The sequence below is a fragment of the Lithobates pipiens genome, unplaced genomic scaffold (genome assembly GCF_037356315.1).
Source record: "Lithobates pipiens isolate NorthernLeopardFrog02 unplaced genomic scaffold, aLitPip1_a1.2 Scaffold_22, whole genome shotgun sequence".
In the NCBI taxonomy this organism is placed as follows: Eukaryota; Metazoa; Chordata; class Amphibia; order Anura; family Ranidae; genus Lithobates; species Lithobates pipiens.
In genome coordinates this window covers 251,956,112-252,091,567 of record NW_027507784.1, presented here as the reverse complement: position 1 = coordinate 252,091,567, position 135,456 = coordinate 251,956,112, and the positions used below count along the sequence as shown (strand labels likewise).

General features: G+C 44.4%; 1 protein-coding gene across 1 annotated transcript; it reads left to right on the top strand.

Moving 5' to 3' along the window:
• The first annotated feature begins 20,724 nt into the window (after positions 1–20,724).
• On the top strand, positions 20,725–78,469 carry CLEC19A (C-type lectin domain containing 19A). Its single transcript, XM_077448939.1, has 5 exons — positions 20,725–20,996; positions 28,022–28,187; positions 33,516–33,609; positions 34,785–34,917; positions 74,042–78,469. The coding sequence occupies exons 1-5, from the start codon at positions 20,888–20,890 to the stop codon at positions 74,119–74,121; spliced, it is 582 nt and encodes a 193-aa protein (XP_077305065.1). The 5' UTR covers positions 20,725–20,887; the 3' UTR covers positions 74,122–78,469.
• Positions 78,470–135,456: the final 56,987 nt, after the last annotated feature.

Here is a 135,456-nt window from a genome sequence, read left to right as displayed (position 1 = left end):
CCTGGCACCCTGTACCCGGAGAAGCACCTTATGAATCACGCGTCACTTTATATATTTTTTTAAAGATCTCTGCTATTTTACTTTACTCATGTGTTTTAATTTCACTGTGTGATTCACGTGTGTGTCATTATTGGTATAGTTTTTAGTCTATTGTGTCAATTTTTACTGAGGAAAGAGCTTGCTTGCGCTATATATTTCCACTGGTTTATGCGACTTTGAACCTATGAAGCACTGGACACTTTAATATCGCTTATATATTGTATGTTTCATTTTAGCACCTGACACGTTACTCACCTATTGCCTTATTTATGGTCACGATAGCTGGTTTACACTATTGTTTCGTTATATGCAATTTGGTATTTAATTAATAGTAAGCAATAGGCACTTTTTATTAATTTATTATTTTTAAGGTAGCGCAGCACCACTTATTTGATTTTGATACACGTCTTTCAGTGGTAGGGTCTATACCTCTGTCGGTGTTCTGCTGCAACCCACCCTTAGCATTAATTTAGGTTTTATATGATAGCGCGGGGATACTCCAATTTTGTGTACATTCTAATATATATATAGTGCAAGTGATAAATGTGACAAAAGTGACATATAATCTTCAGACTGAATAGATAAAATGCACGCAATTCAAATTGTCCAAACAGAAAACTCTTCAAGTGAATATAAAAGTGCTCCAAGAAGATAGTGCCCATATACGAGTAAACTGAAGCTGTGACATGCTGCCCCGGTTATCACTATATGCGGAGAATATAAACAGTGACTTAGTATTGATTTCTTCAGTGCAATTGCACCTTTGTGTGAATTAGCCCCTTACCTTACCACTGTAAGGTAACAGGCTGAAAGAAAAATAGCATCCAATGAAATCCAGGCTCCTGTAGTAGATAGCTAGTGGTTTCTCGTCTGTGCAGCTGGTAGTTTATTGTCTGTTCAGATTAGCAATGCGTGGAAAAAAGGGAAAGGTTTCAAGGTCCAATGCTGGCATATAAAAGGAAAGAAAGGGGGGTCCAGACCGTGAGGTATGTTGAATTTATTACATTTAAAACAGCTCAATTTGGTACTAACATTAAGGCCTCATGCACACGGACGTTTTTACAGCCACGTTTTTGAGCTTTTTTTGAAGCTTAAAAACGGCTGTCCATGTTAGTCTATGGCTTCATGCCCACCTAGGCGTTTTTGAGCTGCAAATGGCATAGGCGTTTTTAAGCTGTAAAAAAAACCCAGGACCAGTGCGTTTCGTGGCGTGGAGCTAGAGCTGTAAAAACGCGAATCGCGGGAAAACGCGCAAAAACGCGCATAAACGCGCAAAAACGCGCATAACCGCGCAACATATTTTCTTTGTTTTCTGAGTGCTATAGCCAAGAGATGTGTTTCTTAAAAAATGCTACTTAACGCTAACGCTAAAAAACGCGCAAAAACGCCAATGCAAAACGCGGTAAAAATCACGTTTTTAACAACAATTTTTCCAGGCATCGGAGCTAGCTTTGCAGCCAGTTTTTTAAAATGTCCGTGTGCATGAGCACTAAAACATATAAAAACAGACACAGCATCATGAGGGGCAAGCTCGCAACCTGACGTCACTTCCAGTGCCTATTTTGTTCCAACGCGTAACATCACGATCATGTGACTTCATCAGGCAGTGTTAAGGTCACTGCTACCCAAATGTTCTTTTATAGGGATGGTAGAAAGAAAAGATAACCGTCTATGGCCAGCTTAACCATCCCTAAAAATGCTGCTAAACTCCTGTAGGAGAAAAAACATCTTTAAGCGTACAGTGTACATGAGGCCGACAGGAAGTCTATTATTGTCTGCCATCACATCAACAAATTGGTAAGCTACAATATAAGTGTTTGCTTTTGTGATTAATACCACTTTAAATGACTCTTTATTTCTAAAACACATAATGTGGCACATCTTATCAGAGTGTGCCTTAACTTAATGATTGGTAATCTTTCTTTCATTCAGCAGGCATCCTCAGCACCCACTTTGCTCCACTAGTGCACAACCTTAATCAGTTATCAGTTCCATTCCAGTTCCCCTTATCACTAGAACTTTAAAGCATGAGGCTTATGCTTTGCATCATGTATATATGATTGTATATAGAATTTTCTGCAAACAAATATCCCTCCAGCCCATGTCATACTAAACATGTATATGATAATGTAGTAATGTGCTAATGCCAATATAACATAACATGATTTAGTAAAACTGTGTTATGGTAATAACAAAGCATAAATGGTCTTTTACCAGATCATAGTAATCTGCTGGGTTAATATTAAGTGCAGCATTTGCAGATCATTATTGCTCTTTGTGATGATTTATAAAAGAAATCAATACCTTGGTGTTTCAGTAGAAATTTACATATACTTTAAAAAAAAAAAAAGTATGTTTTTTCACCCATAGGAACCACTGCTTCCAGTTTATGTTTGTTTTACATTGGAAGGTGTAGCGACAGCTGTAGAAGAACTTAGAAACCACTGTAGAAGACGGATATGTAGCTTAAAGGGTAACTCTATTTTTGTGTAAAAATTATAGCTAAAAAGCATAATATTATAACATATACAATTGCTACACAAGCCACAATGTAATTTAAAGTTTTTAAAAATTACCTTTCCATTTCAATCTGAAATGCTGTCATTTTCAGTAAATTTCAATTAAATTACCTGGATAATACAGATATCATACCTGTAGGCAGTGGTGGCCCATCTATTAGGGGCGCCCAGGCACCGCCCCCTCTCTCCTCACCACCCCCCTATATGCATAATGGATAGATTCATGCATTGCATGAATTTATCCATGGCCGCTGCGGCTACCCTATTCATGTGTCCGGACTTTTTCAGGGGCTCTAATAGGCTTCAAAATAGGATGGGCTCGGGTTGCAGAGGATGCGTCTGGAGCCCACCCAGGTGTGTTACAACAGTGAATGAATATTCGCTGTTGAAACACTGATTCTCAATCTGGCCAATCAGAAGTGGGTTAGACACCTTAGACACCCGTTTTCCGATTGGCTGAAAAAAGAGAAGACTCCCAATTGGCCGCCGAGGAGGAGGAGGGAGAAAACGGAAGCCGCTGCCATCGCCGTGATGACCAGGAGAATGGGAGGAAGCTGCTGGTGATGCGGTAAGTGCTACCTACCTACCTACAGATGGAACGACAGACTGATGGGGGAGGGGGGGTTGGCATCCTGTTTGCCTCCCCCCCAAATAAAATTCCACTGATAGTCACTGCCTGTAGGCCATTTCTATCTCGCATGAAGCTTGGCCCAAAGTACTTGCAATGTTTACATTCCCACGTCTTGAATTATTTACAGGATACGCCAAGATCAGAAGCTGCTGGTATGGGGCGAAAGAGCATGCACAGCTTTTAAATTAAGAAGCATTTTTGCTTCTGCAATGCTGTGGATGAGCACCCAATGTCTGCCAATCTGCCATGTCCTGGAAATAAAAGCAGGGGGTAGGAATGTAAGCATTGGGAGTATTTTAGCCAGGCTTCATGGGTAATAGAAAAGGCCTACATGTATGGCATTTGTATTAACCACTTAAGGATCGCCGTATTGCCAATGTACGTCATTACAATGGCACCGGCAGGCACAAGCACGGTATGTACGTGTCAGAGAATCACCAGACTTCAACGTCGGCACTTCCCCGTACGCCTGCGGGGAAGAGCTGCACAACGACGCATGCACATGCGTCGTACGATACAATGTCGTACACGCATGTGCAAACCTATGCACACGGCTATGGGCCTTACCCGATTGGCCTGACAGTCCTATAAAAGGCATCAATGTCCTCTGTGTATTTGCTGGTTTGTCTCCTCAGCTCACCTGTGTTCCTGTGTTCCTGTGTTCCTGTGTTCCTGTGTTCCTGTGTTCCTGTGTTCCTGTGTTCCTGTGTTCCTGTGTTCCTGTGTTCCTGTGTTCCTGTGTTCCTGTTTCCTGTTTCTGTTGACCACTTCCTGTTGTGACCCGGCTTGTTTGAAGACCACTCTGATTCTCTCCTGATCTGACCCCTGGCTTGTTTAAACGGACTTTCTGCACTTAGCCTTGCTGGCTCACGGACTGATACCTGTGCTTGACCCTTGGCCTGCTTCTGGAATATCCTTTATCTCACGAACTGTACCTGTGTTTGACCATCGGCCTGTCTCCGGAATATCCTCTGTCTCTCGGACTGTACCTGTGTTTGACCATCGGCCTGTCTCCGGAATATCCTCTGTCTCTCGGACTGTACCTGTGTTTGACCCTTGGCCTTCTCTCCAGGTGTTGGAACCCCTGGCAGGCGTTTACTTCTACCAGTTCCAAGATCTTCTGCACGGGCATCTCTTCCTACAGAAGACCTGCTGCATACAAGTCACCTGCTGGCAACCCGTGCCTCTCCGTGCCCTGTACCCACTGTTCCACCCTCAGGGGTACTGTGCACCCAGCTGCAAGGGAAGCCGCTCTCAGCACTTCGGCTTTGGTGAGTACCTGACAGTATAAACCAGCCATGTCAGAAGCCGACAGAGCTGGCTCACCTCTTGAGGCTCTCTGCCAGCAGGTTGCAGCCCTCACTCAGGCAGTGCAGCGACTCCAGGATGGCTACTTTCAGATTGAAGGCCGGCTACAGCACCTGGCGATCTCTCCCAATCCATCGGATCCTTCACCTTCTACAGCCAGCAGCTCTTCCGCTTCGCAGATTCAAGGCAGTGCTACACCTGCAGTAGTCATGACCCTTCCGGAACCCAGGGTCCCTACTCCTGAGCGTTTTTCGGGCAACCGAAAGAAGTTTAGGGCGTTCAAAAACGCATGCCTCCTGTACCTGGCCCTGCAGCCCCGGACTTTCCACTCTGAATCAGTGAAGGTGGGGTTCATCATCTCCCTGCTTTCCGATGAACCACAGTCCTGGGCCCATAACCTCCTGGAGCAGAAGAGCTCCCTTCTCGATTCCGTAGAGACCTTTTTTGCAGCCATGTCACAATTGTATGATGACTCTCAACGCACCGCTACGGCCGAAGCCATCCTGCACTCCCTAACCCAGGGAAAAAGACCAGTAGAGGACTATATTGTAGAGTTTCGCAAATGCTCTGGGGACACTGACTGGAACGAAGCTGCCCTTAAATATCAATTTCGCCTAGGCCTCTCTGAGACCCTAAAGGATGAACTGGACCGGGTAGATACCCCTGCATCTTTAGAAGACCTGGTCCAGTTGGCTACCAAGCTTGACCGACGTTTACGGGAGCGTCGCTCAGAGCGCTTTCAATCATCTAAACCCACGTGGATGCTACCCCGGGTACCCCCCTTGCCTATGCCTGCTCCAGTCCCTTCCTCCTCTGCTGACAGTGAACCCATGCAGCTGGGCCTAGTCCGGCCTCCACTCACCCCTGATGAGAGACTCCGTCGGCGTCAAGCCAATCTTTGTCTGTACTGTGGTGAATCGGGTCATTTCCTGCGCAGCTGTCCTGTAAGGCCCAGTAAGCGCTGACCTCATGCTGCGGTGAATTCTCAAATTTCAGGTTTCACCCAATCTCATCTTGTCCTCCCGATTTCATTACAGGTGGCGGAAGAGGAGGTTCGGCTGGGAGCCATCATTGACTCAGGAGCCTGCAGTTGTTTCATGGACTTAACTTTAGCTCGGAAACTGCACATCCCTCTCTGCACTAAGAAACAACATCTTCAAATCCACCTGGCTGACGGCTCCCTACCCTGCTCTGGTCCCGTGACCCAAGAAACGGTACCAATCTTGACATCCACTGATTCTGGCCATCGCGAATTTCTTTGCTTCGACATTATCCATTCTCCGATGTTTCCGATCATCCTCGGGTTTCCTTGGTTACAAGCCCACGACCCACTGATTAAATGGAATAATAAGGAAGTACGCTTTTCTTCTCCCTACTGTTCACAGCACTGTCTCCTGCCAACCTCCCACAAGTCCACCTCTTGCTTGACAATACAGACTAGTCCTGATAATCTCCCGCATGTCCCCTCAGCTTATCATGACTTTTTGGACATTTTTGACAAAAAGAAAGCCGATACTCTGCCGCCCCATCGGCCCTATGACTGCCCGATTGATCTGCTACCCGGTTCCGAAATACCATTCGGGCGGATCTTCCCATTATCGGAAACCGAATTGGAAGCTCTGCGCTCTTACATTGATGAAAACCTAGAAAAAGGATTTATCCGACCATCCTCTTCTCCAGCTGGCGCAGGCATCTTTTTCGTTGAGAAAAAGGATGGTTCACTCAGGCCCTGTGTGGACTACAGGGAACTTAATAAAATTACTATTAAGAATCGGTATCCGCTTCCCCTCATCCCTGAACTCTTCCAACGCCTAAGAACTGCTAAGGTATTTACTAAACTAGACCTGCGGGGAGCATATCATTTAGTCCGAATCCGCGATGGAGATGAGTGGAAAACGGCTTTCAGGTCTAGATTCGGACACTTTGAGTACCTAGTGATGCCCTTCGGACTCTGCAATGCCCCGGCCACATTCCAACACCTCGTCAACGATATATTCCGTGAGTATCTAGACAACTTTGTAATTGTGTATCTTGACGATATTTTGATTTTCTCCAACTCACTAGAAACACACCGAACACACGTCAGGAAGGTCCTCCTCATCCTCAGAGCGCACGGGCTCTACAAAAAAGGAGAGAAATGTGAGTTTGAAAGAGACACTATCCAATTCCTTGGGTTCATCATCACCACAGGGGGAATATCAATGGACCCACAAAAGGTCAAAGCTATCCAAGAATGGCCAGCACCCACAGACAAGAGATCTGTTCAGCGATTTGTTGGCTTCGCCAACTTTTATCGCAGGTTTATTCAGGGATTCTCCACGATCATTTCCCCTATTACTCAACTAACCCGTCAGCAAGTTAAATTCCAGTGGTCTCAGCAAGCTCAGGAAGCTTTTGATGAACTAAAGAGACTTTTCACATCAGCACCTATCATCCGGCATCCCGACCCAAGTCTTTCTTATGTATTGGAGGTAGACGCCTCCGAATCCGCAGCAGGGGCGATTCTTTCCCAAAGGAGTGGCCCGAAGGCTCTCCTTCACCCAGTCGCCTTCGCCTCCCGGAAACTCAGTCCTCCAGAGAGGAATTACGATGTCGGGGACCGAGAACTTCTTGCTATAAAATTCGCCCTGGAAGATTGGAGGTATCTATTGGAGGGTGCGTCTCAACCCATCATGATCTTCACAGACCACAGGAACCAGGAGTATCTTAGAGCTGCCAAACGCCTCAGACCCCGACAAGCACGCTGGGCCCTCTTTTTCTCCAGGTTTAATTTCCACATCACCTACTGCCCCGGTTCCAAAAATTGAAAAGCGGACGCACTCTCCCGAATGTTTCCAGAAGCAGAAGAGCCATCTGAACCTGCAACTATTCTGTCTCCACACAACTTCCTCCAAATCATTCAGCCAGACCTAGAATCAGCCATTAAACAAGCCACTGGTCAAATTTCCGAAATTACAGCATCCTCCCTAGAAAAGAAACATGGTTTACTATGGGCACACAACAAGATATTCATTCCTCCCTCTGTAAGGCTCCGGATTTTGCAGACCTTTCACGATCATAAGATGGCAGGACATTTTGGGGTCCAGAAGACTGCTGATCTGATCTATCGTTCTTTCTGGTGGCGGGGTTGGAGGAAGGATTGCAGGAACTATGTCCAGTCTTGTATTACCTGCCAACGAAATAAGGGGGCTAACACCAAAGCATGGGGACTTTTGAGATCCTTACCTCCCGAACGTCCCTGGAGAGAGATCTCTATGGATTTTATTGTGGATCTGCCATCTTCAGACAAGTTTACCACGATCCTAGTAGTAGTAGATCGCCTCTCGAAGATGGCACACTTCCTACCCATGTGTGGCACTCCCTCTGCTGCGGCTACAGCAAATATTTTCATCAAGGAAGTTGTGAGGCTACATGGTGTCCCCTCCAATATCGTGTCTGATAGGGGAATTCAGTTCACCTCCAAATTTTGGAAGAATCTCTGCACGGCACTGGAGATCAAGACCTCTCTATCTTCCGCATACCATCCGCAAAGCAACGGGCAAACAGAAAGGACGAATCAAACGTTAGAGCAATACCTCCGTTGCTTTTGCTCCTGCTCCCAAGACGATTGGTCTTCTCTCCTGCCCTGCGCGGAATTTGCCTATAATAATTCTATACATTCCGCTACCAACCAAACTCCATTTTGAGCCAACTATGGCTACCACCCTTCTTTCTTGCCAGATTCCGTCCCTGAAGTCTCCGCTCCTGCAGTCCAAGAACGGGTAAAGTCAATTCAGGACAATTTCCTACAGATTCAGGAGGCCATGAAGAAGGCTCAAAGAGACTATGAGGTGTACTATAATAGAGGAAGAAGGAGTTGCCCAAGTTTCAAGATCGGGGATAAGGTTTGGTTATCTTCTGCCAACCTGAGATTGCCATACCCATCTCGGAAGCTCGGTCCCAAGTTCATTGGCCCCTTTGAAATCAAAAGGGTGGTAAACCCAGTAGCTTTTGAACTGGCGCTACCTAGTTCATACAAAATTCACCCGGTGTTCCATGCATCCCTATTAAAACCAGTGATTCCAAGCTCCTTCACCGGAAGACAAGTGGCACCACCTCCACCCGTCAAAGTCGAAGGTGAGGAAGAATTCGAGGTGGAAGCCATAATGGACTGTCGAAGAAGGGGAAGACAGACCCAATACCTGGTAAAATGGAAAGGGTATCCCCCTGAAGACAGTCCTTGGGAACCCTCCAGTAACATCCACGCTCCTCGCCTGATACGGGATTTCTACAGGAGACACCCCAAGCTACCAGCCAGATTGGGCATCCGGAGGCTGCCCCTTGGGGGGGGGGGCACTGTCAGAGAATCACCAGACTTCAACGTCGGCACTTCCCCGCAAACCTATGCACACGGCTATGGGCCTTACCTGATTGGCCTGACAGTCCTATAAAAGGCATCAATGTCCTCTGTGTATTTGCTGGTTTGTCTCCTCAGCTCACCTGTGTTCCTGTTTCCTGTTCCTGTTGACCACTTCCTGTTGTGACCCGGCTTGTTTGAAGACCACTCTGATTCTCTCCTGATCTGACCCCTGGCTTGTTTAAACGGACTTTCTGCACTTAGCCTTGCTGGCTCACGGACTGATACCTGTGCTTGACCCTCGGCCTGCTTCTGGAATATCCTTTATCTCACGAACTGTACCTGTGTTTGACCATCGGCCTGTCTCCGGAATATCCTCTGTCTCTCGGACTGTACCTGTGTTTGACCCTCGGCCTTCTCTCCAGGTGTTGGAACCCCTGGCAGGCGTTTACTTCTACCAGTTCCAAGATCTTCTGCACGGGCATCTCTTCCTACAGAAGACCTGCTGCATACAAGTCACCTGCTGGCAACCCGTGCCTCTCCGTGCCCTGTACCCACTGTTCCACCCTCAGGGGTACTGTGCACCCAGCTGCAAGGGAAGCCGCTCTCAGCACTTCGGCTTTGGTGAGTACCTGACAGTACGTGCTTGCCTTCCAGCGGGTGGGGGGTCCGATCGGACCCCCGTCCACTGGATACGGCGGTCCGTTTCGCTTCAGGAGCGATCCGGGATGAGGGGATGGCCGTTTGTTTCTGACCATCCCCTCTCAATCGCTCCTGGCGAATGAGAAGCTTCCTCCCACTGTGTATTGTATACACAGGCAGGGAGGAAATGATGTCATTCTCCTCGGGGCGGTCTTTTTGACCGGACTACGAGGAGAAGACAGAAAGTAAGTGTGCACCAACACTACACTGACATGTAGGCACACACAGGCACACAAACCCCCCCCCCCCCCCCCGATCGCCCCCACTCCCCCCCAGTCACAGTGTCACTGATTGCAGTGATCATTTATTTACTGATCACTGCATTCAGTGTCAGTTGTAAAAGTAAAAACTGTCAGGGCAGTTAGTGTTAGGTCCAGGGTAGCCCCCTACCACCCCCCAATAAAGGTTTAACCCCCTGATTGCCCCTAGAGTTAACCCTTTCACCCCCCTTTTGCCAGTGTCACCAAGCGATCATTTTTCTGATCGCTGCATTAGTGTCGCTAGTGTCGCTAGGTAGCTAGTTATTTTTTTAGGTTCACCGCCAGGTTTTTATAGCGCTAGGTACCCCAATATACTATCCAATAATGGTTTTAACCCCCTGATTGCCTCTAGTTAACCCTTTCACCCCCTTTTGCCAGTGTCACTAAGCGATCATTTTTCTGATCGCTGCATTAGTGTCGCTAGTGTCGCTAGGTAGCTAGTTTTTATTTTTTAGGTTCACCGCCAGGTTTTTATAGCGCTAGGTACCCCCATATACTACCCAATAATGGTTTTAACCCCCTGATTGCCCCTAGTTAACCCTTTCACCAGCGATCACAGTATAAGTGTCACTGGTGACGCTGGTTAGCCAGTTAGTTATTTAGGTTCCCCGTCAGGTTTTTATATAGCGCCAGGGACCCCCATATATTACCTAATAAAAATTTGAACCCCCTGATTGCCCCTAGTTAACCCTTTCACCAGTGATCACTGTATAAGGGTTAGGGGTGACTCTGGTTAGTTTGCTTTTTATAGCATCAGGGCACCCACCATTTATTACCCAATAAAGGTTTAACGCCCTGATCACCCGGCGGGTGATATCAATTAGGTTTTAGGGTCAGGGTCTGCGTCGCCCCAGGCAGCGCTAGGTTAGTGCCAGTACCGCTAACACCCACACACAAAGCATAAACCTCCCGTAGTGGTATAGAATCTGAACAGATCAAGATCTGATCAGATCTATACTAGCATCCCCAGCAGTTTAGGGTTCCAAAAAACCGCATTGTTAGTGGGATCAGCCCAGATACCTGCTGGCACCTGCGTTTTGCCCCTCTGCCCAGCCCACCCAAGTGCAGTATCGATCGATCACTGTCACTTACAAAACACTAAACACATAACTGCAGCGTTCGCAGAGTCAGGCCTGATCCCTGCGATCGCTAATAGGTTTTTTTGGTAGCATTTTATATTTAAATCCGGAAGGCAGTGCTTGGTTTTCGGGGTCCCGTACGTGGCTAGGCTCCCACAAAGTCCCCCACATGTGGTATCCCCGTACTCGGGAGAAGCAGCAGAATTTATTTTGGGGCGCAATTTGACTTATGCCCATAGCATGTGTGAGCAATATATCATTTAGTGACAACTTTGTGCAAAAAAAAAAAATTTTTAAATTCCTGCAACTTGTGGCAAAATATAAAATATTTCATGGACTCAACATGCCTCTCAATAAATAGCTTGGGGTGTCTTATTTCCAAAATGGGGTCATTTGGGGGGGTTTTGTGCTATTTTGGCATTTTATGGCCTTCGAAACTGATAGGTAGTGAGGAGTGAAATCAAAAATTTGCACCCTTAGAAACCCTGAAGGCAGTGATTGGTTTCGGGGTGCTGTACGCAGCTAGTCCCCCAAAAAGTCCCACATATGTGGTATCTTCGTAATCAGGAGAAGCAGCAGAATATATTTTGGGGTGCAATTCCACATATAACTATGGCATGTGTGAGCAATATATCATTTAGTGACAACTTTTTGTAAACTTTTTTTTTTTTTTTGTGTCATTATTCAATCACTTGGGACAAAAAAAAAATATTCCATGGGTTCAACATGCCCCTCCACAACTTCCTTGGGGTGTCTACTTTCCAAAATGGGGTCATTTGGGGGGGGTTTTGTGCTATTTTGGCATTTTATGGCCTTCGAAACTGATAGGTAGTGAGGAGTGAAATCAAAAATTTGCACCCTTAGAAACCCTGAAGGCAGTGATTGGTTTCGGGGTGCCGTACGCAGCTAGTCTCCCAAAAAGTCCCACATATGTGGTATCTTCGTAATCAGGAGAAGCAGCAGAATATATTTTGGGGTGCAATTCCACATATAACTATGGCATGTGTGAGCAATATATCATTTAGTGACAACTTTTTGTAAACTTTTTTTTTTTTTTTGTGTCATTATTCAATCACTTGGGACAAAAAAAAAAATATTCCATGGGTTCAACATGCGCCTCCACAACTTCCTTGGGGTGTCTACTTTCCAAAATGGGGTCATTTGGGGAGGTTTGTACTGCCCTGCCATTTTAGCACCTCAAGAAATGAGGCAGTCGTAAATTTAAAAGCTGTGTAAATTCCAGAAAATGTACTCTAGTTTTTAGACGCTATAACTTTTGCGCAAACCAATAAATATACGCTTATTGACATTTTTTTTTACTAAAGACATGTGGCTGAATAAATTTTGCCCTAAATGTATGACTAAAATTGAGTTTATTCGATTTTTCTTATAACAAAATTTTCGGTCTTTTTCCATTTATATCGCAAAAAAAAAAAATCGCAGAGGCAATCAAATACCATCAAAAGAAAGCTCTATTTGTGGGAAGAAAAGGACGCAAATTTCGTTTGGGTGCAACATTGCATGACCGCGCAATTACCAGCTAAAGCAGTGCAGTGCGAAATTGTAAAAAGACCTCTGGTCCTTAAGCTGTTAATTGGTCCGGGGCTGAAGTGGTTAATCAATATTTTACAACATACAAATGGCACAGTGCATTTTAAACTCCTTGTATGCATTGGCTAGTTTATGTAAAAGGTAAACTTTGGCTTTAAGAGGTTGGAGGGCCAGGGAGCGAATGTTTAATGTATTTTACTTACCAAACCTCTTTGCAGACAGTTGTGCACCTTCCCTTCCCCCTTTTCTTTCTAAAGCATTCTATATTTATCTGTGGTGAAAAGTGATGGTGGTACGTTTCAGACATATTAGTGAGTGTTGATGTGATCAGTCTCTAGAGAGATGAACAAACTTACTTTTTGACCACTGCTGACAGAGAAGTCACCATGTAGTGATGTGATGAGCACCGCAGCCTAATAATTGCAGCTATTCAGAAAAAGAATAATTATCTGACATCACATTGTCAGACACCCTAACCTGCAAAAACTCATCCCACAAATGCCAGCCCCCCCCCCACCTAATTTTTGGGGGGCTTTGATGAGATATTAGGGGTCTAAACAGACCACTGACATCTCCCTTTTGAGACAAAGTCCCCAGAAAGACACATTCCCCCGTCCCTTTCTCAGCACTAAAGATGAATGAATAGGAGACAGAGGATCCTGTCCATTCATAAACTGAGCAGAGTAAATACAGTTTACTCTGCTCAGTAATCACAGGAGCGATCTCGCTCACTGTGTCCTATTACTAGTTCCCCCCCACAGCTGGTGGGAGAGGAGGGGAGCCGGTTGCGGGGGGCGAGGGGGGGGGGGTGGAGAAGGACATGGAGGAGGATGGGGGAGGAGTACACAGAGAAGCTGGGGATGATCAGTGCGAAGCTGGAGGGACATCCGCCGCACCAATCATTCCCGGGAGATCGGGAGGTGCTTGCGGGTGTGCGGGAGCCACCGCAGAAATGCAGGAGTCTCCTGCACCTTCCGGGAGACTTGAGATGTCTGCATTGTAACTTTATGGTTCGTTTATCTGTGATGACTAATAGATATAATTTTGTTCTATACCAGAAGCGCATTGTTGCTTTAACCACCTCAGTACAGTGCAGTTACACCCCCCTTCCTGACCAGACCAATTTTCAGCTTTCAGCGCTCTCACAGTTTGAATGACAATTACTCGGTCATCCAACACTGTATCCATATGAAACTTGCGTCCTTTTTTCCACACTAATAGAGCTTTCTTTTAGTGGTATTTAATCACTAGTGGGTTTTTTATTTTTTGTGCTATAAATAAAATAAAACGTAAATTTTGTGAAAAAAATGCCTTTTTCTTTGTTTCTGTCATAAATTTTTGCTAATTAGTAATTTTTCTTCATAAATTTTGGACAAAATTTATACTGCTACATATCTTTGGTAAAAATAACCCACATTAGTGTATATTATTTGGTCTTTGTGAAACTTATAGAGTCTACAAAGTATGGTGCCAATCACTGAAAATTGATCACTTCTGATCAGGCTTTCAGTACATCAGGTGTATCTCATTTCTTGAGACACTAACAAGTCAGGAAAGTACAAATACCCTCCAAATGACCCCTTTTTACAAAGTGGACATTCCAAGGTATTAAGTAAGTAGCATGGTGAGTTTTTTTAAGTTGTTATTTTTTCCCACAATTCTTTGCAAAATGAAGATTTTTTTAAAAATTTTTTTTTTTTTTTTTTTTACAAAATTGTCATATTATCAGGTTATTTCTCACACACAGCATATGCATACAACAAATTACACCCCAAAATACATTCTGCTACTCTTCCAGAGTACGGCGATACCACATGTGTGAGACTTTTACATAGCCTGGCCACATACAGAGCACCAACATTGATGTAGTACCTTCAGACTATTTACGAGCAAAAATGACGCATCTCATTTCTCAACCACCTATTACACTTTTGAAGGCCCTGGAGTACCAGGAAAATGTAATTTCCCATAAAATTACCCCATTTTGGAAAGCAAACACCCCAATGTATAATCTGTGAGGCATAATGAGTCTTTTGAATGGTTAATTTTTTTCCAGAAGTTTTTGGAATATGTGGAAAAAAATTAAAACGCATTTTTTTTTTTACACAAAATTGTAAATTTATAAGATATTTCTAACACATAGCATGTATATAGCAAAAATTACACCCCAAAATACATTCTGCTACTCCTCCCGAGTATGGCGATACCACATGTGTAGGACTTTTACACAGCCTGGTCACATAGAGAGGCTGAACATTGAAGTAGTATGTTCAGGTGTTCTAGGAGCATAAATGACACATCTCATTTCATTCCTACCCATCACACTTTTGAAGGTCCTGGACCACCAGGACAGTAAAATTACCCACAAAATGACCCCATTTTGGAAAGCAAACACCCCAACGTATATTCTATGAGACATGGGCTGCAAATAGGTACTCTGGTACTCTGATGGCCTGGTGACAGGTACTCTGGTACTCTGATGGCCTGGTGACAGGAACTCAGGTACTCTGATGGCCTGGTGACAGGTACTCGGGTACTCTAATGGCCTGGTGACAGGTACTCGGGTACTCTCATGGCCTGGTGACAGCTACTCTGATGGCTTGGTGACTGGTATTTGAGTACTCTGAAGGGCGGTGACAGGGACTCATATGGACTGTGACAGGTACTCGGGTACTAAGATGAACCGTGACAGGTACTCGGGTACTCAGATGAACTGTGACAGGTACTCGGGTACTCAGATGGACTGGGACAGGTACTCGGGTACTCAGATGGACTGGGACAGGTACTCGGGTACTCAGATGGACTGGGACAGGTACTCGGGTACTCAGATGGGCTGTAACAGGTACTCGGGTACTCAGATGGGTTGTGACAGGTATTCGGGTACTCAGATGGGCTATGACAGGTACTCGGGTACTCAGATGGGCTGTGACAGGTACTCCGGTACTTTGATGGGCTGTGACAGGTACTCGGGTACTCAGATGGGCTGTGACAGGTACTCGGGTACTCTGATGGACTGTGACAGATACTCGGATACTCTGATGGACCGTGACAGATACTCAGATACTCTGATGGACCGTGACAGATACTCGGGTACCCTGATGGACTGTGACAGGTACTCGGTTACTCTGATAGGCCGTGACAGGTACTCGGGTACTCTGATGGGCCGTGACAGGTACTCGGGTACTCTGATGGGCCGTGACAGGTACTTGGGTACTCTGATGTGCCGGGACAGGTACTCGGGTACTCTGATGGGCCGGGACAGGTACTCGGGTACTCTGATGGGCTGGGACAGGTACTCGGGTACTCAGATGGGCTGGGACAGGTACTCGGGTACTCAGATGGGCTGGGACAGGTACTCGGGTACTCTGATGGGCTGGGACAGGTACTCGGGTACTCTGATGGGCTGTGACAGGTACTCAAATGCTCTGATGGACTGTGACAGGTACTCTGATGGACTGTGATTGACAGGTACTATGAGGGGTGGTGACAGGTCCTCTTTATTGGGGGGGGGGCAATCAGTGTGTGTTGGTGTACACTGTAGGCGGTAACGAGATGTTACCGCAATCTCCTCCTCACACACGATCGGTGTGTGAGGAGGAGAACCCGGTAACATCTCGTTACCGCGGTTTGTTTACATTTTAGTGATCGGCTGTGATCCTTTCACAGCCGATCACGTGGGTAAACAGCCGGCCAATGGCTGTTTACCAGCGTTGGTGACGAGCAGTGTTCCCGGGGGAACACGCCGCCACCGACGTGCACGTGCAGCGCGCTCACGATCGCGCGCATGCGCCGTGCACAGTGGGGGTGTGACCATCTGTGATCGGCCGTGACTTCATCACGGCCGATCACGTGGTAAACAGCCATAACCAATGACTGTTCACCCCCTTCGGTGGCGAGCGGTGTCTCCGTGACACGCCGCCACCGAAGAAACAGGGATGCGCGTGCACGATTGCGCGCATTCCCTGTTTAAACGGGAGGCCGTCATATGACGGCCTCCCGCCGCAATAGGTGCGCCGCCTGGCCGTCATTTGACAGCGGGCAGTCAGCATCAAGTTAAAGGGGTTGTAAACCCTTACAAACCACTTTGACCTACAGGTAAGCCTAGATTAAGGCTTAACTGTAGGTCCAAGAAATATCTCCTAAACCTACACGGTTTAGGAGATATTTACTAAAAGACAGGCACCGCTGTCTACAGCGCATGCGCCGTAGACAGCGGCGCGCAGGCACATTTTCACCGTTAGCGATATGACGTTAGTGGCGGCTCCCGTGTGCATGCACGGGAGTAGCGTCATTGCTGCTCCGGCGCTGTGAGTGGCCGGAGCAGCGATACCTGGAAGAAGATGGACGCTCCATACTACAGGGGACAGCAGTGACATCTCTGGCTCCTGTGTCAGGTAAGTGACACATAATGGGCTACTATGCGATGCATAGTAGCCCATTATGCTTTACCTTTGCAGGGAGACAAAGAAGAAGTAAACCCATTAGTTTACTTCCTCTTTAAGGTACGCATTTGCTAAAAATCCATAGCCTTAACCTGAACCTCTTTCAAAGTGAAAACAGGTTAATTATTCTTGTTTCACATTTATTTCCCAATATATCATCCCAAGAATAGATACATGTGCTTTTAGCAATGACTGTAAGAAAGAGCTACAGTATTTTTAAAAACATTCCCATATTCTCTGTCTTGGGTTGCTGAGTTCATATGCTTACATCATTTAGAGAATCCAAACCAATATCAATAAGGCTCCCTGACCTCATGCATTTGTAAGCAACATACAGTATTGATTGCACTGGCACACCCTCCGTGTAGTGGTGTATTTAGGTTTTGTGCTGCCCTAGGCCTGATTAAACTCATGCATCTCCTAATTTAAATATGACCCACCCCTTCCTGTCAAGGCCACACCTCTTTTTTGTTTAAGACCCACCCGGTCATCTGTAAACCACACCCCTTCCCCTTTAGGCCCCACCTTTTTCTCTTAGAGCTCCACTTCTTCCTCTCTGTACATTAAAAGTGGGTGCCAAGTGTCTACTTGTAAGCTCCTTGAGGGCAGGAACCGATGTGAATGTACAATGCAGGTCTCAAAATTTCAAGTCCTGAGCCATTAGCCAGGCCTTAAGAGTTACTCACCACCACTTGCCCCACCCAACCCCTACCCTGCCCCGCCCCTAAACACGCTCTCATAAGTTATCCGATGAGGTGAGATCCGTTTTGACTCAGCAGAGTGAGCGGAGATGGACCTGTGATCCGCTTGCTCGGCGAGGATCAACGAAGCGATCCCTGCTGAGCAGGCAGATGACAGGTCCGTCTCCGCTCATTTTGCTGAGACGGACCTGTCAAAGCCCGGCTGTCCTCTATGGGAAGATCGGGTGTCAGCTGTTGCAGTAAAACATGGTGTCACCCCCCCCAGTCCCTAGGATCAGTAATGCATAATGGCTGACAGGCCCTCTTACCAGACCCAACGAAACAGCAGCAGTGATCCCTCCTGCTGGATGTTTGCTTACCGTGTTGTGTAGGACTCTCTCTGGTGGTGCTGGGCAGGGTAGCACTCTCTGGTGGTACTGGGCAGCATAGCGCTCTCTGGTGGTGCTGGGCATTGTAGCGCTCTCTGGTGGTGCTGGGCAGCGTATCGCTCTCTGGTGGTGCTGGGCAGCGTATCGCTCTCTGGTGGTGCTGGGCAGCATAGCGCTCTCTGGTGGTGCTGGGCAGCATAGCGCTCTCTGGTGGTGCTGGGCAGCATAGCGCTCTCTGTTGGTGCTGGGCAGCATAGCACTCTCTGGTGGCGCTGGGCAGCGCATCACTCTTTCTGGCTTCCCCCAGCACAGTCTTCTCTTTCTTTTTTCTGTTACTGTCTGCTACAGTATAGCACTCACTACCTCAGTTTGTTCCTGGGATATCTCTCTTCCCTCAGCAGAGTGCATGCTGGGGGGGGGGGGGTGTAGCTGGCTCCCTCTGGAGAAGAATGGGGGCCCCAATCTTCTGGGACTACATGTCCCATGATGCTCTCCAGTCTCTATTGATTGGCCTCCGCTGTGGCCAATGGGGAGGGGAAAAAAACAGGCAGGAACAGGAAGGTAACAGGATGTGATAGGGTTGGGGGTCAGAGGACTTCGGCTTTCAACCAAAAAAGAATTTGGTAGAACAAATTAAATTGTGCTGATTTTCTTTTAACCACTTGATGCCAGCATTATAGCCGAAAGTGGGCTTAGTTTGCCGGGAGGGCGTACATGGACATCCTCCCGTACTCGCCCAGGTGGTGCGCTCTGTGATCACGAATCCTTGGGACTCGGCTAATCACAGATCAGAGTAAAGGGCAGATCCCAGCCCTTTACCACCTGATCAGCTGTCAGCCAGTGACAGCTGATCACATGATGTAAACAGAAGCCAGTAATTGGTGTGAGGAGAAAAAATTAAGCCAATTACCGGCTTGTATAAATGGGACATCGGTCCTACACACTGACAGCCACTGCTGCTAAGCAGTACCCACCAGTGCCACCTACCAGTCCCCATCAGTACTGCTAAGCAGTGCCCACCAGTGCCACCTATGAGTGCCACTCAGTGCTTCCAATCAGTACCCAGTGTCTCATTATCAGTGCCACCTACCAGTGCCTGTCAGTGCCACCCATCAGTGCTACCTAACAGTGCCCATCAGTGCTGCCTCTTAGTGCTCTCCAGTGCTGCCTATCAGTGCCCATCAGTACCACCTATCAGTGCAGCCTCATCAGTGCCTCCTGATCAGTGCCCACTAGTGCTGCCACATCAGTGCCACCTATCAGGGCCCATCAGTGTAGCCTATTAATGCAGTCTATCAGTGTCCATTAGTGCAGCCTATCAGTGCCCATCAGTGTATGTCAATGAAGGAGAAAAATTACCTGTTTGCAAAATTTTCTAACAAAGTATAAAAACACTATTTTTTTTTCAAAAATGTCGGTCTTTTTATGTTTGTTTAGCAGAAAATAAAAAACCCAGTAGTAATGATAACAATTTCATATGGGTACCATGTAGTATGACCGCGCAACTGTCATTCAAATTGGCCTGGGCAGGAAGGGGGTATATGTGCCAGGTAAGCAAGTGGTTAATATTTGAGTAAACATAGGCTTTAGGCCTCATGCACACTGGACATTTTTTGCAACTGCTGTTTTTGGCTTCAGAAGTTTTTTTTGTTTTTGTTTTTTGCAGTCAATAAACTTCCCAGCATGTTATCCTATGTGTCCATGCACATTTAGGCTGCTATCAGTAGTTTTTGTCTGTGGTGTTTTCTAGCTGTTTTCTAGCTGGAAAAACCCCCCAGAACTAGTGGGTTTTGAGAGGAGTTTTGTGAGCTGTAAAAACAATCTAATGCCCTCTACACAAGGTCGGACTTTCTGACGGAAAATGTGCGATAGGATCATGTTGGCGGAAAATCCGATCGTGCCCCATCTGACTTTTTCCATCGGAATTTCCGACACACAATGTTTGAGTGCTGGATCTAAAATTTTCCGACAACAAAATCTGATCGTTTAAATTCTGATCGCGTGTAGACAAGTGACACGCATGCTCAGAATAAATTACGAGGCAAAAGCTATTGGCTACTGACCTCTTTATACCCGTCGTACGTGTTTTACGTCACCGCGTTCCGAACAATCGGATTTTCTGACAACTTTGTGCGACCGTGTGTATGCTAGGCAAGTTTGGGCAAAAATCCGTCAGTACAGGGCATACCTCTCTAAATCTATATGCCAAAAAGCGCTGAAAAAATGTGGCTATTCAGTGTTTATCAGTGTTTTTGAGCCATAAGCTTTTATGGGAGTATAGCTTTGCTAAAAAAAAAAAGCTACAGCTAAAAGACACCAAAAAAAATGTTACTGCAAAAATGCTGAAAAACAGCTTTCTACAGCTAATGTTACTGGCTTTTTTTTTATAACGTCTAGTGATCACTTTGTGCTTCATTTTCAAAATAAATGGACAGATAAAAGATGGGCAAAGGTGTTTTAAGCAGTGAATCACAGGAAATATGGCTCAGCATAGACTCCAGTAACTAATCCTGAGCATCCTTTTCACATGAAGATGAAACATTTTGATGTAAAAAAAAAAAAGAAGCCAAATATCTTCTAAATTGTACCCTACAGCTAGTGGATTTTTCATGCAAATTACTATGGGACTTGATCCACGTTTCCAGCCAAAGTGATTGTGTTACGTTCAAATTCCTTCTCACTAATGGTTTGGGTCAAAGGGTCACTTCTGTTAAACTAAACCATGGATCTAGGAGAGATGTGATATTTTACTGTTCAGGACAGGAGTTACGGAAACACTTGGAGAATTTAGTGAAGCCTATCCCACAAGTGGGTGACAGTTCTCAACTGGAGAGGGGTGTGTTCTGAACAAGGAATACATCTGCTTTAGGAAACTTATGCTCAGCAAAGGCTTCCAAGTCTGACTCCAAGAGGATTTGACATCTCACTGAAGCAGTCTTAAACTCCTGAAAATGAGACACTGTGTGATGGCTGCGCTTCCATGGGACGTCTTCATCTTTTTTGCATTACCGGTGCTCACAGCTCAGGCTTTTCCCCAGACAGAGATTAAACTCAGTCAAGGTGAGTGCACTTCATAGTTGCCATTTTATTATACATACACTATTTCATGTAGCCATGTGTTGTAATAACATTTAATGACCTGGTGCTTAAAGCGCACAAAATTATTATTATTTTTTTTAAAACCTGTAATACACACGGTCGGAACATGGAAAATGTTCAATGGGAGCTTTTTGTCTGAAATTCTGACCGTGTGTAGGCTCCATCAGACATTTTCCATTGGAATTTCTGGCACACAAAATCCGTTGTCGGAAATTCCGATCGTGTATACACAATTCCGACGCATAAAGTTCTACACATCCTCGGAATCAAGCAGAAGAGCCACACTGGCTATTGAACTTCAATTTTCTCGGCTCGTCGTACGTCACCACGTTCTTGACGTTCGGAATTTCCGACAGCATTGTGAGACCATGTGTGTGCAAGCAAGTTTGAGCCAACATCCGTCTGAAAAAATCCCATGGATTTTTTTGTCGGAATGTCTGATCGTGTGTACGCAGCATAAGGCAAAAGGCATAATACATACTAGCTCATTATGAAATACTTACCTTGGAACGAGGTGTCGACAGCTGATCACTGTCACCACCAAGGGAGCTGACATGTCCCCTCGGCATGTCTTCCGGGTTCACGGACCCCGGCGCTGTGAGTGGCCCGTCCTTGTGCGTAAGAGATTTCTTTTCGGCAGCGTCTGCTGGACCTTCACAGCGCACAGTGCATGCTGACGTCAACGGCTGCATGCAAATCGAATATCTCCTAATCCGCACAGGTTTAGGAGATATTAATTTTGCCTACAGGTAAGCCTTATTATATTAGAAAAAATATAAAAAAAAGGGTATACAATCACTTTAAAGCTCCCTTCCCTGTTAGGATTAAATATGTCACTTTGTGGTTTATATTACTAATTGCACTTTGCTCACATTTGCCAACCTAAATAAACTGCATTTAAGAAGGCCTTAGCAGGCAAACGTTTTCTTGCGTTGCAATATATTTATCTTTTAAATATGTATACATTTTTTTTTTAAAAACACTGAAGACTATCTGAATATCCACTAATGCCCCTTTTTTGCATCAGCAAGCATTAGCTGTCAGCAATGAGAGCTAATATGAACTGAAACAAAGTTCACATGGCTAGAAATAGGAAACATTGTGGCAAAACATGTGTTATAGCTTAGTGAATTAAGCATCATGAAATTTAGAATCACAATTTGTCTACTAATATTAATTTACACATTGTTGACACATATAGCTGTGATAGATTTACATATTGTGAAAGTGAACTGTGGTCTATGGGTTTAAAGTGGTTGTAAATGCAGAAGTTTTTTTTTTTTAATGTTATTGCATTCTATGCATTAGGATAAAAAAAAACTTCTTTGTGCAGCAGCCCCCCCCCCCCCCCCACTCTCCCTCCTGATTGGCTGAGACATAGCAGTGGCGCCATTGCCTCCCACTGCTGTCAATCAAACTCAGTTATCCAATCAGGAGAGAGAGAGGGGACGGGCCGAACCATGACTCCGTGTCTGAATGGACACAGGGAGCTGCAGTTTGGCTCGCATGCCCCCATAGCAAGCTGCTTGCTGCGGGGGCACTCAACAGGCAGGAGGGGCCTGGAGGACAGAAGAGGGACCCGAGAAGAGGAGGATCCGGGTTGCTCTGTGCAAATACACTGCAACAGAGCAGGTAAGTATAACATGTTTGTTATTTTAATACACAAAAAAAAATTAGACTTTACAATTACTTTAATGCCCCACACATAGGGGTCTATTTAGAAATGTTTTCACATGACTTTAACCCAAGATTCACTCATATTCTAACTAGGTTAAATTAGAAAATTTTGTGAATCCTGGGTAAACGTTGTGTGAATTTTGGATAAAAAGGATTATAAATAGACCCCATAAAGACATATCTTAACGTAGGAATACAAAATTACTAAAAACAAACTATTTATCATACTTTATCTCACATTCTAGTCAGAAAAATTGATGTAATGTAAATGCACATGCTTTCACAATAAGGCTGATGTCAGTCTTATTGTGAAATGATGGCAAGTCTGGGAAACTTGAAAATTCTTCCTTGCAGCAGGGCTGTGCCCACACTGCCAGGGTTCACTGCTCCTTTATTCTGGAGGAGACTGAAAGCATTTTTACTTACATGATCCTCTGCTTCCCCAGCAGAGAGTGCTCCCCCATGCTCCGGCAGCAGACTGTCCCACGCATCGTCACAGCCAATGCAGGGCTATGACGTTAGGATCTTATATTTCTGGAGCATGGAGGAGAAGGTGCCTGTGGTGACCAGTCTAATAGCATAGAGGAGCAGAGGATCGGGTAAGTAAATACTTTTTTGTGTTCCAGTTGACACGTGAAGTGTGGGCACAACCCCACTGCAAGGAAGAATTTTCAATTTCCGGAGTTGGGCTTTAAGCAATTCCTTCATAGTTGTCACAGGTGGAGGGGATGGGAAGAATCAGGGAAAGTCAGGGGGAATCGGGGGGGGGGGGGGGGTGGGAAGACCTGGAGTGTTACACATTGCACCTTAAATATTGGTGTAATGTTTAATATATTCCAAAAAGGTGAACTTAGCCTTTAAATGCAACTGGTCTGCAATCTGCATTGTAACTGCCGTTGGTTGTCGGGGTCTGCGGGCGGGGGGCTTATCGGAATCTGGAAGCCCCCTTTAACAAGGGGACCCCCAGATCCCGGCCCCCCACCCTATGTGAATGAGTATGGGGTACAACTTCTTCTCCCCTCTCCGGTTCTTCTCCCTCTGTCCGGTGTCTTCTCCTCTGTCTGGGCCGTCTCCACTATCTTCTCGCTCTTTTGCTTGCTCTTTTGCCGGTCTTCTCCACTGTCTTTTCCCTCTGTTGTTCTTCCGATGCTGACTCAACGCTCTCTCCCGCTCTAATGCTGGGTGCGCAGTGTGCCACTACTTATATCAGCATGGGGCAGGGTCCCGGGGGCATGCCTTGTGTGATGTCACCGCCCATTATGCCCCAGGAGTGATGCCATAAGGGGCAGGGCCTTTGGATGATGTCACATGGTGACATTGCCCAATGCCAATATAAGTAGTGGCACACCGAGCACACGGCATTAGAGCAGGAGTGATCGTCAAGTCAACATCATAAGAAGAACAGGGGGAAAAGGCAGCGGAAAAGACCGGGCAAAAGAGTGAGCAAAAGAGCGAGAAGATAGCGGACAGAGGGAGAAGAACTGGAGAGAGAGTGGAGAAGACCCGGAAAGGGAAGAAGAACCATCAGAAACATAAGATGTCAGCGCAGGACACAGAAGAGCCGGAGAGGGGAAAAGATACTGGAGAGATGCTGGAGCTGGCTAATAAATTACTTTAAAAACATGTCTAATGTGTTTTATTTTTGACACTTTTTTTAGGTGAGTGAGTAGAGGTACAGTGTACCCCATACTCATTAACATAGGGTGGGGGGCCTGGATCTGGGGGCCCCTTTGTTAAAGGGGGCTTCCAGATTTCCATAAGCCCCCTGCGCGCAGACTCCGACAACCAATGGCCAAGGTTGTCAGGAAGAGGCCTCTGTCCTCATCAACATATGGACAAGGTGCTTTGGGGGTGGGGGGCGCAAGGCCTCCCTGCCCCAAAGCACCCATCCCCTCATGTTGAGGGCATGTGTCCTGGTATAGTTCAGGAGGGGGGGGGCGCTTGTTTGTCCCAACCCCTTTCTTGACCTGCCAGGCTGTGTGCTCAGATAAGGATCTGGTATGGATTTTGGGGGGACCCCGACTGAACGGCCGGGTATGCTCTTGAAGGGGGAACCCATGCTGTTTTTTTAGGAAAAAATGCCATGGAGTTCCCCTTCAAGATCATCAGAGCACAAGTCACATGCCAAAGTCAGGTCAGTTAAGATGGCAATCCGACTTTGATCTGACTTCAGTGATAGTCAATGGGCTGAAGTAGGACCAAAGTCGGACCAAAGTAGTGCAGGGAGCATTTTCAAAATCGGACCGACTTGTGTCGGACCAGTTAAGATGGCTCCCATAGGGAAACATTGATTTGCACACCTCATGCGACATGAGATTCCAATGTCGGGGCGTTTGCCGTGCCAGTGTGAACCCAGCCTTATCCTGCTTTGACCAGAAGTTCAAGGAAGCAGCACAGAGAGAGCAGGAGCAAGCATCATCGAAAGAGGTAAATTACAAAAGCTGTGATAAGAATTTTAACAAATAGTTTGCTCAGTGTGTTAAAACTAGACAATGCTGAATTTATAATATTACTTTAAAATGAAACGAAGGGGTTCATTTAATAAAAAAATGCAAAATCTAGTGCAGCTCTGCATTGAAACCAACCAGCATCCTGTTTTTTTGTCAAATCTTAAGTGAACAAGCTGAAGTTAGAAGTTAATTGGCTGCCATGCACATTTGCACTAGATTTTGCACGCTCCACTTTTAGTAAGTCAACCCCTAAACTCTGGTTTAAAAATGTAAATTCTATTCAAGTGTGTATCCTTAACTCATAAAAGTACCTTATATTGCTGTTCTCCTCCTCCAAATCCCCATTTTTGTTCCTGCTGCGATCTGATTTCTAAATAGAGGGTGGCTTCCTTCTTCCATGGTCCCATTGTATGTAGAAATGAAGCCACCCTCTTTTTTCACTCCTGAGATGGATTAGTAATTATGTGCTGTGTGATTTGTAGTGTCCATAGAGCAGTGCCTATGACCGCAACTAATGTGTAATGCTTGTTCCAAACAAACAGAAGTGAGGGGGGAAAAGGAGAGGTCCAGAAGTCGGCAGAAAAACATTAAAATGCAATTGAAGGCAAAACTTTTTTTTTTAGTTTTTTTTTTTTTTTTAGTTTGTTTTGGATAGAATGCAGATGAATTACAACGCTTATCAGATTTTATTGCTGTCTGTGCCCCCGTTAAGGGGAGTCACCCTCTTTATTTACCATTATCAATGAAAGTAAAAGAAAATCCCACATTTTAGGTTGTCCCTAGAAAAGTAATAGAGGGAAAATCTTCCAATGGGGAAATTAGTTCTGGGGTCCTCAAGGGATTCCCTTTATTTGCAGACATTTCCTCTCACGTTCTGTTTGGATATGTGACAGGAAGTGAAATCTCCGCAATAGGACACAAATTATGAAAAAAATGCCCTTGCTCTGTCCAAAATGAAAAAAAAAAAAAAAAAGGTTTGTATATAGTTCTACTTTAATGCAAAATAGATTACAGGACCATTAAAGTGTTTGTTAAATCTAAATTAAAAATCACTGCCAGCCCCTCTATTAAAGGCAGGTATACCACACTGTATGTATGTAAATGTAATGCTGCGTACACACCATCAAACAATCGAGTGGAAAAGTCCGGCAAACTCAAGTCCGCCGGACAATCCCCCCGTGTGTAGCCTCCGGCGGACTTTTTTTACCAGAAAGTACGGCGGACTTAGAAAGTAGTTTTGCACTCCAATCTTTCCGCCAGACTTGCATTTCGGCGGACAATCCGGCCGTGCGTATGCCAGTCCGCCGTACTTTTGAAATGAGCGGACTTTTCCCGCCCGGAGAAAAGTCCGCTCATTTTGAGCACGTCTCTAGGTAGGTGGGGCCCGCGAAGGATGCGTCGCTGGCCCCGCCACCTGGTATGGATTTAAAGGGGAACCCCAACGCCAAAAAAATTGGCGTGGGGGTCCCCCCCAGGTCCACATCAGACCCTTGTCCGAGCACGCTACCCGGCCGGCCAGGAAAGGGGGGGCGAGCAAGCTGCCCCCCCTCCTGAGCCGTACCAGGCTGCGTGCCCTCAACATGGGGGGGTCGCACGCCCCCCCTTCCCCAAGGCACCCCCCATGTTGAGGGCATGCGGCCTGGTACGGCTCAGGAGGGGGGGTGCTCGCTCGTCCCCCCCTTTGCTGGCCGGCCAGGTAGCGTGATTTTTTTTCGGCGTTGGGGTTCCCCTTTAAGTCCATACCAGGTGGCAGGGCCAGCGACGCATCGTTCGCGGGCCCCGCCTACCTGGAGACGTGCTCAAAATGAGCGGACTTTCCTCCGCGTGTGTGGGCGAGTCCGTTCATTTCAAAAGTATGGCGGATAGTCCGGCGGACTTAGTACGCCTTATTAGTCTGCTGAAAAAGTGCCGTGTGTGGGCAAGTAGCCCATTCGGAAAGTCCGGCGGACAGTCCGGCGGGAAGTCCGCCGGACTAAGTCCGCCGGATAGTCCGCTACGTGTGTACGCGGCATAAGTCATTTCTAAAAACAATGCTTGTAAAAACCTATTTATAGTGATCTTCAAGCCGTTCACATGATTCACGGCTGCTTTACTGCTCTGATACATGGCTTCTGCAGGAGGGGCTGAGATCTTCCTCTGATGTCATCCGTGGAGGTCACTTAAGTCCTGTCGTGATGTAAAGCGACGGGAATCATATAACCGGTCTGAGGATAGCTCTAAATGGTTCTTTACAAGCCTCGTTTTTAGAAAAACTTACACAGTTTGGTATGCCTGTAGCCTATAAAAGAGGTGCTGACAGTGATTATTGTAAGTTTTTTTATTTTTAATAATAGAGATGGAAGTTGGGGGGGGGGGGCGGAGACAGATTCACAGACATGGAGCTGACAGGCAGGGATGAGGGGGTGAGGGGGAGAAAGGAGAGCAAAGAGGACAGCTGCGGATGGCCAAGGGACGTACTCTGAACACGGTGTTTTTTTTTTTTTTATAGTTTAGAGGGGGGCAGATAACACAGCACAAGCACTGTGCTGTTTAATCTGCTTTAAGGGACCAGGATCTGAATAATTTTTTATTTTTTTGTGGTTAACAAACACTTTATTAAGTAGCGTATGTGTATAGACTATTTATAAAGAATAATAATATTATTTAGTGTCACTTTAAGAAATAATTTTCAATTGGTAACTATGAGTTACTGACCTTATCATGTTATCACTTCTATCTTTGCGCCCCTGTTCAATAAGCCAAGTAGTATACAAGGCGTATGCACTCGTATATACATGTACTCAGTAATAAAATAAGGTTTAACTATATAAATGTCTGCCTCCAGGAAAATCAACACTGTGCCATTCTTTTCCCTCTCAGCGTTTACTGATGTGAGCCAGCCATTCGCTTGCCCTCTGTTTTGGACTGAATACAGCGGGAACTGCTACAGGTTTTTCCCAATGAATAAAACATGGGCAGAAGCAGACTTTTACTGTGCGGAGTTTTCGCTCGGCAGGACAACTGCCAAATTAGTTTCTATCCACAGGTATGGTATGGTGACTTTTTCACAGGAGCCAAAACATAAGCCTGTTTTTATTGCCTTCTCTAATACTGTTCATGTCTGCTTTCCTAAGATCAAGTATGTAAGACGCAGACTTTTTTTCTCATTTTATTTGCATACATCCCATATACTTCTATTAGCATTGCTTATGCTATATAGAGATAAGCTGCCTTTTAAAAAATGTACTCTATTGGCAATTCATCTGATTTGATACCCACAGTGTTGTTCTTGGTGTGGTTTTTGTACATTTTCTCAATCTGGAATTAATTGTTCTTTAAATGACAACTGACCACAGAACAGAAAGTTTTGAATACGGTGAGAAATCTGCTGTCTGCATCCCATTAAGGTACCTGGTATGAGGTAACAATACCCTCATTATTTTAGAATGTTGGGGAAGAATGTCCTTTTTTTTTGGGGGGGGGGGGCTCTTTGAGGTAGTACTGGAATCCTCAGGTTGGCAACTAAGAAGCCAGCAATTAAGAAAAAAAATGTATTCGTATTATCCTCAGGAGGGCAGCTTAACCACTTCAATGTTGGGCACTTTTACCCCATTCCTGCCCAGGCTAATTTTCATCTTTCAGTGCACTTTCAATGACAATTGTGCAGTCATGCAACACTGTACCCAAAAAAATGCATTTTTCTTAATTTCTGTTGTAAAATTTTGCAAATAAATAAATCCTTCATAAGTTTGGGTCAAAATGTATTCTGCTACATTTCTTTGGTAAAAATAACTCACATTTGTGTATACTATTTAGTCTGTGTGTAACGTATAGAGTCCACCATCTATAGTATATATATCGGAACATTGATCAATCCTAACGCACTCATGAGGCCTAAAAATGCCAGGAGAGTACATATACCCCCCCCCCCCCCCCCCCCAAATGACCCCTTTTTTGGACAATGGACAGTCCAAGGTATTTAGTAAGAGGCATGGCAAATTTTTTGAAGTTGTCATTTTGTTTCATAATTTTAAACAATGTTTTCTTTTTCTTTACATAATGTCACCAGTGTAGTACAGCATTATCATATAACTAGTGTGGCGTTGATCAGGGACACTGACTGGTGACAGTATGGAAAAAAAACAAAACATTTTAATAATTTGTTTTCCAAAAAAAATTTATTATTATTTATTAAATTTTTTTATTTTTATTTCTTTAACACACTGTGACCAGAGCAATATAATGTTTCCATAGTAACATTGTACTACTCTGGGGAAGTGATCAGGATTTTTTGTGATCACACTGACCAATCACAGCTAGCAACACAATTGTACACAATGGATGGCATGAAAAGGAAGCCATCCATTGTGTACAACTGTCAAGTGATCTGCTGTGATTGGTAACAGCGGTCACATGGTACAGGCAACAAGCATCCCATGGATGGATGCAGCTGGTGACAGATCGGGCCGCGACACAGGAGGACGTCATATGATATCCACCTGGACTGACGAGAGGGCAGGCCAGCCATCATATTGTTATAGGCTAGGGGGTAACTGGTTAAAGTTGAATTCTATGATCTTTATTGCATACTTACATTGGTGAAGCTTGGCATAATGTAATACTGTACATTATGCCAAGCTGGACCATTGTAAGTATGCAATAAAGATCATACATAGAATTCAACTGTATCCAGTCTTGTAACTTAAAGCAGAGTTCCACCCAAAAATTGAACTTCTGCTGTCTGGATCCCCCCCCCCCCCCCCTCCGGTGTCACATTTGTCATCTTTCAATGAGGATAGGGGAGCAGATACCTGTCTAATAAAAAAGAAAAGATCGCCACAGTATCCATGGCGATCTATGCTATGTCCGGCCCCTCCTCCGTCCCCCCACTGCTGTCTTCTGGAAGACACACAGGTCCCAGAAGACAGCAGGGACCACTCAGAACGTGCAGAGGACTCGCGCATGCACAGTAGAGAACCAGGCCGTGAAGCCGCAAGGCTTCACTTCCTGATTCTCTTACTGAAGATGCCGGCGCCTCCACCCGGGAGGGACAGGTCGGCTTCGGGTGCTGACCCTGTGGGCACCCTGGAAAGGTAAGTGTCCATATTTTAAAAGTCAGCAGCTGCAGTATTTGTAGCTGCTGACTTTTAAATATTTTTTTTCCGGTGGAACTCTGCTTTAACAATTCTTGTCTTACAGCTGAAGATAGCTAGAGAAGCTGAGATCACTGTAGTATTTGGCATAGACCTGTGCCAGATGTGCCCGTGCAAACTCTAATCACCCTGTGCGGCACAGATTACCCCCACTGCCCGCCCCCTCGTTGTGTTATTCATAATTGAAGCATAGTAAACTGTGTTTATTATGGTTCAGTTTTTGAATGAACAGGAAGCCACTCAGCGCAGATAATTTTCTTCTCATTCACTGTCCAGTACAGCTGAAGCCACCAACTGTGCAATCTCTTCCAGCCCTTTCTCTGTCTCAAAAATGAGACATCAGGGGTCCGTTTAGACCCCTGATGCTTCACCAAAGCCCCCCAATCAGGGGCTTCCACTGCTCCTGTTGTGCATTCTGGGAGGTGGCATCTTGATGTGCATTCTGGGAGGTGGTATTTAAGGTACCTATATCACTTATTATGGTGTTCTGTGCCAGAGGAGTTTCTGTCTGTTTAGTTCTGGTCCTCCTGACCAGCCCCCATGGCCCTCCTGGCCTGGGGTGCGGTTCCATGCATTTACAAGTCTCAGGGCTGGATAGCCCAAGGTGAGGCAACTGTAGGGACAGGCCTGAATGGATGTCGAGGCCTGGTGGTTCAAGGGTGGTCCGGTGCCGTCTCATCTAAGGAGAGGCCCAGCACCTGGAAAAGCATCCAGGGGAGGACTCTTCAGGAGAAGGTTATGCACAAGGCTGGCTTCTCTGAAGAAGCCTGGAGGCTTATTTGAAGGACACTTCATGGATCCACACTCATAAGGTATCGCCGGACCGGCTGAGAGATACTGGTATCGTATGATAGTTCTATAAATTTGTCTATGTCCCTCAGTTACACTCAAGTATGTGGCAGAGGCTTTTCCTCAAGTATTCTAGGCTCAAGTCTGTGGCAGAGACTTTACTTTACTTAAGACCCTACCGGCTGCTAGGCCTAGTGAGAGGAGGTCTATCCGGGGGTTGTGAAAATCCAGCTGTGAAACAGTTATTCTCTGGATTCCTTCTATAAAGACTTTCCATTTTTGACAGCCCAAAGTACCTGAACTTCCTCAGCCAGCCATCATTGGCTATCATTTTCAGAAATAGGCCAGCAACAACAACCCTCATATTTCTCTCATGGCAGGTTTACTTTTATGGACTACTGAACCTAACACTAAAAACTTGCTTTTAGCTAAACGTATATGTAGAGTAATTAGAAATATAGAAACATACCCACAACTGTACACAAATTAGGATTTATGACATTTATTTAAAGTGTCACTAAAGCATCTAAAGCCACCTCTCCTCTCAAGAGCGATATGTGTTTTGAGCGCTTTTTAGAAGCGATTGACAGGTGGCGGAGAAGATATGATATCTCCTTACTATTTGTTTAGCCCAATTTTTTCTGAACAAATATACAAAACGTACACATTGTCTGAGGCTTAGTTTATACCTGCGAGTGTGGAGATGGGGGGATGTTAAAAACATGTAGTAAAGCTGCATTTTTACTGCCTCCCAAACCATTGCCCTTACATTCCAAAGGCATCTGTGGAGGTGGGGGGTATATAGGGCCATGCCACAATCGCAGTTATGACATAGTGGTTCTGGCTTTTGGGGGTTAAAACAGGCAGTGAGGAAGCGACATAACGCCTCCTCACTGCCTGGCAAGGGCCAATGCAAATTTCCACCCTGAGGGGTTTAATTGCACTTGCAGAGATCAGCATTTTTCTGTACTAGAAACAGTTGCTTTCTATTAGATGGTAAGCTCTTATGAACAGGGCCCTTCTAACCCTCTTGTATTTTATTGTATTGTAATTATACTGTCTCCCTTTATATTGTAAAGCACTGTGCAAACTGTTTGCACTATATAAACCCTGTATTATATTAATAATGTGCCCTGTTCACATTTAAACGCAGCCTTCAAGTGAGCTGCGGTGTGTAAATTAGGGATGAGCCCGCGGTTCGAGTCGAACGCAAGTTCGACTTCAACATCAGGTGTTCGCTTGTTCTAAAACAAACTGAACACATGGGGCATTCTCTGGAAATTTGAGTGCCATGAAACGCCCCATAATGCACTGCAAGATCATAGTGCATTGCTGTATGATGATTGGCCAAAGCATGCACCTGACCTGCATGCTTTGGCCAATCACAGCCATAATAGCCCCAAGGTAGGGTGCCTTTCACCAATCATGGCTCAGGGGGCTAATTCCACGCCCCACACTATCTAACGTTCAGGAGGGGGGCCCTCTCTCGTCCCCACCCCTTTTCTACGGCCTGCCAGATTGCATTCTCGGATAAGGGTCTGGTATGGATTTCCCCATGCCATGCTCGGAGTACCCCTTAAAATCCATACCAGACCTGAAGGGCCTGGTATAGATTTGGGGGGGGGGGGGGGTTCTCACGCCATCCTTTTTTAAATTTTGGTGCAGTGTTCGTCTTAATATCCTGAAGGGCCTGGTATTGATTTTTGGCGGACTCCCACGCAATTTTTTTTACATTTTGGTGCAGGTCTGGTAATGGACTGGGGAGGGGACCCATGCTTTTTTTTCAATGAATTTATCTATATACCCGGGATACGACAATACATTACAGCCGTGAGCAGTTTTAAATGAAATTTAGAAATGTAATTTTGCTGTGGTGCTGTTATAAACATGGGAACGATGAGCTACTTTACAGGCAGACTAAGGGGGCCCCCCATGCTTGATATTTAAAATAATATATCATTTTTATTGTTTCACTTTCACCTTCCACCACACACTTCACCACGTGAAATGGTCCCCCATTTGGGGATGCACTCACCACATATGCAGAGAAAATACGCCTTGAATATACACACTGGCTCTCCACCGCTCTGAAAGAACTCCCACCACGCTTAGAAACGTATCAAGCAGGGATCCATATGGAAAAAACAAAGATGTCACATAGCGTAATACTGTTGATGAACTTTTAATAAATTGGCCCCTTACAACAGTGGTTATATATATATATATATATATATATATATATATATATATATATATATATATATATATATATATTATACTGAGCACAACATTATAGTTCTAAAAATAGAGTTGAATAGGCTTTTTTGGTTTATTCCCAGTTATGTATGTATAGTAAAGATCTATATGGAAACCAGGTAGCCTCATGAGTCATGCAGCCTAATGTGTCACTTTCTTCTTTTATTTCTCCTCAGCTGGGATGAAAATATTTTTGTGTTTGATCTTGTGAACAGCCAAGTCCCTGGAATACCTACAGATATCTGGATAGGATTAAGTGACAGAAGACAGGTGAGAACTGGATCCCATGCAGACAAAACAAATCATAAATGCAACATTTTTTGTAAAGCTGCGCATCACAAGGCATGGTAGAGCGTTACTGTGCGTTGTGGTGCACTGCAATATAGGCCTGCTTTCTTAGTGCATTTTGTTACCATTCAAATGACCTACTTCACATTACACTAACATGGATGTGTGTTGCTGTGCATTGCAAAAATATGCACCTTTTTGAATTTACACGTAATATTTATTACATTTATAAATATTTTGCTGAACATTATGGCCTTTTTAAAGTGAGAGCACATCAGTAGCTTTTTTTCTCTTTTAGTTTAAGGCTTTGCAATTGCCACCCCCCAGTGGGTGGTTGAAAATGCACTGCTCTGTGAAAACGCACAGGACTGCCATTCATTCTGAATAAATCGCAGTGCGCGTGCTGGGAAGCAAGAATGGGCTGCTGTGCCCACAAAAATATGCAGCCCAAACGTAATGCAGAGCAAACCTAGGGTAAGGCCTCATGCACATGGATCTATGAATTTATGCTCAAAAGATGGTGCATTTTTGGCAGAAACAAATGCCTCTAATGCAGCCTGTGCGCGGATGGCGTTGAGCATAAATGCATTCTACTGGCCAAAATATTAATTTATACTGGCCATTGTAATACATCTATGTGCGTAATTTATGCTCAAAAGCTCTGCTCAGAAAGCACATTTGATGCATTTTTTTCTGTCTATAAACACTTCTCATCAAATATGCCTGTAAATGCCTATGTACACATGGCCACATAGGTTAACATAAAAGTTAGCCCTTATAGTTCCTCTTTGAAGCGTAAACTTTTTAGATAGCTGAACAAAACAGATAGAGAGGTGGAAAAGGAGGGGGGGGGGGTTGAGCCACACCTCTGGCTCATTCAGCTGTTTGTGTCATCTGGGCTTGAGCTATTCAGCTCTGTTAACTTTTTTTTTTTAGCAAAGTAGTTGAGGTTAGCCTGGTAAACATGTTAAAAGCAGCACCATAGCCCCACCTCCTGGCTGAAAATAGTAAATATCCATCTGAACTATTTCCTACTGCCTACGAACTATGAAAAATAGTTTATACATGTTTACTATTTGTGTTTATTTATAAAAAAAAAAACACTATATATTCCATTTAAAGGCTGCAGCCTGACTCCTGACTTTTCTTGCTGACAGGAAGGAGAGTTTGAGTGGACAGATGGAACAACATATGACTATAATTACTGGGATGGAAATCAACCAGATGATGCCACAAATAGTAGTCCAGAAGATGAGGACTGTATACAGATTTGGTACAGATACTACAGCGGTAAGTTTTTTTAGAAAATAATAGAAGAGCATTCTACTAGGAAGGGATCTAGAACAAATAATGCCATCTAATAGCATACTTAGTAAGAAAAAAGCTCTGCATACCAAGTGATTGCAGAATTTACAAGGAAGAATTTCTTAATCTTGTATGTTTATAATCATTTTGAAGCACAAATATTTAATAGCTAAAGGAGCAAATTGATATGCCGCATAGGCAAATATTTTCTTCTATTTTCTGCTTTACAAACAACAGGCAGAAAATTATGAACACCACCACATTTCAAGGTGCACACGGCTTATTCAAAATGTTATATTCCATCCTTATAGGAACATCAATTTCAAGATTACAGTTTAGTATTTATTGCAGATATTTAGAGGTGTACTTCAGACAAACAGTTAAATATGCCTATGAAATACAGTATATAACACATGAAACCTTCTTTCCTTTTTTTATCAAGCCAGAATTGAGATCTAGGTTGGTCACCATAAAGTCTGCAAATTTTCCCAGAAGCAATATGCATCTTCCCAATGCCAGATGTCAGGCTACATTAGTATGAATAGGGCCTAATGCCGCGTATACACGACTGGAGTTTTAGACGGACTAGGTCCGACGGTCTTCCCGACATACTTCCGGCAGAGGTCCGATGGACTTTCTGAATGAAACGGACTTGGCCACACGCGACCGGGCTAAATCCATTCGAAGGTCCATTCGCTTTGAACGTGATGATGTAAACGGGACTAAACAAGGAAGTTCAGTAGCCAGTAGCCAATAGCTGCCCTTGCGTCGTATTCGATCAGTCGGACTAGCACACAGGTGAACGGTTTTCACAATTTTTAGTCCATCGGACTTGAGTCTGTCGGATGGATTTGAAACGTTTTATTTCTAAGTCCGTCAGACTTTTGGAGAAAAGGCTGGAGCCCACACATGATCAAATTGGCGGACGGATTCCAGACATGTGTACGTGGCATAAGTGTTACTATATAAGAGATTATAGGGGGTTACCATAAAATAAGATTGCGATATGTTTGTCAGCTATAAAAGTATATTTCATGATTTTTAGTGAAACAATTCATGATTTATTATTGCAATTTTATAACTGCCTGGAATACAGCTTTATTTCAATTATAACACAATTTTTTTGGTGTATTGAGTAAAACAGAGAAAAGCATAAAGGGTAAAGCACAGCAATAGCAACCAATCACATTTCAGAATACTGTTGCTCAGGCAAGAGAAGGCAACTATCAATGACTGTACCTTACACAAAATTCATTATACGGTATTCATTTTTATGGTGGTTTGCTCAATTTTTTTGACTGCGAAACAAAATAGAATGAGAGTAAGTTGAAAATTTACAATACAATGGTTTCCGATTTTGCCATAATTAAGATCAGTATGAAATGTCTCAGTGATGGTTTTACTATAACACAGGGGTCTCCAAATTTTCCAACCAGGGGACTAGGTCCGACGGTCTTCCCGACATACTTCCGGCAGAGGTCCGATGGACTTTCTGAATGAAACGGACTTGGCCACACGCGACCGGGCTAAATCCATTCGAAGGTCCATTCGCTTTGAACGTGATGATGTAAACGGGACTAAACAAGGAAGTTCAGTAGCCAGTAGCCAATAGCTGCCCTTGCGTCATATTCGATCAGTCGGACTAGCACACAGGTGAACGGTTTTCACAATTTTTAGTCCATCGGACTTGAGTCTGTCGGATGGATTTGAAACGTTTTATTTCTAAGTCCGTCAGACTTTTGGAGAAAAGGCTGGAGCCCACACATGATCAAATTGGCGGACGGATTCCAGACATGTGTACGTGGCATAAGTGTTACTATGTAAGAGATTATAGGGGGTTACCATAAAATAAGATTCCGATATGTTTGTCAGCTATAAAAGTATATTTCATGATTTTTAGTGAAACAATTCATGATTTATTATTGCAATTTTATAACTGCCTGGAATACAGCTTTATTTCAATTATAACACAATTTTTTTGGTGTATTGAGTAAAACAGAGAAAAGCATAAAGGGTAAAGCACAGCAATAGCAACCAATCACATTTCAGAATACTGTTGCTCAGGCAAGAGAAGGCAACTATCAATGACTGTACCTTACACAAAATTCATTATACTGTATTCATTTTTATGGTGGTTTTCTCAATTTTTTTGACTGCGAAACAAAATAGAATGAGAGTAAGTTGAAAATTTACAATACAATGGTTTCCGATTTTGCCATAATTAAGATCAGTATGAAATGTCTCAGTGATGGTTTTACTATAACACAGGGGTCTCCAAATTTTCCAACCAGGGGACCAGTTTACTGTCCTTCAGACTTTAGGGGTGCCAGACAGTTGCCATTGAGAATAGAAAAGGTCCATCGTTGGTGTCAGCACATGGAATTCTGTCCCATGTTGGTGTCATTGGGAGGAATTGTGCACAATCATTGGTGTCATTGGGCCCAATTGTTGGTGTCATTGGGCCCAGTTGTTGGTGTCATTGGGAGGAATTGTGCCCCCAGCATTGGTGTCATTGGGAGGAATAGTGCTCCATCATTGGTGTCAGTGGGAGGTGTTGCGCCTTCTTTTTGGTTTCAGTGGGAGGAGTTGTGCCCTTCACTGGTCTTAGTGGGGGAAATGATGCCCCATTGTTGTTATAAGTGGATGAAAGTACCCCAAGGGCCATATAAAAGCAATCAAAGGGCTACATCTGGCCCCCGGGCAACAGTTTGGGGACTGCTATAAGGGTTTTTCAAATAAAATATAATCTCTTATTGTTACAATAGTTATAGTAATAGATAATTTTTTGCTGGTGTAAAATACCTGCTAAGCCTAAATAGTAAATTCACTCAGAGTATGTACCATTAGAAGATGTTCTCTTAGTAATAGCATTATTTATATGTAGCCTTGCTCTTCTGAAATTTTTGCTGTGTAGACTGCAATATCTTCTTTGCCAGCCACCGTGGCTTCTTCTGAGTAAAGATCCCAGAGGATTGGGATCACAGGTATGAGACGCTCATACAAAAGGCAGGTGGAGGGGAGGGAAGGGGGCCCTTTAAGGGTAAGTGCGGTATGAATACACTTTGACCCTTTAATTATTTTTCATCTGCTTAGCACACTACAGAAATAAACATCCGCTAACCTCTAAGTTTGACCTCTTTGATTTCTGCATTGAATAGCATCCACACCGCATGTGTTTTTAATTCAATTGACTTGTAGCATAAATAAAAAGATGTGTGGCATCTGTAACATTAAATAATAAGTATTGTACCTAATGCTCATAGTTATATCAACCTGCAAGTACAATTGAGCTTTGTGTAATTGTCAGTTAAAGTGGTATTAAAACAAAAAAACAAAAATGGAAAACATTGCAGCTTACGAATTACATAAGGTTGCTTAGTTTTCTTTCCTTTTTTTTTCACCTTGTGATCCAGCCAGTAAGTCTGTTATTTTCCAGTTTAATTTAACAGATCGAGCTGTGCAGCAAAAGTGGCAGTTAGTTTTGATACAAACCTTTTACTGACAGAGTTGCTCACAATCAGGGATAGGCATGGACCAAGGCTGTGGCGGACATTTTCCAACGTACGGACCTTAATGAAGGACACCAAGGTACATTTCAAATTAAAACCATCAAAAAACACTCTGTCTACTCTCTGGCCTAGTTCTACAAGTACAAATAAGTTTAAAATAACATTTATAGATCCCCTTTAAAGCATAGAGATCCCCCATTAGAGCAAGGCCCCTATAGATCCCCTTTAGAGCAGGCCAAAGTCCCCATAGATCCCCTTTTGTCTTACCTTTTTTACCTATATTCCCCATGCTACCAGGCTTTCCTGTACAACCCCCCCATAGATCCTCCTTTAGAGTAGGGACCCCATAGATCCCCTTTATAGAAGGCCAGAGTCTCCATAGATCTCCCTTTAGAGCAGACCATGGTCCCTCATAGATTCCCCTTTAGAGCAGGGACCCCATAGATCCCCTTTATAGAAGGCCAGCGTCTCCATAGACCCCTCTTTAGAGCACGCCAGGATCCCCCATACATCCCCCTTTAGAGCAGGTTACCCATAGATCCCCCTTTAAAACAAGGTCCCCTTAGATCCCTCTTTAGGGCAGGCCAGGGTCCCTCATAGATCCAAACTGATTTGGTGGTGCATCTATAACCATCTACCCAGAGGTGGCTTTGAAAAAATTGTCTTCTTGCTCACAGTCAAACCCTCTCACAGCATTTCATTGTTATATAAGGTGCTCCTAGTGGCTGCAAATGAAAAACCCCCAGCCTACTTGGGACAACACTAGTCTCACACTCTCTCACACTTACAAACTCTGAGAGAAATGTTTAACTCTTAGATCAGTGATGCATAGATTTGGATACCTAAGTAGGTGGGATGCCAAGATTTGTCCACCACTGTGCTGAAGATGTAGCCTGGCCCGGGCCCCTTTTCTTCCATTTGGTGGCAATGTTCACTAATTAAACCTAAAGCTGGACATGCACTGATCAAATAGACTTATGCCGCATACACACGATTGGAATTCCGGCCAGAAAAAGACAGATGAGAGCTTTTCATCGGAAAATGCGTCCGTGTGTATGCTCTATCGGAATTTAGCTGTCTGAATTCCCGCCAGGCCAAAATTTATAGCATGTTCTCAATTTTCCAGACGGAAAAACTTTCTATCGGTAATTCCGATCGTGTGTATGCAATTCTGACATGCCAAAAATCACACATGCTCAGTTTCAACTACGAGACAGAAGCTATTGGCTATTGAACTTCCTTTTTCTAGTTGTATCGTACCTGTTGTACGTCATTGCGTTATAAACTATCAGAATTTGGTGTGACCGTGTGTAGGCAAGACAGCTTGAGCCGTATTCCATCGGAATTCCATCGGGAAAACCGTCAGAGCTTTTTCCGACAAGAATTCCGATTGTGTGTACGCGGCATTAGTGGGTGCTAAGTGAATAAAAAAATCCGTTTTTTTTTTCATTCAGTCTGCAGGCTGAACAAAAAAAAAAATCTATAAGTATTGTATATGGCCAGCTTTACTGAGATCAAATGTCTAACCTTAATAGCAGAATTCGCCACCTTAACATCCCCCACCCCTCCCAGGACCTTTGGAAAGCTTTGAAACCAGGATATATAGTAATAGCAAAATATGGATACTGTATGGATAAAATATATTTAAAATTACAAACCTATGAGTCCTCCAGGCTCCAGTATCTTTCTCTTCTCCTCAGCTCAGTCATTGCACTCAAACTCACTCCCTCCCTCCGCAGCTTAGACTCCATGCTTCCTCCTAGGCTGCCTGTTCTCCTGCGCTGGGCAGCTGCTGCAAGCCTGCACTGATAGTACCAGTGACCAGTCCCTCCAACAGATATCACTCCGCAGCACAAGAGAAAAAAACTCTACCTAACAGAGTGAGCGGTGCCAGTGCCATACCAGCTGGCCGGATTTACACTGCAGGAGGGAATTGAGCCATCGCATCAGGGTAGTGATTGAGAGAGGGTCTAGTGACAGACAATTCAGACTGAAGTGCAAAAAAAGTCTGCAGTGCCCATGGCAGACCTTGCAAACACCCTTTATGGACACCTTGCTGATCCCTGCTCTTAAAACATCAGTGTATATTCTTTGGTCTTTGTGAAAGTTATAGAGTCTACAAGCTATGGTGCCAATCATTGAAAATTAATCACACCTGATGTACTGAAGGCCTATCTAATTTCTTGAGACCCTAACAAGCCAGGAAAGTAAAAATACCCCCCAAATAACCCCTTTTTGGAAAGTAGACATTCCAAGGTATTTAGTAAGAGGTATGGTGAGTTTTTTGAAGTTGTAGTTTTTTCCCACAATTCTTTGCAAAATTAAGATTATTTTTTTTTTTGTTTTACAAAATCGTCATAATAACAGGTTATTTCTCTCACAGAGTATATGCATACTTGCAGCTACACCCCAAAACACATTCTGCTACTCCTCCTGAGTATGGTGATACTACATGTGTGAGACTTTTACACCACAGCCTGACCACGTACAGAGGCCCAACATTGAAGTAGCACCTTCAAGCATTCTACAACAATACACTTACAATTACACATCTCATTTCTCAACCACCTATTACATTTTTGAAGGCCCTGGAGCACCAGGACAATGGAATTGCCCACAAAATTACCCCATTTTGGAAAACAAACACCCCAACATATAATCTATGAGGCACAATGAGTCTTTTGAATGGTTCATTTTTTTCCAGAAGTTTTTGGAAAATGTGGGGAAAAAAAATGAAAAAGTATTTTTTTTTTTACAGAAAGTTGTACATTTATAAGATATTTCCAACATATAGCATGTACATAGCAAAAATGACACCCCAAAATATGTTCTGAAAATCCTCTTGAGTATGGCGATACAACATGTGTGAGACTTTAACACAGCCTGGCCACATACAGAGGCCCAACATCAAAAAGCACCATCAGGCATTCTAGGAGCATAAATTACGCATCTAATTTACCCTATCATTTTTGAAGGCCCTTCATACTTCTAAGACATAGCATGTACATATCAAGAATTACACTCCAAAATAAATTCTGTTGAGGAAAGGGTAAAAAAAACATATTACCTGTGGTTTTAGTAGTGTCCACCAGGGGCGTAACTATAGGGGGTGCAGCAGTCGTGACCGCAACCGGGCCCTGTGATGCAGGGGGCCCATGCAGCCCCCTCTACATATGGCCGGCAGCAGCATAGGCAGCTAGGGGTACCAGTGAACCATACACACAGGTGGCTGGAGATGGAGGGTGACTAGCAGAGCTCCATGCTCGACTATCGCACTGGCTGCTCTTTAGTTGTGCATTCCCCGCATGACCTGTGTCCTCAGCCGGCTCCTCAGAGTACCCCTCTCCTGCTCCATGCATTGCCGCTCAGTCCGATGTCTGTTCTCCCATGCCAGAGTCCCACCCCCCCCCCCCCCCCCCGAGTCCGGACCACACTGCACTGCATACTTCTCCCGGGTAAACAAACTTTAAGCACACAGATGCAGTTCAGCCCTATGAGAGCCGGTTCCCCGGAGGACACTGCAGGCTTGTCTGCCAGCCCCCCTCCTCCCCTGGGGACATGGACCCCTTCTCACCTGGGGGCAGTAACTTCATCTGCCCTGGAGAAAAGGACCTCATCAACTTCTGGGGATGGGGACCCCATCCTGCCTAGGGACAGTGCCCCAATGGGGCACCTAAAAATTAAAAAAAAGTGGTGGAACTACAGGGCTCACAAAGGTCATACCTGTGACCACGCCCTGGAGTTCCCCCGCCGGACTCGGAGGGAAGGGCCCTGGCTGGGGTTCAGGGGGGCCCTTCATGGTTTCTTGCATCGGGGCCCTGAAGGTTCTAGTTACGCCACTGGTGTCCACAGAGGAGAGAGTTAGTCTAGGCAGCAGGCAGGGATGTGCTTAGCGACAACAATAGTAATTATCCAGGCAGCAGGCAGGAATATTGTCTATAATCAGCACAGCCAAAGCATTTGTCCATAGAAATTGTCTAAGCAGAGATAGCCAGCACAGCCATATTATTGGTACACTGTTACCTGCAGACACTCATTATTGTACTGCTCTCCAGCTCTTCATAAACATATTGCATCTTACTATAGCTAATTATTTCCAGGTAGCGGGTGTGGTGTGGTCAGTTCATGCAGCAGGCACAAGCATGATGGCAGTAAGTCAGCAGCAGGTTGAGGGCCTCAGTCAGGTAGGACCTGTGCACAGGGGCACAGGAGTAGAGGCTTCGCCCACCCAAATCTCTATGAAGCCTCCGGACTCCAAACCCTAATCCAGAAATTATGAAACCCAGAGAAAACAAAAACATTTTTTTTTTCTCCATTCGGAAAAACAATTCTGGAGCCCCTCACATATGTGATAGCCCCGTGTACTACAGTAGCAGGGCAACTGATGAGTACAAGTAGTAGGAACAAGCATAGTCGATAAAACAGGCCAGGGTCAGTTCACATGCAAGCAGTCCAAGCAGAAGGGAGAAGCGTAGTTGATAAAACAGGCCAGGGTCAGTTCATGTGGAAGCAGTCCAAACGGTAGGCAGAGGAATAGTCCAAAAACAGTCCAGGGTCAGTTCACATGGAAGGTAGTGACATGGTTATTTGAGGAAGCATGGAAAATGGTCAGCACAGATTATGAAAATGGGGAAATATGGGCTAATATTTTAGGGATGTGTGATAAAGTCGGAAGCATTCACCAACGCAAAAGGTCAGGTTGGGAGGGACATTGGGGACAATGGTAATTGGTATCTCTTCAAACTCCTCTTTTGCTGCATACTCAACATCTTTTTTGGTATCTTCGGCCTGCTTCAGATGGTGCAATGTTGTCCGGGAAGTGGCGCTCATGAAGTTGACTAACAGCATCAGAGAGAAGGTTTTCTGGGGGTCTTTGTTGATAGATGAGATACATGACAACTTCTTTGATGAATTTTAAGAAGTGGGTGGGGCTTTTTGTGGATTTGGTGAAGATTATGTATGCATTATAAATGACCAAATGGATGGGATAAATTGCTATCTTCTTGTACCAGACCTCCTTATTGACAAATAGGGCTGAAGCATTTTGTCGTTGAAATCCACTCCCCCAGGTAGAGATTGTATTCCTGTACACATGTTGGCTTTCCAATGGGACCTCGTCTTCTTTGAACCTCAACTGTAGTGTCATCATGGATGGTGGATATCACTTACATATTCCTGTTATCCTTCCACCTCAAGGCCAGCACTCCGTTGCATCTCAAAGTTGCTCTTTCCCCCTTTTGCAGTTTTTGCTTACTAGAGATTGTGGGAAACCCTTCCTGTTCTTTCTGGAGGTTCCACAGGCCAGGGTCTTTGCGAGGTATAGGTGTTTTAAAAGGGGAAGACTGGTATAAGAGTTATCCAGGTATTTGTGATAGCCTTTGTTCAGCAGTGAGTATGCCAGGTCCCATACAATTTTTCCAGTTGTGCCCATGTAGGCCAGGACTAGGGGGCTGGAGCTGGGAATCTCTTCCTTCGTCTAGGCGGAACGCATATAGATATCCCGTAACTTATAAAATTTTACTCCATATCTAGCCCTTTTGCTGGGAATATATTGTTTTATACCTAGCCGGCCTGAAAAGGGTACCATGGACTCATCTACACATATTCAGTATGTTGATTGGGGATATAGAGTTATGCAAATCTTTGGGGAAAAAAATGTATGAGTGGGTGAATTTTATATAATTTATCATAATTTGGATGATTGCGGGGCACTGGGTATTGTCGCTGAAGTGAAGGAAGCTCATAATCATCTCATATCGGTACCTGGACATAACGACGGAAAAAAATGGGCATGTGGTGGATCGGGTTGGTGGACCAGTAGGCATGTCCTTCATTTTTTATTTTTTTTTGGAAGCCCAATGCTTATGGTGAGGCCCATAAACAATTTTAACTCCTCCAGCGTCAAATTCCTCCACTCAAACGGATGGGCATATGATGATTGGGGGTTGTTTGCAATATGCTGCTGGGCATATAAATTGGTCTGGTCCACAATGAATTGCAGAAAAAATTAATAAAAACAATCAATTTCTGTGAAATTTTGGTTATTGGTGTGCACACCTGGCTGTGTGGTAAAAGATGGAAATCTTGCTGATCCCGAATTGGAAGGCAGCCATGTTGGGTTAGCAAGACCATCTGGGAGATATGTAGCGGCCCTAGCTTCTGGGGGACGTGACACTCCAGTACTGGTAGTCAGGGATTTGAAGTTCCTGTGCTGGTATTTGGGCTTGATGTGGTAGTGCTGGTACTGGGCCTAGGCATTTGTTCTTGGGGTCTTTCATGGAGGCAGCACTGGTACTGGGCCTTTGTTCTTGGGGTCTATTGCTGGGGTAGCACTGGTACTGGGAATTTGATCCTGGGGTCTATTGCTGGTGGCTGCCTGGTTTCCAGAGTGCCGTGCCCTTTTTGGAGGGACCCATTCTTCCTCTGGTTCATTTGCCGATCCACTAGTATCGATCAGTTCAAATGCTGAATTTGATTGTGAATCAGAATTGGCATTTGAATGTGAATCTGATGAGAACTCCCCGCTGCTCTCATCAGTCATGGAAAGGATCTGGAATGCCTCCTCACTGCTATAAACTTTTTTGGACGTTTTGCTGATGGGCTGTGCGTCAGGTGGCAGGTGACGGTCACTGATGGGCTGTGCGACAGGTGACAATCACTGATGGGTGACAGGTATAGGTGACGATCACTGATGAGTGATAGGAGACAGTCACTGATGGCAGTCTCTGATGGTAACCGGTGCACTTTATGGAACTGATAGATGACAGATGAGGGTCACAGATGGGTCAACGATGACGGTCACTGACGGGTGACAGGCGATGGTCACTGTTGGGTGACAGGTGCACCGCTGACAGTCACTGATGGCAATCTCTGACAGTGACAGGTGCACTTTATGGGCACTGATGGGTGACAGATGTGCTTTTATAAGCACTGATGTGGTGACTGTTGTGTGACAGGTGCAAGGGGGGGGGGGACTACGGGGCGATATGAAAGGTTCCTTTTTTTTTTGTTTTGTGCTTGGTGCATACAATACAATCCTGGCTCTTCTCTCCTCACACTGAAAATGGTATGTGAGGTGGGATGAGAGGGTAACAGCTAGTAACAGGTCTGTGTTTACATTTTGTGATTGGCTGCGAATGAATCACAGCCGATCACGAGATAAACAGCCGAACAGCCATTGGCTGTTTACCATTCTCGGTCACAAGCAGTGTTCCTGGGAACATGCCGCCACCCACATGCCCATGCAGCGTGCTCCCGATTGCATGCATCTGTGGTCTAAACATGGGCAATACCAACTGTGGTAAACGGTCATGCCCAATGGCCGTTCACCCCTGTTGGTGACGGGCTGTGTCTCGGGGACATAACGCCACCCACAATGCAGGTCTGCGCGCACCCGATCACGCGTATGTCCTGTTTAAATGCGCCAACGTCATATGACGTCCGCCCAGAACGAGAGCCGCCCACCCCTCCATCATTGGACGGTGGATGGGCGGCAACTGGTTAAAGTGCTTTGAAATAATAATGCAGCTTAGCTTCCCCCGTTGACAGGGCAGAACTCTTCCCAACAATCGGTGGGCCATTGGCCGGCACCCACTGAACAGCATCTGCTGTGTATCATCACAGCGCAGCTGGGTCACCAGTGGTGTGTGCATGTGCCCCCTACCTGAGAGTGCTAGATTACGTACCTGGTACATGATCCAGTGCAGCAAAGTTGCTGTACATGTGATGCGGTCGGCAAGCTGATAATAATGACCACCAGCATCAGTCCCAATTTCTGCAATTCTATCCCCCAGCGTCAATGCCAGTTTAGAAAATTACAACTCTCAGTATAAATGACCATCTCCATAATAATAATCACCAACATCAGTGCCAATTTACAAAATCCACAGCATTGGTGTCAGCAGCAGCAATAATAACCCCCAGCGTCAGTGCCAGTTTCTACAATTCAATCCCCAGCATGGTGGCATTTTAAGAATCAGCAGCCAATTTACTCAAAAATAATCCGCAGAATTCGCGTCAGTTTCCGCAACAATAATCCCCAGCAATAGTGTTATCTAATGTAAAAAACCCCAGCATTGAGGGCAGTGTCTGTGATCCCCATTTTTAACTGGCTTGGGTGGTTCACTCTTTTGGGGGGGGGGGGGGGGGGTTGATTAACTACTTGCGCTCTTAAAGATTTTACCCCCTTCATGACCATTCCATTTTAGAACTGCTCTACTTGCCTGGTAATTGCGTGGTCATGCAACGCTGTACAAACTAAATTTATATACATTTTTTTTTCACACAAATAGATGCATTAAGATGACATAGGATGCATTAAGGTGAATAGACACGAACCTATAATAAATCCCTATGTGCTGCATTAATGCCAGTGGCTTCAGTGTTTATAAACCCCTTCATGCTGCAGCATGAAGGGGTTTGATACTGGTGCCACTAATGCAGCAAAAAGAGGTTAATTAACTGACACTGGTCACTAAAGCTTTAGTGACCAGTGGCAACACTTTAACCCCCTTCATGCTGCATATTACTGATACCATTGGTAAATAATGAATCCCGCCTCTCCCCTCCCCTCCCCCCCAGAGTTAGCCGATTCATCTGTATATGTTAATCTGTTTACTTTTTGAATGCACTGCCACCTGATTGGTTCTTCCTCTCAATGGACTGCAGGCAGTGGAGTCACTAGGGGGTGGCTTTTGGGGCTATAGCCCTGAATCTGGGGCCCATAGCCTGAGTCTCTGCAGGGGTCCCCAAGGGGAGGGGAGGTTCTCTGGGGACCCTGATGCAAGGGGGAGGCTCTCTGGGGACCCTGATTTTAAGGGGGAGGCTCTCTGGGGACCCTGATTTTAAGGAGGAGGCTCTCTGGAAGGAAGGAATTTTTTTCCCCTGCTGTAGCAAATTGGAGCATGCTCTGCTGGGGTTTTTTTTTTCGCCTTCCTCTGGATCAATTGTGGGCATAAAATTGGGTATTTGGATTGTACAATTATTTTTTTTTCTTTACTACGCTGCTATGGGCTCTAGCCCCAGATCATTTGTAGACCTAACAACACCCCTAACTGCAGGCAGCTCTCAACGGCCAGTGAGGTCACGCCTTGCCGGGACTTGGGAGCACCTGTCGAGTGGAGATTACTCTGCGGCTCTGCCTGACAGGGAAGTGAAGACCAGATCCTGGGCTTGTGCCGAGTGCAGGAACGCACTTGGCACATCGTTGCTGGCAGCTCTGCGGTATTGTAGCATGGCCGGCAGTAGTCACAGTATATGTTGTTGCCCATAAAATTTTTAGCAGCATGCTGCCAGCATTGCGCCCCTCTTTCTACCGTGAATTGTTTCACCCAGGGCATCTGCCCCTTCTGGCTCCCCTCTTGTACCAGCCCTGAGGGCACTCTGTCAAAAAGACTGTAATTGCTGAAAGGTTTCTTGTTTACTGGGCACTCGGGTGCGGCACATTGTGGATCAAATGGACAGATTGTTGGGTGGGGCTGGGAAGGCCCAGTTGTCATGGAACACATTGGTACCAATGACAAAGTTGGAGGAAGGTGGAGTGTCCTAAAAAATTATTTCAGGGACTTAGGGGCTACATTGAATAAAAAGACCTCCAAGGTGGTATTCTCAGAGATACTAACAAAAACAACCACCAAATGTCTCTGTATAGCGCTTAGAACAAGGTTTTATGTAGCATGGGTGTACAGAAACCTCTATTTAACACCAGTCACTGAAACAGGAACAGTTTATTGAACTCATAATAGCATAAAAAATAAGAGATTTAATAGTTAGTTGTTTGATGTAGAATAAGCTCGGATCAGATCCGGCAATGGTCAGATGTAAACAACCAGGGGCTATACTTGCCCATATGTAGAAATGTTACGGAGGGGTCCTTAGACGTGGCAGAATCATGGATCATGTGGTTGCCTCGACACACACATGGTGCTTGAAAAATATCTGGGCTGCTGTCACGGCCACCACTCGCAGTACCAATGGTAGGGTGAAGACGAAGGAACCTGCAGTGTTCACGCCGTGGACACACTATATATGGGGGGGGGCGGGCAGCGATGATGTCACAGAGCCGCACCAGATTGGAGGGCCGGGCGAAAGCCTCTGGGGATGGTAGAGTCGTGGACCACAAGCTAGGAAGTGAAGGTCCCTTCACTGTGACTATGTGTTTCGCCCTGTCCTAGACAATTCGGTTTAATTTACTCATAAATGATATAGAGGATGGGATAAATCTCTCAAGCTCAGTGTTTGCTGATTATACAAAGCTAAGCAGAGCAATAACATCTCAGCAATATATTGATACTTCAAGAGGACATGGATAAAAAAAAGGAGTGAGCAACCACATGGAAGATGAGGTTTAATGTTGAAAAATGTGAAATAATGAACTTGGGGGTTAAGGATATGAACAAAAGTTGCCCACAAGGTGGAGAACCTCTGGGGGAATCTGGGATGGAAAAGGATATGGAGGTCCTGGTAGATGACCGAATCAGCAACGGTATGCAATGCCAATTTGCAGCAAGCAAAGCTAGCAAACTATTAGCATGCATAAAAAAGGATATTCAAGAGATAAAAGGAAAATCCTGCCACTTTATAAAGCTCTAGTTTGGTCACATCTGGACTATTCCATCTAGTTACGGTCACCAATACTCAGAAAGGATGTGCTGGAGCTGGAGAGAGTCCAGAGAAGGGCAACAAAGTTAACAAGGGGACTGGAGGACCTCTGTTATGAGGAATGGCTACAAACATTACTCTTATGCCGCGTACACACGACCAGACTTTTCAACATCAAAAGTCAGACGGAACGATTCCGGCAGACCATTCGATCGTGTGTGGGCTGCAGCGGACTTTTGATTTGCAAAAGTCTGACAGACTTTAGAAATGAAACATGTTTCAAATTTTTCCACCAGAACTCCGCCGGACCCAGTTCCTACCGAGAAATCCGCTCGTGTGTATGCTAGTCCGACGGACAAAAACCGACACGAGGGCAGCTATTGGCTACTGGCTATGAACTTCCTTATTCTAGTCCAGTCGTACGTCATCACGTTCAAATTCGTCTGACTTTGGTGTGATTGTGTGTGGCCAAGTCCGTTCATTCGGAAAGTCCGTCAGAACTCTGTCAGAACTCTGTCAGAACTCTGTCAGAACTCCGTCAGAACTCCGTCGAAAGTCTGTCAGACCTTGTCCCTCGAAAAGTCCAGTCGTGTGTACGTGGCATTATTCTCCCTGGAGCAGAGACACTTGAGAGGAGATAAGATAGTGATATTCAAATACCTCAATGGTGATTTTAGTTTAGGGAATACACTATTCAGTCTCAAGAAGTATAAAAGGGCCACTCAATGAAATTAGAGGAGAAGCTGTTTAACCTTAAACTGCATAAGGGGTTTTTCATTGTTAGGGCGGTAAGGATGTGGAACTCACTTCCACCATCAGTTGTGTCAGTCAGAAGTATTGATAGTTTCAAAAAACTCGTATGCCCCATAAACGCGGTTGGAAATTCCAATAGAAAAAGTCCAATCAGATTATGTTGTTGGAAAATCCGATCGTGAGTGGGCTCTATCTGACTTTTTCTGTTGGAATTTCTGAAGGAAAAAGTTTGAGCGCTGGATCAAAAATTTTCCGACAACAAAATCCGATTGGACTTTTTCTGATTGTGTGTAGAGAATTCCGATACACAAAGTGGCACGCATGCTCAGAAAAAATTTGTAGGCGAAAGCTACTGGATAATGGCCTCTACGTAGTCCCGTCATACGTGTTGTACGTCACCTCTTTCCGAACAATCGGATTTTCCAATAACGTTGTGTGATGTGTATGCAAGACAAGTTTCGGGCAAAATCAGTATTTCGTGGTCGGAATGTTCCGACCATGTGTATGGGGCATTAGATGAGCATCTTACCAAGCACAATATACAGGGATATGATTTTTTTTTTTTTATGGACACACACACACACACGTTGAACCGGATGGACTGGTGTCTTTATTCAACCTTACCAACTATGTAATTATGTTACTGGGGTGGTGTGATCTCACTAAAATGTCATCTAATTCAGAAAAAAACTACATATATCCATCTTGGCCAAAGTTCTCCTTTAAATTCTACTTCATCTTTCTAGTGGTTTTAGAGCATACATAAGGCCCTTTGTAGGACCTATGTAGTCAAGGCAGGATAGACCGCTTATACACTTCCACTAGTAAGACCCCATTCACACTGGGCGGGCAAGCGTTTCTGGTAAAACGGCGCTAGTTTTAGCGGCGATTTACCGTCATTTTAGCAGCACTATTTGGCCACCAGCAGGGCACGTTTAACCCTCCCTAGCGGAACAAATAAAGAGTTAAATGTGCCTGTGTAGCACCGCTGCAGGAGCGCCTGCAGCGGTGCCCATTCATTTCATGGGCAGGAGTGGTGGAGGAGTGATGTGTACACCGCTCCCTTAACACACCAAAGATGCCACTTGTAGGACATTTTTTAATGTCCTGCCAGCGCAGCATCACAGTGTGAAAGCACTCAAGCTTTCACACTGGGACTGCAGATGTTTTTCAGGCGCTTTACAGGCGCTATTTTTTTAGCCCAAAAGCACCTGAAAAATGCCCCCGTGTGAAAGGGGTCTTATGCCCCGTACACACGAGCGGACTTTTCAACATCCAAAGTCCGTCAGACCGAGTCCGTCAGACTATCCGATCGTGTGTGGGCTGCAACGGACTTTAGCTTCGCAAAAGTCTGACGGACTTTAGAAATGAAGCATGCTTCAAATTTTCCCGACGGAACTCCGCCGGACCCGGTCCCCTTCGAAAACTCCGCTCGTGTGTATGCTACTCCGACGGACTAAAACCGACGCTAGGGCAGCTATTGGCTACTGGCTATGAACTTCCTTATTCGAGTCGGGTCGTACGTCATCACGTTCGAATCCGTCGGAGTTTAGTGTGATCGTGTGTGGCCAAGTCCGTTCGGCCGAAAAGTCTGTCAGAACTCCGTCGGAACTCCGGCGGAACTCCTTTGGAAGTCTGTCGGACATAAGTCCTCTCGTGTGTACGGGGCATAAGAGTAAGTGTAGTCTTATTCCACTTTCTACTAGTCATACCAATTTTGTATAATTTAGTAGTAGTCGGTATATATCAAGGCATCAGTTATATGCAGACAACACATTTTTAAATAATTACACAATGTCTGCTCTGAAAAAAAAATAACTTAAGAATCTTCAGTTTTTGAAGTGCACTCATACCTTTCTCTAAACAGCTGTGCTCCAGATGTCTTACTATCTTTTCTACAGGCATTTTAAATTATACCTGCATATCTGTACACATGTGAACTTTAAGCCCCTGCAGTATATCTCACAATCATTTAATGTCATCACTAATTGGATGCTACAGGCATCTGATATGCTGCATAGATTTCTTAAAGCAAGTCTGTGTGGGGAAAAAAATGTTTGAATCCCCTGCTTATGCTGGATAGCAGGCATCAAGAGGTGCTAGCACAGTGCCTTTGACCCTCTATATTGTACCCTGGATGCTGTTAGATTTAAATGATGATCTCAGATTCTGTGGTGAGTGGCTGTGTCTCATTCCTTCTTGCCTCCTACCTTAGCACTGGCCCATTATTGTTATTAGCAGCCTCACTAGCCAATAGATGTACAATGAACCAAAAAAAAGTGATATGGTTTAATCTCATTTGTAGGATTGGTCAGAAACACTGTTATCGTTGCTCTTACAGACATTCTTCTCTTCATTTTTTTTCCATGATTTTCTTATTATTGTATTCTGGGCCTGAGACACTATCATTCTTGTGGTCACACTGAGATCTTCCTTCTTCTCCCTGACAATGATAGACAGGTATAGCACTGACCCCCGAAGGAGCTGCTGCTTTGATTTGGGACTGCACTCTACCAATAACCCCACTAACTTGGCTCAATCCCCTGGGCACAGCTGTAGTGTGACGTAATACAATATAATGCAAATGCAAAGTACCTGTATTGTAACCATCAGGATCCACTGGCTCCACCTGGTTGGCAAAACAGTACACCACACACTGGATACTTAACCAGAAATATATTTGACTATAGAATATTCAAAACAGGTGGTTACAGAAATTGTGCTGTCATCCCAGCATAGGACGACAGCACAATGTATTTCAATAGGAACAATTTAAAACAATATATATATATATATATATATATATATATATATATATATATATATATATATATATATATATATTAATACCTGGGAGCTCCCCCCACTTTAAAAGCTATAGATGAGATCTCACTTAAAGTACTTAGTCCGTGATCGTCTTTCTTCGCTAGCTAAAATAACTCCTTTGTGATTTGTAATCCACAGTCTATGAAAAGTGAGATTGAGGTGCTCCTGGTGTGGCTCCAATAACTAATTTACATTGCTTGAGGCGCTAGAGTAGATAGGCCTCAAGCCTGCTCAGTGTCAGTTGCTCTGCTCCTCCTCCGTGAAACTACAAATTCCAGTGAGGCCTGTATGTGAGTCTAACTGCATGTAAGAGTTAACAAATGATGGGCCGTAACCCGCTCACCAACTGGATCGGAGCTCCGTGTGGTAACTTGGGTCCGGTGATTTCAGCTTGCTTCTCTGTCAGCTGGGCCAGTCGCTCCGTACCGCTCCACTGGATGTATCCGGTCCTCCAATGCTCTGGTGAGTGTCACTGGACCTTCTCAATCTGGTCACCATCTCTCTCGCAATGGCCGTGGGCCGCTGTCTTCAGGAAGCCTCCTCACGGATCCGCACAGGCCGGCAACGCAATCCCAAGAGACCTAAAATGGCCGCTCAGGTCCCTTTTATCTCCTACACAGCGTGCACTGCATAAGAGAGTGTTCAAGGGTAGGTCACACAGACTCCTTGGTAACAAGGTCAACCTTCTGAATCAAAACAACGGTCACTTCCTGTATAAGTCTTTTGGGTTGTTCAGAGGTAACAATATACAAGTGCATTACCCGTATTTGGTCACTAGATGGCTCTGGATACGGAACCATAGTAATGTCCATTAACCTTATATTACAGTATGCATAACCAGATCAATAGACAAGGATGTCAGCGCTACACAGGCAACAGAGGGAGAGGAGGAGACAGCTCAGTGATTGGCCACTTCTAAAGCTGAAAGGTAGCCCTGGCACCAAGTACAGAGCCGGGGGAGAAAAGGACCAGCTAAAGAGATGCAGGGTGAGAGTTTGTAGCAGAATCCATGTCTGGGGGAAGTGGTTCACCTGGAACCAAGAAGTGCTGTGTGTGTGTGTGTGTGGGGGGGGGGGAGAACCCACTAGGCACCAGTGAGCAGCAGGACCTGAGATTAAGACACCTGCAGCCCAGACAGGGATTAACAAATCACCAAGAATAAAGGTGTAGGCTGGAGATGGTAGGTCCTGGGCATTGTGAACTGCCCTTTACCTGAAACCCTCCAAAGACATTCCAACAGTGCAAAAAGGATGGTGGGGTCTTGACTTCTCATCCACCATTATCTAACAAGAGGTAGTGTGTGCTACTGCCATCTGTCTCCTTTCAGGAATGGTAATCAGGGTACAAACAGCCGACCGCAGCACATCTGTGAAGCATTGGTGTGGAGAGAGGCCTTTGGTCACCCTCATTTTTATTACTGCGTATGGAATTTTGCTGTCACCAGAAGAGCTCTGAACAGGATATTTGTGAAAATTCCTTCATAGCCCATGAATTACAAATACCGTTGCTTTGAGGATACGTGTCCCCACCCAAGTTTAGTGGCCCCACTGTCAGTAAACATGTTCATTACTCTATTGGTGAGTGTTTAGACCGCCTCACACTGCACACTGCTTTTGGTACTATTATTGACACTGTTATTTGCAGGATCTTACATTGCTGAGTATTTAGCTTGTATATTGCTGATATTACTGTGTTAACTTTGTTCCTATTTGCTTACCTAGAGCGTTCTGACAGGGCCATTACACAGGCAGTTGGTGGAACGAACGGTATCTGTTTGTCTTTTCAAGTCAGTAGGTAGAGAGAGTAGGTCTGGCACTGTGGGGATTCGGAAAGCTGGTTTACTGCTGTGCTGGGAATACAGACCATATAGCATGATCTCAAATCACACAAACATGACTGAGTCAGCTGGATGACTGAACGGGGGGGGGGGGGGGCATGTAATTTCTCCTTTCCATATAAAGAAAATCTGTGTAGATTTGTAGAAGTAGTCAGCAAGTTCAGAGCTAGTGCTATGCTTTCTTAGTGGACTAAATGTGCAACAGACACTGATACATAAAAATCACACAAAGCGCCTTCATAAAAATAAAATACAGATAACAAAAATGTAAATGTTCTTTATATGGTTTTGGTTTGGACTGGCTTTTACAGTCCTGCCTTGAACATAAACGCAAATCTGCTGTAGGTAGATCTCAAGTATGCAGCACCTGCAACATAACCTGATAACATTTATGAAATAGAACAGTAGGGGAAAAAAAACAAGGAAGAGCATCTGCACATACACCCCAGACATCCCTTGGAAAAAGCAAAGTGGAAATGTGTTCAAACCTACAGTGCATTGATTGTAAAAAAGAGAGATATTTTTGTAGGTAATGGCAGATATGGTGCTTACTCCCAAGATCGTTGTCAGGGTGTTGATTTTTAGCTCTTTTCTAGTCACATTCTTTTATTGATGCCAGCGGCAATAGTCTTGGCCCCCATACTACCAAGTAGATGGTTTTATAAATCAGCTGTATATAAATATTGTATTTTACCTTGTTCTATTGAAACTTAAGTTGCGCTATAAATGCTAGCCAAAACCATTCAATTGAACAAAAATAGTTAAAATTTACTGATTAATGTTTCATGTGCTACTTTTTGCCTTTTTGTACATGTAGCGCCGGCTCCTGAAGAGCATGCGCTATGTGTTTTTGGCATTTAATCTTCCTTAGAACCACAGTTTGGTTTTGGGTTTAATTACTCTAAATTTTGGCCTCAGTACCAGTCTGGCTGAATTGCATTGCATTCTGCTTGACCATAGCTGGCGCTGTCATCCCTGGCAGGTGCTAGAATGCAGTTCAGTTGGGTGCATTAAGTGCTAGTTCACACCAGACGCAGTTCCGTTCAGTTCCATGTGCTTTTTTTCTGCACTAAAAATGCATGCACAGTGTTTTCCATGTATTCCAGCTGCTCTAGTTCACACCATGCAGTCAGTTTCTGGTCAGTTTCTGGTCAGTTTCTGGTGCAGAAACTGAACGGAAACTGACTGCATGGTGTAAACTAGAGCCATTGGAATACATGGAAAACACTGTGCATGTATTTTGTGCAGAAAAAAAGCACAAGGAACTGAACGGAACTGCGTCTGGTGTGAACTGGCCCTAAGTGTCAGTTCTCTCTCAGAACCAGCCCAGTGGGAGTGCATTGGTGTGCACTCTTGCTGTGCATTCTAGGAGAGGGTACTTAAGGTGTTGACGTCACGTGCTTTGGAGTTCCGGTCCAGAAGTGCTTGCTGGCTGTTTGGTTCTGGTCCTCCTGACCAGCCCCCAGGGCTCTCATGGCCTGGGGTGTGGATCCACCTGACTTCGAGCTGGTCAGCCCAAGGCAAAGTAACTGAAAGAAGGATTCTAAGGTGGTTCGATGCCATCTCGGTTTGTGGAGAGGCCCAGCAACTATAGAAGCATCCAGGGGAGGACTCTTTGGGAGAAGGCCACACAAAGGTTGGCTTCTCAGCAGGAGCCTGGAGGCTAAGTTGAAAAACCCCAAGCAAATCTGATCTCGTGCGGTACCGCCGGACTGGCTGCAAGATACTGGTACTTTACGAGGGTTCTCTGAGTTGTCTACATCTTTCAGTTTTAGTCAAGTGTTCTACAACAAGTCTGTGGCAGACGCTTTGGTTGATTTAAACACCCTGTTGGCTGCTAGGCATGGTGAGAGAAGAACTATCCGACAAGGGCGAGGATCCAGCTGTGAATGGCTATTCCCTGGATTTTCTAATGTGGGAGACTCTTTTGTCTGCTTGATTTAGCTCAAGAGTACCTGGACTTTTCCTACCTAAACCCTCTAACCCTACGTTGAGAGACTGTGTTTGTTTATTCTTTTTGCAAATAAAAATCCCTCAAGCGGATCTGGCATCAGTCTCTGCAGTTCTTGGGCCATCTACCTCAGGAAACCCCATGACATACACAAGGTCAAGAAAGTAACGGTAAGCCCAAATAAATCAGACGCTCCTTCGGGAGTCAGTGCTACATGTGGGGGCTCGTCCGGGATTTGCCGTTACCCCACGTAACGAAAGAACTGTGTACATGGCTACTATAGGGTAGAGGGTTGAATATTTGGACTATGCCATTTTATGAGCAAAATGATTGACATCCACTGTTGGCATACAAGCTCTGGGCGAAGTTGGAAAAAGCCCACGAGTTGTGTGACCGGAGGAGACAGTGGGAGTAGTCTTGCCTTTCTCTTTGCCCTGCACGAGGCACCGTGTGAGAGTGTCGCGGGAGAGAGAGGAGGAAGCTTGTGCGTTGTATCGGAAGCAAAGCTAAAGAAAATGTTTGGAGTTTCGGGAGTTTCAGGAATGTCGCCTGCCATGAGACCCAGAATACCAGCTGTGGGTATCTCTACAAGTGTGAGACTCCCAGGGACTGTGATAACTGACACGGGGATTTGCCTGGCACCTTAGGGGCGTTTCCTGTAATACACCTCGGGAGACATCGAGGCTCTCGGGATGCTGTGCGGAAGGTGTGCAGGACTGGCCACAAGTCCCTGGCCATTTGCCCACTGTACGGGATGTGGTGAGTATTTGCTCCGAGTGGAGCAGCCTGTCGTGCCGCCAAGGGCATGCCGCGTGGACTGGGCCACGGGCGTGGTCACTGAGGAGTCTGCTGCTTATACTCCCTTGGTGAGACCTACCACAGCCGTGATGCCTGTCGCTGTCAGTAGTCCGGACGGAGATTTGACCACCACTACCGTGACTACTACTACTGCTGCCATCATTGGAGGAACTACTCCGGAGGTCATGGACACCGCATTGTCCACCATGACTGCCACAACCATGCCTGCCTTGGAGAAGGTAAGGCGATCCAGGTCCCCCTGCAGCCGCAGTCGAGGACACTCCAGGAGCTTACCTCAACCTGACTGGAGAAAGGAGGTCACATCGGAGAGGTCTGCCAACACTGATGGTGAGAGATCTGGGGCCATTGTGTTGAGTGGGACTGTGAGGAACTATCTCCCAGCGGAGGAGCTGAGAGATTCAGAGTTGGACTCTTTCTCTGACACTGGAGATGACGATCTCTTCAAGACTATGTCACAGGAGATGTTTTGGGCTAACGTGGATGATGTTGCCGCAACCTGCAGCGTCTCCGGGTGGCTGGCCCTAAATTCGGGGAGTGAAACACCACGCGCGGAAACTCAGACTACAATAGATCTAATTTTGCCCACACCCGTAAACTTGCCCATGCCTAAAACAAGCTCTGATGCCCTGATGCACAAGGCCCCTAACTCTTGTGTGCCTCCCGGAGATGGGAATGCCAGGGTTTTGCTTGCGAGGTCTCTGAGACTGCTCAGCAAGCGGGTAGCGTCTGAATATGGGTTTGAATTTCCTTATGTGCCCAAGGAGATAATGGATGTTATTGAACAGCACTGCGAGGAATGGTACGCGGAGGACGTCTGGAACTACGTTCCAAAGCCGTTTAGGAAGAAGATATTTTCTTTGGACATTTATGAACGGTTTACCGGGTGCCTCCAGCATTGGAGTTACGGAAGGCACGTATATGCAGACAAGGTGGTGATCTACAGACTGGGGAGGGACAATGTGGTTTATTTCATGACAACAGTGGACACTCAAGGGAAGTCATTGACCCTACCAGACCCCAGGTTCTACTGGTGAGATCGATTACCAGAACTGTGTTTTTTGCTTTGAAACAAAAAAACTTTGCTTCCCCTAGTTTTTGCTTGGACTCAAGGACTGTGGGTAGACAGTTAGATGCTAGGCTCTTGAATAGACTATGCGTCAAGTTCTACAAATCACAGTGTTTGTAAAAGAAATAAAGGACTAGCACGTATAGCTCTTGCCACTAGGTGGTGAGAGTTCGCAGAAAAAAAAAGAGAGAACATTTTGAAGCTCTTTAGTTTTGGTAACAGTTTAAGTTGGAAGAGAAGTACCCATCATTCTATGATGGAGACTTGCCTTCTGAATATAATAGTTTATTGTTTTATATGTGTTCCTTTGCAGAACTTCTATCAAACTACCGGAGAGTGGATGGTATAGGTAGACAGGTCTTGGGCTGCGTTATGTGTGAGATGATCCTGTGTTGCTGATAAATGTTTTATAAATGTTCAAAGTTTTATTGTTTTCCTTCCCTTTTCCCCATTCCAACCCTAAAGTTCAGGTACTAAATTTTGTTAGGATTAGAAATAGTTTTTTTCCGGGTTCTTCCTTTCTTACACAGACGATGAGGACATTGTCTAAATTGGAATGGGAAGTATGTAGCGCTGGCTCCTGAACTATGTGTTTTTGCCATTTAATCTTCCTGGAACCGCAGTTTGGTTTTGGGTTTAATTACTCTAAATGTTGGCCTCAGTACCAGTCTGGCTGGCTTGCATTACGTTCTGCTTGACCATAGGTGGCGCTGTCATCCCTGGCAGGTGCTAGAACGCAGTTCAGTTGGGTGCATTATGTGTCAGTTCTCTCTCAGAACCAGCCCAGTGGGAGTGTCACTCTTGCTGTGCATTCTGGGGGAGGGTACTTAAGGTGCTGACGTCACATGATTCGGGGTTTCTGGTCCAGAAGTGCTTGCTGGCTGTTTGGTACTGATCCTCCTGACCAGCCTCAGGGCTCTCAAGGCCGCTTTGAGGCCTTAATCCATCTTCTGTGACCCCCAGGCTGGGTCCCTAGGACACCCTGTACAGCAATCAGACCCAAGTTGAGGTACCGATCATTAGTGAAGGAATCCAGCAACACATAGACTCCTTCACTACAGGGGACCTCTTATCACCTATGCGAAAAGTCACCTCAGCTTCCCAGCCAGGTGGCTTCTATTATACAAAATAACAATAAAAACAGTCAAAAGAGCTACATCACAATAGTGTGAAAACGCTGAAGAGGAATATTCAACTGTAATTCCTCAATTCAGCAGCAAGACACCTTCACATCATTAGTGAATAGCCATGAGGTGTGTCTCTCTAGATCAAAAAGCAACATATATAGAACCTGGATAAGAATTCAAAGTAAATCTTCACAGAGAAAAAAAACAAATTCAAATTCAACAATTAGATAAAATTGCACCTCCACCACATTTGTTTAAAATGTGACAACGTTGTCAAGATACAGGTAGCTACCACATTCATTTAAACTTCACACACTCATCCTAAACAACTAGATAGAAATAGACTTATGCCGCGTACACACGGTCTGAGAATCCGTCGGAATGCGTCTTATCGGACCGTGTCGTCAGATAATCCGACTGTGTGTGGTATGCATTGGACTGATTCCTTCCGAATCTCCGTCTGACCCAATTTTCCAACATGTTGGAAATATTTCCCGACCAACTGGGCCGGTCGGACGTAATTACGTCATCACGTTCTGAAAGATCGGATTTTTCGACAACTTAGTCCGACCGTGTGTATGCAACAGTTTCGGACACAATCCGTCAGACTAAATCTGACGGACAAAATCCGACGGATTTGGTTGGCAGAATCTCTGACCGTGTGTACAGGGGCTTAGACTTATATGGTAAAGTTGATATCTGTTATTTTGCAGGAGAGACCGTCAAATAGATAGGGTGCAGCCCAGTATGTTATAAGACACAGTCCATCTTAGATTTTCAGTAATGGACATTTGATATTTGAGCGGTTCAATAAAGTGTTGTTTGTTTTTTCGATAATCGGCTGTTTCTCTTTGAAGATTCACTTTGGATTCTTATCCATGTTCTATATAGGCTCCTATTATACGCTAAACTCTTGTACCTGGATTCCTCATTGTAGCACTATCACCCACAAGGGTTAACCTACTGGTAACATTTTGCGTGAGAGTGTCTCTTACCCCAATCTGTGCCCAACCTGTAGATTACACCATATGTGCACCCCTTTTCCTAAATGTTGACATGACTTCAGACCAGGCAGTTGTCATTGACAATGGAACTTCTCTTTACTTCATTGAAACTTCGTCCATTACAGCTCACAGCATATTCCATCGCTTACAAAATGTTAAGACTGCTTGGTACCTCCTGACAGCCCTTGCCCTATAATTACATGTACCCGAGTAATGCAGAAAGTCCATGTTGCCCACAATGCCCATGTCTTGGGAAGCCCAACAGTGTTCCCACCAAGGAGAGAACACACATTTTGGGACACAGTGGTTTGCAGATTTCCATTTAATGTGTCTTTTTATATGATCATAAATTCTGTTTCAGAACATTCATTTGGCTTGGCGTGCATAAAATGACCCACACATTTGTATGACATATAAACTACTCCCACATTTTGGCAGTCAGCGTAATGTTGTCATTTTAATATTCTGCCATTGGATAGAATACATTTATGTATTCACACTGCATACATTGATCCCATTTAAAGTTACTAAAGTTACTAATTTTATATCTTTTATCTGTCCCTGTACAGTGGTTATGTACAATTAATTTATTAATTAATGTTGTTTGTTTTAATGTTATATCTGGATTTTCTTAAAACGTATGTTAAAGCGGAGTTCCAGCCTGTAAAAAAAAATAAAAAATTGAAGTCAGCAACTACAGTATAGAAATTTTGTAGCTGCTAACTTTTAATATAAGGACACTTACCTGTCCAGGGATCCTGCAATGTCGGCACCCCAAGCCTATTCGTCCATTGGCTCTCGGGTAATGGATCTGGCATTGCAAGTAAGGAAAACCGACAGTGAAGCCTTCAGGCTTCACTGCTGGCTTCCTACTGCTCATGCACAAGTTGCGCTGCGCTTTCTGAATGGTCCAGTCGTCTTCTGTGGCACACACAGGTCCCTGAAGAAAGTGGTGGAAGGAGGGGCCAGACATGACGCAGATCACCGTGTGGCGATCTTACCAGGAAGTGAGGACGGGTACCTATCAAAACCCTTTTGGGTGGAGCTCCACTTTAAAACATTTTTTTTTGGTTTATTAGAGTGGGAAATGAGAAAGAGACCTCTTTCAGTTTTATTTTTCTGTCTGTGCCCAATAGGGGCGATTTGCCGTTGCTTTATGTCCCATAGACACAGCAGGAAGTAGGAAGAGATCTTGCTACTTGATCATATTGCTAATTATATGTTGTAGTGTAATTTGCTTCAACTTTCTGTTCTCTATCCATTGGGATGGGATGAAATAGGATGAAATGTGAACAATCAATGAGTTGGAATGAGCACTAGCAGTGTGTAAAATTGTATTAGAGGCATTTGGTTGTTTTGCAAAATAATTATAGACAATAAGTATTGTCCATCCCTTTATGGATTTCAGTGTGCAAGAAAGAAATTTTCTCTTTCTCAAATCACAGTGCAATGGTGAAATGCTGATTGTATACATTGTTGTTCAGCTTATCGACAAATTCTCTAAGCCTGTCTACAGGACTTATCTATAAAATAATAGATTTTTATGTAGCCAGGTGCTTGGCTAAAAATGCAGAGTGAAAGAGACACTGGCCAGAACTGCTCTCTGTGGCTGCTGCCTGCAGTACTGAACTGGATAACTGCTATATCAGCAAGAGGATGGAGCTGCTGAGCAGGAAGAGTTCAATAGATTGAGTCAGGTAGCAACTCTAGTCCATAGTAGAGGGACTCTACTGTAATCAAAAGCTTTTGAATTGCATTTCCCAGGGGGAGATTGCCAGGAGGAGGGGAACGAGCTGCATTTTCTCAAGCTGTACAGAACACCACTTCCTCTTGCATTGAGGGATACTGGAGAGCACACATCACTGTCCAGTGTGCACCATCACTACTGCATGTCAGTGGCCTGAGCAGGATCTGGAGTGCTGAGTTCGGGAGTGCTGACAGATAGAGTCCTCTGGGTTCAGCACAGAGCATAGACTAATCGCTGGGTGTGTCCGAAATGTAAGCTGCTTCTGTACGGATTTACTATCTGGTGCTAGAGAAAGAGACTGAGCCCTCTCAGGAACTGACCATACAGCCATATAGCAGAATAGATTATATCATTTATGACTCCAGGTTTTAGTGAACTTTATATAATGTGTTTGGACCAAGCTGGTTCAAATTAACTATTTGCATTACTAACACATACAGCAGTCATCAGTACTGTGTGAATTGTATGTAGCCTCAGCTCCTACAGTATACGGCGTTGTGTTCTGGCAGTGGGATGGAGACATCTCTTAGAGCAAAATTTAGTAAAGCTGAGCTGAGCACTGCTCAGCCATTGACAGGAAGCTTTGTGCTTTTGAAATTTTTTATGCAAAATAGGGCCTTCGAATACACTGAAGAGATTGTTGGAGTAAAATAAGCCCAATTGGGACAAGCAATGATAACCCCCTAGTAAATGTCATGGCCAGCAATAACCCCCAAAACATGTCACAATAATTACACTCAGCACTGCATGATAATTAAACCCCAGCATGGCACCAAAATTAGCCCCCAGTGTGGCACAATAATTGACTACCATCACAGCACAATAATTAACCACCAGCACTGCTCAATTACACAACCCCAAGCATGGCACAATAATTACCCCAGCATTGCACATTAATTATCCACCAACATTGCACAATACTTAACCCCTTAGCTGTCCCTATCCCACAGCTGCATGTACACAAAGAGACTGGTTTGGCTATATTAGTACAATATGGCTATATTAGGTCAATGACACTGACCAAATATGGCCATGTGGTCACGTTAAGGTCAATGTAGTCATGAGCACTTCTTCCCTTTTGTGTACATGCATTGACCTAATATGGCTATGTAGCCATATTAGGTCAAATATGTTATAGCTATCCTCACCCCTTTGTGTACATGTACAGTTCCTTAAAAAAGTATTCATACCCCTTGAAATTTTCCACATTTTGTCATGTTACAGCCAAAAAATAAATGTATTTTATTGGGGTTTTATTTGATAAACCAACATAAAGTGACACATAATTGTGAAGTAGAAGGAAAATGATAAATGTTTTTCAAAATTGTGGTTTGCAAAATATGTGAAAAATGCTGCGTGCATTTATATTCAGCCCCCAAGTCAATACTTTGCAGAACCACCTTATGCTGCAATTACAGCTGCAAGTCCTTTTGGGGATGTCCCTACCAACTTTGCACATCTAGAGAGTGACATTTTTGCCCATTCTTCTTTGCACAATAGCTCAAGTTCTGTCAGATTAAATGGAGAGCATCTGTGAACAGCATTTTTTAGCAAGTCTTGCCACAAATTCTCAATTGGATTTATGTCTGGACTTTGACTGAGCCATTCTTTTGCCGCGTACACACGGTGGGAGAATCCGTCGGAATGCGTCTTATCGGACCGTGTCATCAGATAATCCGACTGTGTGTGGTATGCATCGGACTGATTCCGTCCGAATCTCTGTCGGACCCAATTTTCCAACATGTTGGAAATATTTCCCGACCAACTGGGCCGGTCGCACGTAATCCGATCATGTGTAGAGAATTTTGATCGGACCAAGTGCCACGCATGCTCAGATCAAATTCCTACATCAAAGCTATTGGCTACTAGCCTGAATCTAGTCCCATCGTAAAGAAATTACGTCACCACGTTCTGAAAGATTGGATATTTCAGACAACTTAGTCGGACTGTGTGTATGCAACAGTTTCGGACAAGATCCGATGGACAAAATCCGACGGAGAAAATCCGACAGATTTGGTTGTCGAAATATCCGACCGTGTGTACAGGGGCTAACTCATGAGTATGCTTTGATCTAAACCATTCCATTGTAGCTCTGTCTGTATGTTGAGGGTCATTGTACTGCTGGAAGGTGAACCTCCGCCCCAATCTCAATTCTTTTGCCGACTCTAACAGGTCTAAGATTGCCCTACATTTGGCTCCATTCATGTTCCCATTAACTCTGACCAGCTTCCATGTCCCTGCTAAAAAAAAGCTTTTTGCTTTTAGGCCAAAAAGTTCAATTTTGATCTCATCTGACCAGAGCACCTTTTTCCACATGTTTGTTGTGTCCCCCACATGGCTTCTCACAAGCTTCAAATGGACTTCTTATGGCTTTCTTTCAACAATTGCTTTCTTCTTGCCACTCTTCCATGAAGACCAGATTTGTGGAGTGCATGACTAATAGTTGTCCTGTGGACAGATTCTCCCAGCCGAGCTGTGGATCTCTGCAGAATTACTATGGACCTGTTGGCTGCTTCTGTGATTAATGCTCTCCTTGCCTGGCCTGTCAGTTTAGGTCGATGACCATGTCTTGGTAGGTTTGCAGTATTGCCATACTCTTTCCATTTGCGGATGATAGATTGAACAGTGCTCCATGAGATGTTCAAAAATTGGAATATTTTTTTTTTGTTTCAATATTTTTTATTGAGATTTTACACGGATAGACATAAGCAACATTCATGAGATAGCTGATTAAACCTCAGTTATAACAAGTCATTAACATTTAAAGGCATACAACATTAAGTGGAGTAAGGAACCATGTAGGGTGCTTTGTTGATCATCTTACCAACAGTGTTTATTCTCCCTCGCTCCGACACCCCTATTGGGATCAGACTGTATCGAGGGGAGGAAGATTCTGCCACCAACATGCAAAAGAAAAACACTCACTAACCAGCAGTATGTGCCCCCTCTTGAACCATCACCCATGATATTTTTTTTAACCTAACCCTGCTTTAAACTTCCCCACAACTTCATGCCTGACCTGTCTGGTGTGTTACTTGCTCTTCATGATGCCGTTTATTCACTAAGGTTCTCTAATAAACCTCTGAGGGCTACTGAACAGCTGTATTTATACTGAGATTAACCCCTTCCTGACCAGCCACCTCAGTTATACTGTGGCAGGGTGGCTACCCTGGGAGAACCACCGTAGCTATACGTCGGCTTGCCTTTTGACCACTAGGGGGTGCGCGCACCCACCGCGCCGGAGCCGATGCACCCACGATCACTCCACACAGAGACAGACCGGAGATCTGTCAATGTAAACAGACACTACAAAATAAAAATAAAAAATATATCATGGGTGATGGTTCAAGAGAAAACGGTCAGTATTCTCCAGTCCGCTACAAAAAAGCACAAAATGGTATGGGAACCCTGGAAGACCTATATACCATAACTCCCACAACCTCTCTAACAGACTACAACCACTCTACCCCCAGGTAACTCTCTGATGCCTTTATATCTCACCACTTTCCCTCCTTTCTCCTTCTTCCTCCTTCTCTATTCTTCTCAACGTTCCCTGATCACCCACTTGTATGACTCAAAATGCAAAAGCCAGGGAACAATCTTTCACTGATGGCACTACAAGCCTAGTTCAGGCGAACTAGGCTTATAGTGTCTGTAGTGTCTGTCAATGTAAACAGACAGATCTCCGCGCTGTAAGGGGTGAGGAGAGCGATCTGTTGTTCATGAACAATGATCGGTCTCTTCACCCAGGCAGTCCCATCCACCCACAGTTAAAATCACTCCCTAGGTAACACAGTTAACCCCTTGATCGCCCCTACTTTTAACTCCTTCCCTGCCAGTGACATTTACACAGTAATCAGTGCATTTTTATAGCACTAATTTCTGTATAAATGCCAATGGTCCCAAAAGTGTGTGAAAAGTGTCTGATCTGGCCACCATAATGTTGCAGTCCCGATAAAAATCGCTGATCATCATTACTACATTACTAAAAAAATAATAATAAAAATGCCATAAATCTTTCCCCTATTTTGTAGACGCTATAACTTTTGCGCAAACCAATCAATATAGGCTTATTGTGATTTTTATTACCAAAAATATGTAGAAAAATACATATTTGCCTAAACTGAGAAAAAAATTTGCTTTTATAAAAAAAAAAAAAAAAATGCGTATATTTATTATAGCAAAAAGTACAAAATATAGTTTTTTTCAAATTTTTCCTTTTTTTTGTTTATAGCGCAAAAAAACAAAAACAAAAACAAAAAAAAACAGAGATGATCAAATACCACCAAACTAAAGCTCTATTTGTGGGAAAAAAAGGACGTCAATATTGTTTGGGTACGACGTCGCACAACCGCACAATTGTCAGTTAAAGTGACGCAGTGCTGTATCGCAAAAAATGGCCTGATCATTGAGCAGCCAAATTTTCATAGGCCTGAAGTGGGTAAATTACACACAGGTGGACTCTATTTACTAATTACTGGTGACTTCTAAAGGCAATTTGATACCCCTAACTAAAATCTAGTGGAACCGAGTAAAAGGGGCTGAATGCAAATGCACACCACACTTTTCAGATATTTATTTGTAAAACATTTGAAAAACCATTTATAATTTTCCTTCCACCTCATAATTATGTGCCACTTTGTGTTGGTCACATAAAACATAAAAAAAAAAAAGAAATCACATAAAATCCCAATAAAATTCATACCATATGCACTCGAGTATAAGCCAAATTTTTCAGCACATTTTTTAGGCTGCCCCCCCCCCCCCCCCTCGGCTTATACTTGAGTGAGGGTGCCTATCTGTAGATGTACTACTAAAACTGCTGTGTCATGCAGTCTGTGCGGCTGTCCATTGTAAGAAAGCCCCGCCTCCTCCTCGTCAGTGATAGACAGAACACTGATACAATGCTGGTAAACTGTATCAGTGTTATGTCTATCATGGAGGAAGAGGAGGCGGGGCTTTGTTATAATGGATGGCCAAACAGACTTCATGACACAGTGGAAGACACCCGCTGTTTTAGTTATCAAAGGTGCAGCTGCAGATGGGCATGACACAGCGGGAGACACCCGCTGTTTCAGTTATCACAGGTACATCTGCAGATTGGCACAATGAGTCTGCACATGGGCACAGTGAGGCTGCAAATGGGCACAGTGAGGCTGCAGATAGGCATAATGAGGCTGCAAATGGGCACAGTGAGGCCGGAGATGGGCACAGCAAGGCTGCAGATGGGCACAACAAGGCTGCACATGAGCACAGTGAGGCTTCAGATGGGCACTGATGATGCAAATGGGCACAGTGAGGCTGCAGATGAGCACAATAAGGGCTTCAGATGGGCACTGATGATACAGCTGGGCACAGTGAGGCTGCAAATAGGCACAGTGAGGCTGCAGATGGCCACAGTGAGGCTGCAGATGGGCATTGTTTACCCAGTAGCTTCTGCATTTCCCACCCTAGGCTTATACTCCAGTCAATAAGTTTTCCCAGTTTTTTTGCGGTAAAATTAGGTGCCTCGGCTTATATTCGGCCTATACTCGAATATATACGGTACACGTTTTTGGTCATAACATGACAAAATGTGGAAAATTTCAAGGGGAATTAATATTTTTTCAAGGCACTGTAGCTGTGGGGCAGGCAATGCAGGGATGTGATCACGTGACAGCTTCCCACATGTTCTGCCTAACTGGGTTCAGACCATAAGACCAAAACCAGCTCATACCTACCTGGAAGCACCAGGTTTTTTGCAGGAGCTGAAGTAGTAGCAGTTGGGGTGCTCAGTTCTGGTGTCAAGGGGTGGAATTTAAGGAGATACCTCACTTTTCCCTGAATTGGCAAGGTGATAAGGTTTCTTTAAGCTCATCGTATTCACACAAATACAATTTTTACTGAGAAACTGAGTATGTACCTTTATACAATTGCATCTCTTCCCCCAGGAGAAACAACATCTGCATCAGTTTACTGTTACCAGAACCTAATGCAGTAAATATCTCTTATCAAACTCATAAGAGGCCTGGCTGTCTGCACAGCTCCTAGAAATCCCCCTTAGTGAGTCTGATAAGCAATTTAGTAACTCATTCAGTGCCAGGGACAGACAGGCCACACTCATTTAAATGAAAGCAGACAGAAATGCATGCTAATCTTCTGCGTGTTTTTCTTACTGCTGTCAGGTCCTCCTGTTTTGTATGTCATAGGGTTGTATTCCATCACATTCCAACCTTCAGATTTGCAAGCTTGTTACTGTAGAAGGTGACATTATGCCTCGGTGCCAATACAATCTGCAGCTGAGGGCGGATGCTTGACACAGATCTCTATTAGCATATTCTATCTAAAGGTTATTCATTTGCATACCTATCACCAGGCCAAAATAATTCAATGTCATCTCTCATTTTTTAAGCATTTCGCTCATTCCCCTATGTGTCTCTAAAGCAATTAAGCCAGTAACATTCATTTGTTATAGCAAATTTTATGGTGTTTCTGTATCAATTACACAGCAGCTCTTTATAGATAGTCCAAATTTTGTCAAAGCATTTTAATATCTTTTTGTTCTCTTATATGTTCATAATACATATGGAAGGGAACAAGGTATATATTTAGTATGGGGATGCAGCTGGAAAAAGAGAAACCGAGGGTGTATACTTCCTTCCAGTCATTCAGTTAGCAAATATGTTTGTATGACTATTTAAAGTATAAGTTCACCTTTCTGAACAAGTTACACCCATATTTACATCTACCTGCTCCCCCCTCCCAGTGACAGTGGGCCAGGGATCTTCTCCCCACACCCACGGTCACAATTCAAAAAGAGCGTGTCAGGTTATTCATTTGCAGATCCTTGTGAATCAATGAACTATAACTACCATTAGCCTTTGCGGCTGTCGGCTTGCAGTTCTTAATGAACTAACAGGGAGCTGATGAGTGCTCTAGGTAGTTCATTGAGTATCCTGTCTTTCAGTAACTGCCTGCCCATATTGGGAGGTACAGAAGACAGCTGGCATTGCAATGCTGTAAATGCTCCTAAAATAATAATAATAATAATACCTGCAAAAAAGACATTTTTTTGTTTTTTAAAGATGAACTTATCATTTAAAGTGGAACCTAACCTTCTTATCCTTTACAGCCAATTAAGCTGCCATCTTAGCCTTTAATCTGCAGTTGCCATGGTGTTACACATGTGGTCAGTTGTGACACTAGCCATTTGATGACTTGCCAGTTCAAGTGAAAGAACACACAACTGTGACAGTTATCATTTATGGAATGCCTTGAATGTAGCAAGCGCCCCCCCCCCCCCCCTCCTGAGCCGTACAAGGCCATGTGCCCTTAACATGGGAGGGTGCTTTGGGGAAAGGGGGCCCTGCGGCTCCCCACCCCAAAGCACATTGTCCCCATGTTGATGAGGACAAGGGCCTCTTCCCGACAACCCTGGCTTTTGGTTTTCGGGGTCTGCGAGCGGGGGGCTTATCGGAATCCGGGAGCCCCTTTAATAAGATACCGGCCCCCCACCCTATGTGAATGAGTATGGGGTACGATGTACCCCTACCCATTCACCTGGTGAAAAAAGTGTAAATAAAAAAACACAAGTTTTTAAAATAATTTATTAGACAGCTCCGGGGGTCTTCTTCCATCTTGGGGGGTCTTCTTGCCGGACTCCTCCGATATCTTCTGCTCTTTTACTAGTGGAGGAGCCCGGCTTTCTTCTTCATCGCCGCCGCTGTCCGGGGGTCTTCTTTCTACTTCGGGGTCTTGTCCCGCTCTTCGGTTCTTCTTGCCAGGCCTCCACTATCTTCTTAAAGCTCTTTTACTAGCGTTGGCCCGGTCTTCTGCCGCTGCCTTCTTCTCTTCTTCTTCTTCCTTCTGATGTTGACACAACGCTCTCTCTGGCCACAATGGCAGGGGCGCGTTGTGTGGCGACTTATATAGGAACACGGGGCGGGGTCACCGGGTGATGTCACATGGTGTCCCCACCCGTATGATGTCATAGTCCCAGAGGATGCTGGGAATGTGACATAATAAGGGGTGGGGTCACCATGTGACATCACCTGGTGACCTCGCCCCTTGTCCCTATATAAGTCGCCGCACAACGGGTCCCTGCCATTGCGGCCAGAGAGCGTGTCGTGTCAATATTGCAAAGAAGAAGGTGGCGGCGACAGTGACAGAAGACCGGGCCAACGCTAGTAAAAGAGCTATAAGAAGATAGTGGAGGCCTGGCAAGAAGAACCGAAGAGCGGGACAAGACCCCGAAGTTGGAAGAAGACCCCCGGACGGCGGCGACGACAAAGAAGAAAGCTAGGCTCCTTCGCTAGTAAAAGAGCTAGCAGAAGAAGTAGTCTGGCGAGAAGACCCCCCCAAGACAGAAGAAGACCCCTGGAGCTGTCTAATAAATTATTTAAAAAACTTGTGTTGTGTTTTTTTATTTACACTTTTTTCACCAGGTGAATGGGTAGGGGTACATCATACCCCATACTCATTCACATAGGGTGGGGAGCCGGTATCTGGGGGCACCCTTATTAAAGGGGGCTCCCGGATTCCGATAAGCCCCCCACCCGCAGACCTCGACAACCAACAGCCAGGGTTGTTGGGAAGAGGCCCTTGTCCTCATCAACATGGGGACAAGGTGCTTTGGGGTGGGGGGCCACAGGGCCCTCCCTTCCCCAAGGCACTTCCCCATGTTGAGGGCACGCAGCCTGGTACGGCTCAGGAGGGGGGGCGCTCACTCATCCCCACCCCCTTTCCTGACCGGCCAGGCTGCGTGCTCGGATAAGGGTCTGCTATGGACTTTGGGGGGGGCCCACGCCATTTATTCGGCGTAGGTGTTCCCCTTTAAATTCATACCAGGTGACGGGGACAGCGAGGTTTCAATCTCGCCGATGGAGGCGGCGACATTCACTTCCTTTGCTAGTCCGGTCTACCTGGAGCCACGTTCAAAATGAACAGACTTTTCACCGTGTGTGGGCAAGTCCATTAATTTCAAAAGTCCACCGGAAACCGCTGTGTGTGGGCAGATTCACTCGTTCAGAAAGTCTGGTGGACCTCCGCCGGACTAAGTCGTGTGTACGCGGCATTAGGGGTTGATTTACTAAAACAGAAGAGTGAAAAATCTGCTGCAGCAGTGCATGGTAGCCAATTAGAAGGCAACTTCAGCTTGTTCAATTAAACTTTGACAAAAATAAACTGGAAGCTGATTGCTTTCTATGCAGAGCTGCACCAGATTTTGCACTGTCCAGTTTTAATAAATCAATCCCAATCAACTGACATCACCAGTGCCTCCATCAACAAACCAAAGCTTGCATCTACAATAAATATTTTAATGAAGCAACCCCTGGCAGAAAAGGAAACCCCCCCCCCCCCCTCCCCGCACCAGGGTGGATGGACATTACCCAAGGGTGGAGCCATGGCTTGAGTGGAAGATTAAAATAAGTTGAACACCAGTCACCTTTTGTCTTTTCCAGGCATTTATTTGCTCCAGCCTCACAGGGAGATTGGGGTAAGGATTAAGATAATGCCAGCAACATGTTTTCCCAGTCATCAACTACACTTCTGCTGTCACAGTGCATAAACAAAACATGGACCACAGTGTATTGCAGCAAATAAGGACCATCAGGAAAACACTGGCAGGACTTCAGAGCTCCACAGCTAAGCAAAGCATTTGGTACTTCCATGCATCCTTTCCAAGGGAGTACTGGGATCCTCTGAGGGTCAGACAAATTGTTCCTCCAGCATGACTTCTTCCCCTAGCTGTCAACCTCGGGTTCTGTATTCTTCTTGACGAGGCAGGACAACTTCAGAATGGTTTTGCTAGGCCCAAACAGACTTCTGGCCTATAGCATGTACTACTACACATACCTCCCCAGGCCACAGCCCAGGGAGAAAAAGAGCTCACCAGACAACTCCCCAAATATGTATAGCCTCCTCTAATATGCACTTATGACAATAAACCTCCTAGTGGTTGGTGAGGGGGGATGTGAATATTCATAACCAAGCATTGTTACAGCTACCCTATCTATTGCCAAAGGTGCCAAGAACACCTACAGGCAACAGCCAGGAACAGCAGCAACACTGAGATTAAGGGAAAGCCAAGTGAGATGCTACAGATTAGCCTTGGTAGATTACTGCCCAGCAGAACTAAACTTAACAAATCACCTCTACTTATGGCAGAGTAGGCTTGTGCAATTTGTTACGTATTGAATCGAAATTCTGCCGAATTTTGCATCCGAATGTCCGAATAAAAAAATAACGAATAACAACGAATATGAAAGAAATATAAAGAATGAATTCGAATGAGTTCGACATGATTCGGTAATTCTTTAAAGATCTAATGAAACAAAAGGTCAGCTCAAAGTAAATCTTATAATCCAATCAGCTAATTCATTTTGTGCCGGAGGATGGATTACTGGCAAAGTGCATTCCTGAGAACTGAGTAAGGCCGCGTACACACGGGCGGATTGTCTGCCCAACTAAGTTCGTCAGACAATCCGACAGACAGTCCGTTCAACTTTTGAATGAACAGACTTGACCACACACGATGAACAGACAGTCCGCTGAAAGCTTGCGTGATGACGTGTACAGCACGTACGACGGGACTAGAAATACGACGTCCAATACACTGCAATGCAACCTTCGGCGTGTAAATCCTTTCTGAGCATGCGCCATACTTAGTCCGTCCAACTTGCCTACTCACGAGCGGACTGTCCGCTGAAACTAAGTTTGGACGGACAAAATTACGGAAATTCCGAAAGACTAAGTCCGTCAGACTGTCCGCTGAAAAAGTCCGCTGAAGCCCACACACGAGCGGATTGTCCGCTGAAACACGTTTCAGCGGACTAAGTTGGGCAGACAATCCGCCCGTGTGTACGCGGCCTTAGAAGGGTGTTGTATTGTATTTGAGCCGAGGAGAAGAGACGTTGTCATTGTGTGTGTTAAAAGATTCAATAAAAAAACGACTTTCCAAACTACGAATCATTATCACGAATGTCTATACATACATAAATAGCGAATTTCAACGAATACGAACGAATGAATTTGACACTCTACGAATAATAACGAATTATTGGAAAACTTATTAACATAACATAATGAATATAACAGAATGAAACAATGTATTTTATGAATGACAACGAACCGAAACTAAACGGAATTTTCCATTGTGCACAAGTCTATGCAGAGTGGCTACATTGCTTTTTACTTTTTTTAGGTTTTAGTTAGAGAATTTACATGTGGAGTTGGAGGCCAATAAATAGATGCAAGTTTTTTTTTTGTTCAAGGCGGAGTGGAGGATAACATCATTATCTACCCAGATCTAATCAGAAAACACCTTGTATTTATTGAAAAAAATGACAAGGCATTCTCTGAATGATGGCAGTGCCAAGCTAGTGAGCTACTGCACAGTTGGGAAAATGTCTGTTCAGGCTTCAAGAAAAGGTGATTTTGACCAGAATATTTGACAATATTCTGCTAAAATATTAGAAGGCAAATCCCTTGTATTTTGAAAAGCATGGTTCCTATCATACCGTTTTTATGTTTAATATAATTCACTATATAAACGATAGAAATGTACATGCATCACAACTAGCAGGAAAGTCTACAAAGATATGAGATATGCGTCTATACAATCATATACAGTATTTTATATAAGATTGATTTGAGTACATACCTATCACATTTACATCGTATGCATAAATGTTGCCAAAATGTTTTACATTAAATAAATTAGTAAACAACCTTTCCAATGTGTTAAATATAGATATTACCTAAATTATCTGTTGTTGTCTAGGTAAATTTGATGTTTTTGATAACATACATATTTAAAATGTAAGGCTTTAGCTGTATTCATTCATATTAAATTGTTTTTTAACTTTACTATTATCTGTTTTCTATTACTAGCTCTGAGATCTTGGAATGACAACAGCTGCAGTCGCGAGTTTCCTTTTGTCTGCAAGATTCCATCTATGGCACACATGTGACCACACTGCCGTTACCCTCAACCTTAGAATTTTGTGCAAATGTTTACTCCACAAAATCGTACATGATATAACCTTCCCTTTCTGACTGAAGGAAAAGTTGCTACCTAGTAATGTCTTAGTCACTTTATGGAAGGACTTTCCCAAAAGCAATTCCTAAGCCCATGTATTAGTCAGGGTATAGGAGAAGAATTAAGCCCATAAAGTCTACATTGATGTTAATGTAACAGTGATTAAGTCATACCCACTGAAAGTTCTAATGTTTTAATTAGGAAAATGTAGTATTTCTTAAAGACAAAATGAAAATGGGTATGGTTAAGCACTTCACATGAATTGCTGTATCTTGGTGTCAAATGGTGGGAAGTAAGTTTGGTCCTATTTGTCCAGATTTACAAGCATTTAAAGTGGATCTACGCCCTAACTGGATTTCACTTAAAGTACAGCTGTCCTCAAACTATGGGCATTAAGGCCTCATGCACACTGGACAGTATAAAAAAGCCAGTAGCGTTAGCTGTAGAAATCTGTACCTGTAGAATGATTTTTGCAGCATTTTGGCTGTAGCGTTTTTCAGCATTTTTTAGTGTTTGAATTTGTATTTTATTTTTAGCAAAACTATACTCACACAAAAGCTTATGGCTCAAAAAAACACAGATGAAGGCAGAATAGCCGCGTTTTCAGCATTTTTAAGCTTTTATCAGAGATATGCCCCATACACACGGTCGGAAATTCAGACAGAGAAAGTCAGATCGGATTATGTTGTCGGAAAATCCGATCGTGTGTGGAAAAAGTTTGAAAGCTGGATCTAAAATTTTCTGACAGCGAAATCCGATCTGACTTTTTCCAATTGTGTGTAGAGAATTCCAATGCACAAAGTGCCACGCATGGTCAGAAAAAAATTTGGAGACGAAAGCTATTGGCTACTGGCCTCTACGTAGTCCCATCGTACGTTTTGTATGTCACCTTGTTCCGGACGATCAGATTTTCTGACAACTTTGTGCGACCGTGTGTATGCAAGACAAGTTTTGGCCAAAATCCGTCTGAAAAAATCTGACAGATTTTGTGGTCGGAATGTCTGACCGTGTGTATGGGGCATAAGGGTGTTTTTACAGCTGAAAAACTCTTCTTCAATCTCACTACTAGTTCTGGGGGTTTTTTTTCCAGCCGGAAAATATCCCTGCCAAAAAACGCTAATAACAGCCTATGTGTGCATGGACACATATGATAACCTGCTGGGGAGTTTACTGGCTGCAGAAAGAAACACCTGAAGCCAATAACAGCAGCTGTAAAAATGTCCAGTGGGCATGAGGCCTAAATGTTTCACATATTTTTAACAAACAGTAAAAAAGCTGTATTAACAAGCCATGCATGACCTCTCTAGGTGCTTTTTATATGAAGGTATTGAATTAAAGGTCATAACAAAGGTTCTAAACTCTAGCCTCAGTCAGATTCTAACAGCTTAAAAACACCTTTTAGTTGTTTGCATTAGAGAGCTGGCAGGCTGCCAACATACTTTCTTATAGAAAAAAGCTAACAATTTATAGCTTGCTTTGTGAACTTTAAAAATGTATTTCTCTACAATGCTAATAGATGCTAAGGTGAATGAGGGCTTGTTTTAACGTGTTTTTACTGACTGTCCATATTATATAAATAATTTAATGTGCATGAACTGGGCACTGGTTCACTTTAAGCAATTTGTATGATAAACAATTACCATTTTATTTTTAATACTGTGTTAATTCAGTGCTGCTGATCTCTTCTAACCTCTTTAAATCAGCTTTCAAATATACCTGCTCTTAATCCAATGTTGACCTTATACATCTCTTCCCTGGATGAAATTACTGAAAATGTGAAAATTGGGCCATGTTTATCCAATGTGTGACAGCACAGCAATTTGTAGTCTACACCAGGGGTGCATGCAACAAGGTGACAATACCACATGGGAACACAGACGGGAGACAGTTATCAATCCATAACAAAAAAATTTCCTGCATAAGGACCTTCATAGTATGATAAATAGCCATTTTGTTAATGAAAGCTGCAGGCTTAAAAGATTAAAAACACCAATTTAAATTGCATTTATATATTAATGTTTTTATGAGATATTTAGTGTTTGGTTTCAGATTATTAAAGTTAACCTGTCACACACAGTATAAGTTCAGCTTTATAGCAAATAGTGCTTAAATATCTCAACTTACAGATGTTTTTTTTTTTTTTCTAAACACAAGTTCTACGTGTTCAATATTATATGCACAGTTTGAATTGCTCAGGTTTTTTTTAACATATTTACTTAAAACAGGAAGTATGTTTAGAATAATTTATAATAGGACTATTAAGTATGATTACCAGAAAAAGATATCCACATATGGAAGGAGCACCAGACCAAAGATAAAAGAATCCAAATGAATTTATTGATATTGTGTTAAAAGATAACCAATGCGTTTTGGCCATCAAAGAACCTCCCCCTTCATCACGGCTACAACAAAACATAATATAATGCAAATATAATTGTGACTCAATAAAATCATGAGCCTAACAAACATAAAATATCATGTGTAACATACACATACGTTCATCCAAAAATACTCCCATATACACACACACACACACACATATGCATACATTCAAAGAAATTAAGATAAAGAGATGAGGAAGTATCAAATAGTAAGTGATAAGGTGCAATGGGTTCATTTTCAAAATTAATATTATCAGATTCTACATGGTTAATAGATTCCATTGCATCATTACAGGCATAGTCCACTTTTAAGTACACAATGGGGTTTATTTACTAAAACTGAAAAGTGCAAAATCAGGCTCACTTCTGCATAGAAACTAATGAGCATCCATGTTTTATTACAAAAGCTTAACTGAACAATCTGGGGTTAGAAGCTCATTGGATTCTATGCAGAAGGAGCCTTATTTTTCACTTTTCAGCTTTAGTAAATAAACCCCATTGTGGGGTATGCCTGTATACATATAACTGAAATAATACATATGAAAACAAACAATTCAATAAAAAAATGAAATTCGTCAAATCTTCCTGAGCTCTAGGCTAACTTCATCAATCTTTGAACTAGAAGACTCAGTCTAATGCCTCGTACACACGATCACACTTTCCGTCAACATAACCATGGCATTTTGTTCGAAGGTCGTTGGCTCCAACTTGTCTTGCATACACACGGTCACACAAATGTTGGCTAACAATTACAAACGTGTGAACGTCGTGACGTACAAGACGTAGAGAAAAAGGAAGTTCAATATCCAGTGTGGCTCCTTCTGCTTGATTCAGAGCATGCGCAAACTTTTGTGCGTCGGACTTGTGTACACACGATCGTAAATTCCGATAACAAAGTTTTGTTGGTCGGAAGGTTTGAGAACCTGCTAGCCAACATTTGTTGGCGGAGAGTCTGACCACAAATGTTCGATGGAGCATACACACGGTCGGACTTTTAGCCAACAAGCTCACATCCAACATTTGTTGTCCGATTGTGTGTACAGGCATTACTCTCCCAGAGTTTTAAAATTGTGGAGCATCCTTCCCCAAGCTAACATCCTGTACTAGTGCAGGGTCTACCCCCACTATACATGATACTTTACCATTCAGAGTCCTCATCTCAGCCTCTGATAATAAGAAATTGTCTAGCTCACAACAACTGTCAGCCCCTTCTGTCATCCCAGACTAGAGTTTAGGACTGGGAAGACCTTTGTTGTTTACCACAGTAACCAGACTATCATAGACCAGCAAATTGTTTCTGTTTTTACCATTACAGTCAAGACCACTGTTTGACAAGGGTAGTGTCTGTAGAGGGAACACATACAGATGAGTGGTTACCTTCCCATGGCATTCTCACAAAACACTGACTCATCTGTCATTTATTATAGGCAAACATATTTCTGCCAATCCCTTTATATGGTGAGAACCTTTCTGGCACTATTTGTCAATCTCCACATTCAACCTTTAAGATGTCTCCCTGCCATTCAGTGGCTTTATTGGGTTTATAAATGGAACCCATTTTTGGGTTTGTGGCCCTAATCCCTTCACTCATACCTATGCACTCTGGCGCTATCACATCTTGCTTTTTAGTACCAACTTTATCCGTTTCCTGGGCCACTGGTAAGATTTCTGCTATTTCCTTGCCATTTCTCTGCCAAAATACCTTGCTAAGCTTTGTCTGTAGTGTGCACATATTCGACTGTAGGCTGGTAGGCAGTACCTTGGAGTTTAATAGCAAAAATGCTATCCTAGACATGTCTAACAGTCCTCTGGGGAGGCCTTCATACATAAAGTTACCTAGAAACAAGCCAGGAGTGCACTGTTTTTTCATCATCATTAATAAACATTGTACAAAAATGGTCCCAGTCTCATCTATCTTATGTGGTACATTCATTAACACATTGATCTAACTATTGGTACGCCAACAGTACCAGCCCATGCATCAATAGAGGAGGCACATAACATGTGTGCTGAGAAACCGCTAGGTCCAGCACTTCAGGCCCCTTGAAAGTTTTAAGGAACTTCTCTGTTTCTGATATTGTTGCTAGGGGAAACTGCATACTTTTCTTAGTGCCCCCACCCCCATTTAGATCTGTTCTTTGCTTAGATGACTCTGGCATATAAATAGAGGTTTTTAGATCATTAATCATCATATTATCAGGTTCACATTTAAGCCTTGCCTCCCTATTAAATACAGGACTGCGCAGAGGGAAGTCTGTCTCAAAATACATAGCGAGTCCCTCTAAGTGGGGTGACTACCACATCATGGAAAACTGTATACTGTTCATCTCTCTAATGAATGACTTACCAGTCTCAGCCATTTCCACTTTGAAAAAATTCTTAGCAGCCCCTGCTATTTTTCTAACTTTCTTCATTTAGGAATGCTGGAATTGTGAGCACTCTGACTCCTCTTTTTCCTTTGGACCTACCTTTCCACAAATGTGGCCGATAGGGCTAAACAGAGGCAAGTGAATCATACATCTTGTCACTCCTAGCAGGCTTAACTAGGCCTCTTACAACATTACGCAGGGTGGCTGCAGACACTTTCCCCATACAAATTTGGCAAACAACCACAGACTTTTGCCTAGTGAGGTTACCCTGTGCTGTATCCGGGGACAGAGAACACTTCCTGACAGCAGGCCCTCAATCTCTGTATCTCAAACAACACACTAGCTTCCATGCTTTCTCAGGGATTTCCATACAGCATTTCTCTACATGCTAAGGCACAATCAAATTTTTTACAGTGAGTTTGTTGCACATTTTTGTACTCGACAAAATGAGTGTAAGTTCATTTTAAGTGTATAAAGTTGGCCATACACTATACAATCTAAATGTACAATCTCTGTACCATCTCCTTTAGATATATCAAAACGGTATAATAGGAGGTCACATCTATCTTTCCAATCATTTTGTATCCAATCAGGCAGGCCCTTACCCTACATACAGTGGTGTGAAAAAGTGTTTTTTCCGATTCTTTTGCATGTTTGTCACACTTAAGTGTTTCGGAACATCAAACCAATTTAAACAATAGTCAAGGACAACACAAGTAAACACAAAATGCAATTTGTAAATGAAGGTGTTTATTTTTAAAGGTGAAAAAAAATCCAAACCATCATGGCCCTGTGTGAAAAAGTGATTGCCCCCCTTGTTAAAACATACTATAACTGTGGTTGTCCACACCTGAGTTCAATTTCTCTAGCCACACCCAGGCCTGATTATTGCCACACCTGTTCACAATCAAGGCATCACTTAAATAGGAGCTGCTTGACACAGTAAGGTCCACCAGAAGATCCTTAAAAGCTACACATCATGCCGAGACCCAAAGAAATTCAGGAACAATTGAGAAAGAAAGTAATTGAGATCTATCAGTCTGGAAAGGGTTATAAAGCCATTTCCAAAGCTTTGGGAATCCAGCGAACCACAGTGAGAGACATTATCCACAAATGGCGAAGACATGGAACAGTGGTGAACCTTCCCAGAAGTGGCCGGCCGCCCAAAATTACCCCAAGAGTGCAGCGGCGACTCATCCAAGAGGTCACAAAAGACCCCACAACAACGTCCAAGGAACTGCAGGCCTCACTTGCCTCAGTTAAGGTCAGCGTTCATGCCTCCACCATCAGGAAAAGACTGGGCAAAAATGGCCTGCATGGCAGAGTTCCAAGGAGAAAACCACTGCTGAGCAAAAAGAACATCAAAGCTCGTCTCAATTTCTCCACAACACATCTTGATGATCCCCAAGACTTTTGGGACAACATTCTGTGGACCGATGAGACAAAAGTGGAACTCTTTGGAAGGTGTGTGTCCAAGTATATCTGGCATAGAAGGAACACTGCATTTCATAAAAAGAACATTATACCAACAGTAAAATATGGTGGTGGTAGTGTGATGGTCTGGGGCTGTTTTGCTGCTTCAGGACCTGGAAGACTTGCCGTGATAAAAGGAACTATGAATTCTGCTGTCTACCAAGAGATCCTGAAGGAGAATGTCCGACCATCTGTTCGTGTACTCAAGCTGAAACGAACTTGGGTTCTGCAGCAGGACAATGATCCTAAACACACCAGCAAGTCCACCACCGAATGGCTGAAGAAAAACAAAATTAAGACTTTGGAGTGGCCTAGCCAAAGTCCTGACCTGAATCCTATTGAGATGTTGTGGTATAACCTTAAAAAGGCCGTTCATGCTCGAAAACCCTCTAATGTAACTGAATTAGGACAATTCTGCAAAGATGAGTGGGCCAAAATTCCTCCAGGACGCTGTAAAAGCCTCATTGCACGTTATCGCAAACGCTTGGTTGCAGTTGTTGCTGCTAAGGGTGGCCCAACCAGGTATTAGGTTTAGGGGGCAATCACTTTTTCACACAGGGCCATGATGGTTTGGATTTTTTTTCACCTTTAATAATAAACACCTTCATTTACAAATTGCATTTTGTGTTTACTTGTGTTGTCCTTGACTATTGTTTAAATTGGCTTGATGTTCCGAAACACTTAAGTGTGACAAACATGCAAAGGAACAGGAAATGAGGAAGGGGGCAAACACTTTTTCACACCACTGTAGTTGTTGGTAAATGTACAGTATATGATGAGCTTCCAGGAACACACTTCTGTTTTCAATACTAGAGCTCTGTGGATGTGATCACTCTCACCAAATGAACGAACTATGCAAGATGAAGGTAAGGTACAAAAAAATCTACCGGCAGAGGAAAACACTGTGGTGTATTAAGGCAGAACAGTGCTCACTGATAATAGCTGCATGTAACTGCCGAGGTTGATTGGAGCAATCTCCTGGAGGGGAGGGCAGGTGCAGGGTTTGTGTTAATGAGGTCATCCGCTAAACAAGTTCCTTGTAACGGTTTTCATGTCCTAAGGGACGGGAGCAGGAGGAGTTTTCTATAGAACAAACTGAGGCTGAGGTAAAGGCTGCCCTAAAATATAAGCTTTTTATTTTCCGCAACAGAGGTACGTTAATGGTATATTGGTACATAGGGAAGCTAAAAGCTGAAAAAAAAGTGAACTTGGCTTTTTTTTAAAAAAGATTGTCAAACTTCAAGTGAAACTATAGGCAAATTAAAAAAAATGACATACTGTACATGATCTGTCAAAACATTGACAACACTGAGGTCTCTGTTTGAGTCCCACAATGACATAATTTTACTGCCTGATCCTGCCAGTATATTTGTTATTTTCCCACTTCCTGTAATAGGCCAAGCTGTCTACCAGTCACAGGTGTGGAGAAAATAATAATACAATGTAGGAGGAAGGGTTTACAAAAGCCTTTAAAAAAACAAAAAAAAAACCGATTGCTATAATTGCAGTGTTAACTAGAGTTAAGCTTTTAAAGCAGACCTCTCCCACAAACAAGCAAAAAATCTGTTTTGCATGCAGCTGTAGCACTCCTGAAGGAGCTGCTGGTTGTATTGGGCTTACCATTACCTTCTTGACCTCGTCTCCTTCAATGGTTTCCTGTGGTAGATGGCCCAAAGGAATGTAGAAACTGACACACTGAATAATCTTTTGGGTTATTTATTTGAAAATAGAAACAGAGTCTCTCAATTTAGGGTAGAGGGTTAGGAGGAAGTTCAGGTACTTTTGGGCTGCAAAAATAGAAAGTCTCTTATAGAAGAAATCCAGAGAATTACCGTTTCACAGCCTGATTCTCACAACCCCTGGATAGACCTCCTCTCACTAGGCCTAGAAGCCGGTAGGGTGTTAAGTAAAGCAAAGTCTCTGCCACAGACTTAGATGTAGAATACTTGGAAAAAGTCTCTGCCACAGACTTGAACGTAACTAAGGGATGTAGACAAATTTAAAGAGCTATCATACAGTACCAGTATCTCTCAGCCAGTCTGGCGATACTGTATGAGCATAGATCCATGAAGTATCCTTCAACTGAGCCTCCAGGCTCCTTCAGAGAAACCAGCCTTGTGCATGGCCTTCTCCTGAAGAGTCCTCCCCTGGATGCTCCTCCAGTTGCTGGGCCTCTCCTTAGATGAGACAGCACCGGACCCACCCTTGAATTATCAGGCCCCGATATCCAATCAGGCCTGTCCCTGCATTGCTTCGCCTCGGGCTATCCAGCCCCGAGACTTGGAATTGCATGGATCCGCACCCCAGGCCAGGCTGGTCAGGAGGACCAGGACCAAACAGACAGAAGATATCTTCTGGACCGGAACCCCAAAGCACGTGATCTCAGTACCTTAAATACCCCCTCCCAGAATGCACAGCAAGATAAACACTCCCACTGGGCTGGTTCTGAGAGAAAGAATGGCATCCAATACACCCAGCTAAACCACGTTCTCATACCTGCCGGCAGTGACAGCGACACCTGCGGCCAAGGAGAACTCAGTGCAATCCAGCTAGATCGGTACTGAAACCATAATTTAGCAGAATTAGCCCTAAAACCCAACTGTGGTTTTAGGAATATTAATTTTCAAAAAACAAATAGTGCATGCTAGTCAGGAGCCAGCACTACGCAGCTCTGCATGCTAACATCAAATCATTCTACATTCTATGGTGAACATTTAACTGTCACTCACATTTAACTACATTGCACTTCCTGGTCTCTAGAGAGACTGGTGATTAGGGATGAGCCGAACACCCCCCAGTTCGGTTCGCAGCAGAACATGCGAACAGGCAAAAAAATTGTTCGAACACGCAAACACCGTTAAAGTCTATGGGACGCGATCATGAATAATCAAAAGTGCTCATTTTAAAGGCTTATATGCCTTATATGGTTTGGGGACCTGGGTCCTGCCCCAGGGGACATGTATCAATGCAAAAAAAAGTTTTAAAAACTGCAGTTTTTTTCAGGAGCAGAGATTTTAATGCTTAAAGTGAAACAATAAAAGTGAAATATGCCTTTAAATTTCGTACCTGGGGGGTGTCTATAGTATGCCTGTAAAGTGGCGCCTTTTTCCCATGTTTATAACAGTCCCTGCACAAAATTACATTTCTAAAGGAAAAAAAGTCATTTAAAAGTACTTGCGGCTACAATGAATTATTGGTCCCGGCAATACAGATAAAAGAAGTCATTGAAAAAACAGCATGGGATCCCCCCAGTCCATTACCAGGCTCTTTGGGTCTGGTATAAATATTAAGGGGAATCCCGAACCAAAATGTAAAAAAAAATTGCGTGGGGGTCCCCCCAAATTCCATACCAGGTCCTTCAGGTCTGGTATGGATGTTAAGGGGAACCCCGTGCCAAAATAAAAAAAATGACACGGGGGTCCCCCCAAAAATCCATACCAGACCCTTATCCGAGCACGCAACCTGCCGGCCGCAGAAAAAGAGGGAGGGACAAGATAGTGCCCCCCCCCTCCTTAACCATACCAGGCCACATGCCCTCAACATGGGAAGGATGTTGATGGGACAAGGGCCTCATCCCCACAACCCTTGCCCTGTGGTTGGGGGGGTCTGTGGGCGGAGGCTTATCAGAATCTGGAAACCCCCTTTAACAAGGGGACCCCCAGATCCTGGCCTCCCTCCCTGTGTGAAATGGTAACGGAGTTCAAATGTACCCCTACCATTTCACAAAAAAAGTGTCAAAATGGTACAAATTACAAGACACGGTTGGGACAAGTCCTTTATTAAAAAAATAAAAATGTCCCATGAAGTCCATTCATCTTCTTCTTTCGCTCTGCCAATGGACCGAAAAAGAAAAAACGAAAAAATCTGCACGCCGCCACCGATCCACCTCCATGGGAGGCTCCCGCCATAATGACTATCCTCTCATGTGACAGTTATTTTATAACTGACGGCGGGGTCACATGGTGACGTTCCCAGGTGATCCCGCCCCCCTCTGACACACAGGGACTTCCCTATGGCTTTCCCGGTGCTTCAGAGGGGGCCACCCGATTACAAAAAGGCAGCATTGCCACACACCAGAAAGCACCACAGTTCCATGCAGGGACATTTCTAGGATTGTAAAAGGCACCCAGAGGAAACCAATGATATGATGCATGTCATGATACACATGTTCCTTCAGTACCCACAAATCATACTTTAATTATCATGCCACAAGTGAGAGTTTCACAGACATAATCCTAACTTTAGCACAATCATTTAAAAAAAATGAAATGCCTCCTTTACATAAGGTTTCTGCACAAAGAAAATAGACAAAGAGCTAAAACTTTGTAAATGTCTACCTTAATGAAGAACATCCCCTAGGTTAATAGGCAATGGATTGTCAAACAAATGTCACTAGGAGCTGGACATCGCCCTAGGGGAGTTGTACCTAACCAAATACAAAAAAAGTTTGTTAGGGAGCAGTCAATTTAATGATGACTTAAGGTCAACATTAAAAAATGCAAAATTAATTTAGATTACATTCCTAAATAAAGACACGCAGTTTTTGCCAAGATCTTAAAAAAAGGTTCCATGATCCATCTTCAGTCAGTGATGCAGATCCCCATCACAGACTATTATGTCCAATCTGCAACTGACTCACACTAAATTACATGTTCCGGGGTCCTCCTGCTAAAAGTAAACAAAGGTGAGAGGTCTTCCAAGTGATGTCATTGACCAAATATGGCAACATGGACCAGGTAGCATCACTGTGTTGTATCAGGAATGTCACCATCTAGCAGTTCTTTAGCAACCAGCTGTCAAATAACTGCTGTTAGGCACTGCAATACTCTTGACTGTTGTATAACAGATGTGATAACCCCCATTACCTAACCCTCAACCTGTTAACCTTTAGCTTTATAAATTGACACCACACCAGGTTGGAGTAACAAAAGGCTGTAGCAGCCTACATTATTTAACAAATATAACTATATATCTTCAAATTAACATAAAACATCCAATACAACATCTGTTATTGAACCCATTTATATAGCGTTGGTCTATGCAGGCAATTCGTAACCATCTGTGGAAAGAACAATATTACACTGCGGTCCCTCTGCAAGTGTATCACTAGGCCTCAAGCCGACAAGCTGGCTCAAAGACAACCAATGACCGCAGTGTCCCCAATACCACTTCCCAGAAACCACCATCAGGAACCATACCATCCCAAACTCTTTCTTCTGACATATCTTCCTTCCCCTGCACAGACCAACGCCCGCCACTGCCACAACATTCCATCTTCTGAAAAACCTGTCTGAAACTAAGAAGAAAAACAACAACCTACCCTATATACATCTGTCACTAACTTATAGGGAGGGTGGGCGCTAACTTTCCCCCAGGCTTTTGGTGACTCACTGCATGGGATATCTTTTAACACCTCCCATACCCCTCCCTCTTGACACCATAATACCTCCCCTTTCCTTCTAGGTTTTCCCCACTGTTAACCCCGTCATGTCCGCCCTCCGCCTATGTATTCTTTGCATTTGCTACGGGCTCTCTTTCTGTATCTTCCTTATGAATTGCATTATGTTCAGAGGCTACTGAAGGAAGTAAGAGCAATAAATGTAATGTTCCTGAATGCAATGAAGTCCCCAAAGGCAACAGCCCACAACTAATAATAAAGTTACTGACAATTTAGTATGTGATCCAACCTTTTGGGCTTAGTTGGAAAAATTATAATATTGGGTGGAAATAGTTGGCTATTCAGATTTAAAGCTAATGTAATCTAGTTACATATGAATTATGACAACTCTTTACTATGGTTTCACTGCTATTGTCAACAACCATATTATACATTGCTTTAAAAAAATGAATGCTGAACTACAAGCAAGCAGTGTCTGTATCTGAATTTGACTTGATATCAACAATTCCTTGTATAGCATGGGTGGAGTGTGAGAGGAAGTAGCAGGACAATGAGCCAATCAATTCATGCGCTGACAAGAAGCATGCTGATATGTGGAAAGAGCAAAGTGCCAAAGAAGTGAGCTCATCTCTGTGCTGCTTCTCTTTTCACTGTCCGGTAACAGGATAAGGAGGGTTGAAGGATGAATTGGTCTTAAAATAGCTGGGTTGAATGATACTGATAATCAAACTGGCACCTAGTGGCAAAAAAAGTATGGGTGGGAAGTCTCTGAACTAAAGCTGAATATTTCCTGGGAATTACAGACCAGTTAGCCTAGCATCAATAGTATGCAAGCTCTTGGAGGGGATGATAAGGGACTATATACAAGATTTTAATAATGAAAATGGTATCATTAGCAGTAATCAGCATGGATTCATAAAGAATCATTCTTTCCAAACCAATCTATTAAACTTCTATGATGAGGTGAGCTCCCATCTAGATAAAGGGAGGCCCGTAGACGTGGTTTATCTGGATTTTGCAAAAGTATTCGATATAGTTCACCATAAATGTTTACTGTATAAAGTAAGGTCTGTTGGCATGGACATGAATTGAAAACTGGCTACAAAAGGCGAGTTCAGAGGGTAGTGATAAATGGGGAGTACTCAGAATAGTCAGGGTGGAAAGTGGGGTCCCCCAAGGTTCTGTCCTGGGACCAATCCTATTTAATTTATTTATAAACAACCTGGAGGATAGGATAAACTGTTCAATCTCTGTATTTGCGGACGATACTAAACTAATCAGGGTATTAACTTCTCCAGTTTAATGTGGAAAATTGTAAAATAATGCATTTGGGTGTCAAAAATATGAATGCAATCTATTCCCTGGGGAAGAACCTCTGGGGGGAATCAAGGATGTTAAAGGAAAAGGACCTGGGGGTCCTAGTAGATGAAATGCTCAGTAATGGCATGCCATGCTAAGCTGCTGCAAATAAAGAAAACTGAAAATTGGCATGCATTAAAAAGAGGATTAACTCAAGAGATAAAGAAATAATTCTCCCACTTTACAAGACTCGTCTGGCTGCACCAGGAGTATGCTGTCCAGTTCTGGGCACCAGTCCTCAGGAAGGATGTGCTGGAAATGTAGCGAATACAGAGTATAGCAACAAAACTAATAAAGGGACTGGAGGACATTATGAAGAAAGGTTACAAGCACTGAACTTATTCTCTCTGAAGAAGAGACGCTTGATAGGGGATATGATTTCAATTTACAAATACCATACTGATGACCCCACAATAGGGATAAAACTTTTTTGTAAAAGGGAGTTTAATAAGACACATGGCCAATCATTAAAATTAGAAGAAAAGAGGTTTAACCTTAAACTGCATAGAGGGTTCTCTACTGTAAGAGCGGTAAAGATATGGAATACCATTCCACAGTTGTGGTTTCAGCAGGGAGCATCAATAGTTTAAAAAAACTATTAGATAAGCACCTGAACGACCACAACATGCAGAGATATAAAATTTAATACTGACAATATAATCACACATATAGGTTGGACTTGATGGACTTTTGTCTTTTTTCAACCTCACCTACTATGTAACTGTGTAACTATATTGCAGAAAAAGCTGGTTTTTGTTATTGCATCTTTTAAAAGGCCATTCATTTTAGTTAATTGCATTTGGAATTCGCTTCAAGATTTAATTGGTTGCAATGTGTTGACTAATTATGCCCAGTAAGGGCAAAATAAAGAAGAAAAAACAAAAACAAACACATTTTAATTGCTATGCTGTTGCCCCTCTGAACGTACTGCATTGTGAATTAGAACATCTGTCTGATCTGTGGATAATCATCTGTGTAAAATTCATCAAACTGTGATTAATGCATGATATGTTCTCTGCAGATTTGTTTTACATTTCCTTCTCCTGTCTGTTTTTGGCACCATGTGGTATATTTTCTGTGCTTCACATCCAGAGACAAGACATAGCAGATATGCTTCCTATATTAAAACTACATTCTTTCTAATGGAAAAGTAACATACAGTAACTTTAGCCAAACTTCTCCAATCAGAAGCCCAAATGTAACATTATACACAGTAGTCTATTGGATTCTACTAGGGATGAGCAAATCTGGTCTGGTTTGAAGTGTAGCAAAATCTTTAACCTCTTCCAGTCTAATGAGAACCTTTGAGGCCACAGACTGCTGACATCCTTTAATATGTAGTGGGTTGTGAGGCATAGTGGGTGCAAAGATGGTGAAAGTCATTGGGCGCCAGACACTTCTTGGACTTTTATTTCTTTCAACAGTCCTTTTTACATTTTGCAAGGGAAACTAGGTTAAGGCCAGGACACTCTTAAGTAGTTGCAACTTAAATTGACAGACACTAAGATTTCAATAGGAGTACAGCCGTACAGGGAAAGAGCCCAGCAAGGTGCCACTTCTTCGCGTGCAGACTTGCTGTCTCCTATGGCAACAGTACCTAATAGTTCCTAACACAAAGATCAACAGTTCTCTCAACTTTACTACAAAGTTCACTTGTAGCTCTTCAGCCCCTTGAGCTCCTGCTCTCTCACTGCACACTCTGGTTCACTGACTCTGAATCCCGTAAGCTCCTCAAGGCTTTTGTGGTGGTATAGCCTTAAGAACCACCCACGCTTCCCTGCTGGGTACCTAGCCTGGCACTCCAGATACTTCTCAAGCTTCACGTCTGCTAACTGGCTTGGTCCCTGGCTTGACACACAAGGCTGCTCTGCAAGCGTCACCTCTGCTGGTTGTGTCCCTGACTTGATCACAGCCTGAAGTTTCCAGATTTTCCACTGTGCCTGTTCTGTGAGAATTTTGCTCCAGTACTTGCTTCAGTTGCTCACTGTGGTCCCTGGTAAAGGTGGTTGGTCCCTTAGTGGCGACAGTTTCCCTTCTACCTCCGACCACGATAGGTTCTCTGTCTGGCAGAACTGTCACTGATGGTTGGACTGGAAGCCGCAGTCCCAACCCTGCTTCCCTCTTACTTCTGGATAGGACCTCACACAGCCTGGCAGCCAGATGCCCCCGGGATAGGCCCAGTCTCCGTCCTTGAAGCCCGGGGCGTACGACACACATCCATCCAGGCAAGGTGGCACAGAACATAGATCACCTGACTCAACCGAATATATAGGTTCTCCCAGCAGGCTAATGAATTCAAGAAAACCCCTGCTCATTGACTGAGATCCCACATACCCATAACTTGACCTTGAAATGTCCTTCCCACATCTAATGCCACCTAGTGGCAGAAGAGAAAAGTACAACAAGGCCAAACTTAGGGAGAAATCAATGGATCGCTAACAACTATCTACAGTAGCTACTCCTGACAAGGAATTTGGTGCGCTACAGGAGCAAATTCCACTGAAGACTATTAAGACTATTAAGAGCAAATGTTGATACTAAATTCTTGCCATTTTTAAGAAGCATAGGCAAGCTATTGTTATGGACACTGCCATGGGGATTTAACAAAGCAAAAAAAAAATGTAAGTAGCATACAGTGGAGAGAGGATCTTTTTACCCACTTGCCATCCACCTGCAGTACATTTACTGTGGGCGTGCAGCATGGGCAGGCTAGATCATGTTGGGGCCACCCAACCCAGGACACAGCAGACAGGTAACCGGGTGCCAGGTATCATGTGGTCGATATGATTGGTCATAGCGATCACATGATACCACTGTAAACAAGCTGTCCATGAGTGGATTTCCATTCATGAACAGCTTGCTTACAGTTGCGATCTGTAATTGGCCAACAGCAATCACATGGTGCTTGGCTACCTGTACATATATATATATATATATATATATATATATATATATATATATATATATATATATATACCTGTATATATATATATATATATATATATATATATATATAGATAGATAGATAGATAGATAGATAGATAGATAGATAGATAGATAGATAGATAGATAGATAGATAGATAGATAAAATAAAATAATGTTAAAAATTTTTTTTAAATGTGGACAAAAATTATTTACATTCAGTAACTCTGATAACTGCCACACTAGTCATATGATGAAACTGTACTGGTGACAGTATGTAAAAAAAAATTGTGAAAAAAAGTTAATTTTACTAATTCCTTAATTTTCCAAACAATTGTGACAAAATTTTGTCCGACTGTCTACGTTCCAAAAAAGTGTCATTTTGGGATGGGCTGAACACAGCACCACCCCCCGCCCCTCCCCCCCCCCCCCCCGGTTTGGTTAGCGGCAACTAGTTTGAACTTGAAAAGGTCCCCATTTTGCAATTCACTGTAATAAAGCACAATGCAGAACTATATATAGCATTGTATATGTTTATATATAGCTTTGTATAACAATGTATAGCAGTAACTATCTCTCCCTGAAAACACTGTGTCAGCTGTTCCTTATTCACTCTTAAGCCTCGTACAGACTTTTGTTCAAAGGCGTGTGCCTGAATTTTGTCTTGCATACAAACGGCAAGGAAATTTTGGCCAACCAACACGAATGTAGTGAGGTACTACGTGGTTTTTCAACTCTTTAGTGCCACCCTTTGGGCTCCTTCTGCTAATTTTGTGTTAGTAGAAGCTTGGTGATTTTATTCGTGCTTTTCATTTAGCGCTTTTCAGTTTGCGCCTTTCATTTTCGTGCTTTTAAGTTAGTTTCTGAACGGCCGTTCGTCAACCAGACATGTTGCAGAATTTGAAGAGATAACGTGTTATTTATTATTGGCCTTGGAGTTATTGCTTTGACCCAAGTCCAGTCCAGGAACAGGAGGAGGAGGAGGATTTCTTGGACCAAAAATTGGTTGCTTTATTAATCGTGACCAATTATGTCATATGCCATTGCTGTGGGAGCTGCAGGAGAATAATACAGATGATTTTCGGAATTATCTCCTGATGACAGACCCCTGCTTTCACCAACTCTTGCCATTGCTGACCCCCTCTCTATATTAACCTCCCTGGCGGTACGATTATTTCGGATTTTAGGTGCTAAAAGCGGTACCATTATTTTGCATGAAAATTTGGCGTTTTATATTGTAGTCCTGTAATTCTTAGGAATAACTCACTTAAATCTGTCCAAACCAGAGTCTAGCAGACATCCCGGGTATAATAAAGTTTTGAAAAATGAAATCATAAATTATAATATAATAAATAATTATAAATAATTGTACCAAATAATAATATAACAATAATAAAAATTATTCAATAATGTAATCACATCAAAAACACTGAAATTTGCTCAGTTGCAGAATTGTTGCTGTCATTACTTTTCAGTATTTGATGACAGATCTCCCCACAAATCGCTATCCCTCAATTCTGCGAGTGATTCTAATTTATTATCGCTGTTTTCTAGCTGGTCTAAAACCATTTTTGATGTAAAAGGACAGTTTTGGTTGCTATGGACAATCTCCAGTTTCCAGGCATAAAGAACAGTTTTTATTACATAAAACTGCATGCAGGACACTGGGCAGACCACTAGGGACAATGGGGATGTGAAATATTTACATACAGCAATGTAATCTGTAAGATTACATTATACTGTATGTTTACTGTTTGTTTCACTTTTTGAATTTGGCGCCGATCTCCGTCCCCATGCGTCGCAACGCTCGCAGGGCACGGAGATCGGCGATGTGATAGATCGAGCGAGACACAGCTCGCTCGTACATCGGGGAGACAACGCTGGATCCGAGGGAGAAGGTAAGTAAACCTCCTCCTGGATCCAGCGATGCGGTCCCGAGTCTGGCTCGGGGATACCGCTTTTGGTATGAAAATTCCACCCCGAGCCAGACTCGGGAATACCGTCAGGGGGGTTAAGAAGCAAGACACATGCATGAGGCTTTTATGTTATTTTTTGGTTGAATAATAATGATTTGCTTTGTTATATTTTCTATATTTTTGGATCCATAGAATGCACTTTTTGGTTAAGTTCTATTGGCAGATAGCATGTCTAATTTTATTTGTTTTCTTTTTTTAATGCACAATAAAACAATTGTGGAGAATGATACTTGGCTGTGTGTTTTACTTCAAATGACAGTTTGGGAGTAGGCAGTTACATTTTAAAAAATACAATGTAAAGTTAACAAAAACATAGTTGTATCTTTGATCTTACAAACTACGGGATAATGGTGTTGTGGTAACTTGCCCAAAAAGAAAAAAAACATAATAATTTCCTGACAGACTCCATGGCAGCAACGTGTGGGTTAAGTCCCGCCTCCACTACCCTATAGGACACTACTCCCATAAATCTTTGCTCTCTGCCCCTGGCCGTGTTCTTTTTTTGTCCTCCTCCGAAGGACCCAGAGGTGGTCTTTCTACCTGAAGATCTATCATCCCCACGATCGAGGTCGGCAGGTCTGCGACCACGGGTCTGAAAGTCGCATTACTCCGCTAAGCCCTAGCTATTAGCAGGGTATGGAGTGGGCAGTGGAAGAGGCGCTGTGAAGAAGCCCATGTCCTGGCCACTGGCAGGCAGGCTGCGCATTGGTCAGATAGCCAGCTATTAGCAGATGACCTGTTTTGCCCCCTGGAAAGTCCGGTGTCATCTTACCTTACCTTTGGCCGAGTGATCAATCGTGGTGGGAGTAGTGAGAGGTTCTATAGTTCATTATGGCAGCAGTTTGTGTATCTTTTATCTGTCCTTGTTTTTTCTGTTTGTTTGTATGTGCAGGCATGGCGGCTGGTTCTTCCGCGTTCCAGCCGGCGTTCTGCTTCCGGGTTTGCGTTCTCGGCCGTACTGCGCATGCACGAGTGCGGTTTGAGATCTAGGCTTGGTTTTGCGCATGCGCAATATCAGCAAATTGCCGCTATTTCGCGCATGCGCACAGGCACAGCGGTGATATCACAGGGGTGGGCTATTTAAACGGGGAATCAGTCTGCAAGCTTTGGGAATGCTTGCGGGCTGTTGCGGTGACTTCCCCCTGCCTCTGTGTTGCATCTATTGGTAAGTGGCATTCTGGGACAGGGTGGCTATCCCTTCCCTGTCCCTTGCACTGATCCCTTGTCATCTTTTCAGCGCGTATGGATATCGCTGAGGACATGGATTCTCTACCGCCTGTCTGTGGCCAGCCCTCTCATAAAAGGTATTTTCAATGATCACCTGAAGGTCTGGTGGGGGAGGGGTAGGTATCTGTTAGCTCTGTCCTGATATCTTGTCTCTTGTGGTTTCTTGTCTTGTTCCTGTTTCAGCCCTTCCAGGTCAGAACAGCATCGCAGCTCTTCCAAGTCGCATCACCGGCACTCCTCTTCCAAATCAAAACATTATGGTTCCTCCTCAAGATCAGGACACCGTAGTGAGGAACGGGCGTATTCCTCGAGGACTTAATCTAGTCACTCAGCTAGTGCCCGTTGGGGGTGCGGAGCTCTTGTACCGGCAGGAAAATCTTTGTGCAACCCTTGCTACACCAAGGCTTCCAATGAAAGTGGTGATGCGGATCAACAACTTAAAACCCTGGTGGAAAAAGTTGTTAAGGAGTCCCTCAGAAATATTGAGGGCCAGTCCTATGTTCCCCCGGCAGAGCCGCTACTTTCTCCAGGAAGGGAGACTCAGCTGCAGGATACTTGGGAATCCTCTGCACATAGCCACCCCTCAGCTGCCATATCTGACAGTGACTCTGATGAAAGTGATCCCTGTGTGGGTTTTGATTTCGCTCTACTTCCTCCTCTGGTCAGAGCTGTTAGAGAGACACTGAACTGGGAAGATTCTGTGTCTGCTCCTTCCAAACAGAGAAAATTCTTTAAGCATTTAAAGAAGGAACGGATTAATTTTCCTTTTATCTCTGAGCTAGGTGAGATTATCACAGATGAATGGGGCAAGGTGGAGAAGAAAAATTCCATGCTATCTAAGGTTTCGAAACTCTATCCTTTCAATGAAGAAGAGGTGAAGCATTTGGAGTCAGCGCCGTTGGTAGACGCAGCAGTCATGAGGCTGGTGAAACATGTCACACTTCCCTTAGAGGATACTGTTTCTTTTAAGGATGTTCTAGACAGACGGATTGACGCTGATTTGAAGAGAGTGCATCTCACAGCAGGAATGGCCTGTAAGCCAGCGTTAGCTCTGGCCGCTATGTCCGCTATGTCCAAAGCAATGGAGATATGGACAGATAGTGTAGATGAGACGCTTATGAGACGCTTAATATCTCTGAAGATACGGCTAAGAGCTCGCCTATCCAAGAACTTAGGCTGGCCTCCGCCTTTCTTGGGAAGGCCTCTATCGACATCATACGCCTGGTGGCTCGGGTGATGCTTTCTTCTGTTACGGCCAAACAGGGTTCTGTGGCTCCGCCCTTGGCTGGCGGACCCAGCCTCAAAACAAGTATGGTGCCGTATCCCCTTTGAGGGGTCCTCCCTTTTCAGCAATAAGTTGGATGAGGCTATTACCCGAGCCACTGGTGGGAAGTCGGTGTTCCTTCCCCAGGACCAGCGTTTGCAGGCCCAGAGAAGGTCTTTTCCAAAGAGACAGTACCAGGAACGAGCCAGGGAAGCTCGCAGTTACAGACTGAGCCGTGAATTTTCCAGCTCCTGGAAATCAAGACAATCCTCTTTTAAAAAATCTACAAAAAGTGATTTAAAGGGAGAGAGGGAACCGACTAAATCCTTTTGAGGTTGGGCCCGCTCAGACAGGGCAGGTGGGGGCTCGTCTTTTCCACTTTCGCCATGTCTGGGCGGCCTCGATCCAAGACTTCTGGACCGTCAAGACTGTCTCCTCAGGTCATGTTTGGACCTTCAAGGAATCTCCCAGGCTCAGATGGGTCCCCACCTCTCTTCTGGCTTCATACGAAAAAAAGGCTAATTCTTCTAGCCTACGTGGAATCTTTGTTGGCTCAAGGCGCCGTTATCCATGTTCCAGTCATTCAGCGAGGCAGGGGAATCTACTCTCCTCTATTTATGGTCCAGAAAAAGAGCAGGGCCTGGAGGCCAGTCATAGATTTAACTCACTTGAACAGTTTTATCAAAAAAGAAAAATTCAAGATGGAGACATTATCCACATTTCTACAATCTGTTCAAGCAGGGGACTAGATGGTCTCCATAGACCTCAAGGACACCTATTTTCACGTCCCAGTTGCAGAAAATTATCAGCAGTATCTCCGCTTCTCCGTGGGCGAAAGCCATTTTCTATTCACATGCCTTCCCTTCGGGCTATCAACTTCTCCTTGTGTATTTTCAAAAGTACTGTTGGCAGTGGTGGCTCTTCTGAGAACCAAAGGGATTCGTCTACGTCACTACCTAGACGACCTTCTGTTGTTGGCTCAAGACAAGGATCAACTTCTGGTACACAGAGAGCAGGTCATCTCCACCCTACAGGAGTTCGGGTGGATTTTGAACTTGGAGAAGAGCCAGCTGGACCCATCTCAGCGGCTGGTGTTCTTAGGGGCCCTATTCAACACTGTCAAAGGCACCATCTCATTACCAGAAGAGAAGTTGTCAGTGGCCAGGGACAGAATCCGTCCAGCCCTCTCTGTCTCTCATCTCCAGGCTCTCCAGTGCCTGAAAATTATAGGCACTATGGTATCGACAATTTCCGATGGTGAGGTGGGCACAGTGGAGGATGATGCCCTTTCAGAAGGGTTTCCTTCATCAATGGTCAGGCAGCAAAACACAGCTGATTCGGATCACCCTATCCATGGGGAATTCCCTTCCGTGGTGGATCCAACGGGAAAATCTCTGCAACTGCCATTCCATTCTCCCCATCTCATGGGTCACCATAACAATGGATGCCAGCAACAGAGGCTGGGGCGCCAACTGTCTGTCGGAAGTGGCTCAGGGCACCTGGATTCTCCCCTCCAGAAGGATGGTGTCAAACATCCTGGAGTTAAGGGCAGCCTTTCAAGCTCTGCCAGCCTTTCGGCATCTGATTTCAGGAGCCTCGGTCTTACTCAGGTTAGACAATACCACAGCAGTAGCGTACATAAGAAGGCAAGGGGGGTACCCGAAGTCTATCCCTTCTCCAGGAGGTGGAACCAATCATGAACTGGGCTCAGAGGAACCTGAAGGATCTGACAGCAACTTATGTTCCGGGGATTCAGAACGTTCAGGCAGACTTTCTCTCCCGGATACTTCTGGACAACAACGAGTGGTCTCTTCATGAGGAAGTGTTCAACTGGATCCTGACGATGGGGCTCTCCCCGGAAGTCGACCTGTTTGCCTCTCCCTGCAACAAAAAACTGGAGAAGTACTACTCAAGGTACAGGGATCCTCAAGCCTACGGGGTGGATGCCTTGACGGAGAAATGGTGGTTCCACAGGGCCTTTGCCTTTCCACCAACTCCTATCATTCATCAGTTCCTGAGGAGACTCAGGTCAGAGGCAGCAGAAGTGATAACCATAATCCCTTATTTGCCCAACAGACCCTGGTTTCCGCTTCTGATGCTCCTCAGTGTCAGGGATCCAATTCCTTTACCATCCAGACCAGACCTTCTGTCTCAAGGGTCGAGATTACATCCTTGCCCGGATCACCTGCGCCTAAAGGCTTGGTTTTTGAAAGGGGACAGTTGAAGGCTTTAGGCTGTCCTGAAGAAGTCATTCCCACTCTTCTTAGTGCACGAAGAAGTAGTACCAACCGAGTATATGAGAGAATTTGGGCGAAGTTTACAGATCACTTGTCTTCAAGGTCCAGTTCCTGTAATACCCTGACAGTCCGGGACGTTTTAAGCTTTTTACAATCAGGATTGGATATCTCCCTTTCGGTTAGTTCTCTCCGGGTCCAGATATCAGCAATTTCAGCTTTTTCTGGAGTCGCATGGGCCAATCATCCCTTGGACCAACAATTTTTCAAAGGAGCAGTCAGGCTTAGGCCACAAAGGAAGCCTGGATTCCCCAAATGGGACCTTCCATTGGTTCTAGATTTCTTCTCTCAACTTGACAAAACGCTCTCAATCAGGGAATTAACCCTTAAAACCTCTTTTCTGGTAGCCATAACTTCGGCGAAGAGAATCTCCGAAATTCAGTCTCTAGGTGCAAAGGAACATTTTCTCACCTTCTTTTCAGATAGGGTAGTCCTAATTTCAATGTTGGGGACAAATCCCAAGGTTACCTCTGTTTTCCATGAAAACCAGGAAATCACTCTTCCTACCTTCAATTCTGATAGAAGTCCGGATCCACATCCACTCGATTTGGGAGTTACTCTAAAACAATATCTGGATGTTACAGCTTCTTTTCGTCAATCTGACTTCCTCTTCGTGTTATTTAACGGGAAAAATAAAGGCGCTAAGGCCTCTGTTAGATCCATCTTATAGACTTATAGAGAGAAGGGCTTGGCTCCTCCTGAGGCGGTTACAGCTCACTCTACCAGAAGTCTCTCAACCTCATGGGCAGCTTTGCGTCATGTTGCGCCTGATGTAATCTGCAGAGCAGCTTCCTGGTCTTCAATTCATACCTTCATGTCTCACTATTGTGTTGAGCCATCATCTTTATCCTCTGTTGATTTTGGTTTGAAAGTCCTGTCGGCTGACAGTGTTAAATAAATCTTTTGTTCAGCATTTTGCCCACCCGGGTATGTTTGGTGAGTTATTTCCCACACGTTGCTGCCATGAAGTCTGTCAGGAAAATGGAAAATTCTTATCAAAATACTTACCGTATATACTCGAGTATAAGCCGAGATTTTCAGCCTCTTTTTTGAGGCTGAAAGTGCCCCCCTCGGCTTATACTCAAGTCACCGCTGTCTGACTGCCCGAACAGCGTGTCGAGCAGACAGACAGCGGCCATTCTACCTTTCAAAAGCCGCGCCTCCGGCTCCGCCTCCGCCTGTGATAGGCGGAACACTGAATTTCCCAGCAGCCTGTGTTCCGCCTATCACGGACATCGTCTCATCCTCGTACTACGGACGAGGATGATACGATGTCCGTGATAGGCGGAACACAGGCTGCTGGGAAATTCAGTGTTCCGCCTATCACAGGCGGAGGCGGGAGGCGCGGCTTTTGAACAGGGGAATGGCCGCCAGGGCGCCGACGAAGAGCGGCGATCCTGGCATGGGACGACACGGAGGCACGGGACGGGACGACACGGAGGCTCGGGACGGGATGACACGGAGGCTCGGGACGGGACGACACGGAGGCTCGGGACGGGACCGGACGGAGGCTTGGGACACAGGTAGGCTGGACACACAAGGCTGCACGGACAGATGGCGTTCTTGGCAACACTAGAGCTAATGAATCCTCTGGCACGTTTAATATACTGGTGCACTGTTATAAAGAGCTAAGATTGTTATTGAGTGTCTAGAATTATGTGTTTAACTACATCGGAGCTGCAGAGTCTGGTAAAAGTGATGAATTCAGTGTTTCCAAAGCTAGAAAGGGTAGTAATTTAAATATTTGCATATAGCAGGGAACCTAGATGGCTAAGCCTTGAAAGCTTGAGCTCATTGATGATCAGCATGATTCTGTGTCTCTGGTAAGATAAATGGAAGTGTGTCACTGACTTCAGAGGATGACACATGATCTAACCAGCAGGTTTACCATGATAGCTCTCATAAACCCACATTTATGAATCTTGTAAAAATATGAATAGCTCTGAATGAGAAATTCTATTGTTTTATTAAGAAGATAATCTGTTGAGATGCCATATATGTTTTAGACACAAGGAACACATTCTTTTTCCAAAGATATTATATTGTATATATATATATATGTATAGATATATATATGTACACACACACACACACACACACACACACACACACACACACACACACACGGATGGATGGACACACACACACACACAGGGATGGATGGATGGATGGACACACACACACACACACACACACACAGGGATGGATGGATGGACACACACACACAGGGATGGATGGATGGATGGACACACACACACACACACACACACACACACACAGGGATGGATGGATGGATGGACGCACACACACACACACAGGGATGGATGGATGGACACACACACAGGGATGGACGGACACACAGGGATGGACGGACACACAGGGATGGACGGACACACACAGGGATGGACAGGCATATCTCACCCTCGGCTTATACACGAGTCAATAGGTTTCCCAGTTTTTTGGGGGTAAATTGGGGGCCTCGGCTTATACTCGGGTCGGCCTATACTCGAGTATATACGGTACCGTAATTTTCCTTTCCTGATGGACTCCAAAATGGCTGGAGTAGGCTAGTTACCGAACACGGCCAGGGGCAGGGAGCAAAGAAAAAGCCTTTGAAAATTTGTTTGCAATAACTCCATCAGTATCACCAGCAAAGCAGCTTCATTATTATCCCATTAAAGAAGAAGAGAATTGTGCGATGCATTTGGAGATTTCATAATTTGCCACATCACAAATGTTAATTCTGCATTACGAACGCTAGTTTACAAGACCGACCGCTTCTGGCTCGTCCTGTTTGTACTTTGGACTTTTGTCCAACGATGACCAGAATAAATTCAATAAAATTATTCAAACTTGCCTAGGGTGTTATGGCTTCTAAATAGCATCCTCCATGCAGATAATTATTTAATATGCTCTTTTATTATATGCCTGGTATTAAAACCATTTATTTGAAAGGAAACAGTGTTAAATTCCCAATTATTCCGTTAATTTTTTTACCATTTGCTGTATAAAGAAATGTAACCCTCAAAGTTTGGACCACAGATACATCTGGGCTGGTGGCCTTGGAACAACGTATCATGCTATCTTGAATAATAATTGGAACAATGCATTGATACTTAGCCCTTGTACACACGGTCGGAGATTCCGAAAACCAAATCCGTCCGATTTTGTCCGTCGGATTTTGTTCGACGGATTTTGTCCGAAACTGTTGTATACACATGGTTGGACAAATCCGACGTGATGACGTTATTTCGTTATGACGGGACTATGTTCATGCTAGTAGCCAATAGCTTTGGTGTAGGATTTTGATCTGAGCATGCATGGCACTTTGTCCGATCGGAATTCTCTACACATGTTCGGAGTATGTCCGATCGGAGCATTTTGACAGAAAATATTTCCGGCAAGTTGGAAAAGTTGGTCCGATGGATATTACGACGGAAACAGTCCGATGCAGACCACACACAGTCGGAATATCCGACAAAACGCTCCGATCGGACACATTCCGACGGAATCTCTGACCGTGTGTACAAGGGCTTAGTCTTCAGCAAACAAAGAAGGAGCACTGCGAGTTGAATTTAGTTGGTTTAATATATTAAAATGTTTACATTTTTGGACTGTAAGCCTAAAACATATTTCATGGCAATATTTGTGAATAATCTTGATGAATTTATAGAACTTGGTTTGCATGGTCACATTGTGTTGTAATGATGGCTTCCTCACAATAAGCTTTTCCTTGAACTATAAATATGAGACTATACAGCTGATTTCTACCAGTCAGTGTGTTCTTTTTCCTTTATATAGAAGAGTACACAGCACAATTCCTGGAAAGCAGGCTTCTCTAGAGAGCTGTGATTCAGTGAATAGAGCATTAATGCCTCTGGAAATATATACAGATATATGAACTTTGCACCCTGGAAAATGTCTCCACTGTAGCATTGCTCCTAAGTTCTATTTTGAACTGAATAATTGTGTATAGCATGTCTAATGTCATCATCTTGAAAACTACAACTGTCAAAGCAATTGGAAGCTATACAATATTAAATTCCACAGAGAAGCTTTAATTGTGCAAAGAAAAAACTATTATATTGAGGAATATCAAAAAAGGTCAAAAGTATCCAAGGTCAAAGACATTGCTGCAGGCCAGCTTCATGGCTTCCAGCAGCCTCTTAAAGGTTCTGATGGCCATAGCAATAGGCAATGGACCACCAACAAATAAGTCTCCTATTTTAATACCAAGAGTGAAAAACCCTTTTAACCGCTTCTCGACCGACTCATGCCGATAAATGTTGGCAGAGGGGCACGTACAGGCAGAATCACGTACCTGTACGTTGTATTTTAAGAGGCGGCGGGGGCGCGCGTGCGCTCACGCGCCCGCAGGCAGCTCCGTGAGTCAGGTCGTGGGTCCTGCGGACTCGATCGCCACTGTGATACCCGTGATCGCCTCACGGAGAGGAAGAACGAGGAGATGCTAAAGTAAACAAGCATATCCCTGTTCTGCCTAGCAACAGTGACACTGATCTCTGCTCCCTGTGATTCGAGCAGAGATCAGTGATGTGTAAAACACAGCCACGCCCCCACAGTTAGCAACACGCCCCTAGGACACACTTAGCCCCTACACTGCCCCCTAGTGGTTAACCCCTTCACTGCCAGTGTCATTTAAACAGAAATCAGTACATTTGTATAGCACTAATTGCTGTATAAATGACAATGGTCCCAAAAATGTGTCAAAAATGTCTGATGTGTCCGCCATAATGTCGCAGTCATGATAAAAATTGCTGATCACCGTCATTTAAAAAATATATATATATATATTAATAAAAATGCCATAAAACTATCCCTTATTTTGTAAACGCTATAACTTTTGCGCAAACCAATCAATAATCGTTTATTGCAATTTTTTTAACCAAAAATATGTAGAAGAATACGTATAGGCCTAAACTGAGGAAAAAAAATAGGTTTTTTTTATATATTTTTGGGGGATATTTATTTTAGCAAAAAGTAAAAAATAATGCTTTTATTTCAAAATTGTCGCTTTTTTTTGTTTATAGCGCAAAAAATAAAAACCACAGGGGTGATCAAATACCACCAAAAGAAAGCTCTATTTGTTGGGAAAAAAGGATGTCAATTTTGTTTGGGAGCCATGTCGCACGACAGCGCAATTGTCAGTTAAAGCGACGCACTGCCGAATCGCAAAAAGTGCTCTGGTCAGGAAAGGGGGAAATTCTTCCGGGGCTGAAGTGGTTAAATCAGTATTAGGCTGGGTTCACACCGCTGCGGGTGGGAGACCCGGATGTGATTCGCACCGCACTGCAGTGCAAATCACATCCGATCTCTGTGCGATGCGAGTTCAGCCATACAGACAGTATGGCTGAATTCGCATCGCACCCGCCACAAACTCGCACAGGACCCTTTTTTTGGTCCGCAGCAGAATCGGATCGCATGGGTGTTCACACCATGCGATCCGATTCCTGTCCGAGTTTGCAGATCGCACTGCGATATGCTGACTGATCTGGGGGTGTCATTAAGATTTCATTGACACTCCCAGCAGTCCGCATAGGGCAGTGTGAACTGCCGGCGGGAGGCATGCGATGCGGGAAAACGCCGTGGATTCGCGGCGTTCCCGCATCGCTCCGGTGTGAACCCAGCCTTAAACCCAAGATAAAAAAAAAAAGTAATATATTGCAGCTTAATCATTAGATGAGATGGCTGCATTTGTTTTCTATTTTAGGCTTTTTCCCCTTTGTTTTTACCTGGTGATTTGGACAGTAACAGAAATCCTATATTACAGTGCCCCAACGCTAGATGAATGAGAACATTTGGCACAGCAGACAGCAGCATTGTCAGTTTGCAGGGAAGGTGAGTGTTAGATGTCCTAGCAGATTTAGATACACTAACAAATTGAAGCCAAACTCCAGCTCACGCTTTATACAAATGTTACAGCAAATATTTTTTTCCTTTTGGGATAACATTTTTCCATAAATAAATAAAACTGATTATACGCACCCCTGTCAGTGTTAAAAGTTTTGTCTCATCCCTGTAAACTGATACATCTGGTAGAGAGTTTGTTCTTCAGAAAAAACAACAGACTTACTGGCCAGATCACAAGATGAAAACAGAAGAAATAAAGCCTAAAAAAAAAGAAAACTCTGCAGCCATCTTAGAATTGGTAAGCTGCAATAATATAAATGTTTACTTTTGGATGCAATACTGCTTTAGTCCTAGTTCACACTGATGTAAATTCTATGCAGATCAGATGTGATCCAAAAGGCATAGATTCACGTCATCTGAAAAAAACATTGTTTTCAATGAAGGCCATTCACATCTATGTGGTGCAATTCTGATCAGGTTAAAAAAAACGGGTCTTGCAGTTTTCACCACCTCGTACTAACTGTTCCTACCTAGCAGTGAAGATGGGGGGTGGGGGCGGTAAAAGTTGGGGAAATTATGCCTTTTCATTTTTCTTTTTATTATTGCTATTTTTTCTGCTAAACCATAAGATTACAAAGGTGATGCTTTCCTCCCACACTGAGCTCAGCTTGAGCCTATTTGAAATGAAGACCTGTTGCCCCCCCCCCCCCCTTAGTTCTGCAAATACATCCCGCATGGGTGGGATTCTCATGGGCCTCTCTAGGTACTCCCATATCAGTGTGGAAGAGAGGCAGACAAACCACACAATACAGTGGTGTGAAAAAGTGTTTGCCCCCTTCCTCATTTCCTGTTCCTTTGCATGTTTGTCACACTTAAGTGTTTCGGAACATCAAACCAATTTAAACAATAGTCAAGGACAACACAAGTAAACACAAAATGCAATTTGTAAATGAAGGTGTTTATTATTAAAGGTGAAAAAAAAATCCAAACCATCATGGCCCTGTGTGAAAAAGTGATTGCCCCCTTGTTAAAACATACTATAACTGTGGTTGTCCACACCTGAGTTCAATTTCTCTAGCCACACCCAGGCCTGATTATTGCCACACCTGTTCACAATCAAGGCATCACTTAAATAGGAGCTGCTTGACACAGTAAGGTCCACCAGAAGATCCTTAAAAGCTACACATCATGCCGAGACCCAAAGAAATTCAGGAACAATTGAGAAAGAAAGTAATTGAGATCTATCAGTCTGGAAAGGGTTATAAAGCCATTTCCAAAGCTTTGGGAATCCAGCGAACCACAGTAAGAGCCATTATCCACAAATGGCGAAGACATGGAACAGTGGTGAACCTTCCTAGGAGTGGCCGGCCGCCCAAAATTACCCCAAGAGCGCAGCGACGACTCATCCAAGAGGTCACAAAAGACCCCACAACAACGTCCAAGGAACTGCAGGCCTCACTTGCCTCAGTTAAGGTCAGCGTTCATGCCTCCACCATCAGGAAAAGACTTGGCAAAAATGGCCTGCATGGCAGAGTTCCAAAGAGAAAACCACTGCTGAGCAAAAAGAACATCAAAGCTCGTCTCAATTTCTCCACAACACATCTTGATGATCCCCAAGACTTTTGGGACAACATTCTGTGGACCGATGAGACAAAAGTGGAACTCTTTGGAAGGTGTGTGTCCAAGTATATCTGGCGTAGAAGGAACACTGCATTTCATAAAAAGAACATTATACCAACAGTAAAATATGGTGGTGGTAGTGTGATGGTCTGGGGCTGTTTTGCTGCTTCAGGACCTGGAAGACTTGCCGTGATAAAAGGAACTATGAATTCTGCTGTCTACCAAGAGATCCTGAAGGAGAATGTCCGACCATCTGTTCGTGTACTCAAGCTGAAACGAACTTGGGTTCTGCAGCAGGACAATGATCCTAAACACACCAGCAAGTCCACCACCGAATGGCTGAAGAAAAACAAAATGAAGACTTTGGAGTGGCCTAGCCAAAGTCCTGACCTGAATCCTATTGAGATCTTGTGGTATGACCTTAAAAAGGCCGTTCATGCTCGAAAACCCTCTAATGTAACTGAATTAGGACAATTCTGCAAAGATGAGTGGGCCAAAATTCCTCCAGGACGCTGTAAAAGCCTCATTGCACGTTATCGCAAACACTTGGTTGCAGTTGTTGCTGCTAAGGGTGGCCCAACCAGTTATTAGGTTTAGGGGGCAATCACTTTTTCACACAGGGCCATGATGGTTTGGATTTTTTTTCACCTTTAATAATAAACACCTTCATTTACAAATTGCATTTTGTGTTTACTTGTGTTGTCCTTGACTATTGTCTAAACTGGTTTGATGTTCCGAAACACTTAAGTGTGACAAACATGCAAAGGAACAGGAAATGAGGAAGGGGGCAAACACTTTTTCACACCACTGTATATGTGTTATGTAGGCACATGGTTAAAGTGATGTGTGATTGTTGTTACTAGTTTTGAATTAACATTTTTACCTCATGGGCCCTGGGACCAGGAGGCACTTCCATGTGTTTACCAAGTTTAAGCCCACCTAGGACCAATAGTGCGTGTTTATGCACTGTACTGTTATTAGCATGTTTTTTTATATTAGCTTTACCTGCTTATTTTATTGTTGATTTCATCTTGCCACCTAGTGGCTGCACACTTCTCTTCTTTACTTCTCCCCAGCGGTAGTTCCTATCGACCAACCCTCTGATGCATCATGTTCCTACGCATTGGAGATGGTTACCATCCATCTTTTCTGATCTCCTCTTCTCAACTCTTTCTACCTCATTCTATCTCCCACCCTTGTCTCCCCCCATCCCCTCCTACCCCCCCCCCCCCCCCACGAGCAGACCTTGGTGTACCACACACAGATCAATGATGGGCACGAGATGGGACCAGGGCACTCCCTTACTTCGCCTAGAATATGCCTAAACTTGATCACATAACTTTAGCCTCCTTCAACTGCAGGAGCTTTAACACCCCAGAGAAAAGGAGTCAGATATTATACCATTTCCATAAAGCTAAATCTCAAATACTACTCTTGCAGGAGACATATTTTAGGACTTCGGGCACTCCAAACCTGAATAGCCCTTACTACCATCAATGGTACCATAGCACCAACCCATTAGCTAAATCCAAAGGAGTGTCAATAGCCTTCCATAAATCATTCCACCTGGAAGTCATAGACTCTATGATTGATCCCTCAGGTCATTTTCTCTTCCTAAAATTAAAATCAAAATCTTCTATTTTAACAGTGGCGAATGTGTATGGACCGAACCAAGATCAGGGGGGCTTCCTTTCCATGGTCCTGGACAAATTACTCTCTTTTGGTGGTCCTCTTTTCATTCTAGTGGAGATCTCAACGTGACCCTTTCTCCGGCCGTGGAAACCTCCTCTGGTAAGTCCTCAATCCCACACTCCACCCTCACACACATAAAATCACTCTTGCACTCTGCCCAACTAGTGGATGTTTGGAGAGTACAAATGGGTGCATTTGAGAGAGACTACAGCTGCTATAGCCTCATTGACTATTATCTCCCAATCCCTACTTGACATTCCATTACAGGCTTCCTTGGGTAATATTCGTTGGTCAGACCACGCCCCCGCACATTTGAGTTTGGCTCATCCACCTAATTCTTATAGAACTTTCTCCTGGCAATTAAACGGCAACCTACTGAAGGAGGCAGCTATTGAGCAGTCAATATGCAACTTTATATGAGATCACCGCACAGATGACACTAACCCACTCACTAAGTGGGAAGCATTGAAATGTGTGCTCCGAGGGGTCTTCATCCAACACGGTTCCTGTTTAAAAAAAAGCCAGATCTGCCGATATCACTAAACTATTATCTTCTATCCACACCTTAGAACTAGCACACAAGAAGGACCTCAATCCCACTACTTTTGTGAACCCCTCCAACGCCCACAGAGAACTACTCCACATCTTAGATGCAAACTCCCTTATAGCTAGAGACAAAGGACGGAACCGACACTATATCCTGGCAAACACATGTGGGCAACACCTTGCTAGGGAGCTACACTCTCATCCCCCACGCCGCCCAATACCACACATTTGCACCACCGACGAACAAAAAAACTCAAAATTCCCGAGGCATTGCAGATGCTTTTCAGCGATACTATTCCCAGCTCTATAACCTCCCTACGAGGACAGGACAGACTCGCAAAGACGGTACACACCACCCTGACATGGCAAACTACATCTCAGAGATGGCTCTACCTCAAATAGATCCCTCCGACTCTGTGGACTTAGACAACCCCCTGACGGTGTCAGACTTTTTACTTGCCAGTAGGGATGAGCCGAACACCCCCCGGTTCGGTTCGCACCAGAACTTTCGAACGGACCCCAAATTCGTACGAACTTTAGAACCCCATTGAAGTCTATGGGACTCGAACGTTCGAAATTAAAAGTGCTAATTTTAATGGCTAATATGCAGTATACTGTCCTAAAAAGGGTTTGGGGACCTGGCTCCTGCCCCAGGGGACATGGGTCAATGCCTAAAATGTTTTTAAAAATGGCCGTTTTGGTGGGAGCACTGATTTTAATGACGATTAAAGTGAAAAAAAAGTATATATAATATTCCTTTAAATATCGTGCCTGGGGGGTGTCTGTAGTATGCCTGTGAAGTTCCACGTGTTTCCCGTGTTTAGAACAGTCCCTGCACAAAATGACATTAAACGGAAATAACATCATTTAAAACTGCTTGCGGTTTTAATGTTATATCTGGTTCCTGCAATATGGTTGAAAATCATTGAGAAAAATGGCATGGGTAGCCCTCCCTGCCCATTACCAGCCCCTTTGGGTCTTGTACGCATATTAAGGGGAACCCCGTACCCATATTAAAAAAGGAAATGCGTGTGGCCCCCCAGGCCCTATATACTCAGAACAGCAGTATACAGGTGGTGCAAACAAGACAGGGACTGTGTAGGTTTGTTGTGTTAAGTTGAATCTGTTTGTAATTTTCAACTGGTACATTTTTAAAGTGTAGCTCCAGTCAAAAAAACTATTTTTAAGCTTTTTGGAAAACATAGGGAAGGGTTATCACCCCTGTATAATTTGTTTTGTCGTACATCTTTTTTCATCTCACTTGCTGTTGTCTCCTTCCGTTTGCAAGTAGGAGATGTTTATAAGTTGGATGTTTGAAAGTAGGGGCCTGCCCTATATGCTCTGCAGAAATGGCAGAACAAGGTGTTGGTTTTGCCACAACATTGTAAGCCCTCAAAGTGACTCTTGGTGGGCGCTGGAGCGCCCTGCTGTGAACGATTATATCAAGAATTGTAATTACATGCCATTGTTGAACAGTGGTAGAAAAATTGACCTTTGGTGGTTGTGGTGCTGGTGCCACAACACTATAAGTCCTCACAGTTACTCTGGGTGGGCACAGGAACGGGCCCTCCTGTGAAATATTATATCAAAAATTGTAATTAAATGCCCCTGTTAAACAGGGGCAGAAAAATTGGGCCTTAGGCACTGGTGCTGGTGCCACGACACTGCAACTTCTCCCATATACTCTAGTTTTATTGCAGAAATTAGCCCTGCTGCAAAGCATTGCATCAAAAATTGTAATTAAACGCCCCTGTTAAACAGGGGCAGAAAAATTGGGCCTTAGGCACTGGTGCTGGTGCCACCACACTGCAACCTCTCCCATATACTCTAGTTTTATTGCAGAATTAGCCCTGCTGCAAAGCATTGCATCAAAAATTGTAATTAAACGCCCCTGTTAAACAGGGGCAGAAAAATTGGGCCTTAGGCACTGGTGCTGGTGCCACCACACTGCAACCTCTCCCATATACTCTAGTTTTATTGCAGGAATTAGCCCTGCTGCAAAGCATTGCATCAAAAATTGTAATTAAATGCCCCTGTTAAACAGGGGCAGAAAAATTGGGCCTTAGGCACTGGTGCTGGTGCCACGACACTGCAACCTCTCACATATACTCTAGTTATATTGCAGGAATTAGCCCTGCTGCAAAGCATTGCATCAAAAATAGTAATTAAACGCCCCTGTTAAACAGGGGCAGAAAAATTGGGCCTTAGGCACAGGTGCTGGTGCCACCACACTGCAACCTTTCCCATATACTCTAGTTTTATTGCAGGAATTAGCCCTGCTGCAAAGCATTGCATCAAAAATTGTAATTAAACGCCCCTGTTAAACAGGGGCAGAAAAATTGGGCCTTAGGCACTGGTGCTGGTGCCACGACACTGCAACCTCTCCCATATACTCTAGTTTTATTGCAGGAATTAGCCCTGCTGCAAAGCATTGCATCAAAAATTGTAATTAAACGCCCCTGTTAAACAGGGGCAGAAAAATTGGACTGATGGCATCACCCAGAACCAGAAATGTTCTTCCAACATATCAGCGGAGGAGGAAGAGGATAGACAATCAACATAACAGGACAGTCACTCAGCATCAGCATAGGCAGTCTTGAAGGGATGTGATATTTCAAAAAAAATTATTCGGTTACATCAGCTTCATAGTTTCATAGTCTCATAGTTTCATAGTCAGTAAGGTTGAATAAAGACACCAGTCCATCCAGTTCAACCTGAGCGTCTACAATTGTCCCTATCCCTGTACATTGCACACTCACATCGGTCCCTACCCTCAAGGAGCCCACAGTCCAAGGTCCCCATTCATATACTAGGGGCCAATTTTGGACAGAAGCCAATTAACCTACCTGCATGTCTTTGGAGTGTGGGAGGAAACCGGAGTACCCGGAGGAAACCCACGCAGGCACAGGGAGAACATGCAAACTCCAGGCAGGTAGTGTCGTGGTTGGGATTTGAACCAACAACCTTCTTACTGCTAGGTGAGAGTGCTAACCACTACACCACTGTGCTGCCCGAGCTGTGCTTGGTAGCTGTGGGTTATCCATGACTGATTCATCTTGATGAAGGTCAGTCGATCAACTGATTCGGTGGACAGGCGCACCCTGTGATCGGTAACAAAGCCACCAGCAGCACTGAAGGTGCGTTCCGAAAGAACGCTGGATGCAGGACAGGCCAGTAGCTCAATTGCATACTGTGCAAGCTCTGGCCAGTGATCCATCCTCAAGACCCAGTAAGCCAGAGGATTTTCGGGGGGAAAGGTGTCCAAGTCTGACCTTTCCCCTAGGTATTCCTGCACCATGTAAATCAGACGCTGGCGATGGTTGCTGGAACCGATCATACCTTGGGGCTGCGGACTAAAAAATTGTCTGAAAGCATCAGTCAGACGGCCACCTTCTCCACCGCTCCTTCTGACCGATGCCTCAGCAACACGTTGTCCAGGACCAGGAGTTTGTAACCTCCCAGTCTCTGGGAACGCGTTGCACAGACCTTTCTGCAAGGCCTCCCGGAGATGTCTCATCCTCTGCTCCCTCTGCGATGGCAAGATAAGGTCGGCAACCTTACCCTTGTACCGTGGATCAAGGAGAGTGGCCAGCCAGTAATGGTCCCTCTCCTTGATCCGAAGAATACGATTATCCTTCCGCAGGATTTGCAGGATCAGGGAGGCCATGCAGCGTAGGTTAGCTGAGTCATTTGGTCCGGAGTCCTCTGGGTCACTAAGGACAACATGATCTGCAGCTACCTCCTCCCAGCCACGTACAAGTCCACGGGTTTCTTGGGACTGTAAATCATCCCTACAAGACTGCTGCTGCTGCTGATGCTGAGTGCCAGCCTCCACCTCCATGCTGACACAATCATCCTCCTCCTCCTCTTCCTCCTCCTCATCCTCTTCCTGTGTGATGGGTGGCACAGCAGGAACACTGTCTGGATAAAGGGGGCCTTGAGAGGCAAGGAAGTCCTCCTCTTCCTGCCTCTGTTCTGCCTCAAGTGCCCTGTCCATTATTCCACGCAGCGTATGCTCCAAGAGGTGGACAAGAGGTACAGTGTCACTGATGCATGCACTGTCACTGCTCACCATCCTTGTGGCCTCCTCAAACGGTGACAGGAAAGTGCATGCATCCCTGATCATGCCCCACTGGTGTGGTGAGAAAAAACCGAGCTCCCCTGACCCTGTCCTGGTGCCGTAGTCGCACAGGTACTCATTGATGGCCCTCTGCTGCATGTGCAGCTGCTGCAGCATGGCCAACGTTGAGTTCCACCTGGTGGGCATGTCACATATAAGGCGGTTCTTGGGCAGGTTCAACTCCTTTTGGAGCATCCTGCCTGTGGCCAATCATGGCTCTCCTCGCTGCCGGCGCTGTGATTGGCCAAGCATGCGGGGTCACAGTGCATGCTTGGCCAATCATGAGCCAGCAATGCACTGCGCCATCGCAGTGCATTGTGGGCTGTGAGCGCCACACAAATTTGGCGCGAACGGCCCATAACGTTCGGAATTCGCCGAACGGGCAAACAGCCGATGTTCGAGTCGAACGTATGTTCGACTCGAACATGAAGCTCATCCCTACTTGCCAGCAAAGGGCTGAAATCTGGTATATGCCCAGGGCCAGATGGCTTCTCCCCTAGATTCTATAAATCATTTGCCCCATCCCTTGCCCCTCTTCTTACGGCAGCATTCAATTATATAGATGACTCCCACCCGCCCTCTAGAGACCTTCTATCTGCCAATATTTCGGTCATACTCAAACCAGGAAAAGACCCCTCCCAATGCAGTAGTTACAGGCCAATCTCGCTTCTTAATCTAGACGTTAAAGTTTTCGCAAAACTTTTAGCAAACCGCCTCTCACCCCTCCTGCCCTCCATCATACACAAAGACCAAGTGGGTTTTGTCCCTGGCCTCATCTCTTACATCCGTCGACACAATATAAAGGCCTGCATCCTTTCCTTTAAGGCGAGAAGGCATTTAACCGGGTCAATTGGCAGTTTTTACGACTCTCATTGGAACATATAGGCCTTAGCCCCACATTTGTGTCCAAGGTAATGGCACTTTACTCCCACCCCGTGGCCCCTGTCCTAGTCAATGGCTCCTCGTCCCCTTCATTCCAAATCTCAAACTGAGTTACGGAACTCATCAGGGATGTGCTTTATCCCCTTACTTTTTGTACTGGTGATAGAGCACCTTGCAACAACCATTAGACAAAACAATAATATAGTGGGTGTATAGACACCATCTTCCATCCACAAACTCTCGCTCTACGCAGATGATCTCTTTGTTTATGTACAACAACCTCACATGTCCCTACTTTCTTTGATACAAGAATTCCATAGGTTTGGAGAACTTAGTAATTTTAAACTTAATATGTCCAAGACAGAGGCCCTTAAAGAGGAAGTAAACCCTGATGAGTTTACTTCCTCTTTCATTCCCTGTAAAGGCAAAGCATAATGGACTACTATGCATCGCATAGTAGTCCATTATGTGTCACTTACCTGACACAGGAGCCAGCGAAGTCACCGCTGTCCCCTGTAGTTCCGAGCGTCCATCTTCTTGGTGGGTCTCCGTGGGTCTCGCTGCTCCGGCGCTGTGATTCGCCGGAGCAGCGATGACGTCACTCCTGCGCATGCGCACGGGAGCCGAGACTCGCGTCATTGCCGTCATCGACGATGCCCCGCTCAGTGCACCTGCGCGCCGCTGTCTATGGCGCATGCGCCGTACATACCCGTGCCCGTCTTCGGGCAAATATCTCCTAAACCGTATAGGTTTGGGAGATATTTCTTGGACCTACAGGTAAGCCTTAATCTAGGCTTACCTGTAGGTCAAAGTGGTTTGTAAAGGTTTACAACCACTTTAATATATCCTTATTCGCCCACCATACTTACTCAGGTACAAACCAATTTTCCATTCCAGTAGAGTACTGGGGGCATCTCCTACATTGGGATCACAATCCCATCCAACCTATCTGATCTCTATAGCCTTAACTATCTCCCCTTACTGTTCCGACTCCAGAAGGAACTAGACACATGGAACACAACGTCATTACCCTGGTTTGGCTGCAAAAACACGCTCAAAATGGACACTACCCTGGGCACTCCCATCGTACCGGGAGAACAGGGTAACTGGCTTACAGCTCTTCGCATATCCTCCTTCTGCTCAGACATATTCTCCTCTTCCCAAATACATAGACCCTTGACGGGCTACGAACAGCTGTGCTCTCTCTCAGAAACACCCAAACATCTACTTTCCACTATTTATAAATTACAGAACTCACTGATCCATGACAAACCCCCATCTTACACCAGGAGGTGGGCTACGGACCTAGGAAGGGATCTCTCTCCAACGCACTAGCAAAAGTCCTTCTACTTCATGCATAAATCCTCCATCTCCTGTTACATCTCTTGTTACACAAAGGAGAATAATTTTAAATTTGTATCTAGGTGGTACAGGGACCCTCAATCACTTCAGAGAATCTTCCCCTCTACCCCCACTTTGAGTTGGAGGTGTGGTGACACAGAGGGAAGTTATCTCCACATATGGTGGGAGTACAGAGACATCCTACCCCTCTGGTCCCAGGTTCTCACCATCTACAGAAGCCTTTACAATCGACCATCGACACCCACTCCAGAGGTAGCTCTATTGTCTATGCTCCCGGGCTCCATATCCTCACAAAAACGTACTCTGTTAAGTTTTTTTCTATCGGTGGCCAGGCAACTTATACCCCTTTTTTTGAAAACCACAACCACCCCTCCCCAGTCCTCCTGGGTTTCGGTGGTTAATGACATCATGCGTATGGAAGAGATAATAGCCTTGGATAATGATAAATATGGATAAATTCAAAACTCTATGGCTCATATGGATTTAATACTCTACCTCTGATGCCTTGAAAACCCTATTGACCCCTTCCCATTGAAATAACCATGTCCTGTGCTTCTGACCTTTCGGCGTGTTGCACCAGGGTCTGCTCAACTCCCTACCCCCCTTTCTACATTCCAGCCTTCTGACTTTTTCCCCCTTTATCTTCTTTATTCTTCCTCCCCTCAATTTTACACTATAATGGCTTAGACCTGGAGGTTCTTATTCCTATTATACACCAGATGTTCTGCAATACAAGTTGAGCTAAACCGACCCGTACTAGCCTACGATTATAACCCTTTCCCGCCGAGCGTACGCAGATATGCGTACTCGGCTTCCGGGGGTTATACCGGGATGATGCCCGCACCTGCAGGCATCATCCCGGTACCGTTTTTTGCAGCAGGCGATTGGCTATCCAGGCATAACAACCGATGCAGCTAAAAGCCGCTCGGCTGTTATGCCGGAGTAGTGGGAGGGGACGTCCCCCCTCCCGCCGCCTCCCGCTGCTGTTACCGGTGCTCCCGCTCGATCGGGAGCACCGATTCGTAACCCGACGCCGGCTGCTGGGGAGGAACTGGAACGAAGCCGTAATCGGCTTCGTTCCAGTCTCCTCATCGTAAACACGGAAGCGACGTCATGACGTCACTTCCCGTTTACTCGGCTGCCAATGGCGCCGGTTTAAAAAAAATATCCGGTATTCAGAATCGCAGTTTTCAGCAATCTGAATACATTGAAGTGTAAAGGAGGGGTGGGGGGTCTTTTAGACCCCCGATCCCTCCATAAAGAGGACCTGTCACCACCTATTACTGTCACAAGGGATGTTTACATTCCTTGTGACAGCAATAAAAGTGATCAATTATTTTTTTTTTTTAAAACAATTTAGTAATTTTAAAATAAATAAAATAAATAAAAATAAAAAAATTTTTTTAAAGCGCCCGCCGTCCCCGCGAGCTCGCAAACCAAAGAAAACGCATATGGAAGTCGCGCCCGCGTATGTAAACAATGTGCAAATCACACATGTGGGGTATCGGCGCGATTGTCAGAGCAAGAGCAATAATTCTAGCACTAGACCTCCTCTGTAACACTAACCTGGTAACCGTAAAAAAAAATTAAAGCGTCGCCTATTGAGATTTTTAGGTACTGTACTTTGTCGTCAATCTACAAGTGCGTGCAATTATAAAGTGTGACATGTTTGGTATCTATTTACTCGGCATAACATTATCTTTCACATTACGCAAAAAAATTGGGCTAATTTTACTGTTTTGTTTTTTTTTTATTCATGAAAGTGTCCCTTTTCCCAAAAAGTTGCGTTTAAAACACCGCTGCGCAAATACCGTGTGACATAAAATATTGCAACAATCGCTGTTTTATTCTCTGGAGTCTCTGCTAAAAAATATATATATATATAATGTTTGGGGGTTCCAAGTAATTTTCTAGCAAAAAATATGGATTTTAACTTGTAAACACCAAATTCCAAAAATAGGCTTAGTCATGAAAGGGATACACATAGATTTAATCGGTTTACGATCAAAATATACCTACTATGCCGACTGTTTTGTACTACCTCATGTATTGAACATCCAGCTGTACTGTATATTGTGTTGTTGTTTTTTTCTTGTTAAATGCAATAAATATATATTTCACTCAAAAAAAAGGATCCTGTGCGAGTTTAGTGCGGTGCGAATTTAATCTCCACAGACTTTAATGAGAACGGATTGAAATCACATTCCTGTGTTCACATCAATGCAAATATAGTTGTTTTTTTTTTTATTTCCATCCTCCTGCTCCTCCCCACCCCTCCTGTTGCCGCCGTGTTCTTAACAACCAATGGCTCATCAGCTGTCAGCGGCATTCCCTGTTGACAGCTGAAATGCAACCAAAAGAATACCAGCAATTAAAAAATTCTGAAAAAAACCCAGCCCTTCAGGTCTGGTATGAATTTTAAGGGGAGCCCCACACCAAAATGTAAAGAAAACCATACCAGACCCTTATCCGAGCATGCAGTGTGCCCCCCCCTCTTCCTGAACCATATCAGACCACATGCTATCAACATAGGGGTATGCTTTTGGGTAGGGGGGCTCCCCCCCAAAGAACCTTGTCCCCATTTTGATGGGGACAAGGGCCTCTTCCCCACAGCCGTGGGCAGCAGTTGCGGGATATACCGTCAGGGGGCTTATCGGAATCTGGAATCCCACTTGCCGACCACCCACAGCACATTTACATCATGACTCTGACATTAAATACTGTTGTTATGGCAGCAGCTAGCTACCATAAACCTGGTATAATTTTGTCCCGCCTGGCTGCGTCACGCATTCACAGTGTTCTGTGAATGGAAAACTATAAGTGAGCTGTGAGTGCTGTGGTAGTTCAGTGATTCATCCTACGAGGTACAAGCAAGCAGATACTGTCAGGGAAATAGGAGTTACCTTGTGGGACGCGATCGTGTTAACGCGCGTCAGCGCCCACGAAGACGCAATATGATTCCCAGACGGATGCCTGATGGAGCCTCCGATCGAGTACGCGTGCGCCGGGTAGTACGAACGCATTACGTTACACGTCGTAGGCGTACGAACGCGGTGGCGCGCTCACGACGTAATCCAAGCGCCGTGCCTATTTAAACGTTCACCTGACAGCATCACATTGCTGGTTTATCGTCAGCTCTTCCTGAGTACCCGTGCCTGTTATCTCTGCTACCTGATCTCCTGTTACCGACCCGGCTTGTTTGACCTGCTTCCGATTACTCTCCTGGCTCCGACTTCTGGCTTGTCCCTGATACTCCTTGTCTGCTCCCGGCACCCGACCTCGGCTTGGCTTGACCTCCGTTCCTGGTCTCCAGTTCAGTATCCATCCTTCTTACCTCCGGATTGACCTCCCGTGTTTGACCTTCGGCTTGACCCTGACCCCGCCTTGGACTTCTTGCACAGTTGCCTCCAGAGACTGGTCTGCTCAGCATTTCCATCTACTGCTGCTACCCGGCAACCTGTGCTACTGTGGGCACTGCATCCCTGTGCCATCTCCAGGGTTGCACTGCACTCGGCCGCAAGGGGAGCCCTCTCAGCATCTCGGCCTCCTTACCTCGGTAGTGACAGTATAAACCAGCCAAATGTCAGAGGCCGACAGAGGCAACTCCCCGATAGAGGCCATCTTACGGGAAGTCATGGCCCTGACCCCAGCGATTAAGGGTCTCCAAGAGAAATACCTTCGATTGGAGGAACGTCTGCAGCACCCTCCTGAGCCATCTGTCCTCTCTGGCCAAGATCCTAGCGCTATAGTCTCAACCTCTCCCGAGCCACGAGTCCCTGCACCAGAATATTTTCATGGGGACCGAAGAAAATTTAGAACCTTCAGGAACTCATGCTACTTGTACTTCTCTCTGCAGCCTCAGACATTTACTTCTGAAATGACCAAAGTGGGTTTTACCATCTCACTACTAAGGGACGATCCCCAGACCTGGGCTCACGGCTTACTAGAGCAACGCAGCTCTTCCATTAGTACCTTGGATCAGTTTTTTCAAGCTATGGCCCGCCTATACGATGATCCCTTTCGGACAACTACAGCCGAAGCAACCTTGTACTCCCTCCGCCAGGGCGAGCGGCCTGCAGAAGATTATACAGTAGAGTTCCGTACTTGGTCTGCAGATGTCGGCTGGAATGAGGCAGCTTTAAAATATCAGTACCGGATGGGGTTGTCCGAGGTCCTCAAGGACGAGCTAGCCAGATTGGAGGTTCCCCCAACACTTGAGGAACTCATCCAACTTACCACACAGCTTGATAGGCGCCTACGTGAACGCCGGTCTGAAACCACTTGGACCTTTAACTCTACCCAGGCTCCACCTCCGGCCTGCCCAGCGGCATCCTCTGTTCTGAATGGCCCGTTCCGCTCTCCCTTGACCACTGAAGAGAGGCTTCGCCGCCGTCAGGCACATCTCTGCTTCTATTGTGGGGAATCAGGACATCGTATTGACCACTGTCCCACCAGGCCAAGTAAATCCACCCTCTGCACTCCATGTCATCTCCAGGTAACGAAACCCGCTTCAACCCACATCGCCCTTCCTGTCACATTGACGATGTCAGGTCAGGAGATCCACTTACAGGCAATACTGGACTCTGGGGCCTGCAGCTGCTTTCTGGACTCAACCCTGGCTAAAAATCTTGCTCTCCCGCTTCTCTTGAAGAAACAAAAGCTGACTGTCCGTCTGGCCGACGGCTCCCTACCTAGCTCTGGCCATGTCACCAGGGAAACAAGACCCATCCTAACGACCACAGATTCTGGTCATCGGGAGTTTATCAAGTTCGACGTCCTGTGTTCTCCCATGTTCCCTGTCATCCTAGGAATCCCGTGGCTTCAGGCACACAATCCTCGGATTGATTGGTCCAAGAAAGAAATAGCCTTCACTTCAGCTTACTGCCAACAACACTGTCTGGACCCCGAATCTAGAAACTTGCCCAGCTGTTTGACCGTCCAACCCGTACTCAGTCCCGCTCCTAACATACCAGCAGCGTACCAAGAGTTCAGGGACGTATTCGACAAGAGAAAGGCGGATATCTTACCTCCGCACCGTCCCTATGACTGCCCCATCGAATTATTGCCGGGAGCTCCCATTCCCTTCGGCCGGATTTTCCCTCTCTCCGAGACTGAACTTGAGGCCTTAAGACAATATATAGATGAGAATCTGGCAAAGGGGTTCATCCGTCCTTCCTCATCCCCTGCTGGTGCGGGCATCTTTTTCGTAGAGAAAAAGGACAAGACTCTGAGACCGTGCGTGGACTACAGGGAACTAAATAACATCACCCTCAAGAACCGCTACCCACTTCCGCTCATCCCAGAACTTTTCCAAAGGTTCCACACTTCCCGCATTTTTACTAAGCTTGACCTACGTGGAGCCTACAACCTCGTCCGTATCCGGAAGGGGGACGAGTGGAAGACGGCATTCAGAACAAGATTTGGGCATTTCGAATACTTGGTCATGCCCTTCGGATTGTGCAATGCCCCAGCAACTTTCCAGCACTTTATTAATGACATCCTCCGGGAGTACTTGGACCACTTTGTCGTCGCCTACTTGGACGACATTCTGATCTTCTCGACCACTCTAGAACTCCATAGAATACATGTTAAAAAAGTGTTAGGTATTCTCAGGACCCACGGACTATTCGTTAAGGCCGAGAAATGCGACTTCGAAAAAGAATCTATTCAGTTCCTGGGACTCATCATTTCCACAGGTGGAATCGCCATGGACCCCCAGAAAGTGAAATCCATCCTAGACTGGCCCGCTCCTTCTGACAAGAAGGCTGTTCAAAGGTTCATTGGGTTTGCTAATTTCTACCGGAGGTTCATAAGGAGCTTCTCCACCATAGTAGCACCCATCACGCAGACCACTCGTCAACATATCAAGTTTCTCTGGACTCCAGCAGCACAATCTGCCTTTGACCAACTCAAAACCCTCTTCACTACCGCACCTATCCTGCAGCATCCAGATCCCGCCTTACCTTACGTTCTGGAGGTCGATGCCTCAGAGGTGGCCACAGGAGCAATTCTATCCCAGCGACAAGGTCCCAAGGCATTATTGCACCCTGTAGCCTTCTTTTCACGGAAGATGAGCCCCCCAGAGAGGAACTACGATGTAGGTGACCGGGAGCTTTTGGCAATCAAGACCGCCCTTGAAGAGTGGAGGTATCTCTTGGAAGGTGCCGCTCACCCCATCCTGGTCTTCACCGACCATAAAAATTTAGAATATCTTCGCACAGCTAAACGTCTGAGACCCCGACAAGCCCGCTGGGCTTTATTCTTCTCAAGGTTTAATTTTCATGTGACCTACCGTCCAGGATCAAAAAATGGCAAGGCAGATGCCTTGTCCCGGATGTTCCCAGACTCCTCAGAGAAGATTACACCTAGTACAATTCTGTCTCCCCAGAATTTCCTACTAATGCAACCGGACCTAAGGGCTTCGATAGCACAGGCCTCTAACCAATGTACTGACATAGAAGCTTCTTCCTTGAGAAGTCAAGACGGGCTTCTATGGCACCAGAACAAAATTTTTGTGCCTCAGCAGGCCAGGTTACTCGTACTAAGGACCTTCCACGACCACCCACTGGCCGGCCATTTTGGGGTGCGGAAGACGATTGATCTTGTGCAGCGGTCCTTATGGTGGCCTACCTTAAGATCCGACTGTAAAGAGTACGTTGATTCCTGTACAACCTGCCAACGAAACAAGGGGTCTAACGCTAGACCCTGGGGCCTGTTAAGGCCGCTACCAGTCCCAGAAAAACCGTGGAAGGAAATCTCTTTGGACTTCATTGTGGAGTTGCCCCCTTCTGAAGAGCACACTACCATCTTGGTAGTGGTGGATCGCCTATCTAAGATGGCGCACTTTCTGCCTATGAAAGGGACCCCCTCCGCCTTGGATACCGCAAAAATCTTCATTAAGGAAATTGTCCGCCTACATGGTGTACCCGACAGCATCGTATCAGATAGAGGGGTGCAATTTACCTCCAGGTTCTGGAAAGAGCTCTGTAAGTTGTTATCGATTAGAATATGTCTATCCTCAGCCTACCACCCACAGAGTAATGGACAAACAGAGAGAACCAACCAGACGCTCGAACAATATCTGCGATGCTTTTGTTCTTTTTCCCAGGATGATTGGGCCTCCCTGCTCCCTTGCGCGGAATTCGCGTACAACAATTCAGTGCATGCCTCGACCAACCAATCACCCTTTTGGGCAAACTACGGGTTCCACCCTTCGTTCTTACCCAATACCATTCCTGAATCTACGGTCCCAGCCGTTCAGGATAGAGTAAACCTCATCCAAACGAACTATCAGTTGCTCCAGGATACCATGAAGAAAGCTCAGGAGGAATACAAAAGACATTATGATAAGAAAAAGAGAATTAACCCTGCCTTTAAGATAGGGGACAAAGTGTGGCTCTCTGCTGTGAACTTAAAACTGTCATGTCCTTCTCGGAAGTTGGGACCCAAGTTCCTGGGCCCTTTTGAGATTAGACGTGTAATTAACCCTGTAGCATTCGAACTTGCTTTGCCTAATTCTCTTAGAATTCATCCCGTTTTCCATGTCTCCCTTCTCAAACGTGTCATCTCCAGTCCTTTTTTAGGTAGAGAAGAAGTGCCCCCGCCTCCGGTTCAGGTTGGTGATGAAACCGAATTTGAAGTCGAATCTATCCTTGATTGTCGTCGGAGAGGTAGGACAATCCAATTTCTAATTAAATGGAAGGGGTATTCGGCTGAGGAAAATTCTTGGGAACCTGCAAGTTTTGTACATGCACCTAGACTCATACACAGGTTTCGATGTCTTCATCCTGAAAAATGGGCTCGTTTAGGCATCCGGAGGCTGCCCCTTGGGGGGGGGCACTGTCAGGGAAATAGGAGTTACCTTGTGGGACGCGATCGTGTTAACGCGCGTCAGCGCCCACGAAGACGCAATATGATTCCCAGACGGACGCCTGATGGAGCCTCCGATCGAGTACGCGTGCGCCGGGTAGTACGAACGCATTACGTTACACGTCGTAGGCGTACGAACGCGGTGGCGTGCTCACGACGTAATCCAAGCGCCGTGCCTATTTAAACGTTCACCTGACAGCATCACATTGCTGGTTTATCGTCAGCTCTTCCTGAGTACCCGTGCCTGTTATCTCTGCTACCTGATCTCCTGTTACCGACCCGGCTTGTTTGACCTGCTTCCGATTACTCTCCTGGCTCCGACTTCTGGCTTGTCCCTGATACTCCTTGTCTGCTCCCGGCACCCGACCTCGGCTTGGCTTGACCTCCGTTCCTGGTCTCCAGTTCAGTATCCATCCTTCTTACCTCCGGATTGACCTCCCGTGTTTGACCTTCGGCTTGACCCTGACCCCGCCTTGGACTTCTTGCACAGTTGCCTCCAGAGACTGGTCTGCTCAGCATTTCCATCTACTGCTGCTACCCGGCAACCTGTGCTACTGTGGGCACTGCATCCCTGTGCCATCTCCAGGGTTGCACTGCACTCGGCCGCAAGGGGAGCCCTCTCAGCATCTCGGCCTCCTTACCTCGGTAGTGACAGATACACTGACAGGTCTGCAGGAGTCCTGCTAATCACTGGTGCAATGCTTTACAGGCTCCTACAACAAAAAAAATAAATACACATTTTTTTACCTGCAAAAAAATGTTCAGTTATTTTTTGTACAAAGGTGAACTTGACCTTTTAGAAAGAAATGTTATTTACGCTTTCACGATATGCCTGTAAGCAGGTGGAAATATGTTTGTTCTAGTGAGTTAGTGGCTGGCCCAGGCTGGAGGAAAGGGTTAACTGTGTAAGCTCAGTTCCCAGGCTTTTTTGGTCCTGACCAGCCCCCAGCCCGCCTGTGATATAAAAAGGGGGAATGCTGAGGTCTGTGAGCCTTTTTAGTCCATTTGATTGTGTCTGTTCCCACTTGGAGCAGGAGGTACTGAGACTACTGCACCTTGCAGTCAGCTGCAGACACCGGCACTTTTGGAGACATCCAAGCCATGGAGAATGCCAAGATGGTCTCTCATCTCATGGAGGTATGCCTGGAAAGCCATACTACAATAGTTAGTTTAGGGAGAAGGATGCTGTTCATATTGAACTTGTATGCCACAACTTGTTCAGTAAAGTTACATTAACTGTTTCGACCCTGGTCTGAAGTTATTCAAAAGGGTGCATGTTGGTTCTGGTGCATCTAAAGAAAGAGGGTTCACAGAGCACTATGGGGTATGAAGTAACACCGCTACAAAGGTGTAACTCTGCAAGACAAGAAAAAGAGTGTAGTTGCTAAGAGTTCGCAAGAACAAGTTCAAGACACAAAGCAACCAGTCATTAGGTATGGTCCTCCCATAGCAAGGGGGGTTGTTGTCTAGCTCCCTCCCTCACAGTCAATAGCAACTGGATCTGAACTGGAATTACGGAGATCTATGGCCTGGTCACGAGGTACAAGAAATAAAGGAGTTATTAAGTGCACTCATGAGGTCAGTGCTATGTGCTCTGCGGGATCCCATTCTGTTACTGGGAGTGAGGTAACAGAGGTATGCTGGAATGGTGGGGTGAGCGCAGGCTCAGCAAGTCCCTCCTAATGCAACCTATAAGTTACAGTGTGTAGTGACATGGGACAGCATTTTTTAGAGCACACATCTCATCTAGACATGTGCAAAAGGAAAACATTTGTTTAGTTTAGTTTCGTTTTAATTCGTTAAATAATTAATTTTGTTTAGTTATATTCGTTAAATTCCTTAAATTCGTTTTCGTATTTCGTTTAGTATTCTACCGAATTTGAAAAATCTGTCACATTCGAAAATATTTCAGCCAAATTCGAAAATATTTCTACCGAATTCTAAATGATTTCAACATGATTCGAAATTATTTCAACTGCATTCGAAACTATTTCAACCCGATTCGAAAATATTTTGCAACCCGACTTTAGGGACATGTATCTCGGGGTCACTTGGTGCTAGAAACCCCAAAGTATATGTTGTAGTGCCAGTTCTATTGTGTTTGCATACCAAATTTGGTGTTTCTATCTGTAAGTGACCCTGAGATATGTGGCCCCAAATTCAGGTCACAAAATGTAATTCTCTGCTGCAGAAAAGTACTTTCATATTGCCCATATCTGGCGTCGCTTGGTGGCAGGTGACGTGGCAAGTGGACAATCCACAACTTGGTCACATGGCACTCATGGCCGGTCACATTGCACTCGTGGCCGGTCACATGGCACTTGTGTTAAGTCATGTGGCACTCATGGCCGGTCACGTGGCACTCATGTCCGGTCACGTGCCACTCGTGTCAGGCCACTCCTGGCAGGTCACGTGGCACTCCTGGCAGGTGTCGTGGCAGGTGGACAATACACAACTTGTGGCAGGTGACGTGGAAAGTGGACAATGCACAACTTGTGGCAGGTGATGTGGCAAGTGGACAAATACAATACACAACTTTTGGCAAGTGGACAATGACATACAGCATATGCACTTGCCTTGCGATCGACATCTGTGACTTCTTCCATCAGGCATGCTGACAACTTCATTGATACCATAAATATAAATTAAATAAGATGTGTGTGTTTTTTTTGCACTGGTACACTGCAAGTATGAAAAGTTGATGTGACAGATATATATAAGTAAGTATAAGTAACTAACCATCTTCCAAAATTTCTAATTCAAATCGAAAAGATTAGAACAGAATAGAAAAAAATAATTTAATAGAATAAAATAGAAAGAATATACAACCATCTTCTGAAATTCAAATTTGAATATAATAAATTTGAATTTCAAATAGTATGAATTCAAATTTTTAAATGAATTAATTTTAAATTTGGATAGAAAAGATTATAATAAAATAGAAAATAGACTAGAAAAACGATAGAACAGAACAGAATAGAAAATATCATATTTTATTCTGTTCTGTTCTATTGTTTTTCTAGTCTATTCTTTTATATTCTATTAAAATCTTTTCTATTAAAATCAAAATCATTATATGCTAAATTATAATTTCGGAAGATGGTTATTTATATATATATATATATATATATATATATATTTCCGACATTTGAATTTCGTATAGAATGAATTTGAATTTGAATAGAAAATATTAGAATAGAAATAGAGAATAGACTATAACAATAGAACAGAATAATATATATATACTATTTAATTTTTAATTTTTTTTGCAGATTACCATTTGTTTTAATAAGATCTCCTGCAGACTATTAGCATCTATTTAATTTTTTTGCAGATCTCCTGCAGACTATTAGTATCTATTTTTTTTCACCAGATCTCCTGCAGACTATTAGCATCTATTTTTTTTTTTAGCAGATCTCATGTAGACTATTAACAGCCATTTCACTTCTTTTTTTGCAGATCTCCTGCAGACTGTTAGAATCAATTTCATTTTTCTTTTTTTTGCAGATTACTATTTATTTCCATCAGATCCCCTGCAGTATATTAACATCTATTTCATTTTTTGCAGATCTCCTGCAGACTATTAGCATCTATTTCATTTTTATTTATTTTTTGCATTAGAACAGCCATTTACTTTAGATATAGATGCTAATAGTCTGCAGGAGATCTGCAAACAATGAAATATATGTTATTATACTGCAGGAAATCTGCTGGAAATAAATAGTAATGTCCAAAAAAAAAAATTAAATTGATTCTAACAGTCTGCAGGAGATCTGCAAAAAAAAGAAAGAAGTGAAATGGCTGTTAACAGTCTACAGGAGATCTGCTAAAAAAAATAGATGCTAATGGTCTGCAGGAGATCTGGTTAGAAAACAAAATAGATACTAATAGTCTGCAGGAGATCTGCAAAAATGTAAATAGATGCTAATAGTCTGCAGGAGATCTTATGGAAACAAATAGTAATCTGCAAAAGAAATTAAAAATGAAATAGATAGTATCTATATTCTATTCTGTTCTATTGTTTTTCTAATCTATTCTCTATTTCCATTCTAATCTTTTCTATTCAAATTCAAATTCATTCTGTACGAAATTCGAATGTCGGAAAGAAATATATATATATTATAAAACCACCATCTTACGAAAATTCGAATTTAGTATATAATGATTTTGATTTTAATAGAATATAAAAGAATAGACTAGAAAAACAATAGAACAGAACAGAATAAAATATAATATATTCTATTCTGTTCTGTTCGATAATTTTTCTAGTCTATTTTCTATTTTATTATAATCTTTTCTATCCAAATTTAAAATTAATTAATTAAAAATTTTGAATTCATACTATTCGAAATTCAAATTTATTCTATTTGAAATTTGAATTTCAGAAGATGGTTGTATATTCTTTCTATTTTATTCTATTAAATTATATATTTTTTCTAATCTTTTCTATTTGAATTAGAAATTTTGGAAGATGGTTAGTTACTTATATACATCTGTCACATCAACTTCTCATACTTGCAGTGTACCAGTGCAAAAAAACACACACATCTTATTTAATTTATATTACTTTTCTGCAGAAGAGAATGACATTTAGCAAACCGAATTTGGGGCCACGTATCTCGGGGCCACTTATAGCTAGCAACCCCATAATTTGGTATGCAAACACAGCAGAACTAGCACCACAACATATCCAAATATGGGGTTTCTAGCTTCAAGTGACCCCGAGTTATGGGGCTCCAAAGTCGGGTCGCAAAATGTCAAGCACTTTTCTGAAGCAGAGAATGACATTTTGCGACCCGACTTTGGGGCCCCGTAACTCGGGGTCACTTGGTGCTAGAAACATTGGGGATCTGCCTTAAAGTGTAAGTTCACCTTTACAGAAAATCTGTGAGGTGAACTTACACTGGACCCCCTCCCTCATCCCCCCTGGTCCCGCTGGCCTGGAGTCCTGGGATTAGCCATTGTGAGACATCAGATCGCTGCTTTGCCTGTCTGGGGATTTGAAATTCCCACAGCTTAATATCCTAAACGTACCTCTCTGCATGTACGCATATGAGGCATTGTAATTGGTCAGTGCCTTCACATGGATTGTACTGACCAATCAGAATCTGCCTAGCTTATTCTGCCAGAGCTAGAGAAGAGGAGAGAACGCTGCGGGGATTTCAAATCCCTGAACCGTTAAAGCGGTGATATCTCAAAACTGGTGGTCGTGGGACTCCAAGCCAGCGGGACCGGGTTGGGAGGGCGAGGAAGGGGGTCCAGTGTATGTTCACCTTACAGATTTGCTGTAAAGGTGTACTTACACTTTAATGTTCGATTTTTCTCTGTCGGGTCCTGGGTATTGATGAGCATGCTCGGTGCAAAAAGTACCCCAGTGTGCAAGGCGAGGTAGGCCCCATCCACATATGTATGCTTCAGCCATTGAAAAAATGACAGTGGTGACACACTAAATGAATTATTTCTAATGCTTTTAGGGCTTTCTTACAACTAATAGATATTTTCAATTCCATGCAGGAACAATTCCAGATTAGATGCATAGTGATATAATCAAAGTTTAATAGAAAAAAACGCTGACGTTAAAAAAGGTCATAGCGTATGCTTCCTTTTGAAGATACCTAATGCCCTGTACATTCGACAACAAAATCAGTCTGATTTTTCCCAGTGGATTTTGGCCCAAACTTGTCTTGCATACACACGGTCGCACAAAGTTGTCGGAAAATCCGAACGTTCAGAACGAGGTGACGCACAACATGTACAACAGGACTATAAAGAGGGCAGTAACCAACAGCTTTAGTCTCGTAATTTATTCTGAGCATGCGTGGCACTTTGTCAGTTGGAATTGTCTACACAGGATCGGATTTTGTTGTCGGAAAATTTTAGATCCAGCTCTGATGGAGCCCACACACGATCGGATTTTCCGACAACACGATCCGATCGCACATTTTCCGTCAGAAAGTCCGACAGTGTGTACAGGGCATTAGCGTGCATAGCATTCATTCATGCTTTACCCATGGCAAGCATGAATACTGGATTTTTTTTCCCCCAAATAATATTTTATTGGGTTTTAACAGGTATAACAATGTATAACAAAGTATCAATGAAGGGCATATCGGTACAGAAGTGAAAGCAGGCATAAGATATCATATATGCTTCGCAATTTCATAATCTCCATTCTACTGCAGCAGAAACACATAGCAAAAAGAGAAACCTGGAGAAAACCTGAGGGGGTGTCGCCTGTGGCTATACGAAGAGTTAGAAGGGAAGCCTGTATTTGGGGTACAGTCTAGGTTGTAGTAAAAAGTGAGAGGGAAGTAAATGGTCATCAAATAATAAGGTTAGCCGCTAGTGTTGTCCAGGATGTTGGGGATAACCTTAGTATGGGGGGATGTTGAGCAGGTGCGACGGGACATATAGGGGGTTGTGATAATAGTAATAATAATAATAGACACCATCCACGGCCCGTCCAACCACCATTCACCCCTTTCGGTAGCTTGCTGTGAATGGGGGGGGCCCGTGTAGCTCAACCTAATAGCACCCATGGAGATGGTTTTATGGAACCTATTTGCTGGTCCCTAAGGGTGTGAGGAGTTTGTGGGATGGAGGGGGTAAGGGGAATCCAGTGACTGTGTATGGGGGTATACCCATGTCATTCCTAAAGTGGGTCAGAAGGTGCATAGAGTGTAAAGTCAGCCCACGGCCTCTTAACGCATTTCTAGGGGAGAATGTTAGGTGGAGGGTGCAGGGGGGTCGGGACGGGAAGTGTAGTCGGAGAGTGGGTCGACCTGTAGTGGAGCCAGCGAGACTATGTAGCAGAATATCTGGTAGGGTTGTCATGCGCTTGGCAGATTAGCTTTTCCATTTCAGTCGTTTATTGTGGGGGGGGTAGCATTTCTCCATGAGGTGGGGATGCAGAGGTTGGCCGCGTTGATGAGGTGTAGGGATAAGGATTTGCGGTATGAGCGAGGAGATTCAGAGGTGTGGTGTAGGAGGTAGTGGGCCAGCGAGAAGGTCGGCGTGTGAGTGGTGATATGGGAGATCTGTTGGTGGATTTCCGCCCAGAACGGCTGAATCAGAGGGCATTCCCACCAGACATGGAGAAGAGTGCCACGAGCCGTGTGACATCTCCAGCATGTCGGTGGGACCGAAGGGTGGAAGCAATGTACCTTGTCAGGGGTTCTATACGATTTGGAGAATAGTGTATATCTGTTCTCTTGCGCGGACACGTTAATAGAGCCTTTGTGCATAAGTGTAAAAATGCGTTCCCAGTCTTCTGGGGTAAGTGTTATTGAAAGGTCAGTTTCCCACTGTTGGATTCGTTTGTCTTCCTTAATATTGTGTTGGGAGAACAGAAGTGAGTAGATGATGGAGATTAGGTGGCTTTGGGGTTCAGAGCCTGCACACAGCTGTTCAAATGGAGTAAGATCTCTATGCCAGGAAGCGGAGGGCTTGGAGTCGTTAAAAAAATGTCTCAGTTGGAAGTATTTGTAGAGGGGAATGTGAAAAGCTGGCATAGACTCAGTCAACGAGGAGTATGACAGGAGGGTCCCATTGCTGAAGAAGTCTCGTGCCCTAGCGTGAAGGGAATATGCCCTTGGGCTCGGGCCTCTCAGAGGCAAATCCAGAGAAAAGTCAGGGTTGTCGTCCAGGGGGGTCATGGGGCCAGGCGAGGGAACGAGTGAAAGTGATTTACACGCCTGTTTGAAGACCGAAATTGTGGCTCCTATGAGCGGGTGTTAGGTGAGGGCCAGGGGCTGTGATTTATGAGTAATCCAAGGCACTTTAGGCAGTGGGATGATCCCAAAGCAATTTTCCAACTGAATCCAGTCATGGTAGATCCAGATGGAGTCACTTGCTGGCTGCAACAAATGGGGGACCAATGGAGTATCTGCAATATCACTGGCAGCAGCTCTTCTCAGAGTGAAGTCAGCTCATAAATAGAAGAAAAACATGTAGAGGAGCGGCAGTTTAGTAAAATGCATTTATTTATTTAAAACAAGTAAATGTCTCACTTACATATAAGATAAATGCTATGCGAGTATACAGTCCGCTATTCCATCGGCAGGCAGTGTCTGTGAGTAGGAGGATTGATAATACCATCCGCAGAGCGCTGGGAAGGAGATCAGCTGTGCCCTGTAATCCACGGGGACACAAGGGGTGGAGTACAAGGCCATAATCATATTCAGAAGGTGGGGTGGAAGGCCCAAAGCTTTGAGGGTGGCCTCCATATAATCCCAGGCCATCCTGTCAAAAAACCTTCTCCACGTCCAGGGAAAGTAGAAAACCAGGCGTGGCAGTTTTTGTCAACCAATGATGTATATTTAGGGCTTTTGTGGTATTGTCCCTAGCTTCCCTGCCAGGGACAAAGCCTACCTGATCTGGAGAAATTAGTTTGGGAAGAAGGGGCAGTATGCGGTTTGCTAGTGCTTTGGCGTATAATTTTAGGTCCACATTAAGGAGCGATATTGGCCGGTAGTTGGAAACTAATAGGGGGTCTTCGCTCTCTTTAGGGATGAGAGTAATATGTGCTTCCAATATGTCCCTGCGGGCCGAAGAGGTGGAAGGGAGGTCATTGAAAGCTTTGGCGAGGTGAGGGAGGAGGATAGAGTGGAACGATTTGTAGTAACTGGCCGATAGGCTGTCAGGGCCTGGACTCTTGCCGACTTTCATTTGCTTAAGAGCAATGAGCAGTTCTTCCATAGACAAGGGGGAATCTAGTGCCGCAGATTCGTCTGGTGATAGGGGAGTAGGGCCATACTGTGCCAAAAATTCATTTATTGCGGCCAAGCGGTCTGGATCGGAGTTGGACTGTCCGGTGGGCGGGAGAGTATACAACTTGGAAAAGTAGTGAACAAATTAAGCGGAGATATCCTCGTTGGATACCGCAGACTTACCGCCAGGGAGCTTAATAGTGTGAATCGTGCGCGCTGCCTTTTTAGCTTGAAGGGCCCTAGCAAGGAGTTTGTCGGCTTTATTGCCAAACTCATAATAGAGCTTCCAAGTCAACGCAAATTTACGTTTCAAGGTGCCATCTATTATGTCTAGCAGTTCCTCTCTTGCCTGGGTTAGGTTCATTAGAGAGGCGGTAGCTAGGGACGCTTTATGTGCCTGTTCAAGTGAATGTATACAAGCGGTGAGGTCTGCGATGTGTTTCTTTCGGAGTTTGTTCCGTTGTGCTGTTATAGAATGTATTTCACCCCGCAGGACACATTTATGTGCGGCCCATGTTATGGCAGGTGATATTTTCTGAAGAAGTTGAGAATGTACACAGAAAGAATGAAGATTTACTTCAATTTTCTAATTATGTTAAATCGGTGTTCAAGCTTCTTTTTTTTTTTAAGTCAGCAGCTGCAAACACTGTAGCTGCTGACTTTTAGGACACTTACCTGTCCAGGGAGCCCGCTAAGTCGCCCCCCACCCCCCGAGGCCGATCCGTCCATCAGATCTGGTGCAGACGCCACCATTCCAGCTAAGGGAAACTGGCAGTGGAGCCTTGCTGCTTCACTGCCGGTTTCCTACTGCGCATGCGCAAGTCGCGTGGCACTTTGTGAATGGCTAGCTTGTCTTCTGGGACACACACATGTCCCAGAAGACAATGGGGGGAGGCTCCCCGCAGAAAAGGATGTATCGGAAGTACTCTTAGTACTTTCAAAAAAGGTAAGATAGAAAGTAAAACATTTTTTTTAAATGTCCAAAAACAAGGGGTGTAGAGGTGGTCTTTCGTTTAAGACCACCTCTCAAAATTGTCTGGAACTCCGCTTTAAAAGCAAACTGCTCACTCATTTTGTAAATGAACATTCTCAAATCCTTTAGTAAATCAGTCTTATACCCATACTTGCACTGTTGTACTTTGCTCCTGGAACACTATAAGGGGGATTTAATAAGACTGGAGAGTGCAAAATCTGGTACAGCTCTGTATAGAAGCCAATCAGCTTCCAGGTTTTATTGCCAAAGCTTAATTGAACAAACTGAACTTAGAAGCTGATTGGCTACCATGCACAGCTGCACCAGATTTTAAATGCTCCAGTTGTTGTAAATCTCCCCCAGTGTATGGGTTTTTTGGAGCGCTCCTGTTTGGTGCATGCACCATTTATGCCTCGGTAAGCAGTCCTGATGCTTCCTATATTATATATTTTTTTGTTTCTTATGCCGCGTACACACGATCAAACTATCCGACAGACTTGGTCCGGCAGAAACTTTTTTTCCCCAAAAGTCCAGCGGACTTAGAAAGTAGTTTTGACTCAAAAATTGTCTGCCGGACTGCGAGTCCGGCGGACAATCCAGCCGTGTGTGTGCTAGTCCGTCGGACTTTTGAAATGAATGGACTTTCCCGCACACGGAGAAAAGTCCGTTAATTTTGAACGCGGCTCCAGCTAGACGGGACTAGCGCAGGAGGTCAATGTCACCACCTCCTTCGCTAGTCGCTACCTGGAGCCACGTTCAAAATGAACAGACTTTCCTCCGTGTGTGGGCAAGTCCGTTCATTTTCAAAAGTATGGCGGACTCCCGCCAAAAGTCCGGTTGTGTGTGGGCAGGTCCGCTCGTTCGGAAAGTCCGGACAGTCTGATCGTGTGTACGCGGCATTATAGGGCCAGTTCTCACCACAAGTTCTTTTTCCTGTGATGTGTTTCTGTATGTGGATTTTGATGCACTTTTGATGCACTCTGGTGCATTTTTTGCCACGCTCCATATAGAAAAAATGCAGCATGTTCTAATTTTGTTGACTGCACTGGAATGCATTGAACTGGTGTAAACTAGGGGTATTGAAATACATGAAAAGTACTGTGCATGCATGTTTGATGCAGATTAAAAACACACTGGACTGCATCTGGTTTGAACCAGCCCTAAATGCATAATCCTAATACAGGTATACCCCATTTTTAAGTATACAATGGGGTTTATTTACTGAAGCTGGGAAGTGCAAAATCAGGCTCACTTCTGCATAGAAACCTTCGAACCCCAGCTTGTTCAATTAAGGGTTGCTAATAAAACCTGGAAGCTGATTGGTTTATATGCAGAAGTAAGCCTGATTTTGCACTTTCCAGCTTTAGTAAATAAACCCCATTGTGTACTTAAAAGTGGGGTATGCCTGTATGCACATTTTATGCTTACCTTATTTACACGTAAGGCACAAAAACAGCCTAATTTCAATGTTCAATGTACAATGCAAACAACAATTGTAACATATGCATTCAATTGTTATGTCAATTATGCTCATTGCTAATTCCCTCTGTTCTTATGCATTTCCTAGTACATCAGGCTCATTGTGTTTATTGATCTGGGAATTCCCTAAAGTATTAAAGTAAATGTAAACCCAATTGTTAAAATCTCATAATAATCCTAATTCATGCATATCATTTCAAATGTAAATTTTAATCATTTTAAATCTTCAGCTACAGGCATATTCCACTTTTAAGTACACAAGTACACAGTGGGGATTATTTACTAAACCTGGAAAGTGCAAAATCGGCCTCACTTCTGCATAGAAACCAATGAGCTTCCAGGTTGTATTGCCAAAGCTTAAATGAACAAGCTGGGGTTAGAAGCTCATTGGTTTCTATGCAGAAGTGAGCCTGATTTTGCACTTTCCAGTTTTAGTAAATAAACCCCATTGTGTACTTAGAAGTGGGGTATGCCTGTATTCTTAAAGTGTTACTAAACCCAGAACCTGCATTCACTATATCTGGTCTCTCACAGTACACAGAACATGGAAATGCAATAGTTTCAATAAATATAAACTGCTAAATACCTTTTCTCACCAGCGGTATATACAGTATCTCACAAAAGTGAGTACACCCCTCACATTTTTGTAAATATTTTATTATATCTTTTAATGTGACAACACTGAAGAACTGACACTTTGCTACAATGTAAAGTACTGAGTGTACAGCTTGTATAACAGTGTAAATTTGCTGTCTCCTTCAAAATAACTCAACACACAGCCATTAATGTCTAAACCGCTGGCAAAAAAAGTGAGTACACCCCTATATGAAAATATCTAAATTGGGCCCAATTAGCCGTTTTTCCTCCCCGGTGTCATGTGATTCGTTAGTGTTACAAGGTCTCAGGTGTGAATGGGGAGCAGGTGGGTTACATTTGGTGTTATCGCTCTCACTCTCTCATACTGGTCACTGGAAGTTCAACATGGCACCTCATGGCAAAGAACTCTCTGAGGATCTGAAAAATAAAAAGAATTGTTGATCTACATAAAGATGGCATAGGCTATAAGAATATTGCCAAGACCCTGAAACTGAGCTGCAGCACGGTGGCCAAGACCATACAACGGTTTAACAGGACAGGTTCCACTCAGAAGTCCATGGTCGACCAAAGAATTTGAGTGCACATGCTCAGCATCATATACAGAGGTTGCATTTGGGAAATAGACGTACGAGTGCTGCCAGCATTGCTGCAGAGTTTGAAGGGGTAGAGGGTCAGCCTGTCAGTGCTCAGAGCATACGCCACACACTGCATCAAATTAGTCGACATGGCTGTCATCCCAGAAGGAAGCCTTTTCAAAAGATGATGCAGAAGAAAGCCTGCAAACAGTTTGCTGAAGACAAGCAGACTGAGGATATGGATTACTGGAACCATGTCCTGTGGTCTGATGAGACCAAGATAAACTTATTTGTTTCAGATAGTGCCAAGCGATTGGATTTACATGAACATAATATTCATCAGTATAATTACATGCTGTCTAACATAATACAATAGACAGAGGTAGAACAGGCACGTTCTCTTCACATACATATCATGCAATAGTTGCCTCTGTGCCACTTTTCCTCTTCCATTTTCATAGAACATAAAGGGAAAGGGGATGTTATGGGAACGAAAAAGTATACATATAGGGAAGGGGGGAGAAATGGGGAATAGGGATAGGCGAACGGTTCGCCTCGAGCAAAAGTTCGGGCTGAACTTTGGTTGTTCGGATGTTCTGCGAACACCGAACAGCATGCGGAGTTCAGGGAAAATTCGGAACACCGTTAAAGTCTATGGGACATTAACATGAAAAATCAAAACTGTTAATTTTAAAGGCTTATTTGCAAGTTATTGTTATAAAAAGTGTTTGGAGACCCAGGCCCTGCCCCAGGGGACATGGATCAATGAAAATATTTTTTTTAAAAACGTCAGTTTTTTCGGGAGCAGTGATTTTAATAATGCTTAAAGTGAAACAATAAAAGTGAAATATTCCTTTAAATTTCGTACCTGGGGGGTGTCTATAGTATGCCTGTAAAGTGGTGCATTTTTCCCGTGTTTAGAACAGTCCCTGCACAAAATTACATTTCTGAATAATGAATTGTCGTTCCTGGCAATACAGACAAAAGTCATTGAAAAAAACGCCATGGGATCCCCCACAGTCCATTACCAGGCCCTTTGGGCCTGGTATGAATATTAAGGGGAACCCTGAACCAAAATGAAAAAAAAAATGTGTGGAGGTCCCCCCAAATTCCATACCAGGCCCTTCAGGTCTGGTATGGATATTAAGGGGAACCCTGCGCCAATTTTTTAAAAAAATGGCGTAGTGGTCCCCCTCAAAAATCCATACCGGACCCTTATCCAAGCAACCTGGCAGGCTGCAGGAAAAGAGGAGGGGGACGAGAGAGTGCCCCTCTCCTGAACCGTACCAGGCCACATGCCCCCAACATGGGAAGGGTGCTTTGTGGTAGCCCCCCAAAGCCCCTTGTCCCCATGTTGATGGGGACAAGGGCCTCATCCCCACAACCCTTGCCCGATGGTTGTGGGGGTCTGTGGGTGGGGGGCTTATCGGAATCTGGAAGCCCCCTTTAACAAGGGGACTCCCAGATCCCACTCCCCTGTTTGAAATGGTAACGGGTACATTGTACCCATACCATTTTACAAATAAAGTGTCAAAATTTATAAAACCACAAGACACACTTTGGGGCAAGTCCTTTATTAAAAAAATAAAAAAATAAAAATGTCCCACGAAGTCCATTCCTCTTCTTCTCTCGCTCAACCATCGGACCGAAAAAAAAACTTGCAAGCTGCCACCAATCTGCCTCCATGGTCCTCGCAGGTGACAGTTCTTTTATAACTGAGGGTGGGGCCACATGGTGACGTACCCGGGTGACCCTGCCCCCCTCTGATGCACGGGGACTTCTCAATTGCTTCCCTCTGATGTCCCGGGAAAGCCACGGGGAAGACCCCATGCATCAGGGGGCGGGGTCACCCGGGTACATCACTGTGTGGCCCCGCCATCAGTTTTTTATTTTTTAATAAATAACTAAGGACTTGTCCCAAAGTGTGTCTTGTGTTTTTTTTTGTTTTTTTTACACTTTTTTATGAAATGGTACGGGTACAATGTACCTATTACCATTTCAAACAGGGGGGCTGGGATCCGGGAGTCTCCTTGTTAAAGGGGGCTTCCAGATTCCGATAAGCCCCCTGCCCACAGACCCCCACAACCACCGGGCAAGGGTTGTGGGGATGAGGCCCTTGTCCCCATCAACATGGGGACAAGGTGCTTTGGGGGGTTACCTCCCCATGTTGAGGGCATGTGGCCTGGTATGGTTCAGGAGTCCCCCTTCTTTTCCTGCGGCCTGCCAGGTTGCGTGCTTGGATAAGGGTCTGGTAGTGATTTTTAGGGGGGCCCCCATGGCATATTTTTTTTAAGTTTTGGCGTGGGGGTTTA

Coding starts and splice junctions, on each gene's coding strand:
- CLEC19A (XM_077448939.1), top strand. CDS start 20,888: ATGAGACACTGTGTGATGGCTGCGCTTCCATGGGACGTCTTCATCTTT. Junction 33,610..34,784: donor GATTAAGTGACAGAAGACAG/GTGAGAACTGGA, acceptor TCTTGCTGACAG/GAAGGAGAGTTTGAGTGGAC. Junction 34,918..74,041: donor TTGGTACAGATACTACAGCG/GTAAGTTTTTTT, acceptor TTCTATTACTAG/CTCTGAGATCTTGGAATGAC.